Source organism: Sceloporus occidentalis, unplaced genomic scaffold, assembly GCF_023333645.1.
Source record: "Sceloporus occidentalis isolate IW3139 unplaced genomic scaffold, rSceOcc1.0.p SCAF_19, whole genome shotgun sequence".
NCBI classification, from domain to species: Eukaryota; Metazoa; Chordata; class Lepidosauria; order Squamata; family Phrynosomatidae; genus Sceloporus; species Sceloporus occidentalis.
In genome coordinates, this window is record NW_028316999.1 from 6,999,468 (window position 1) to 7,143,646 (window position 144,179).

The following is a 144,179-nucleotide window of genomic DNA, read 5'->3' on the forward strand; positions in this document are numbered from 1 at the left end:
AAATCCCTGTGGTTTGTCAAGGTGTGAAATGGAGTTTTACAACTGCCTTAACACCATGTGAGTACCTGAGACTCTAGGGGGAAAATACTTCACGCATAAAGCGAGTAAATACAATGACTCACACTTGGGATGGAATATTGTGTCAAACTTGAAACATCATACATAAAAATATTCAGATTTATGAATAAGAACAGAATCTATGGTATAAGCAGTAACTATCCAATAAAAATGTCAAAAAAAGGCAACATAATATGCATTTCCCACAACCTGGTGAGTTTTAAAAGACTGGAACCATAGCCATGCCTCCTAAAACGGTAAAGCAGGTGATCTCAGAACATGCACCTACTTGGCCCTGAAAAATATTACACTCCCACGGTCTACAAAATCATACGTTATTTTTTTTTTTTAAAGGATACAAATCGGCTTTAATAGATTAATAAAAATGTCTACAATAATATTAAAGGTACCCCAGTGGGTCAAAATTTAATTGCATCTATTATGAGAAATACAGTATCGCGGTCAATTAAAGTGTGTAAGGCTATGGCTAAATCCAAATAACGCTCAATATAGCCAAAAAACCCTTTTAGTGTATTCAGTTCAATATGGGAGCGTATTGCATCGATTACATATTGTGGCATCAAAAGAGTTAACATAATTACATAGCAAATACATTTTATTAGAGATTATTAAAAAAAAAAAATGCTAGAGCAGTGTCCAGTGATACATCTCTGGATGTCTCACGCTCATGCAGCAAATATTTTTGTTCATCATGAATGTTCAGGGCGTGGACACATCTGACTTCAGTATTTCCAAACCATACAAAGGAGACATAAATCTGCACAAGGCGTTCGAAAAAAATAAAAAATATAACATACCATTTATTCTGCCCCTGTCTTAAAGGGACCCTGCTATGCAAGACATAAACGTAATAGCAGTACCATGTTTGCTACTCTAAGCTATTTAATGCTTCTCAAGGCTTTCGTTCCGTTTGTAAAAAAAAACCAAAAAAAAAAACCCCATCTCATTATTCCAAGAATGAAGCCTTGCGTAGAAGGCTCTTTATATTCGGATTTGATTTTACAATGAACCCTGGCGCCCCAGGAGAAGGATGGCGGTGGGTAGGTCATCTCTGTGGATCTGACAATTCATTAGACAAAACCGTTTTACAATGTCAGGTGAGCAAGTGTTACCAGAAACTAGGTGGAGATTGCCAAAGCAGATGTTTCCATGGTGAGGTCAGCATGCAGACCAGCAATGACAAACATTACCTGACCCTCACACTCTCCTCCCGTCACCTCTTCAACACCTCAGCTGCTAAGATGAAAGGTGTGATGTCAGTAGAAAATGTTTGTCTCTTAGGAATGCATTCTCCAGGGCAGTACATCGTTATACTTCCCTATGAAATGTGTAACGTCATTTAAGTTATTGAATATGTATAAAGAAGCACACGTTTATTAGCAGATGAATAAAGAGAGATTACCAAGAAAAACAGGACATCACATACAATCTCTCGAGCTCTCTCGGGCCAGTCAAGCTCTTCCACACCAAACTCATCCAGCCATGTCTTCACGGACAATGCTTTGTGCACTGGGGCACAGTCATGCTGGAATAGAAAAGGGCCTTCCCCAAACTATTCCCACAAAGTTGGAAGCACAGCATTGTCCAAAATATCTTGGTACGCTGAAGCATTATGATTTCCTTTCACTTGAGGTTAGGGGGCCCGACCCCTGATTTCATTAAGAGGTGGATCCCAATACGCTTCTCTGTATAGTGGCGTATAAAGACATGGCTGGATGAGAATGGTGTGGAAGAACTGGTCCACACAGAGCCCTGAACTCAACCTCATTGACCACCTTTGGGATTAACTGGAATGGAGATTGCAAGCCAGGCCTTCTCATCCAACATCAGCGCCTCACCTCACAAATACTATATATAAGTGCCTGACCTCACAAATGCTCTATTGGATGAACGGGCAAAAATTCCCACATAAACACTCCAAAATCTTGTGGAAAGCCTTTCTAGAAGAGTGGAAGTGGTTGTAGCTCTATAGAATACCAACTGCACATTACTCTCTATATATTTAGAATGCAATTTCATCATAGTCCCTGTGGGTGTAATGGCCAGGTGTCCCAATACTTTTGTCCATATAGTGTATATAAAACTTCATGAACGTTTCAGTTTTTAGAACAAACATGCTTTTAAATATATCTTGATTTCTATTTCTACACAATTCACTTTAGATTAGATAAACAGTACTTTGGATGTAAGGGCATACGAGAACCGTGTATGTGGTAGGAAATATTTTTTATATATAAGGGTCTGAAGGTAATTTCTATATTTAAGTTACAAACTTATCAGGGCACATCCGAACAATACTCATATGTCACTATGTACAAATTGTGTGGAAACTTCTATAAACATTGTCTTAAACACTCTGGGTAACATTTAAGGCTCTGGAAAATTCCACAACTTTTCTACTCTGCTAACTAATCAATAAGTGACAAATCGGAATGCTTTCATCTGTACAGGGCAATGCAGAACCCGTAGGAGCGTTCTAAACATGAGAATAACAGCCATACATACAAAGAACAGTTACTGCAAACACACAGATTACATGGGGGTTTAAAACTCTAAAGCCTCAACTTTTTGGGCTGCATAAATCTGTGTACAAAGAACAACAAGTGATAAATCCATATCTCCAAATAACAAAAATGTAGAGCTGGCTCATATAAGGCAAAGCTATGCAGGCTGAGCTCTTTCCAGCATTAGTTCCTTGTGCATGACGAGATAGACGCTATCCAACACATAGGATGCTGTATATACAGAGCAAGGCGGACCGGCCCGTATGGTCAACTTAATCATCTCTTAAAATATCATAAAAGGGTTGATGCAGCAGTAACGTTTTAACAGCCGAGAAGGGGCCGACACCTTAGAACAAGAAGTCATAATCTACAACTTAGAGGGTCAAGGATCTAGGTGTAAGGAAGTTTTACTTTACCGAGAGGGTGGTAGATAAGCGGAACAGGCTCTCAGCAGAAGAGGTAGAGGCGATGTTATTTAAACATGTATGAGATATGCACATGGCTATCCTGACTAAGTCGAGACCAAGGGCTGATTCAGGTTTGCGTCGGGAAAAACGGGCAAACTAGATGGGCATTATCCTTTGGCTTACCACCTATGATATTAAATCAGTAAATTGTATGCTGCACTGGGGAATATGATAAATAACCAATAATAAAAGACAAAGATTTGTGAGTTTTGGGTAGAAGGCTCCCCTGACTTTATATGTTCATGTATCAGCGTTACCAACAAATGCTTCATTCACCATATCTTATCTGCATGTTAACATTTCACAAGCACCAAGACAACACCATCAAGTATGCTCACTTAGCTACCCTTCAATGATGGCTAACAGGTGACCCAAAAAGCCCCATCACAGGAGAATGCCAATGGAGGGAAGCGGATGGCTGCTGAGCCCTAGCAATAATAACACAAATCACACAGTAAAGCAAATGTAAAAGGGGTGCCAGATATTATCTTAGCCGAGGGTTACACACCCACCCAGATCAGCGTCACTGGGTCTTCCACTCCATTACCGGGCTTTGGTTATCGCTGGGTAACTGGCCATGTAATTGTATGTGAACTGTAGCGAGTAGCCCCAGCAATCTCTAAATACATACCGGCCCCGGACCCTCTATATGCAGCCAAAGACCCCAACTGTCTGCGTTTCTGCTTGCTGCAACGATTTCCGGTCTCCAGATGCCCGTCGGCCCCACGCTCTGCGCCGCACGGTTGCCAAGCGCCGGGGAATTGCGGGGAGGAGAGCTGAGAAAGAGGGAAGGGAAGACCAGAGCAGCCGATACGCCCAACGAATCGATGGACAGCTAGGATGAGCGTGGAGGCTGAAACAGAATCCTTGTTATCACAGATGAGATTGTGAATCCCGACCAGCTGCGGATACAGCCGGTGAGGGAGTGAAATACTTCTTATGGAAGGGAGATCCCTGATGGATAGTGGCATAACCCACGCGTGGGAGATCAATTGCCAAAGCAGGACCTCGAAAAGAAGCACTGGCAAGGGCTGCCACCTTCTGGTCCGGGGGACAGGTGAAGCCGAGTACCACCCACCCCGTAACTAGTACACCCAGAACACACACATCGACCAGGGCCGGCCCTATAATGGGGCAGACTGGGGCAATTGCCCCAGGCGGCACTTTAGAAGGGGCGGCACTTTGCCGCCCCAAGCGCTTTTTTTTTTTTTTGAAGCGGAGGAGAGAGAGAGGGGCACCGAGTGGTTTTAGCTTACCCGCTCGGCGCCCCTCTCTCTCTCTCCTCTGCGGCGAGTCTCCCTGTTCGGTCCCGGTGCCGGCTTGTAATGCAGAGCGCCGGAAGTGACGTCAATTTCCGGCGCTCAGCATTACAAGCCGTGGCAGAGCAGGGAGACTCGCCGCAGGACTGTTTAAAGGTAAGTACCGGGGGGGGGTCGTAGATTATGCCGTCGGCGAAGTTTAAAATGCCGCCCCCCCCCCGGCGTCGGCGGGGGGCGGCGTTTTAAACTTCGCCCCAGGCGGCGTTAAGTCTTCGGCCGGCCCTGACATCGACACTCACAAAAGCATCCTTTCTCTATACTCACACCTATCACACACAACTAACATCACATATCACACCTACCACACATCCCAACTGACTCCCTCACATTTGTTACACATTGACATTACATATCACTCCCATTACACACAACACCTCACACCTACCAGCATCACTCTCATCACACCTCATTCGCATCACACATCACTCCCATCATGCATATTACACTTTACTCCTTCCACTTGTCATCCTTATCTTACCTGGAGACCTTAATTACAGCTTTGTGAATTTGAAGAGTTTTGGCCCCTGATCCCCAGGCCAGCCTGCTCCCGAGTACCAGGAACAATATTTGCTTTCTGACATTTGTGTGCAATTAAAGGAATACCCCTGTCTATGATTCATATGTACTGTGCCTGTCACCAATCCACACCTGTCCCGTAAAAACTAGACTGTGCCACTGGGTGACAGGTAATTAGTGGTGCCCCCAAACGTTTTCTATCCAATTACTTAATTGGGCCCCAGAATAGGGGATGGCATCACTTTATTGGGGCCACAAACACACTGCCCCTATCCATGTATCATACATAATACTAAGTAACATAGCCATGTCAATCAAAAAATGTGATGCCCCTGAAAGATTTGAATCCAATGATATCAATGTGTTTTTTGTAAATATACACCTCCATCCTTTTAGAATATATTTTTTGTAAGCAGGACCCCCATTACAGTTTATTTCCTGTGATGTCTCAATGTAGAATTATTTGAAATGTAAGCTCCATAGATAAGGTGCTGTATAACAAATGTAAAATAAAGAAATAAATCACAGTCACAACGCTAAGGCTAGGTTTCCACTTGGGTTTTTGTCCTGCGTTATTTTCTTGATGAAAAACGCCAAGAAAACTGCAACTGCATTTACCTGCGTTTTGGCGTTTTTTCTGGAGTTTTTTCTGGCGTTTTAGCCTTTCTGTGGAAATAGCTTTTTTTTGACCTTAGGCAGTTTTTCCAGCCTTTACAAGTTAGAAGTTTCACCCAGCTAAAAGGGATTAGGATAAATGGCAAGTATCTGCCCCCTCCTGATGTCATTTTCTTGGTAGAGTTCTACTTAAACACGCCCCGGCGGGCCCTTTTGTTTCTTTTCTGTGGTTTGTAAGGCATGCCTTATTCCGAATGTCTGCTCCTCTAGGAAGATTGGCCCCAAATGATGGTGCAAATTGTTTGCTGTTGCTTTTGGCACGCAGGATCCAGTTGGGTATGTTTGTTTGTAATGGCATGTTTGTTCCAAATGGTGTAAAATTCAATATGAACTTTGTTTTGTGTGAAACTGTTTGTTTCCAGCCTATTTCTCGTAGGACACACAGATACTGGGTCCATCCTCTGCATTGTAACTGTGGAAAAAACCGCCATTAAAAACGCCAAGGCAATAAACCCACATGGCTTTTTCATGGCGTTTTTTCTCTCCCATAGACTTCTATTGGAGAAAAACGCCAAGATTTCCTTGCAAAAAACGCCAGAGTGTCAACATGCTGTGATTCCGAAAAACTGCCACAGAGCCCAAAAAAGCAGAAAAACGCCAAAGAGGACTGAAAAAAGCCAAACAGAAAAACGCCAAGTGGATATGGCATTGTGCGATTTCCTATTGAAGAACAGCTAACATCTGGCCGCAGCGTTTTTTCACTAAAAAAACGCCAGGTGGCGCTATTGGCGTTTTTATGGGCGTTTTTAGCCAAAAAAACCAAGTGGAAACCTAGCCTAACAGAAGTCTGTTTTTGCTTTATAAGCAAAATGTATTGCTTAACCCCTTCAGCACCGGGACGTACCTGGTACTTCCTGGTTACTGGTCACCGGTAGACCGGGACGTACCAGGTACGTCTCCTCCAAAAAACGCCCCCCACATCACCACGATCGCGGTGATCGTGGAGGCGCTGCTGCTACTGTCTGCCCAGGAGTCCTGGGCAGACAGCACAGCCTCTCTAAACCCGCCCCCAAGCCTACGATCACTCCCACGGAGTGATTTTGTAGGCAGAAACAGCGATTGCAGAAAGATCTGCAATCGCGGCTTCAGCTGCCACAGGCAGCTTCAGGGAAGGGTGGGGGGTGTTGAATGGGTCCCCACACAAGTGTGGGGACCTGATCCAACACCCCCCTGCTGCCTGATCGCTCCATGAGAGCGTCAGTGCAGCGTTAACCCCTTCAATGCCGCAATCGCGGCATTGAATGCCGCAATCGCGGCATTGAAGGGGTTAATTCCCGTTTTGTAGGGGGCTCTGCTGCTGGTGGTCTGCCTGGAAGCCCAGGCAGACCAGCAACAGCAAAAACGAGCCCCCAGAAGTCCTCTGATCAGTCCTGAGACTCCTCCCCTACAATCTCCAGTCTGTTGGAGATTGTGTCCCAGCTGCCAGAGGCAGCTTCAGGGACAGGGAGACAGGGTTCTTTGGTCTCCACATGAGTGTGGAGACCAGCCCCCCCACCCTCACCCTTCCTCAGTTAACCCCTACCCCCCTCTTCCTCAATTAACCCCTTCAATGCTGCGATTGTGTATGACCCCCATCGCAGCATTGCAAGGGTTAATATAGCATTGACTAAATACCAGTCAATGCTGTGCTTCAATGGAGCATCAGCATTGAAAGAGTTAAAAAAAAATGTAAAAAATAATAATAATTAAAAAAAAATTAATTTAAAAAAATTAATAAAATAATAAATCATTATGGCAGCCCACGGATGACCCTGCTCTACAAAGAGAGAGGGGTCATCTAGGGTAATTATGAAAAAACACAAATTATTAATAAATGAAAAAATCATAATTATTACCTGATCACTTGTCGGTGACATTTTAAGTCGCTGATTATTGATCGGTCTCCCTGATTGATGTCAGCGGCCTAAACCTGTCACTTACAAGCAATCTGATAAAAAAAAATATTTAAAAAAATGTAAATGCACATGTTCCAGTTTTGCCCTCATAGCTTCCTCAAATAATGCATGAACCATGCATGTGAGGCCTTGTTGGACTCATGGGATGTTGGTGAACAAAATGTGGTGCTTTCTTCCACTGTTGCACTTATGGTGTGCAAGAAATTCAGTACAACATTGAAATGTATGCGTTAAAAACGCAATAAAATAATTTCCCTGTGAAGTTTGGCAGACATCAGTGAAGAAATGGCTAACTGAAAACTGTCAAAACTACCCTAGTTGAACACCTTGACTTGTCTACTGTTCATAAATATATACTTTTATGGGGTAATTTACATTGGGGGGCTTCCAAAATCTCCCAAATGGGATATGGGCCCAGGAAACCAATTTCTGAAAATTCCAAATGTGAAAACGAAAATGCGCATGTTCCAGTTTTGCCCTCATAGCTTCCTCAAAAATTGCATGAACCATGCATGTGAGGCCTTGTTGGAACCGGGGGATGTTGGTGAACACAATTTGGTGTTTTTTTCTGCAGTTGCACATATTCTTTACAAAATATAATATAAAATCTAAAGCAACATTGCATCATATGCAAAAAAAAACCCAAAAATATAAAAATACCTCAAAATTTGGCAGCAATTGGCGATAAAATCCCTGTTTGAAAAGTGTCAAAATGACCCTAGTTGTACACCTTGACTTATCTACTGTTCATAAACATATAATTTTGGGGGGATAATCAGTATCTGTGACAACTATTGCAGTTATTAGACTACCATGCCAAATTTGAAAAAAATTACATTTCAAAAACGTAATGCATGCCTTGCAATATTTTCCCCTATACTGGTCAAAATAGATAAAAATCCTGGCCATGTTGGGTGGTTTCCAAATCAGGACAACTTAATGAATATATTTGGGATAATTTTTTCCCATTGGTTCAATGTGTGTACAATTTGTATGTATACAAAACTGTAAAAAAATGCGTTTTTTTCATTTTTTCCCCACTTTTTCCAGTTTATTTCAAATAAAACAATGTACTACCCAGCTTAATATGATTTCAAATGAAAGCCCTACTTGTGCTGAAAAAAACAATATATGATTTGTGTGGGTGCACCACTTGATAAGAGAAAAATTACAGTTGAAGAAAGACATGGCAAAAACACAAAAACGGCTCCGGTCCTTTAGCGACACCCTAGCTTAAAAATCCCGGTCCTGAAGGGGTTAATTACCTCATACGTTTACCAACTTAGTGCAGTTTAAGTTTGAATTAAAAGGGCTTAAAGTTGAAGAAACAAACAATTTTTTTAATCGAGACTAGTCAAAATTATATTTGAAAGTTTACCTTTCAACCTGCTATGGTGGGGGGCTACGGCAGAAGCTCATACAACAAGAATGTAAACTGATAGAAATTACTAAAAATCTGTGGCATAGACAACATTTGGACTTAAGAAATTTACCGGGGTTCAGGCCCGGACTGGCCATCGGGCACACCGGGCATTTTCCCGGTGGGCCGGGCCACGGCAGGGCCGCATTTACTTAGGGGCTGATGGAGCTGCAGCTCCAGGCCCCTACCTACGGCCGCATTAACGCAGGGCATAAGGGGCACCTGCCCCTTAAGCCCGCCGCAACTGCAGGTCCGCCACTCTAGGGGGCCGGGAAGTCCCCACCAAGGCCGGCCTTACAGGTCTGCGGCCGCACAGGGTTTAAATAAAAACATCAGGGTTTTTTTTCAACTTTATTTAACATCCTCCATGTGGATGGAGGTTGTTAAATAAAGTTGGAAAAAAAAACCTGATGTTTTAATTTAAACCCTGTGCGGCCGCAGACCCCTAAGGCCGGCCCTGGTGGGGGCTTCCCGGCCCCTTAGGGCAGGGCCGACCTTTGGGGTGTGCGACCGCACAGGGCGCCACACTCCAGGGGGCGGCGGTCCGCACCGGGTGCCGCTCATCAGGGGGTGCCGACTTGCGGCACCCGGCACTCCTCCAGAGACGGACAGTAATGTCCGCCGCTGGAGGAGCAGGCTCGCAAGGGAGCGGTATCGGAGGTCTTTAACAGACCTCCGGCTCCCTTGAGTAATCACTCAAGGGAGCCGGAGGTCTGTTAAAGACCTCCGATACCGCTCCCTTGTGAGCCGCGCGGCAACAGCTGCTGTACGCCGGGGTCTGTTGTCAGATCCCGGCGCACAGCACTGAAGCCGCGCCCACCGCTGTCCGTGCCCTCTGACCCGGAAGAAGACAGAGAAGACAGAAGAACTGAAGAAGAGGGAAAGAAGAAAGGAAAGGTAGGAAAGCATTAAGTGAGAGTGGATTGGTATGTATGTGTGGTTTGGTATATATACGTGTGGATTGGTATATATGTTGATTGGTGTATATGTGTGGATTGGTATGTGTGTGTGGATTGGTATGTGTGTGTGGATTGGTATATGTGTGTGGATTGGTATATGTGTGTGGATTGGTATATGTGTGTGGATTGGTATATGTGTGTGGATTGGTATATACGTGTGGATTGGTATATGTGTGTGGATTGGTATATACGTGTTGTGTGGTATATACGTGTTGTGTGGTATATACGTGTTGTGTGGTATATGTGTGTGGGTTGGTGTATATACGTGTGGGTTGGTGTATATACGTGTGGGTTGGTGTATATACGTGTGGATTGGTGTGTGTGTGGATTGGTATATGTGTGTGGATTGGTATATACGTGTGGGTTGGTGTATATACGTGTGGGTTGGTGTGTACGTGTGGATTGGTGTGTACGTGTGGATTGGTGTGTACGTGTGGATTGGTGTGTGTGTGTGTGGATTGGTATATATGTATGGATAGGTATATATGTGTGGATTGGTGTATATGTGTGTGGGTTGGTGTATATACGTGTGGGTTGGTGTATATACGTGTGGATTAGTGTGTACGTGTGGATTGGTATATGTGTGGATTAGTATATATGTGTGGATTGGTATATGTGTGGATTGGTATATATGGGTGGATTGGTATATATGTGTATGGATTGGTATATATGTGTGTGGATTGGTGTATGCGTGTGGATTGGTGTATGCGTGTGGATTAGTAAATGCGTGAGAGTGATGGGTGTTATGCTGTACCATTTCCAATTAATTTTTCATTATATAATTATGCTCTAAAAGTACATCATAACTCCCATCATTCTATACTGTTCCATACAGTGGCAGAGCTGGGAGGCAGAGGCCTTGCACCCCCGCCGCAGGACTCCTGAAAGGTAAGTGAACTTCAAAGAGGGAGAGGGTAGATAGTTAGGAGGGGGTAGTTGCGGCGGGCTTAAGGGGCTCTGCATTAATGTGGCCATATAGGACCAGCCAGTCTGGTCCTGACTGGGCCTATTTTAAGGTGGGGGCCTGGAGCTGCAGCTCCATCAGCCCCTAAGTCAATCCTGCCCTGCCACAGGCGTGGTCGCAGTTGCTGCTTGCTCCGGCAACAAGGTAAGTAGGGTGAGGGAGGGGGGTGCAGTGAGAAGTGGGGAAGGGGGTTACATAGTGAGAAGGGGCAGATAAGATGTGGAGAGGGGGTAGTGTGAATGCGTATATGAATGAATGAATGAATAAATGTGTGGATGAATTGTGTGAATGCGTATGACAATTAATGAATTCATGTGTGGATGAATTGCTTGAATGATTTGTGAGACTGCATTAATGAATGTGTTAATGATTTGTGTGAATGATTAAATGCAAAGATGGTACATGAAGGGTGGGCTTTAACAATAAATAAATAAATTAATATGGGCTGCTCAGGCTTAAATGCCCGGGCCTATTTTTTGTCCCAGTCCGGGCCTGCCGGGGTTGCATAAAACATCAGGATTTTGATGGCATAAATGAGATTTGGAGGTTCTGGTTCTTGGGGTGGCATTGTGAAGATGCCTCTAGCTGAAAAAAAGCTGTTCAGATTCCTTCTTGACATTTTTAAGAAAAAATGAATAGACGTCACATGATGAATAGACGCCACATCAAAGATAATATAGAGGGTACAAATGAAGCTCTTTAGCATGATCAATCACAAGTAATCCATTGTTTTCTATTTGTCAACAGCCCTTATGTTCAATGTGAGAGTCGTGATCAGTGATAATAAGATTCTCCTTAACAAAAAGACCCATAGTCCATCTGAATCGGCCTCCAAGGTATTAGAAGTGTCAGAAGCTACAAAAATGGTGCCAGTGATGAGAACAAAATATGGCCTATTATGGATGTGCTAGATCCTGATAATGCACTCTCCCTGATAAAAATAATAACAAAAGTGCAGTCAGCGAGAAAGCCAACAATAAGGAAACACCATGTCCCACATGATGCACACAAACACAGAGGCAGTGATATTAGCGAAGTTACATATGAAGACATTTTATTGGTAAATCCACCTGAAGGAAGGGAAGGTGATGACTCAAGCCAATACAGTTACAGGTGGATTTAGAGGAACGTCAAATCCCAAATCAAAAAAGAAAGTTCAAATTTATGTAAAGTATGTATGTAAATTTAAAGAATGCTGTAAATATACTGTACATTTAAAAGTAAACATTAAAGTTGAAAAGCGTCACACAAAAAGCTCATAGACACACAAGGATGACTATGACCTTACCGGATCTAACGAATATCTACCATAAAAAAAAAAAAAAATTTCAGTTGAGGGGGGGCCAACTCGTATGTATACCCACCCCTGGCACACAAAATAGGATTGTGAATACCACCTCCTGCGTGATGGATCTAACAAAAAAAAACAATTGATCTAACCGGATCTAACGAATATCTACCAAAATCCATAACAAAAATATCAAAATTTCAGTTGAAGGGGGGCCAACTCGTATGTATACCCATCCCCCGCACACAAAATAGGATTGTGAATACCGCCTCCTGCGTGATAGATCTACCAAAAAAAACTGTTGATCTAACCGGATCTAACGAATATCACGAATATCTAACAAAATCCATAATTTTTTTTCCAAATTTCAGTTGAGGGGGGCCAGCCCCCCCTCATTAAATATGCAATAACTCAGTAATTAGACTAGAGCTAACAAAAATTTTGTCTGATCAAACCTGATCTAACGCAGAGCTATCATAATCAGTAACATTTTGTTGAAATTTTTGTTGAGGGGGACTGGCTACGGATTGTTAATATTGCCTATTTTAGAGTAGATCTAACGAAAAAAACTGTTGATCAAACCTGATCTAACAAAGATCTAACAAATGCAATGATCTTTTGTAAAAATTCTTAATATGGGGGGGCTAACCCGAGGGAGGTTAAATCTTGGTCAAGAATAGCATTTTTCTGGCTGGTGACACTGGATTCGTTCCGTTAATTATCATAATGAAAGCTGAGTCTCAAATTACATAAAAGTTGGAGGAAGGAGATACGGACAACTATGGGTGTATGGGAGTAATTAAAGGGCCACAAGAAAGCATATGATAATCACTACTGAAACATATAATCGTCAAGGTGACCTATAAAACTGGATAAGGAAGGATGAATATTTAAACAAAACAGCTGTATCATTCAGTAACCATACAGTATCTAGGGGAACCAGGAAGTCAAATACAAATCAAAAGGCCTTAAAAGAGATAAGGAATTGCAAACACAAGCACTATATAAACAAAACAAGCAGGGGAAACCTACAATGAACTAAAACTATAATACTGTAATGGGGGCTCTGCTTGGAGTATAAAAGGACAATGAAAAAATATCACGGCAGTGACCCTTTAATAAGTAATGAGAAGGCATAAAATCCCAATAGGGGCAGTGGTTTGGGCCCTCAATAAGGGGTGGCATTCTCTATTTAGGGGCCCAATTTGGATGTACCATATTGGCTCGAATATAGGCCGCACTTTTTTCCCCCACTTTAAGTCTTTAAAGTGGGAGTGCGGCCTATATTCGGTGTCTAGCGCCCGACGCCTGGGACATGCAGTCCCGGGCGCCGGGCAGGCAGGGGGGTTAGGATTGAATAAATGCAAAAGCCAGCTCACCTCCCTATATATTCACATATAGGGAGGGGTAGGATACAGATCCCCCGCAGCGGTGCAGGGGACCTGCATCCTACTCTCTTTCCACGGGGGGGGGGGGGTGCCGGCACGGGAGGTTGTCTAAGCGCATCGTGCGGACGGTCACCGGCTGCGGAGGTTGTTTACCCGCATCGCCGCAGACGGTGACCGTCCGCACGATGCGTTTTACCTCTGCCCCCAAGACTTACCAGAGCAGACTCCTGGGTGTCTTGCGGGGCCGGCGGGGGACATCTACGCAATACGCGTATACAACTTCCAGTGCCGGCACATCAGCTGAGTGCCATGACCGGAAGTTGTGTACACGTATTGCGTAGATGTCCCCCACCGGACACCCGGGAGCCTGCTCTGGTAAGTCGGGGGGGCAGAGTGGCAGCATATCTCGGGGGGGGGGGACAGTGGCAGCATATCTCGGGGGGGGGAGGAGGACAGTGGCAGCATATCTTGGGGGGGAGGAGGACAGTGGCAGCATATCTCGGGGGGGCAGTGGCAGCATATCTCGGGGGGGGGGGGAGGACAGTGGCAGCATATCTTGGGGGGGACAGAGGCAGCATATCTCGGGGGGGGGGAGGACAGTGGCAGCATATCTCGGGGGGGGGGAGGAGGACAGTGGCAGCATATCTCGGGGGGGGGGGGGGAGGACAGTGGCAAGTGGCAGCATATCTCCGGGGGGAGGACAGTGGCAGCATATCTCCGGGGGGATGACAGTGGCAGCATATCTCGGGGGGGGGGGGAGAGTGGCAGCATGTTTTTTTTTGGTGTTTTTTTTTAAAGAAAAAATCTTTTTCTTTAAAAAAGCACCAAACTTTTAGGGTGCGGCCTATATACGGGGGCGGCCTATATCCGAGCCAATGCGGTATATCTTCCAGGGGCATCACTCTGCACCTGTCACTAAGTGACACAAAGTCTAGAATCTGCAGGGCAGATGGGGATTAGGGGGCTTGGTTATTATTATTAGGGGCAGTGTGTATTTGGCCCCATTAAAGGTACCATCACCCAATTTTGTTGTCATTGGATTGCCAACTTACAGAGGCATCACTGGGTACCTGTCACTAAGTGGCGCAAAGTTAATATTGATGCATATTTGTCTCCATTGACTTACATTGTGTTTTGAAAATTGAATAATGAATAGTAATTCACTTCGGGTGGGTATAAGAATGCATGTGATAGAAGACAAGGGCCAAGTGCACAAATAATTGTGAATGAATGTGAAAAAGGGGAAAACAGAGGAAAATAAATATATATTTAGAATATTTCAGGCGCTGACAGATGTGAGGGTTTAAAATGTACACGCAAGAGACTCAACAATAATTTATCACAGTGTGACTTGTATAGATAGGTACGAGTATGGCATAGTCAAAGAAAGCAATCAATGAAAAGCCTTCTCTAGTACTTAGAACTCTAAGAAATGTTGAAGTAACGTCGCGCTAGATTTGCTACGTTAGAGACCTTTTCAGGCCAAATACACGATTGTCGATAGAGACTCAGTCTCCTTGCTCTATCCGATTGATGTGCTTGTTTGATAGGTTGCTTTGGTCTTACTTGTTTTTCTCTGTTTTCCCGCGTTGAATTTGACGGCGCGAGTTCTTGACAACATAAGGTACTGTATGGTTCTTTTTTTTTTTTTATTAAAGAAATGTTACTATTTTGTGTGAGGCTGTCACCTTCTCACAGCATGTTCATATGTGCATATACTCGGTTAGTACTTCAGCCCGGTGTATAAAGTTATATATACACCCTCCTTTTAGAAGTGGTGATGGCTAGTAATACAGTATTTAATAAATACTGTATTCATTCTTCGAGAACTCTGCTTGTCGGATGGACTGCAGTCATATTAATGATACGAATGCTGACAGAATGTATCAAACTGTCAACAAGAGATGTCCTAAATCATCTTCTCTGCATGTTTGGGTCATAAATGTATTTCTTTATCACATTGCAGAGATTTGAATTCATGTAAATCTGTACATTTACTGATTATACAGTGCGACCCACTGTCATACAGGTGCTTTTCCCTGGTTTTATGCCATGTAGATTCTTGCTCGGGGCAAGGTTAAGGACAAAGAACAACCGGAAGCAGTGACGTTAAATCAAAAGCATTAAATAGCTTATTGAAGGGACACCCCAGCCATCATGTATGCACTTTAATATATATGATAGCTGGGAGGTCACTATACATTTTCGTGATGTCCATTTGAGATCTCATATACATTTGGCCCTTTCCTCGCCTCCGCAGTTAGCTGCTGTGCAGGAGATGTGTTTTTCAGAACATAACTCCCCGCACGTGATATATTTGCTGCAGCTCCTGCACTGGCTCGGGGAATGCTGCCAGTGGGGGATCTATTCATTTATCAAGAACATGAGGTCTAAATGTCGCCTGCTTTATGCTTGAATAAATGATCGTTTCCTCTGAAGACGTGTGCGATCTTGTTTCTCTGATGGATATATTGTACGGGGACGAAGCGGAGTTACCTGCGCCCTCATATAAGTGTTGAGGTATGAGCCCGGCTATTATATGCATTCTATTACACTTTCAGGCGGACTGCGGATTCTTTGGAGTAGACAATGCAGTTCACAAGGACTAGGAATCTTCGGCATACCACCCGGCTAACTGGCGATCGAAAGGGTGAACAGTATCCCTACAATTTACAGTTTTACCAGAATCCGCCAACCGAAAATATATCTCTCATTGAGTTTGAAACATTTGCCATCGAAAGACTTAAACGTAAGTTTTCTTTTTTCCTTAATTAAATATTCTTTTTTTTAACGGAACTTAGAATCATATTTAACCGATTCTGTGCTTGGTTCTGTTTTTCTAGTTTGATTTTGTTAGTCTCATTCAGCACGTAGCAATATTTATTTAGTTGTATCAGGAAGTCACATCAGGACGTTTTGTTGACGTAATGTCCCCCCCCCCCCCCCAAATAAATCATACATGTTAAAGATTACCTGGCACTGCCATGAAATAAGATAACTATATTAGTACCACATATACCATGGGCCTTCTTGAAGCCAAAATATCTAAATATGCCAGGAATATATTGTTAGTATATTGGTATAATTATTGTTTTAGCAACCTGGCATGGAATCTGTATTCCTGATCAATGTTTAAGTGTCTTATGTCCGGATCAAGCATAGGCCACCATTGCTGATTCTTCTAGTTCAGCATTTGGTCTTTGATTGAGATACAAGTGTGGGCAAGAATATTGCAGTGCTTTAGCATATAACTGCAGTTCCCCAAAACCGCTGTATATCCCATTACTTTGCTTGCTTGCTTGAGGGAACCTAATACTTCTTGGGCAGTTGGACGTTCTTAATGTGGCAAGAATCTATTTTGCCCTAAATAATCTAAAATGAAGATCTTTTCCCTCAAGTCATGGTGTAAAGGGGCACTCCAGCTGTCATATACCTGCTCGTGACACTGCAGGGTCCCTGAAACAATGGTCAGATTTTTAATCAAGTATTTGACAAACAATTGGTTAGTCTGATTCTTTATATACAAATCTGTTTATATTGGGCTTAACAAACCAAATGGAATGATACATTATGTTTACTGTGGCAAAATGTGCCATCATTCTATCCTCTCTGTAGTTCTGAAGATGATAGAGAATCTTGGTGTGAGCTTTGTCAAGTGCACTGCCGAGTACAATTGCAGGCTGGAGAGTGAACTTAGAAAACTCAAGTTTCCTTACAGAGTAAGTAAACCTGTGTAATATATGTCCATATATGCATATGTGTTATTTTAATAGTTTGATTTTGTGTTTTTAGTTTTCTAACAATTCAAATACATACATACATATATATATATATATATATATTGTAGGGGACAGCTCACGCATGGGGCGGCAATGACAGTTTCACACAGGTTTCCAACGTAAAAGCGTGTTTATTTAGATGTTGTAGTCACAGAGCACCTTGTAAACAAAACAAACTATAAGCCTGTCCGGCTCTAACTAAACAGCAGGATACCTCTCTAGCAGCCTAAGGTCTGACGCAAAGCAAAGTAACCAGTTTTGTATGGGGTAAAGCTTCATACCTGGTGGGCTGCAGCGCTGGCTGTAGCTGCTCCTTCATTCAGTGTCTCCCTCTCTCTGCAAACCTAACAGCCCTCTCTTTTAAGGCTTCCTCCCCAGTAACGAGCTTAGGAAGCCTCACCTGAGAGCACCTGGGTTTGCTATCATGCCTGGCTGAGGTAACCAGGTGAGACATATATCCCATCAACCACTCTCCCATACACTTTACCACAATATATATATATGTAACATTTTCATCTTTGTACAGCGCTGTGGAATCTGTTGGCACTTTATAAATAAAGTATAATAATAATAAATAATATACACACAACTGTTCAATTGTTTATCACAAATGGCTAATCAGCTAATCACATGGCAGCAAGTCAATGCATTTAGGCATGTAGACGTGGTCAAGACAACTTGCTGAAATTCAAACCGAGCATCAGAATGGGGAAGAAGTGGGATTTAAGTGACTTTGAACATGGCAGACGGGTTGGTCTGAGTATTTCAGAAACTTCTGATCTACTAGAATTTTCACACACAACCATCTCTAGGGTTTACAGAGAATGGTCCGAAAAAGAGAAAATATCCAGTGAGTGGCAGTTGTGTGGACGAAAATGCCTTGTTGATGTCGGAGATCAGAGGAGAATGGGCAGACTGGTTCGAGATGACAGAAAGGCAACAGTAACTCAAATAACCACTCGTTACAACTAAGGTATGCAGAATACCATCTCTAAACGCACAACACGGTGAACCTTGAAGCAGATGGGCTACAGCAGCAAAAGACCACACCGGGTGCCACTCCTGTCATCTAAGAACAGGAGTGTATGTGCTCATGTATGTGCAGCCGTCAAATCTGCAGCAACTGTGTGATGCCATCATGTCCATATGGACCAAAATCTCCGAGGAATGTTTCCAGCACCTTAAGTATGCCACGAAGAATGAAGGCCAAAGGGTGTCCAACCCGGTGGCCAGTGAGTGTGTATATATATATATATATATATATATATATATATATATATATATATATATATATATAATGTGTGTTCCTACTTTGTTTCTGTTCCCCAGTATTCAGGTGATTTTTACATATCAATCAATAAAAAGTGAATATATTTAGCTTGCTACCTCTAGCTTTCTAAATATTTCAAGACCCCAAATGTACTCTGTGAGATTTTGAAATTTGTTTTGCGGTTGGGACCTCTGAATGATTTTAATCCAAGTGCACTGGAGCACAGCATTAGAACTGCTGAATAAATGACAGAGCACATTCTATTTTGGGTTTTAGCCGCTGATCTTTCACAAAAATAATCTGACTCGGCCTTTGTAAATCTCTGAAACGTGAAAAACTAAGAGAACCTATCCACGTGAGGGGATTTTTTTTTTACAGCTTTAGTAATTAGAAAAGTAGGGCCTGAAATTTGTCTAATAATAGTATAATCTTGCTATTATAGCACCAGTTCTCTAACAAAAAAAAAAAAAAATGCAATGATTAGATGTCATCTCTGCTCCTTAGTGACATTAGAGGGAAGCTGCCCAGTTGCTGAAGTTACAAGGTTGTTTCGTTTAAGCATACGTGATGACATTATGTGTGTGTGTATATATAGTAAACGTTATAAAAACTTTCTGCCGTTATGTACACATTATACAGCGCTACCGAATTTGATGGTGCTATATAAAACAAATAATAAAGCTTCAGTTAAAGAAGGCAAATTCTCTAGAAGTGAAATTAGAATATAATATATATATATATATATATATATATTAGACTGCTTAGTACAATTGTCACATTTGCTCTTTTTTATTAATAAAGTGACAGCATGCTGCTGGCTTATCTATTGTGAAATGCAGTAAAATAAAACCTGATCCTTACTAACATACTGCGGTCAGAGGTGCCTCATTCCACCTGTAAAAATAAAAGGACAAAATTAGGAAAGTACAAAAACGCCCACTTTTTATATTAAATGTTTTTTTGTAAGCCAAAAAAATGGGTTCATGTGCTTGTGAGGTCTGCAGCTCCCATCACCCTCCGAACTAGGGGTACAAAAAAGAATCATATGTCTCGGTGTACATTTCCAACTTGTTTTAATTTAAGATTATTATGACATTTAACCTCTTTTTAAATGCCTATATATTAAACTTATATATTGCAACTTACATGGGCTGCATGGGTTATCTACACAGATGTATGGGGGCATCTATTGAATATGTTTACTGAATGGGTGACTATCTTAGTAATAGTTCAAGTTGGCACCCAAGCCAGTGTGTGGCATTTATCTTGAATACATGTTTAAAAGTTTATGATAGGTGACTAAAGGGTGACAGTTCCTGCCGTTTAACATTTTGCATGTTTTTTTTTTTTTTTTTTTTTTATAGCCGTTACAAGATGAGATCAACGATGATGTGTATGATCAGCGGCGGAAAGATCATATCTCTCATTTTATCCTCCGTCTTGCATATTGCCAGTCGTAAGTATAGTATACTTTATTTATTGGTTATTAGAAAGCGTGCTATGGAGTATTCAGTGCAGGGGTCCTAGTATAGTTTTCTAGTCATCCATCGCAAAATACTTACACTAATGGTGAAAAAGAAGTAAGAGTAACAGAGAATGTGTCAGAAGATAAGAACCATTCGGCCCATCTAGTCTTCCCAATTTTTGAATACTTTCCATAGCCCCTGGCTTTACATTATATCTAGGATAGCCTTATGCCGTTCCCATGCCACTCCATGCATCCACTACCCTCTCAGTAAAGTAATATTCCCTGGCATTCCTTTTAAACCTTTGCCTCTCTAATTTAAGACTGTCATTTTGTTGTAGTAGTTTATCTTGGTTAGCATATACTACTTTATTGTATTGATTCCCTTTAAATGGGACTTTAAATGTCTCTATCATATGCCCCATGCCACATCTTTTTTTCCAGGCTATATATGTTAAGATCCTTTAACCTGTCCTGGTAAATTTTATTCTGTAATCCATGAACCATTTAAGTAGCACTTCTCAGAACTTTCTCCAACATATCTATATCCTTCTGGAGATACGGTCTCCAGTACTGTACACAATACTCCAAGTGAGGTCTCACCAGTGATCTGTACTAGAGGACTGCATTGGGAGGCCAAAAAACTTGCGGGTGCGGGCGGTCTTGCTGGGGCTGCGGGCGGGAGCAGGCGGTCAGGCACTGTACCTGCGGGTCCCAGTAATCCCGCGCAGTCCCGCAAGGCTGTCTTCTCGCTGCTCCATAACAGTGTCTCCTATCTTGCTCCGCCCAGGAACAAGGCGGAGTCACGTGATGTGACTTCACTTCCTGTGACTCCGACTTGTTCCTGGGCGGAGCAAGAGAAGAGACACTGTGAGGGAACAGCTTGCGGGACTGCGCGGAAAATCAGGTAAGGAAGCGGGCGTGATTGGCCACAAATGTGGCGGGAGCGGGCGGGATTGGCCACAAATGTGGCGGGAGCGGAACACCCACATTGCGGGAGCGGGATTAAAAACAGCGGGAGCGGGCGGGAGCGGGATTAAAAAAGCAGTCCTGCGCAGGGCTCTAATCTGTACCATGGCACGAGCACTTCCCTCTGAAATGATTACCTTTAAATTCCTTTCTTTAGATGTTGAGGTTAGGACAGAATCAAATATTCAATACTCTGCCCTTGAGTTTTTATACCCTTGGTGCATTATCTTGCATTTGTCCACATTAAATGCCAGTTGCCACAGCTATTTTCCAGTTTACCTAGATCATTTGCCATTTGGCTTATCCCTCCAGGAACATCAACCTGTGGCAAATCTTTGTGTCATCAGCAAAAAAGATATACTTTTACTATGTCTGAGTACAGATCCCTGAGGGACCCCGCTGGTAACAAGACCTTGTTCTGAATATACGCCATTGACTACAACCCTCTGTTGTCTGTCGCTCAGCCACTCCTTTATCCATTCAACAACATTGGGATCTAAACCCAGAGATTGCAGTTTATTGATAAGTCTTCTATGTGGGACAGTGTCAAAGGCCTTACTGAAATCCAGATATGCAACATCTACTGCACCACCGCGATCAATTACTTTAGTCACCCAATCAAAAAAATCAATAAGATTTGTTTGGCTGATCTTCCTGAGGAAAACCCATGTTGTTTTTGATCTTGAAATCCATGTGACTTCAGATGTTCAACAATCTCGTCCTTTAACATGGTTCCCATCAAGTATAAAATGACACCTTTATTTTGGCTTTAAAGGTCAAGGTTGATAATGTGCAGTTGTAATCCACATTTTCTCTTGACCTAGATACCAAACTGAAATAGGAGAGAACAGGGTATTTTGACGTATTGTTCTGTCCTTTTGAATTATTAACGCTCCTCTTTTCATGGGATGCTTGTAACAAGGATCTATCAGTCTAACTTCTTGAATTACGGTGTAACATTGAATGCCAGCGAATGAAGCCTTTTGTAATTTTTTTAATGTTATTCGGTATTTTGGAAACCCATATCAGTCCCGCAGGGAATTTCAGCAGCCAGACCCACAGCGAGTTTTAGTTTGACATTTCTTCCCAGTAGCTATGTATGTGTAACCTTCAGAGGTATATTTGCATGTATATGTGTATATATATATATATATATATATATATATATATATATATATATATATATATATATATATAATGTACTTAAAAAAATATATATATGTCAAAAAAGTCTTCCACATTACAAAGTGATTTTGTGCTATATACCTAATATCATTAACAAAATAGTCACTGCTCAGATTTAATAAGTAATTCAGCAAGCCCTTTGAAAGAAATAATCTTCAGATTCGAGAAAGCATTCAATGTCCTTACCTGCAGCCTATGTCCCTTAATTACTCTGAAGCCCTCTAATTACATTTCTCAGGCTTGAAAGGATGATATTTCCTGATAGTGGGTGACTTATACTGCTGGATGCATATTTTTCCCCATTGCTGTCAGTGTTTTCTATGTAATTATTATTGATATGGCACTGTCACATTCTGCCGTGCTGATGTATGGGTGCTGATAGTTGAGTGAACAGGACATATGAGCAGTACATCACATAACCATTACATCTTTTTGTAAGATTGGCCTTTAAACTTCTAAAGCAAGTTACTGTCTATTTGGGTAATTATTGTTTTAATTTGCATGCCTTGTAAGTCAGATGTTTTACCTGTTTTTATAGAGAGGATCTGAGACGCTGGTTTATACAACAAGAAATGGACCTGTTTAAGTTTCGCTTCAGCTTGTTGACTAAAGAGAAGATCCAGGAATTTCTGAAGTTTAATGATTTGGAATATGTTGCTGTAAGTATATTAAGTTAATAGTGCATTTTTGTTAAAAAAATAACAAAACATTGTTAAATGAAAGGGTTTTATTCATGTAAGTAACTTCATAGAAAAAATCTTATATAGTACAGATGCAAAAATAATTCTCCGTACAAAGAGCTAAGGAATCCCCCCATGTATTGCATGCACGATGTTAAAAGTAGTAATTTTGTCTTTTTGTGCAAAAAAGTGTGCACTATGGAATATTTATTCTTAATATTTATTGCTAATTATTAAACTATATGTGTGGGTTATAACAAGCTTGGTGTTTGATTACAGTTATATCTAAATTGTGTTTTATTGTCACTGTCCACCAGAAAAACCCCCAGAAACACTTGACAATTTACCATCTCCTGAAACAAAGCAAGGTATTAAAATATACAAAAAAGGTACAATAATCAACATTTTAAAGAACCCATGCATACTGTATGAGAAGATACAGTACCGATATAGGCGAGGCATCAATGAACATCCAGCAGTGACATTCTGCACATGCTATTTTAAACTCATAAATCTTAGTTTGTCACTATATTAGGGCTGCAACTAGCGATTATTTTCATAATCGATTAGTTGGCCGATTATTTTTTCGATTAATCGGATAAAAAAAACTATACAAATTTTTCGTTTAAAAAAAAAAAACGTATAATTTACATTAACACTGACATAATGATAAAGCTATATTTTAAAGGAACCCAAACACACTATTTCTCTAAGTTTTAATACCAAAAAAGTTTTACTAGTAAATAATAATTCATGTAAAGTATATTTTTTCATATTTAATAAAAACTATGAGAAAAATGCCTCTTGTTTATATTTTCTTTTATTTGCCAACCTGCCCCCCAGTTATACACATCTCACTCCCAGCTTGCAACTCTGCCCCATATATGCCTTATACCTCCTATGTACCAGAGATGCCACCATGCCCCCTGATATGGCTTACACCCCCGATATGCCATTGTGCCCCGATATGCCTTATACCCCCTATATGCCACTGTGCCCCGATATGCCTTATAGCCCCTATATGCCTTATACCCAATATGTCACTGATATTCCCTTTACCTCAATATGGCACTGTGCCCCGATATGCCTTATACCCCCTATATGCCACCATGCCCCGATATGCCTTATACCCCCCTATATGAGACTGTGCCCCCTGATATGCCTTACACCTCCTATATCCCCACTGTGCCCCCTGATATGCCTCATAGCCCCTTTATGCCACTGTGCCCCCCTGATATAAAACAAACTGACAGCGCTAAAATAGGCATAAAATATATGCTTTAATGAATATAGAAAAAAAAAAGATACACAATACAATATAAATATATATAAATATATGGACAATACAAACAATAAATCATATATTACAGCAATCAAAAAATAAAAAAACACAAATTAAAGAATGCATAATTAATAGATCCCTGAAAAAATTCTACCTGCCCCACCAGGGGTTAATATATCAACAAAAGAAACACAGGGCAAATAAGCATAAAAAAAGATAATACTCCATGCTTACCTTACCCAGTGGTGCTTACTTGCTCCGTTTTTCTTCTGCTGCTATATTAACCCCTGGTGGGGAAGGTAGAAGTGAAGGGAAGTAGGGAGGTTGCGCACATCGCGCACTAAAATCCAAATCGCGTGCAGCGCTACACGGGAACCTGGATCCACTCCGCTTCCGTTGGGGCTTCCATGATGGAAGCCGCACCGGAAGGTCACATGACGCCGGGTTCAGTAATAGAAGCCCCGGCGGAAGTGGGGGGGAGGAGGATGTCTGTGCGTTTTGCACAGACCCTCACCGGGTGGCAGAGAGGATCCAGGTCTCCTGCGGGGGGTCTGGATTCTACTGTTATAATCCGATCTCTATTTGAGATCGGATTATAGAAGGGAGTTTTTCAGAGCATTTGCTCTGAAAAACATAATTTTATAAATCGATAAAAATCGATTCAACTAATCGATTATGAAAATCGTTGACAACGATTTTCATAATCGATTATTATCGATCGATTTTGTTGTTTCAGCCCTACACTATATAGCCATACATTGCTTAACTTTCACCTATGTTAATGTTCCCCCGTTATGATGAGTCCTATCTAATCCTAACAATGCTGTATAGCTGAATCTTGTTATTATTGGATTGCATTACTATTATTATAATGATGTGGTGGTCTAAGTAATATATGGCTGTGAAGTTTGACAGAATCCTCAATGCCTTAAATTGTTGATTTAAAATATCATCTGCAGTATGTTTCTACTGGATATGCGCTGTACATAGGGGTCATTTCAGCAGCCCCCCCCCCCCCAAACTTTGTACTTATGTTTGGTCTTTTCTGTACCTTCAAAGTACTAATAAATGATACGTAGGCTGACCAAAGTGTTCACTTTTTTTTGCATGTTTTATGGTTTAAATTAACAAATAAACCATTTTATTCTTTCAGCTGAAGGTTGATTGAAAACATGGAGATGTGTGGTTCTTATTTCTTCTATGATTTGGGTAGACATTATATTATTAATGTGTATAAAACAATAAAAAAAGCTCGGTTAAGGGTCATCCTACGAGACTTGTACATTGTTTCTGACGACATTAACAGTGAATTGGAAAGCTCTTTCTAATAGACAGTTAAAGGCTTAACTGTATGTAAAAATGTCAGAAGTAATGGTGTGCCAGTCCTTTGGACGACTGTATTTTAGAATTACTAAAATCTGTTTTATATATTGCCGGCTGTACACCATCACAAAATTGGTCCCCCTAAGGTGAGGTGTGAGCAGTGCAAAACTTTAATGAGCCCAGTACACAAAAAATGTTTTCTTCTAGCATCAAAGCCCTCTGTACACAATAACAAAATCAATACAAGTTTTGAAGCCCTGCATGAAAAACCTTGCCATCAGCAGGAAATGCCAGGCGTTTTTATTGAACTTTTTTCTCTGAAAATTTAAGTTGTGCTCTACGAACTGTAAATCAATATTTTTTTTATTCTTGGTAGTGTGAGTGACTTTTAATGTTATTTAATTTCTTACGGAAAAGTGGAATTTCTGTTTGTGACAGAATATATATATATATATATATATATATATATATATATATATATATATATGGACAAAAGTATTGGGACACCTGACTATTACACCGAGAGGGGCTTCAGCATACCATGACATTTTGGACTTTGTGGGAACAGTTTGGGTAAAGACCCTTTGCTATCTCAGCATGAATGTGCCCCAGTGCACAAATCAGTGAACACATGCCCTGGGGTACCTGACTTTAATACCGGCGCAGCAGGGACCCAGCATGAGACACAGACCATTATCCGTCCTCCACCAAACTTTACAGTAGGCACTAAGTATTCAATTAGGTAGTGATCTAGTATTCGTCAAACCAGGATTTGTCCATCAGACTTCTAAATTTACTCCTAGATGCTTAATTTTTCACAGTAATAACACTTGAAGTGGATGAGGGCATTTCTAGCAGGTGGCATCCTATGACGGGGAAGATCCTCAAAGTCTTCAGTACAACCCATTCTACTCTCAATGTTTGTCTATGGAGATTGCTGCCTATATGCATGACTATATATACCTATTAGTAGTGGGTGTGGATGAAATGTCTAAACTCAGTGATTAGGAGGGCTGCCCACATACTTTTAGTCATATAGTGTATATTGACAGCTGAGAATGCAGCAGACAAATGTATCCATCAAGAAAGGCTCTTGGTTCTACATATTTGAGGTACGGTTTTCCTTCTCTGCTGCATCTAACTAAACGTACCATTCCTTGTACTGTTGAAAGTCCAAACCCTTCCCAGGAAGAAATGTTAACGCATATGAAATTTTACCATTGAATGTGACACAAAAGCAGACACTGATGAATTGCTGCCATAGAAACTGAAACGGCTAAATTAAACATTCCGATTTAAATAATAAATGTTTGCTTAACTTGCTTTTGAGCAGAGCTAATCAAAACATTCTGCCCATATCCCAAAAAGGCAGAAAGTAGCGCTTTCCATTCCTCCAAATAGCATAAATAGTCTCTCGCACGCCGGTACCCCTCATTATTTTCTTGGCTTGCAGCCGGGTAGATGATGCAGTTCAGGCCGGTGATTCGGGTAATCACCGGTGTATCTTGCAATCGCATCAGTGGCATCCAACTAGAGTTCCTCATGCACCACCCCACCGAATGTATTGTAAGAGTGAAAGTAGTCTAACTCACAACATGATCACTCAGTGATTTTCCAGTCCATCTCCCTGCATTAACTAATATACAGTATATGTAGTTTCTTAGCTTTAGCACTATATAAATCTATTGAGGGAAGTATAAAGTAACAGTCTATGTGGCCAGGTCTGCTGCTCACCAGTGGGTGTCCTCAGTTTCTTCCAGTATGTCTATGGAAGAACAAATTCTTATGTGCTGTTTTCTTGTAATAGGCTAGCAGTACGTAATTGTCTGTGTGGCCTGGCATAAGCCCACCATGCAGCCCTGCTTTACTATGCTGCTCACCAAGCCACCATCCAGTCTATTCCTTATGATTATGGGATCGATCTACTTGCTCTCACTAACTTGCATGTATTCACAGTTGTCTTACTCAGATAGACACCTTGCGTGGGGAGAAGGCTACTTGGGGGCTGCGGTGGAAGTCTGTGTTGCGACATATCTTCACTGATTTTACCCCTTAGTGGGCCAGTTAGATCAGAGGATCTCCCTAGTGCCTGCAAAAAATGGCAATATATGAATAATAGTAACCCAATTACAGTGGGAATTTGCACCAATTAACACGGTTTTCAGCAATTAACACTTTTTAAAGCCAACAACAGTTTTCTTGTTTTTTTTCACCTTTTATTATCTAAATGGCCCTTTGTGGCACATCCATACACATGTTTATTGCAACAGCTAGGAATACTGTATCAAGGAGGCACCACTGAAATTTTTAGCATTAAAGATTTAGTGATAACTTTGTGAGTGGATCATGGCAAATATGGAAGACTAAATATTCAATTTTATTTATATGCTTGCTATAATTATATTATTGACAAATAGTGGTGGGGGAAAAAAGGCAAAAAAGCATTGTCCTTTATTGACACTAGGGGGAGCTCTTGCCCTGTTGAATCAGACTATGGTAACGCTATGTATTTGTAAAAAATGTCCAGAAAAGACAGTCTAATAGTCCAATATTTGCTTCCCTTTCTCTTAAATCCTGTAAAAATATGCTAATTTTAGGCAGTGATCACTGCTATTCTGTTTTTATTCAGATTATTATATTTTTTGTTTTACATATTACTAAAACAAAAAAAGAAAAAAAATCAGTTTGTTTTTATTTCCATTAAAATTGCTCTGCTTTTGTTTCAGAAGAAGGTAATCTTCTTCATTGTTAGCGAGATGGTTAATAAACGCTGCTGCAGCATTCCGAGTAAGCTTTTCGTATTATCTTTCTTGTTAGTATAATATTTCTAGTACATGTTCTTTATGATTAAAACAAAATCAATCTGCCATTGCATTATTTATAACAACCATGAACAAAATGTGGCCTTCCTTTTTAGATTTGCCTGTATGCAAGCATTTTGAAGTTATTTGAAAGTGGAAATGTCATACAGATCTTATAAAAAAAAAAAAAAAAAGGAACATCAATTTCCGTGGGCTTTAACTGCTAAACATCTTATTTCTACAATTCGGGACCATATGTGATATTGACAATACCTTGGCTATTCATATATGTTCAGGCCGTCCCCAATCTCCAAGTCTGAAACGAGCCATGAAGTGGCGTTAAACTTTAGTTTTTTTGAGACTTAAGAAAATAACTATGTTTTTGTTTTCAAAACATTTAATGATACTTGAGAGAGGCGTTCTTTGTATTGTTTACAAAGTAGCTTAAAATGAAGTTTGTTGTGAAGAATGCAGAAAATTCTGCTGATCTGGGTCACGGTTTCGAGGATGTAGTTCGGAAGCTGTCTTGGTAATGAAACACGTTAACAGACTCTGACATGATGTTCAGTTCACCCATAAGCCATTTTTTCTCCTTTCTTTTTAACACGTTGAGGCTGCTGGATAATTGCCTTGTGTCGCACTGTATGGATTTCTGTACTTAATCACCACATACCAGTAAAATATTCATAAACTTATGTCTGGGGGAGAAGGCATATAATGGATTGCTCAGTTGCTTGTGAAGAATACATTTATTCCTCTTTACAAGGTAAAAGCATACCAAATGCTAACGGCAAGTGCTCAGGGAAAAGGGCTGAACTTTTTATCAATGCGTTTATGTAATATTTCTTGTGAACAGCAGTGTTTATCCAGGTTTTACAGAAATGTTATTGTAACCGACTTGTGGCCCCTGGGGCTATAACGATTGTGTATAATTGGGCTAGTAGCTTAGTCCTGATGCCCACTGGCACGTCAGGTTTTGTAAATTTGGGTAATATGCATTTTCAGATTCAACATTCGTATTTGTTGGGCTAAAAATATATATATAAAAAAAATATTGGGATCATACATGTGAATTACAATCGTACATTTATCCTTATAAGACTAAAAATAATCCAAACAGAACATAGAAAATATTTTTGCTCTCGTCTTCTTGTGTTTCTACTGGTGCCTTTTAATGCACAACGTCGGCAAGAGATATGATATTGCTAAATCGAATGTGTGTTTTTAGCGACGTAACTTATTATCCGTAGACCTCTCTTCCTTTTTAAAAAAAATGGATCAGTGGTGTTCCTCATATAAAATATTCCATGTAGATAGCTCCAGTTTTCTTAGCTGACAGTGAAATGTATTAATCTTAGTACACAGCGTCTTCATCCGCAATATCCTATTTATATATAAACAGTCAATAGCAGAACAATATTAATCACAAACAATAAAATAAAACCTTTTAATCCAATAGCTGTCATTGATTTTTGCTATATATAATGTTCTTGCTTCATTTTCTTTCCTCTATTTCCTTTTACTTTTTACCCCTTGCTTCCTATTTTCCTTCATTCCCCCAGTTCCCTGAAAATGCCAAAACACTATTCCCTGGGTGTCTCTCCTTCAATAAAATGCAGCTGCTGTTTATGCGATGGTTTACCTAAGCACCTGGGAATACTATCGGAACCAATTTCGGCATATAGGAATATGTCTGCTTATTCTTCGATCGCTGTCTAAACTTGACAGTTCTATTTCTCACGAATTGTTAAATATCGTCATGTTAGACATGTCAGATCTGTAATTTGCCTTTAAATCTGCGGGCAGACCTCCAAGACTTGCGTTTGGTGATATTGGATACAGTACCAATTTTCTTTTGTTAAAATGGATTTCTAAAGGAATTACCGTGGCAGAAATGACTGGGCTCACGAGAGAGGGGTAAAGATGACAGAATGAGTATGAAGATGTTGATAAAGATGTAGATAAAATGTAGCGGGTCGGCTGAAGGGAAGCTGCTGGGTAGACAGACGAGAAAACGGTGGAAGGAAAATGTTTTGGTGGAGCAGGAGGGGGCATACAAAGCTAAGGACCGATGTAAATGTGGCAAAAATGGCACAGTGTCCTCAGTTGATTGTTGCCCGACTTTTCATACATGTCACACCTCATATAAAAGTAGATTAAAATACAACCCAAAGAACGTATGTTCACACATTATGCACACAAGGAAAAAGCTCCATTTCCTTGATGAAGCCGAAGTAAACTCGGTGAAACCTGTGTTGTGGAGCTTTAAGGTTCTTTTGATCAACTAATGTCTGAATCCAGTTTTAACTATGTTTAAAAATGTACTTTTACAGTTACTTCTTGTCTGAGGTATTTAGTATCATGTTCAGTGTTTAATTCCTCTTTTTCCCTAATTAGGAGCACAGAGTAGTGCTTTCGTTAAATTTTTCTCCCAGCTGTCGCATAAAAAGCAATTTTAGGCTCTCTCTTGATAAAGAAAAGAACAGTTGACATGTTGTATATTTGCGTTAACAAATAGTATTACAGATAATCTGTAATACTAACAGTTTACCTTGATGTTAAGAGCTGAGCAAACAATACTTAAGTCTTTGTCTCGTTATTCTGATTGCAGATCAGCGAAAATGAGAAGAATATGCATAAAGAAGATCTGTTGAATTCAAGTTTTGGGTTGAGTCTAACAAAATTGGAAGAAAATGAATTTTACAAGGTAGCTTGCTTTATTTTGGCTAGTTACATAATTTTTTTTTGCCAGCAGAGCCTTTTTCAGATAAGTACTGGAGTTTAGAGGTGGCACTGTCAGTATGTCTGTGATAGATTCTGATTTAGTCATATTCATTGTATTTAAAATGAGACTCCATCCATTATATACCCTTTAATGCATATGATAGCTACAGTATGTGGTCCCTTTAAACTTTCGTGGGCTCCTTCGTGGAATTTTCAAGATTCAAGACATCTCTATGAATGTAATATACTTATGGCCAGTCAGCTCCATTACTGGGTTAGCGGATGCTCTGGGTGATTGGAGTCATATTTTCTGGTAGAAGCAATAAGGAAAGTGTCCTTGCTTGAAAAATAGAGCATTGACACAAACTGTATTTTTGAAGATTTTATTTTCATGCATATGCAACCATTTTACGGCTGATGTACTGTCCTTCACGAATATTTTTTTATTATTATTTACTGTTTTATATTGCATAGTGTATGCATTTTGTGCTTGCTGTGTGTAAGTACATATAACGTGTCTTGTCCCGTAAAGGTCCCGTTTCAAGCTGCTCTTGATTTGGTACGGCCGAGGAAGGTGTTCCTTTCGCAGGGTTTTGCATACATTCCACACAAAGATATCGTTATCATCATTCTGAATGACTTCCGAGCAAAGCTGTCCAAGGCTTTGGCAGTAAGTAAAAAAAAATCCCTTTATTTATTTTTGTGCGTTATCTTGAAAAGTCTGAAACCTAACGTGAATGCTATGGGTTCTTTTCTGATTTGCGATGCTCCAGGAGGCCTTTACACAAACATTTTCCAGTTTCTTATACAGAAGTGGTTTCGATAGGAATCTGTTCCAAACCGCAAGGATTAACTGTAAGAGCTTAATTTTTAAAAGTTGCTGCTTCTGTTGTAAAGGGTTTTGTTATACTTAACACAGAGAAAATGAAATGCCCTGTACTACTCGGCACATAGAAGAACATGTTTTCTAAACTGCAGGATATGCGGTTAGTGAAATATAACAAATGGTTATAGTATAAAAGTAGTCGTTTTTAAAGCTGTAATGTTGTTGATCTCAAGTAATCCCATTTCTTGGTTTCCATCGGATCTTGTAACAATGTATAGTGTGGCAGTTATATTAATGGAGTGTAAGTCAAGATTTTATAGTAGTGTAGAATGATCAATACCTATGGGGAACTGCTGCATACGTTGTCTCAATTGTTCTGTAAGAATTGACACACATAATGAGGTTTGTGCTTACAAGAGAGGATGGAATGCACTATAAGGTAAAACATAGGCTTTAAATATAAGCAGTAGCTGAATGATTTATTACGATTATGATAATTGATTATGGCTTTTTACACTATGTGGGCTAGCTGTTCTTTATATGCATTTTACAGAAGCTGTAGTCATTTTGGGAATGTAAACAACACAATGTCTGCTGTTTAGTTAATAGGTAAATATAGGAGAGGTGCTTCTTTAAAGTGGTCCCATGAAAGAAGGAACAGTTTTCTCTCGTAAATGTGTGCATTTTTGTATAATCCTTTATCTATTGACATCATGGGTTACTTTGGCATCTCCATCTACTGAAAACTGAATATAGTAAGATTGTTTCCTCATTGATGTAACAAGGTTAACAGAGACATTTCTATTGTCTACCAAGTGAAGTGATATTCGAAAAGTTAGTTTAGTAGCATTAGGATATGTGAACAGTGCTTAAAAAACCAAACGGATTTAACTATACATTATATGGGGCCAGCCAAGCCTAGTGAATTGTGAAGTCAAGGAGTTTAAACCACTACTCTTCCACTTATTTATTTAAGACTTTATTTAAAAGAAATCACATCTCCATTATCGCAAGTGGTGATTAGGAGATCGAAATTTCTGTGTGTATTGCACAGAAGATTTAAGATTGGATGGCCAGATGCGTGTGTGTTGCTTACCTGGAGAACACATGGCACCAATGTATCCATGGAGGCCTACCTCGCAACTTAAAAGATCTGCTGCTAACATCTTGGTGCCAGATACCACAGCACACCTTCAGAGGTCTAGTGGAGTCCATGCCTCAATGGTTCAGGGCAGTTTTGACGGCAAAAAAGGGGATCTACACAATATTAGGCAAGTGGTCATAATGTTACGGCTGATCGGTGTATACCCCCTTAAGGTCTGTTCTCTATTGCTAACGCATGGAGAGATTCTAAAGAATCTCTGCCTTTCCTCTTTCCTCACCCATAGCTCCTTGGCGTCCAAACCCTTCTCCTGCTTAGTAATGTGCACACAGCACGCACACCGCCGGCCCGAGCCAGCATTGGCTTACATGAGAGCTCCACAAATTGCTCCTATTCTTTATCCATGCGGCTTTATGGGACATTAAATTGTTGCTTTAACATATTGTTCTTGGGAACTGGGCTCTCCATTCTTCTTGGTGGAAAACTATTTTTTTACTTGTCGTAGTCTGCTCTTACTTTTACACCCCAAGCAATGGTAATCTGTCTGACACCATATGTAGCAGGTGTTGATAGCTTTCACTTTATCCATTCATTCCACGTTCTAGAAGAACCTATGTGTAGGGTTGATACTTTTCCACCTAGTATTTTACATAATGAGGCAGATTTAAATGTTAATTTTGCCCTTTATTGCTGCAAACACCTACAGGTATTTTGTGTATGTATATATAAACTGGAAGTCAGCAAATATGCGTTCTTTAAAGAGGGTAAGAGACCTCCTGAACTTTGTATACCGTTAAACAACATTAGTATAATAAACTTTATTTACTAAAGTGGTGTGATCATTAATTAGAATGTTCCACCTAAGCAGAACATTAGCCAAGTGCTCAAGTGTTAATGGAAATAAGGCCGCTTGGACATCCTTAGTGCCCTTTTCATGTGTTGCTGGCATAAATTGATCATTACTGGAGAAATTATGAATGAAGAAAATTGATAGAATGTATTAGCAAATATAGCACAAGTACCGTGTTGAACTGTATGGGTTCTGGATTCACTAAAATCAGACAGGAGAATAGAAAAACATATATAAATAAGTGTAAAAGGAAATGCTTATTTATTTTGTGTGTTTCATGAGATTTTAATGTTTTTTTTTATGTTCTTATGTTTTTTTTTGAGGCTTTGGTCAAGTAACTTTTTAGATACAGGTTTTAGATTTAACTTGAATATAATGTCAAAATAATTGGGTTCATTTGCCATGTATGTTTTTTATAAATAGCATGGAACATTTTGTTATGCTAATCATGTAGGTTTAGATATTTGTCCTTGGCAGGTTACCACACTACCAATAGTACATTCATTAAAAGGCGTTTCTATAAGAGTTGTTGCTTTTGCCGCTAATTTCTTTACCTCTGTTTCAACTCGATGAGGATGTAAATCAGGATCACACAAGCAGTATACAAAAGGGAAAAGATAAATGGACAAGGAATAATCCGTTGACCAAAAATCATTGGCGTTAATCCTTGCCCTGAGCTTTTCTCCTAAAGTGTGTTATTTAATAATGCATTTGCCATTTCTAATTCTGCGAGCCGAATTCTCGGCGAAGTGTTTGGGGTTTGCGAGTTCCTGCATCTTCTCGGCTCCGATGCCGTCCTCTTGACACTTGGCCGTACTTAAACACAGCAGATTTCATCCATATTACCCACCAGCGCAGAGGAAAAAAAAAACCTCAGCAGAATCTTGTTGCTAGGAGACCGCCGAAAACTGAAATAGCTTTTTTGTACTTGTAAATTCACTTCTTTGACAGTTCTGCTCTTATAGAGCAAAAATGAATTCAGTCGCCACAAAGAAGGATACATCACCCGCTCGAAATCTAATTTAAAAAAAAAAAAAAAAAGAATCGGGAAGTGCCCGGGGAATATATGCAGGAGAGGAGGTTGATTAAATGAGCCGAGTGTTCTGCAGCTGCATATGCATGCATCAACCCCCCCCCCCGCGTGTTCTGCACGCGAAAAACAGGTACTGTAACTTAAAACAAAGGCAAGAGCCCAGATACCCTGCAGTGCCCGTCACAGGTCACATGACTTTGACATTATATCACTAGCCGACATTAAAGAGCAACATATTCGTCTTTTTAGTTTTACTATTTCCTTGGAAACGGCACATCCCCTAGGGGTTGAAGAAAGTGGCATTTTCTTTAGTTACTGTCTACTTCTGTCTTAACTTATTAATAGAGTGCCTTATTTTATTCATTCGAAGGTTGGGTCGTTGAGCAGTTGTGTCTGAACTTGTGCCGATGTTATATAATATCTTGCATATTTGCAAACTGTCCCTTTTCTGGTTAGAAAGGACAGTCTTGACTAGGAGATTTTTGTTCAATTTGTCATTGCTGTCGGGCAAATTGAGCATGTAAAACACGGGCAGAACTTCACAGCCCAAGCAGTGTGCAATCTCAGCAGTGTATTGGGTCTGACCAGCAGGCACACGTTGCTAAGATGGCCTTCGCTCAATATATTGCGCCAGTGAAACCGCAGGTAACTTACAAAAAAAATAGTCATGAGATAAAGTAGAAGTTCATTCAATGCTCTTTTGGCAGCTACACAAAAAATGTAGTTTCTAAAAGTAGTACTTTCACATCTAGAACTTTCCTATGTTTAAGCTGAAAGCAGTGATGGGTCGCTTCTGGCCTTTACAGTAAGCGAATGACTCTGATCTGTTTAGAGAACCAGACTTTTAAGCAGATGGCACGGAAACCTTCATCGCGAACTTGGGCAGCAGCATATAACACACAATATACGGCATATACGGCAATGGAATTAGGTGATAATTCTAATTTTAAATACATTTTACGAGTATTCCATTTCCTTGTGTATTTTTTCCCCTGCCAGGCAGTAACGTGTTTGTATTCTAGCTTCTAGAAATCTATTTACTATGCTTGTTATCCGAGCGACATTATTTATTTCTCTTACATAATCTCTTTATTATATTTCCACCAGGGGCATGTCATCAGCAGGGTAACTTAATTTTCATCCTGAGGCTTTTGTATTGTTTAGTGGTAATGGCATGATGACTTTACTCCTCGGCATCCGTTATTTAGTGTAATAATGCATCCAAATCTACTGACGTGTTAACTCATTCTCCTTCTCTGTCCTGCTACTAGCTTCTCAGCTGCTACTATTTATTGGTTTGAAGGAAAAGGACACTTGGAGTTCAATGACTTGGTATAACAGGTGGATGAAACAGTTAGGAAGGCGACTGTCTGGTCGCACAAACCATTAACTCACAACCGCTGGCAGTTCCTGGAAGGTTAAAAGTCCACAAACCAAAATGGAATGTTGTCTTTCTGGTTTTTCTCCTTTTTTCGCTGACTTTTTTTTCTTCCAGGAACTAGGTTCGGATGATAAATCGTAGTATGATCTGCTAAACGTGGGTCATGGAGAATGATTGAGAATCAGAGACCGTTACATAAAACGAGCAAAGGAGGAACATTTATAATCAACCTGTCAGAGCAATTTCTAAGAAAGCTGTTGTGAAGACAGGCATTAAAACGTGTACGTCAGACTCCTAGCTGCTCTAATTTTGTTTTAGTAGAAAGTGACAGTGTATCGTTTGCCCTGTGATCATGTCCTACGCTGGCTCCATTTGCAGGTTAATGGAGCTTAGTGACCAATCGTCCAAGCTGTGAAAGTGCTCCAGGTATATATATGGTGTTTGAAGGAAGATTCCTCCCGCTTTACTTTTGATATATTTGGCATTTTCAAAAAAGCATGCAGTCATTTTCTAACAATGGATTTCCAGTTTTTCATTAATAGATTATTATTTCATTATTATATATATTTAATATGGCACAGTTATGTATATTCAAGGGCAAAAAAATCCTTGACACTTCAACTTCAGTTCTCAGTTTGGAAAGTCAGCTGATCAAGGGATCAGCTGAGCAGCCCTAATTGTATGTCTTTATGAAAAATGAACTTGGCATGGTATGCATAACTGTAACTATAGCTTGATGATGGTAATCTGGTGTCGGGATCAATAGCATTGTCTGTTATTATAAGGCTGGCCATCTAAAATCATGGGATGGAATTTAAATGTTTCTGTAGGATGGGGAATAATTTATACCTCCAGAAGGCCAGAGGGGATAGTAGTTGATAGTCTCAAGCTTTAAAGTGTGAACAGCCTCACTTGACATTTGTGCCCCAGACAATAAAATAATAATCATCTAAATTGGCTTCATCTTGGGTATGTTTATCATATAGTAATTATTACAGGGACGCTATCCATTATATGGAGCTTAATGCATATTATAGCTGAGTGTTGCCTTGATTCTATGTGCATGAAGGGATTCTGCACAATATATGAGATTCTAAGCAGTCAATCGGTGGCATGAATTGCCGTACCGTGTAGGAAGTGGACAGCTGCAAGGCTGCAGCTTCTGTCTTGTTTTTATTTTTTTCATTGTTGAAGAATGCCTATTAATGTAACCACTTTATAGGATGCTAATATGCATACTTCTTTAGTTGAGATGTCTGGGACAGTATACTGTCCCTTTAAATTTATATTTTGCACTTTAGGGACATGACAGACCTACGCATATGAAAATGACTTTCTTCGAGCTCTCTTACCACCTGTCTCAGTTTTTCTGTTGATTGACAGAGTAAACTATGCAGTAAACATTGGAGAATTACATGTCAAAGCAGATACCTACTGGGACCGCAAGGAAAAGGAGAATTTGACCTTGATGCCAAATGACTGCAATTTTAAAGCCATCTGGCATTAATAGCAACTCGTTGACCGCAGGAGAAGAAGCTGTTATTGGATTTAACTGGGAATGTCACAATATTCTTGCGTGAATATTGCATTTGGATTCTAAAGACCCGAAATGTTCTGTGTTGTCATTGTTACCTTGTTTGTATTTGTGTCACACCGGTATAGTGGCAGCTGTTTGGGATGTGTCACATTGCATCCACCCAACTCCCACAATCTGTCATTTAAATGTAACGTGTAGAAGTTTGGCTCGCACAGCTGGTTACAGAGTCAACTTTGGAGGGCCATTAGTTGCTTTATGACAACGGGCTTTCACCTTGTCTGGGACGGTCTGATACAATTTGTCCTGAGTAATGCAGGCGCCAGGTGCTGCAAAGCGATGACACCTGTCAGCCTTTATCTGTATGAAACCGAATGCAGAACCAAATACTTCCCACGGAGATTCTACATTTTATGCGATGCAGTCCTTTTACTATATTTGTTATATTAGAACTCACCAAATATATATATTTTTTGTTAAGGAAGAATGTTCAGAAGGTGTTGGTATTCTGCAAATTGCAAGCGATGCTTATTGAAGTATTTCTGTTTTACTTCTCTTTTGGGCTCGCTTGTCATGCCAATCCGGTGACAAGCTTAACACAGTGTATTCTACGCAAACACACAGTTATTTCTGTACAGTTACCACTTGAATCCAGCTCGGAACGATAAGCCAAAGGTTAATTGTTGCTGACAAGAATGCCAGTCTGTCAGTGCTTGACCTCTCCACTTAAAGATGTGCGCAAAATTTACTGAAAAACCATAAAATTCAGACATGCTGTCAAGCTAATATTTCATAAATCACTAAAATGACTAGTCGCCATAGAAATTGTGTAATAATTCAGTTGCTTTGCAGTATACATATGTGATGGTGGGGTTTTTTTTTTACGTCTGAACAATTTTAGATTTTTTTTACCAGCAGCGCGTGAATCCACAGGAGTAGGAGGTGGGGTATAAGTCATGGTATTGTTAGCGGATGGTGGCTACAGTAACATTCTACCTTGGCCGAAGGTATTTTGGGGGATTCTTATTAACGAAACAAAATAACCTACTACATTGCAGTTACATACTCTCCAGGATTTGGTTTTGTTCTCTATGCTTATAGTTTTTTAAATAACTTACTGACGGCTAGTTTCATAACAGTTCATTTTAAGTGCGGATTAAAGACTGCTTGCATGGACTACTGGGTTTACGGTTTGCATGTGGGATAATCAAACATTTACTTAAATCTGTTACTTGTGGGCTCATCAGAGGTCCATGGAGGGTCTGAATAGACCCCCTGGTAACCTTTTTATGCACCTGATGTACTTGGTGCTCTCTGACAGGGGAAGTGTGATCGGTACAGTGAGGAAATGTCCCTGCCAATGCATGAACCATATGACTCACTATTATTTCCTTGGTCATCTAGACCATGTTTTATAGGATGTAATAGTACGTGCTTGGTCACAAAAGGGTTGACGTACCACCAGTTTGCTACGTAATATAAGCGGGTGCAACTGAGCTCCATGTTTTGTATGTTCCAAGAAGCAGACATTTAGATCCAGAACAGGATAAGTATCTACGCAGTTTACAGGGGGACCTGGGATTTTATGCAATGCCATGGATCCAGGAATATGTATTTAAAAGGCATATTAGCACTTACCTGCAACGGAAAGGCAAACTGATTCCCATTTTGGTGCTTCAATGGCTCAGTGCTTTAAAAGCTTCTTTCTTGAATGGAGATGCATACACATATCCACACAAGAATCCTATCACAGTTCAAGGGCAGTGTGATCCTTTTCATCACAACGGAAAAAAGAAAAACCTCAAGCAGGCACGGTTTTTGATATTCCTAAAGAGATGCAACCTAGCTGTTTTAATTCTGTAGCTGTAATACGTCAGACATAGATTGAGAGGTTATTCTAAGTCTAATAGCGCTAATGCAAAAACCTCTTCTTTGTCTGCTTTCAGTAAAAACCCATATTTTTATTTGAATGCTTCAGCTGCTTCCACTTTCAGATGTTAGTGTCGAAAAGATTGTGATTAATGAGGGCCTTGTCACTTGAAATTCATTTCAGGTATTATCTCCTCAGTGTTAAACCAGAGTAATTCATTGTAACATAGATGGATGATTTTTATAATAACATGCAAACACAAGGTTAGCAAGGTAATAACGTTGGCAGGGTAGTATAAAACATGATTAACACAACTTTGTCCTTTGACTATTATACATTTGGTTGAACTTGATTATGAGAAGAACCAAAAAAAGCTGTTCTCTTTTTTATTGCAATAGAATTTTTAATTAACAAGTTTGGGTTTTTCAGTGTAGTACATCATTGCAACACGTGAAATAAAATATTTATTGTAATATAATTCATTAGATTTATTTGGGATTTATTTTGTAATAATTGCAACATCAGCACATTTTACTTTTGGAGATGAGAAGAATTATTTTGAAGACTCCAGATTGCTATATTCAGAATTATCATTTAGATCGAATGGCATGTGGTCTACAGTGACGGTGTTATAATCTAAAAGATATAGGTATTTTAACATTTTAAATATATTTATTATGAGGTTTTAAAAAATGTGCTAGTCAAGAATAGAAATTTGCAATGAGCATGTATATGCACATTAAAGCAATTTGTATTTCATTCTGTTAATGGCTCTGGAGCTGATAATCTGTAACATGTACTGCTTATACTGCTCGCATTATTATTATTATATACCCACTGAGAAGCATTTCATCTAATTAAAAAAATTATATGTTTTGTGATGAACCTCGTATATATATATAGATATGTGCCATGGCGTATATAAAAATATAGATATATTTATCCCATGGAAATTATTTTCTCCTTGAACATAACATATAATGCAGTTTACAGAAATGTAGGTTAGCATTGTTAGAACCAGATTTTATCTGATTTATTTTCAATAAGCTTCCAGCCTGTGTTATTGTGACTGAGCCATTCTATTGATTACCTCTGGCAATATGTTAATGAGCCGGGGTGTTTTTCCAGTAGGTTGTTGGGCTAGGATAACAGAACTAGAACGCATACAGATGTCTAATATGAAGCTGCCTGTTTTTTAATTGTATTTTATAAGCTTTATGATGTTCCATGAAACAATATGCCATAAAAAAACCTATCATGACAGCGTAAAGCGCTAGTGCAGTGTCCTTGAGAACCGTTCTCATTCACCCTCCCTACTAAACATGACATTCACGAGGAATGAGTGTTGCTTGGTCAGAGACTGATCAGCAGCCACAGAAAAAATTAATGAAAGATGTAAAGGAATGAAATGATTGCTGCCTATGATTGCAGCTACAGCTGCCTGCTACCATGCCGTCAAGAGTAGAATTAAAAAAAGAAAAAGGATATCTAACTCTAGTTAGATCAGCTGGCTGGCACACTTGTCTGACCCTTGGTGCCATGCAAGGGATTATGCCAAAGCCATCCACACTTCTCAATTGCAAATAATAATAATAAAAACCCTATGCCCATATTTTACAAATGACCAGGCTAATGAGGGTGATGGGAGATGTAGTCCACAAAAGCCGAGCACCAAAGAGCAAGCGGCTGGTATACTTGTAAGCATTTTTTTTATTATCGTTAATCTTAACTGTGTTTGTACAGTGTGTTGTGTCATGTAACTAGGGCTGAAACAACTAATCGATAAAATCAATAATAATCGATAATTAAAATCGTTCATTTTCATTATCGATTAGTCGAATCTAAAAAGAGTTTTTTTCAGAGCAAATGCTCTGGAAAAACTCCTCTCCTTATATAATCCGACCTCAAACAGAGATCGGATTATAACACTAGAATCCAGATCCCCGCAACGCTGCAGGGGACCTGGATTCCCCTCACTGTCGGACGGTGGGTGTCCGTGCGATACGCACAGACAACTTCTGTCTCTCCCCTCCACTTCCATACACCCCTCTGACTCCTCCCCCCTCCCATACACCGCTCTGCCTCTCTCCCGACTCCCTGGTGTTTTGTGAACCTCCGTTGCTGACAGGCACTTTCACTGCAGCTTCATAGAAGCCGAAGCGTAAGTGAAGGGCAGTAACGGAGGCTGTCTGTGCGCATCGTGCAGACCCCCACCAGCTGACAGAGAATCGAGGTCTCCTGCAGAGGATCATCCTCTCTGTCAGCCGGTGGGGGTCTGCATCGCACAGACAGCCTCCGTTACTCACCTTCACTTACGCCGAGGCTTCTATGAAGCTGTAGTGAAAGTGCCTGTCAGCAACAGAGGTTCACAAAACACCAGGGAGTCGGGAGAGAGGCAGAGTGGTGTATGGGAGGGGGGAGGAGTCAGGGGGGTGTATGGGAGCCACCCTCCCATACACCACTCTGTCTCTCTACCCGGCTCCCTGGTGTCTTGTGAACCTCCGTTGCTGACAGGAGCCAGAGTGGAGTATGGGAGGGGGGAGGAGCCAGAGTGGAGTATGGGAGGGGGGAGGAGCCAGAGTGGAGTATGGGAGGGGGAGGAGCCAGAGTGGTGTATGGGAGGGGGGAGGAGGCAGAGTGGTGTATGGGTGAGTTATAGTGGTGTATGGGGGGTATAATGAATTTCAGGATAGTAGAGTGGTGTATGGGGGTGTAATGAATTTCAGGGAGGCAGAATGGCATATCTGGGGGAGTTAGAATGGTGTATAGGGGGAGGTAGAGTGGTGTATGGGGGGTATAATGAATTTCAGAGTGGCATATCTGGGGGAGGCAGAGTGGTGAATCGGAGTATAATGAATTTCAGGGTGGTGCAAGGCATTTATGGGGGCGGAGTGGCATATCAGGGTGCACAGTGGCATATAGGGAGGTATAAGGCATAAATGGGGGCGAGTGGCATATTGGAAGTTATAAGGCATATAGGGGGTATAAGGCATATCGATATTAGGCATATCGATATTAGGCATATCAGGGGGCATAAGACATATCTGGGGGTAAAAGGTATATCAGGGGGCTCAGTTGCATATCACTGGCATATAAGGAGTATAAGGCATATTGGGGGCACAGTGGCATATCAGGGGGCAGAATGGAATCTCTGGTATAAGGCATATACGGGGGCAGAGTGGCAATCTGGGGTCAGATGTGCATAATTGGGGCAGTTTGGTACATAAAAGAAAATATAAACAAGGCTTTTTTCTCATAGTTTTTATTAAATATGAAAAATAGTTAACATGAATTAATATTTACTAATAACTTTGTATTAACCCCTTAAGGACCGGGCTAATTTTTTCTTTTTGTACCCTGTGGGGCCGAGGCTGTTTTAATACTTTTGTGGTGCTTGTGTTCAGCTGTAATTTTCTCCTCACCCATTTAGTGTACCAACATAAGTTATATATTGTTTTTTTCAGGACAAGATGGGCTTTCTTCAGATACCATTATTTTGATCATATCATCTTATTTACTATAAAAAAAAAAAAAAGAAGAACATGGTGAAAAATTGAAAAAAAACACATTTTATGACTTTTATTTGAAAAATCTTTTACTCACCTAAAAAAGCAAGTTAAAAAACTAGCTAAATAGATTCTACTACTTGTCCTGAGTTTAGAAATACCCAATGTTTTTATGTTTTTTTGCTGTTTTTTGTAAGTTATAGGGCAATAAGTACAAGCAGCGTTTTATGATTTCCAAACCTTTTTTATCAAATCTGGTCAGTCTGCCTCCATCTCCTCTTTGGAACATCTTTGAAGCCGTTAACTCAATTTAACCCCTTCAAACCATATATTTTTAAAAACTAGACACCCCAGGGTATTTCAAATGCTGTTATTTTAACCCTTTACATGCAACAGTTATACAACCACACTTTGTCAAACTTTGTAACCCCAATGTGTGTTCAGGAACATCTCCTGAGTACAGCGATACCCCACATGCATGGGTTTGTTAGATTGTTTGGCTGGTAAAAGGCTACTTTTGAGGCAACACAGACTTTTAGGATCTGGTCATTCTGCCTTCATCTCCTCTTTGGAATATCTTTGAAGCCGGTTAACTCAGTTTAACCCCTTCAAACCATATATTTTTAAATACTAGACACCCCAGGGTATTTCAAATGCTGTTATTTTAACCCTTTCCATGCACCCATTATACAACCACACTTTGTCAAACTTTGTAATAGTCATTTTTTTTATTTTTTTTTTTTCACGCAAATTGTACTTTAGTTATAGATATACAGGTGCTGGTATATGTCACTGTCAAACAACACCCCAATGTGTGTTCTGGAACGTCTCCTGAGTGCAGTGATACCCCACATGCATGGGTTTGTCGTGTTGTTTGAGATTTAAAATGCCACATTTGGGAAGTGCGCTTTTTTTCTCCATTTTGGTCAGTCTGTATCTATGCCCTATCTTTGAGCTTGGCCACTCCAATTTACCCCATGAGCCATTTTTTTTATATTAGACACCCCTTGGGTATTTGAAGTACTTTTATTTTAACTCTTTGTTGAGATTTTTGAGAAATTTTAGCACTTGCTCAAAATAATAAACAATTTTTTGGAATACTTTTTTTATATTTTTTTACACATTTTGCTGGTACTGGATGGTTCCTCTAGTGACATCACTGCATAATTATTTTAAAATGTTAGCACATTTTTTTTTTATTATTTTTTGAATATTTTACTAATCACATTGTGATTAGAAAGCTGGGCTCCATTGACTTGCATGGTTGAATGCAGTACCTGTATTCAACCTGCAAGTGGAGCCAGAGTTCTCTAGAGGGTCTGGAGACCATCTAGCGAACTTTTAAAACTTGATTGTTTTTTTTACAGGGCGGCCGCCATCTTGCTGATGATCACCGTCAGCGGCGGCTGTGACCGCTCTCCGGAGCGGTCACAGTCCATCCAGAGGTAAGTGTTTGGTGTCGCTGGATGCCTCCTGATCGAGGCATTCCAGCGACACCATTTAAGTTTAGGAGGTGATCGTTGATCGCCTCCTAAACACTTTTAAAACGGGCGTCCGCCGCCATACAATGTATGGCGGATGTTGACGCCCCGGGGAGGGGCCAGACATGGCCCCCGATGCCGATCTCGGCTTTACTGAATGCCTCGACATCGAGGCATTGCAGCAACGCCGTTTAAGCGAAGAAAGTGATCGTTGATCACTTTCTAAGCTTATTTAATTTTTTGACGGTTCAGGACCGTCAAAGGTCGTTAAGGGGTTAAAACCTTGTTTGAGAAACACTGTGTTTGGGTTCTTGTAGCTTTTATTATGTCAGTAAAATAAAAAGGTGAATAGAGAGAGGCCATTGCGATAAAGAGATGAAAGTGTAAATTGTACGTTTTTTATTACATTATTTTAAATTAAAAAAATTAGCATTTTTAATCCTATTAATCGATTAATCGAAAAAATAATTGGCCAACTAATCGATTATTAAAATAATCGTTAGTTGCAGCCCTACATGTTACACTTTATTTTCTGTGTGCCTTCACTTCGCTGTGTGCAATCATGTACTGTGCCCTGTAGTTTTCAAAAATAATACAATAACCTATCTGGGGTAATTCTTTAATATCTCGGGGCAATTGAGTACATTTTGGTGATTTTTTTTTTTGTTTTTGTTTTTTTTTTTTACCCCATAACCAGTGCAAAAAAAAAAATAATTAAAAAAATATGCCAAACTTTGACAAATATTTTTGACCAGATGCCTCCATGACAAGAACCTATAAACTCCAAGTAAAATACCCCAGGTTGTCAGTCAGATACATACTTTGTGAGTTTTTTCTTTTTTGTAATAATAGTTACAAACCTGTATACTAACTGTGAAACGACAATGTCTTTTCTTTTCTAATAGTTGCCACAAATATATAGAAATGAATACCTTTAAGGTACTCCCCGACTCAAGACAGTTATATTAATATATTTTGGAGTATTTTGATCAACTATAGTTGACAATTATCATACCGAAGGCATACAAAAAAAATGAATGTCATTTTTTGATGTGTTTCAAATATACAAAATTTTAAGCTATACATATAAAAGTGGTATCAAAAGAAAGCCCTATCAGTCTCAAGAAAAAAATGGGGAGTACGAGGTAAACATAAACATTGTAAAAACACACACACACAAAAAAAAGCTTTTGGAGTACAAAGTACCGTTTATTAACCCCTTAACGACCTTTGCCAGTTCAAACCGTTGAACCGTCAAAAAATTAAATAAGCTTAGAAAGTGATCAACGATCACTTTCTTCGCTTAAACGGCGTTACTGTAATGCCTCGATGTCGAGGCATTCAGCAAGGCCGAGATCGGCATCGGGGGCCTCTCCGGGGCGTCAACAGCCGCCATACATTGTATGGTGGCGGACGCCCGTTTTAAAAGCGTTTCGGAGGCCATCAACTATCGCCTCCTAAACTTAAATGGTGTCGCTGGAATGCCTCGATCAGGAGGCATCCAGCGACACCAAACACTTACCTCTGGATGGGCTGTGACCGCAGCTGCCGGTGATCTTCGCCATCAGCAAGATGGCGGCGGCACGGGAAAAAAAACAATAAAGATGAAAGAGTTCGCTAGATGGTCTCCAGACCCTCTAGAGAACTCTGGCTCCACTTGCAGGTTGAATACAGGTACTGCACTCAACCATGCAAGTCAATGGAGCCCAGCTTTCTAATCACAATGTGATTAGTAAAATATTCAAAAAATAAAAAAAAAATGGGAAAAAAAATAAAAATGTGCTAACATTTAAAAATAATTATGCAGTGATGTCACTAGATGATCCATCCAGTACCAGCAAAATGTGTAAAAAAAAATATAAAAAAAAGTATTAAAAAAATAAAATAAAAAATAAAGTTTATTATTTTGAGCAAGTGCTAAAATTTCTCAAAAATCTCAACAAAGAGTTAAAATAAAAGCACTTAAAATACCCAAGGGGTGTCTAATATAAAAAAAAAATGGCTGATGGGGTAAATTGGAGTGGCAGAGCTCAAAGATAGGGCATAGGTACAGACTGACCAAAATGGAGAAAAAAAGCGCACTTCCCAAATGTGGCATTTTAAATCTCGAACAACACGACAAACCCATGCATGTCGGGTATCACTGCACTCAGGAGATGTTCCTGAACACACATTGGGGTGTTGTTTGACAGTGACATATACCAGCACCTGTATATCTATAACTAAAGTACAATTTGTGTGAAAAAAAAAAATACTATTACAAAGTTTGACAAAGTGTAGTTGTATAATTGGTGAATGGAAAGGGTTAAAATAACAGCATTTGAATACCCTGGGGTGTCCAGTTTTCAAAAATATATGGTTTGACGGGGTTAAATTGAGTTAACCAGATTCAAAGATATTCCAAAGAAGAGATGGAGGCAGAATGACCAGATGCTAAAAGTCTGTGTTGCCTCAAAAGTAGCCCTTTACCAGCCAAACAATCTAACAAACCCATGCATGTGGGGTATCGCTGTACTCAGGAGATGTTCCTGAACACATATTGGGGGGTTGTTTGACAGTGACATATACCAGGACCTGTATATCTATAACTAAAATACAATTTGTGTAAAAAAAAAATAAAAATTACTATTACAAAGTTTGACAAAGTGTAGTTGTATAATTGGTGCATGGAAAGGGTTAAAATAACAGCATTTGGAATACCCTGGGGTGTCTAGTTTTTAAAAATATATGTTTTGACGGGGTTAAATTGAGTTAACCGGCTTCAAAGATATTCCAAAGAGGAGATGGAGGCAGAATGACCAAATGACTACCTGAATTACGCATGCCCCAAAAGTACCCTTTACCAGCCAAACAATCTGACAAACCCATGCATTTGGGGTATCGCTGTACTCAGGAGATGTTCCTGAACACACATTGGGGGGGTGTTTGACAGTGACATATACCAGAACCTGTATATTCAATTTTTCACCATGTTCTTTTTTATTTTTTTTATAGTAAATAAGATGATATGATCAAAATAATGGTATCTGAAGAAAGCCCATCTTGTCCTGAAAAAAACAATATATAACTTATGTGGGTACACTAAATGGGTGAGGAGAAAATTACAGCTGAACACAAGCACCACAAAAGTATTAAAACAGCCTCGGTCCCACAGGGTACAAAAAGAAAAAACGAGCCCGGTCCTTAAGGGGTTAAAGAAAGGACTAGATTCTACGGAAGGAAAAAAATCCCCTTATGATATAAGCACCGTCTTTTTATAAGTGTGTGTGTGTAGGACCTTAAATGATTACGCTTAATTATTTCCAGTGACCCGATCTGATATCTACAGAATATATTTAGATCCTGGACAAGAAACTAATACTGGAGGATAAATATTGGGCATAAGTGTCAAGCCCGTAAAGAATGATGTATGTTCCTGCTTCTAATTTCTTTAAAAAAAAAAAATATGCTTCCATAATCATTCTCCACTTCTTGTATTTCAATATTTAAAGCATTATCTCCTGAGAAACTGAAAACGAACTGGAAATTAAACACAACACCCTTCTTTTGTGTACTGAAGACTGGTGCTGAATTACCTTATGCAATATGTTTGTTCTCCGTGAGATAACACGCAGTGCCCTGACATTAATATACCTTATAACACTTTTTGTTATCTAGCTGTATCTATGGCAACATGGCATTTGCGTCTCGTGTTTAATGTGATGTGTATCTTTGTATATCTTTGTTTTAGCTGATAACAATTATAAATCAAGTTATAAGAAACCATTAGACATGACCTAAATGAAAGTATACTTTGTTTATTCCATTAATAACAAGACCGTAACACTTAAACCCTGTTATAGCTAGTATTTGTGTAAAGAAACCATGAATTCATCTTAAGCATTTCATTAATATTATGAGTTTATCATCTTAAAATAGATGACGCGACAAGAATTTCCATATATTCGGGAAACCCCACAAACAAGACAATTGGAAAAGTGCTTTGCCGGGTGACCTCTAAGTGACACGTTTCTTTTTGAACCGTGAAGAGCTCTGTAAGCATCTGACACATCCGCAAATGCAATGTTATGTTTAATCCTAGTGATAATGATCATCATTGTCTACATATACCCTTTTCTGATTGCGTTTATACTGCGCCAGAGCCCAGCATGGAGACATTGGGGTTGTAAGATTTAATTGGCGTATATATCCATACGTTAACATTGGTGTTTGGGCTTCTGTCTTTCGTTGGGTAATTGTGCACACTTTGCTGGAACGTGCAGTGGGCATACTCTCTGAAATATGCTTTGAGCAGAAGCACTGACCTTATTACTATTTCATTTCTCGTGAATGAGCTGCGCTAGACGGCTGAAAACCCTGCGTGCAGATCCACTCCTCAATAACCAGAAACTTGTAATGGGGGGAAAAAATGTTAATCTCAGATAATGAAATGGACCTTCAAATAAGTGTTCGGAACAGATCGTTAGGTTAATTAAAATAAGGATATGTATCGTTACTGAAGTGGAAGTATTTTCACGGTAAAGACTGATTCAATTGATACTTAAAATGGGAAATTTAGAAAATGTCAGTTCCTAATTCAGATTACCGTATGACCGATGACACCCATGGTGAGCGTAGTACAAGTATTTGGGGTTTTATGCTTAATAGGGCTGCCATTTCTCTGGGTTTGCTATACCATGAATCTGGTTTCATTGCATGGATGTCGTCTGCAAGAGCAGATTCTCCTCCAGTAATTTATACAAGACTCTCCAGTGCTTAACAGTTAAAGAGATTTTGGTAATTTAGTGAAAAACATGATAAAAAAAAATATAGATTAGGTTGAAATGTTTTTTTTTTTTCTATAACTAATCAGCATAAGCCCAGTGCTAAAAAGCCCCCTGTGTTCTTCATCCTCATTCTTATAACCAGGTTATCCAATCAGATCTACAGTGTAAAATAATAAGCTAGTTTAAAGCAATCTTAATTATCTATTAGCCTCTTGTCTTTAATAAAAATTTTAAAAAAATTCTGTAGCCTGGAATGGCTTGTCTGGAGTCATGACCCGTCTGTCTGCCCTTTCTGATTTTAGTGTGTTAGGTATATTTTTGAAAAATGTGAAATAAAGAAATAGATGAAAGTGAACAAAACATAAATAATATGGCATTTATTTAGTAAAAACACCCAATGCCGATGTGTGACAAAGTAATCACCCGTTATGCTCATAAATGTGGGTATATATGTGCATGTGTGTATATGTATGTGTGTGTACATAAAATATATATGTGTGTGTATATATATATATATATATATATATGTATTATAATATCTAACATTACAATTGTTTGGGAAATATGTGTTATGGATTGTTTCCGACATTGCCTCGGAGTCATAAAACTGTGTTGGTGTATAAAAGGTTGCCCGTAGCCCTGCCTGGCTCACATATGTGAGAGATAAATTATTTATACGGATTATTTACTAGGTTTGGAAGCGAGCAGCCGAATAGCTATATGATTAATTCACTTTCTATTTTTCAATGATTTTGGAAGAAGCAGACCTGTTTTCCTTACATTCGGGTGGACGAGCACATTTCAGCGGTGCAAAGAATGCCTGGTCAGCATGTGGCTGTGTTTTGCGACTAAATCAAGATAGCTGCAAATGTCTTTTTTTTATTGTCAGAAACAGTAGTATCAGTTCTTGCAGAACCTGCACACATTTTACAAAGAGAGATAAATCCTATAGTGTTGGATTGTCAAGGACACTGCCTTTAGTGCTCAATCATTCCCACTCTCACGGAGGAAGTTCTCGCTAGATGAGGAGGTGAAGTATATCCCCAATAACAGTGCAAAGTGCCTGACATGTTACTTCATTGATTTTTGTGGAAAGTATGACAAAAGACATTTGCAGACTCCAAAGTAATACTGTAAAAGTTAGCATTGCGAAGATGATAATAAAAAAAAAAAAGTCTCTTTGCTGGTGAGCCATCGGTATAAATGATTCTGCAGGTTTTAACCACACTTTAAGTCAATGTAAAACAAATAATAAATGTTACATTTTTCATCTGTTTAATAGATTAGTTAAAATCACGACAATATTTTATGACATTAATGCATATCCCTTTATAGTGTAAGGTTGCAAGCATAGAACTCTATATTGAATGTTTTAGTTTCTTAGTCTGTCAATTCTAGTTTTGTCATGCCCTAAATAATAATAATGTATTTGCTCGATTAGAGCGCTAGTATTTCCCCCAGAAACAAATCTGCAAAAACAATCTCTTCTTAGAATCAAGGTCGTCTTTTGTTCCCATTTTAGATTTGCGTCACTGTTGCGGCTCTTTTGACTCCTACTATAGACCCTGGTTACGTTATATATGCGCGCTTATCTGCATTCAAAGGCTTGTCACACTCTGAACTGCAGGCCAATATGCGGACGCACATAGACACTGGTCATGTGAGTTACGCAGGGCTCGCATGACCCCGCTACGAAGGTACACGCTTCACAAAAGTGTATGCTGCATAATGCAGAATGATCTCCCCCGTAGTGTCATCTTATACTCAGGGCTCTTTTAATAAGATCCAAAGTTTGGATGCAAGTGGTTATGAGAAAAATGTTTTAATTTCAGGAATGCCATTGGTCGTTCCAGGCATGGGTGTAGGGACTGGGGGGTGGCGGATCTCCCCCAGGAAATAATGCGGGGGGCGGATAATGGAGAAATCCGCTCCCAGATAAATTAGGCATATATGGTTTTACAGAAGCAGCAGGCAGCTGCACTCTGTGCTTCAACGAGCCATCTCACCGCGAGGATTCTGCTCCTGTTCCTACAGCTCCCCGTGAGGCTCAAATTGCTTAGATAAACACAGACTCGGGGGCAGGATTGAGGAGAAAAGAAACGAGGGGCTGGATGCCTTGAAGGACGGAATGCAAATTAGTTTTTGTTAGGAAATTGCACATACTCATATACATTTATACAAAATTTGCCATGAACAATTCCCAATTTACTGAACAAGAATATACCTGCCAGTGAAAATATACCTGATGGTAAAAATCAGGTATGCTATGCACATGGTTCCAGATCAATTTTATTTACATTGGCCCTTATTTTGTAAAACTAATACTTTATTCCCTTTATTTTCTTCTAAAATGTTAAATCAAATTGCAAAAGGCAATATGTCGGTATGTGGAGGTGATCTTAGTAGGGTAATTGAATATCTCCGTGATAAAATGTTTTGCATTGCGTGTATATAGCATACGACGCCTCCTGTTGAAAATAAACATTGTAAGAACTTCATTTTTCTTTGAAACACCGTAGATGTAGAGTATGTTCTTCTGGATCTATAAATATATTCTGAGAGGGCCACATTTCACCCACTGAAACTAAGGAATACTCCTCGGACATGAGGACCGCAGCGATGGGTTTTTAAACACAAGTCGTTTAAAGTTACAACATACCTCTTAGTTTTGTTCTGGGTGACACAAGTTTAAGTGTAGCTATCAGAACAGATATATTGAAGTAGTATATGTTTTGGCTTTAAAGACAGTTTTTTTGTGTTAAATTCCCATCAGCGCCCAGTGTAACATTTTTACAAATCAGAATATGGTTTAAAAAAATGAAATAAAGTGCAATAGGTTGATGGGGTCCATCCATGCAGTCTTCTTCGATAGTAAATCAGTTTTTCCATAGGTGCCTAAGGTTCTTTTTTTCATTTTTCATGGTACCGCGAAGCCCTCATATTCATTAAGGTGCATACGTTGACTGGACTGACCCTTTAACATCCCTTTAACCCCTTGATGACAATTGCCGGTCCGGGCACGTCACGGAAATTCAAGTCGATAACGACAAATGACGTGCCAGGACTGGCACGTCATTAAACGGGTGCAGAAAGCTATTTTCGCTTTCTGCACCGAAACGGCGTTGCTGTAATGCCTCGACCTCGAGGCATTCAGCAACGCCATTATCGGCACAAAGGGGCCATCTCTGGCCCCTCCCCGGGGCGTCAACATCCGCCATACTTTGTATGGCGGCGGACGCCCGTTTTAAAAGCGTTTAAACTTAAATGGTGTCGCTGGAATGCCTCGATCAGGAGGCATCCAGCGACACCAAACACCTACCTGGGGATGGACTGTGACCGCTCCGGAGAGCGGTCACAGCTGCAGCTGCTGGTGATCTTCGCCATCAGCAAGATGGCGGCGGCCCGGGAAAATTCAATAAAGAAAAACAAAGTCTAAAAAGTTCGCTAGACGGTCTCCAGACCCTCTAGAGAACTCTGGCTCCACTTGCAGGTTGAATATAGGTACTGCATTCAACCATGCAAGTCAATGGAGCTCAGCTTTCTAATCACAGTGTGATTAGAAAAAATAAATTAAAAATAAAATAAAATTAACAATAATTAGAAAAAAAAATAGGAAAAAAACAGTAAAATGTAAAAATAATTTCCCACTGATGTCACTATCAGGGGAACCTTCAAGTTGAAAAAAAATGTTAAAAAAATAAAAAAAAAGGCAAAAAAAAAATAAAATATATAAAAAATATATTTTTGTGAGCAAGTCCTAAAATCAGCATATTAGCTTAAAACAATTCTCGCATGGAAAGAGTTAAAATAATGGCATATTAAATGCCCATGGGGGCATTCATGTGAGGTATCGCTGTACTCAGGAGATGTTGCTAAACACATATTGGGGTGTTTTTTGATAGTGACAAATACCAGAACCTGTTAATTCATACCTAAAGTAAAATGTGTGTGAAAAAACAAATGCAAAAAAATTACTACCATAAAGTTTGACAAAGGCTGATGGTAGAATAAGTGCTTGGAAAGGGTTAAAATACCAGCATTTGGAATACCCTGGGCTGTCTAGTTTTCAAAAATATATGATTTGATGGGGTAAATTGCAGTGGCCGGCTTCAAAGATACCCGAAATGGCACATGGGGGGAAGAATTACCAGATTTGGAAAAAATGGCTTTGAAATAGCAAAACGCTACCTGTACTTATTGCCCCATAACGTGCAGAAAAAAGCAAAAAAACATAAAAACATTGGGTATTTCTAAACTCAGGACAAATAGTAGAATCTATTTAGCAGGTTTTTTTATTACCTTTTTGTAGATGAGTAAAAGATTTTTCAACTAAAAGTTAGAAACAGTCATTTTTTTCAAAAATTTTCACCATATTTTATACTTTTTTTAATAGTAAATAATATGATACAATCAAAACAATGTCATCTAAAGAAAGCCCTTCTCTGAAAAAAACAATATCTAATGTGTGTGAGCTCAGTAAACGGGAAAGAAGAAAATTACAGCTAAACACGAGCAGCGCAGAAATGTTAAAACGGCCATTGTCACGAAGGGTACAAAAAGTAAAATCAGCCTTTGTCACGAAGGGGTTAAGACGGCTTTATTCTTTTATATTTTCATGTACACATCTCCCTGTCTTAAAATCATGAAGGATTTCATCAACCCTTAAACAGATGTAGATATTAACTTTCTGGAGGTTTGCAGTTGGTAATAAAATAGATTATCTAAAAAAGCTGAAAGAATCTAATAAAGTTTTTAGGCTGTTTCTGGATAATTGAGATTGAGTACTTAGCTGTAGAACATCTGTGATTTAGAGACTCCTCAAATTCAACTAGCTTTGAAGCTACTGTAATTTAGCACGTTGGGATTACTATGATTTGAGAAACACCCTTTGACGCAAAACTACTTCCATATTTATGGTGCTTAAGTGAGCATGAGCGCGGTTTCCATGGTGACAGCTCCACATTTAGCGCTGTGTATGTACTAGATCATATATAGTTAGTAATATAGTGTCTGCGTTTCTGTTGTACATAGCATTATAGATAAAGTGAATAAAATTGTGGCACGCTGGATCTTATTACTGAATGTTATACCGTTCAATGGAAAGTCGATGTAGTCAGAGCGACCTAGTTACTTCTTTATGCTTTGACTTTAAAATCAGACCCTACAGAGCACAGAAAGTCTTTAGAGCAAATCATTTCCATTTAATGTTTTCTTAACAAATCTATTCACTGAAAAGATCATCTTTCTTTCTCCCACAATATATTCTGCCTGAGTAATTTATTACTATGACAGCAAATATTTGAATAGATTCTTTTTCTTCATTTGTTTGCCTCTTTTATTATGTTACATAATGGAATTTGCTACTAGTTTTAAATCCAAACAGGTCATAAGTGTAACCTAATTCTTATCAAATAGCAACTTTTGTTTCTTATATAAATTCTTTATTGCAATAGTACCTGTGCCACGTACTTGAAAGGTTGGGACATTGCAGTGTCCCAGGTAGCCCCTCGAACAACGAATGGAAAATATTGTGTTTCTTTAAGTGGAAAAAAAACATTCTTGAAAGTCACCTTACTGATTAAAATGCACATTATTCAGGACCACCTACATGTGTTAGAAACTGACCAAAAATGGTTAATGAATTCAGTGATTTGGAAACACAACTCTCCTGCTAACTGTTTTAACTGTTACAGTCCATTCAAAATCAGCCGTTTCCCGCTACAATAGTTATCTACTGCATTAACAATGTCTACACGGTATTTTTGATCCATTTGATTTTATTTTAATGGACAACATTTGCTTTTCCTTCAAAAACTAGGAAATTTCTATGTGACTTCAACATGCCCTCGCCCTTGCCCCTTTCCCTCGGCCCTTTCCCTCGCCCTCTCCCTCTGCCTCTCTCTCCAGCTATAACAGTTTCTACTCTCCTTGGAATGTTTGCCCGTTTATCCAGGAGAGCATTTGTGAGGTCAGACTCTGATGTCTTCATGGACAATGCTTTGTGCACTGGGGCACAGTCATGCTGGAATAGAAAAGGTCTTCCCCAAACTGTTCCCACAAAGTTGGAAGCATAGGATTGTCCAAAATGTCTTGGTGCGCTGAAGGGGAAATACCAAGGTGTTTTATACAATGCTATGCACCCAACTTCATTGAAAAGCCTTATCAGAACTGTGGTGCCCCAGTGCATATAGTGTGTGTGTGTGTGTGTGTGTGTGTATATATATATATGTCTGTATGTATGTGTCTGTATATATGAATGTATATGTGTGTGTATGATACATAGACCGTTATAATGTATAACTCCCTTTTTTTAGAATATCTTTTTATTCTACAAAATACGCCGTTATTTTTCCTTCTGTCAAATCTGACATTAGCTGTGAAATGTAGAACTTTTATATAGATGCCATGTGCTGACATTGCCGTGTTCCACAGAACTGCGGTTTGCGCTAGAGGGAAATACTGTCACATAACCTATCAGACAGTAAAGGATACAAAGTTATTTTTCTTTTTGTTTTGTTTTTTTCTTTAGCATTTTAACAGATTTGTGCCTCAGATGCCTTCAGCATATGCTGAATGCATTCTATCCCAGGGGTGGATGAAAAATCCAGTAAAACAAGAAGTTGTGAAGCAAACTTTTTCCTTTTTGGTTGAAATAAAAGAGAATGAATGTGGAATCGTGCAAAATGGATGTTGGGTTGTTGTTTACGTGTTCTTTATGAAGTGTTCATTTCAAATTGATAGAACAGATCACTAATAAATAGCTACTTGTAATAAAAAAAATCTTAGCTTGTTGCTAAATGAATACAATAACAAATCTGCCAAGGTTTCTTTGCTTAACATACCACCGTTAAAGGGACACTCAAGAAACCATCCAACCACATCTCCCACATGGAAGGTGGCTGGGGCTGGGCAAATGTATATTGAGAGATAAAAGTCACATCGCAAACATGTAGAGGGATATCTCAGTTATCATATCTGTTTCTGGTTTCATTGCAACAGCAGATTTTAATACTTAAGATATACAGCCCAGTGTAATCCTCTCAAGACGGCGAAGACCTGGTAAGACATTATCATTCACGTTTGCAATAACGAGTCAAGCAAAATACCCAGGTAAGCAAGATAAACCACAAGTTTAATGCTTCTTACATTTTGAAGGCACAATTCAGCCCAACGAGTCTGCCCCTTTTTCCTGATGTAGAGACTCTGACCTAAATCAGTCCTTGGTCTCGTCTTTTTGGTGAGGCTTTATGCCTATCCCAGGAAGGTTTAGGTTGCCTTACTATATTAACCTCTTGGAGGTTGCACCGGTATATCATTAAAGTAAAACTTCTTTACAGTACATCTAAGCCCCTGACCTTCTGGCTTTACTTCCTAGCTGCCATGCATTTTTCATGGCGACATTTTGTCCGAGTGGTGAGCTGGCTGGCGCTCCTAGATCAATGTGTTGTGGAAAGTACGCTCAGCTCATGCAATGGAAATCTGATTGACTACTTGAAAAACAAATAACAATTTTTGAATTGAAAAAGAAGAAATGCATGCAATCCTTCATCCCAACCCCTGCTGCCGTACATTCAATATTCTGACAAATATTCATTGTTATTCGTCCTTCATGCCAAAATTGGGAATTAGTTTGCTAGCTGTTGGTAAAGCATGCCATTTCTAAGGATTATGGATTTTTTTGAATCCATATAAACATTATGTGGAGAATACAGTAGCATAGTTTTACCCAGGGTTATTTCAATTTAAGGCTAGTAATACAAGACTGACTGTGAACCAGGGGGTAAAGCTTACAAGTGATTTTATGCAGAGCTGTGTGTTAAGATGGGTTAGTTTAATCTCTTATTGCGATTGTCACAGTAGCTGCTGTATCGATCTATATACCTATTTACCTATATACCTATTTGCGTAGTATTGTTCAGCACTCTACCCACCTCTTTAAGTACTGGAAACAACAAATGGTGCAAGTATTAAACCCTTAAAAATGCAACTTAAATAATGTAGCTATTTTCTTGTAAAAAGGGAAAAGCGAACCATATGCAGATGATCACAAGCAGGTCTACAAATGGGGGGTTGTGCAAAAATAGTTAAACTTCATATAAAATTGTTGTTGGACCCATTTTGTTCACAACCTTGCTGTTAACTCTTTTCTAGAATGTAGCAGATTCTCCTAATAGTAATACATCAACAGATTTGCTCCATAAGGTATTACTGCATCAAAACTAACAAAATTCAATACCGCATCTGAAGTGGTCCACAGCATTTGTGTGTGTGTATATATATATATATAATTATATATATATCTTTACATATCATTTTGCCATAAGCACAATGTCTGCATTTGAGCAGATTTGTACATGTATTATTTGTTTTATATAGCGCCATCATATTCTGTAGCACTGCGCAAGGGGTGAACAGGACATGACAAGTTGTATATAACATAACAATTAGTCTTACAGAGGGCCCTGCTCAATCGAACTTACAATCTAGAGCCTCAGCATGTACATCCAAAGGTAAAGGTGCAATACTCACATGTTCTCCCGATTAATATTGCTATTCTAAATGACTGGCCACTGGCCTGCTGTTTTATGCCATGAGAAATGTAGGGGGTAAAAACACATTCCAAAATGATATTTGTGATGCACGGAACATTTCTTCTTTTAACATCTGAACTTATATGAGTTCAGCATTATGATACATTTTTGGGGATGCTAGTGTACCATTGATATAATTTTACAGAGTGGGATGGCTTGTCTCACTTCTCACTGTCAAACTCATATGTGAGAGACTTAAAGGACTTAACAGGTGGCCATCAGGTGTCTCAAATCTATATGTAATAATGCTATAATTTTATATACAATCTTACCGGGGAACCATGGTTTATTCTCATGCCTAACAACGTAAATGGTATGAAAACTACATCAAGCTCAGTTCTACCAGAAAAACGAGATGGCTTCCGAGTACCAAGCGTGATTGTTTTGGTAATAATAGCTTGGTATTTGCTAAAATACACATACATTGGTGCTCAGTTAGACCCAATTCTTTGCATAGCCCTTTTAAGCTGCATTTGGCATGCATGTACCCAATTAAGCATACTTACAACCGGCAAACTATAACTTTTTGATGTTTGTGCTTGTTTTACTGAATGTAGTTATTTGTTATAAATTTTTTCTTTTTCATCTTAGTCTTTAGAGAGTGACACAAGGATGCTAGTATTTTCCCTATATCACAGAAGTTACTTGGCAAGCTTTGTTGCATTGTGTAAAAAGCTCGAGTCAGTCCTGAAATGGGAGACCAGTCATGCGGTAAATTTCCCAGTTGAGATCACTTTCAGCGCAGCCGAGAGCTCTGGCTCCTTCATAGCCAACAGATTGAATGAGAGTGTTAGTTATTACGTTTTGCCCACCTTCTAAATGACAGGGTGTGATGAAAATCATATTATTCTGGTGACTTGCGCCATTATAGCAAAATGTGTGTTTTCAGCGACCGACACTACAAAAAATATATTTTCTTGATAGTGTTTGACTGCTATTTTTAGCACCAGTTTAGAATCTAAACAGGTCACAGGGATATAGTACTTAAAACAATAATTTTGGCACACCAACCACCCAACATAGTTGTATAATTGTTACGGAGAGGACCCTCTGTGAGGTCTTATGAGCAGGCTCCAAATACCCTTACGGCATCCAAATGGCAGCAAAAGTAGTCACTGGGGCTTACAAATACATATGTCGGACTGCTCAGAGACCAGTGTAATTTAACATCCTATCAATATAAATATTGGGGATTCTGTCCCACTATATGGCTGTATATTGCCCGCCACTACGTCATAGTACCCCATGTTTGGTGAGGCCTATCCAATTCCTCATGGCTATATTGCTTACTAAGGAGCTGAATCAGTGGGGCTGCTTTGCATTCCAACCCCAAAGAGAGAATCAAGCAGTTTAAAGCCTTCTCCGGGCATCAATAATGAGGCACCGGTGTGAGAGAACCCTAAGGTTTGGTCAGAACGTGCAAATATGCAGAGTACAAAGAAACTAGGGAAGCGCAGAACCTAAAATGCATAAACATTAATGTTGCTGGGTTGCTGTTAGAATAATAATGACCAATAAGTACACAAACCAACGCAGGAATTAAGCACATACCCAGTGAAATACCTTTCAAAAATACCTATGTAAGCTTTTTGGTAAGCCATGAAAAATTAGATAGGACTCTCCAGACTTGGGGTACTTTGACGTAGTGGCAGGCAAAGGAATATATGGCCATATAGTGTGACAGAATTGCCAATATTTAGGTGCTTTTTGAATGGTATTCACTGGGTATGCCCTGAATTATTGCATTATTTTGTGTAACTAATATATCCTGTCCATCAGTACAGTAGAAAAACAGGGATATCAAAATACAACATTGTGAGTAGTGTCTGTACTTAGGCCCTGAGGAAATTTGTTGCCAGACATACTCATAGTATATCGCATGTAACTGGGACCCATGCCGGTGACAGCTCTGCAGATACGTTTGTAGGAAGGCCTATAGGTCCATAGTTAGCTGGTACATTTATCCACAGTGTTGATCAATATTTCCCAAATTAGGGATTTTGAATAGTCATTGTGTTCCCATGTATCATACATCCATCACCTGTTTATATGCTTACAGCGCATGGTGGGTAAACTTTTAGCCCATAAGGTAACCCAGCCAAGCGGCCCGGTAATTGATATAGTGTACCTAGAAGATGGTAATCGTTTAGAGTAATCTGTTCCTTATTTGTATTTATCACAATGCTGATTCCTATTGTAAAAACTACACACTTATTTTCACCGTAGCAAATCAGAGTATAACGAGCAACGGGTAGCTCAGGACATTGTGAGTAGATATCTCCAGTTTGGTTTGCATAACTGTTATAACATGAGACGTGTAAGGGCAGGGTGAGTCCTAGCGAGGACCCAATGACCCAGATTTTGTACGTTACAAAGAAGTCTACCTGCTAATAAAATATACATATTTTATTGTGTCTACTCAGTTTATAGTAAGCCAACGCAGCCTTTCCAATTGTACTATTGGTTTGTGTTGCTACAATACCTATGTTTGTTTTAGAATGAACTGTCCCAGGGTACATCTTCCATGAATCCTGGCTGATGGAATTTCAAATTATGTTTCACCGCTAGTGAAATCCAAAACACGTGTTTTTATGGATTATCTAGATAAACAGAATGACGGAGCAATTTATTTTACGTTTGTCCTTTTACGTCACCTTGAGCTGCTTTCACCAGTGACCCAGATTCGAGTTTATGCATGCTCTGAGTAGTAAAGATAACCATTTAAAAAAAAAAATGCTTTCATATTGATAAATGCTGAAAAATTCAGTATTAAAGAGAAGCAAAGTACATATCAAGCAGTAGAGAGCAGAACCTATTATTTAGAGCACATTCTAAAATAGTTTCTCCCAATGTTTTTTGTAAATCAGCGAGTCTTTCTAGGCTATCGCTCAGGCCGCCCTCACACAGTGTGCATTTGGACTGCCCATTTAATAAAAAGATGTTGACTTTTTCCATTCCAAGGATATAAGTTCTTTTTTGTTTTGACAATGTTGATCGTTGGTTGACCATTCGGCTTTATTGATAATATAAATATAAAGGATCAAGCTAGAAATGGCCCTGTGTGATGCATAATTTCACGTGTGAGGATAGTTTGGAGAGCTGATTTCACAATGCATTATACAGGGCTTCCTGCAGCAGAAGCTTATTCAGATGGACCTTCAAAGTATATAGGAGCTGATCCTTTTTTTTTGTTAACGCTCCAAAGAACTATTCTGGGTCACCATTCTAAATTTTACCATGAAACACAACGGGACTGCAGACTGCCCCACATTTTACGTTATAGTAGATCTTTATAAATAAAACTATTCATCTTGGAAGCAATAGAGAAACATTTCTATGCTGCCTGACTCATATGGGTTTAGAGGTACATAGTACAAATGTAGGGGTTATAATAATGTAATGTGTTATGAAGCATGCTTTACGATCTGTCCTTTCTTTCAGCTGTCAGCTCGTTCCCTGCCTGTTGTACAGTCTGACGAGAGGCTGCAGCCATTACTTAATCATCTGAGGTATGTACTCCGATGAAGCGGTCAAACATGTTCCCTTTTTGTCTGTGTCTGTACAGATAGATGGGTTTATCACTAACAAGGGCTACATGACTAGTTGTACATGTTGTAAATAAAAAAAAAAACATTTATGGAGCCTTTTGACAGGCAAGATGGGTTGTACGGTTGCTGGTGCTTTATGCAAACAATGTCTCTGGCACCCTTCTTGTTTGCTTGCTTGGAAAAAAAAGGAAAGTTAAGCCTACCAGTTCAGTGCCCTAGTTGTAGGATGAGCCCTGTACGTAGGTGAATAATTAGTTAAGACCGCATATCAGGGGCCACGAGGCATGTATATGCCAATGGGCAATAGTCCCAAACTAATATCTTTAATTATTTTTTTAAATTATTACCCAATATGAGAACCCCCCAGATTCTCAGAACTTTCAAAATGGCCTGGTCAGAGAATGTTTTTGCATAAACCAGTCTGACCTGGTAATCTACCCTTAGGGGTAAATAATAAAAATGATGCTGCTAATTAAGCTGTGGGTATTACGGGACAGAAATGTAAGTAATAGTTACTTGAATGCAATGCTGAATATTTTATACACTGTAATAACTAATTTATATTTTTTAAGGGACAGTATTTCCCTGCCTTGTGATATTGTATTTAATGTTTTTTTTTTTCTTGATAAACCTTTGCTTTTGCTAGTCTGAGCGCCTAACTTGTTGCTCATTGCATTAACCTACACTGCATTAGTTGATATGCAGATCGCTCACCGTGACCGCAAAAGGTTAAATCATAAAAAAAATAGATCAGAGATGTTTTTTTTTTTTGTATGTCTGCTTCATTTTATTTTCTCTCTGCCTCCTGTTTGTTCTGTAAATTAGGAAAAGACTGTCAAGAAGTGCTGTGGGAAAATTCCAGCACAGCGTGGAAGTAATTAATTCGACACTCCTGGCTGCTTGTTTTTTAAATACTAGCTTAATTTAATTGGGTTTAATACCGGACCACCTTGACTTGTAGTTTGACTTTGTGGTTTCAAGTGTGTGTATTTTTTTTAATTAACAAATTGAGAAATTAATTGAAACGGTTTGGTAATTGTGTAATCATTACATTTGCTCCAAAACAACCCACTTGGTATTTGCTACAAGATCTTGTTTTACAAAAGTGCTTGAAACCAATGCATTGGTAACAAGATTGCAAATGAGTAATTGATCAAATAATAATCACGGCATTCTTCCGAGGGTGCAGTTAATGCAGCCCGTATGTAGTTTATCAATTAGGGTGAAATGAAACTAAAACTAGCAAAGGTGCATTAGTGGATGTAAGAGAATAAATGGAGCGGGCCAAAGGTAACTGAGCGGTAAAAATGTATCCTGAGTTGCCAAGTCCCGCAATTTACCTTGAAGCCAAAGAATGAGTCTACCTGGATTACCTTAAAGGGACAGTCCAGTGTCCCAGACAGCCTCATTGACAAAGAATGCCTATTAAAGTACTTTCTGAGTACTTGAATATTATTGTTTAAACCTGCAATGTGTTTATATATGCATATAATATACATATATATTATTTATCACTATATAATATCTAAATATATAATCACTTACCTTCAGTAGAATCTGTAACTCCGCAAAGTTTTGTTCTTCTGATTTCAAGCAGCCAATTAGCGTCGGGAAACATCGGATCATGGTTTTCGAGAATGCATATTAAAGTACCCACAGAGTACACATATGCATTCTTCATTAGTAAACTGTCCCTTTATTAAATACCGCAATGCATTTCAGCAAAAAAGGTGTCACTGAATGTCAGTTATTTGAATTTAATGATACATTGGATAGAAAAGCTTAGATTTGTAAAAAGAATAACATTACTTTCATTTATAATACTGATTTATTCTGGTTGCCTAGTAACGAAGCATGTGAACTGTCACATATAACTTCTCTTGGGGGTTTCTCATAATTTTTAGTGATATGGTCATGTTATATACAGTTTGCGATTCTACTTTGCTAATTGTTTGTTTTTCAGCCATTCTTATATTGGGCAAGACTTTAGCTCCCAGAGAAACACTGGCAAAATATCACTTGAGCAAATTGATGCTGTGAGTACTGAATAAGGCATAAAATGTGTGTATGTGATATATCAATGCGTGTATGTGTATGTGTATATATCAATCCATTTGAATGTTCAGCGCTCCGGCGCATTCGAATAGCCACATAATATCCACCAATAATTCGAAGCACTCACGGGTATTGTATCGGTAATAGAAAAAAAATATTTTATTCACATAAATCAAGGATCTCCATGGAGGTGCTGAAACGCATTGTTTATGTGAATAAAATATTTTTTTTTCTGTTACTGATACAAGACCTGTAAGTGCTTTGTGTTATTGGTGGATATATATATATATATATATATATATATATATATATATATATATATATATATATTTTTTTTAATTATTATTTTTTTTCATCAGCATGAACAGTATCTTACTCTCTTGAATGTATCTGGTTGTATGTTCACTTTGCAATTATCCATTTCTTTTTTTTTCTAGTTCCGGTAATTATTTTGTAGTTGCTTGAGACTACACTCTGCTTTCTTTTGTATGTTTGCTGCTTTGAAATGTATTTCAGTTCAAGTCATTTTTCCCAGTATTTACTCCTTTTTTATTTTTTTTTCCTTTTTTTTTTCATTCCGTTGTAGCTTGCAAGCAAGTCATTTCCACTCTGCATGCGCCAGCTTCACAAGTCTTTGCGAGATAATCACCACTTGCGTCATGGCGGACGTATGCAGTATGGCCTTTTCCTAAAAGGTATTGGATTAACATTAGAACAGGCGTTACAATTTTGGAAGCTAGAATTCACCAAAGGAAAAGTTGACTCAGAAAAGGTATGAAACACTTCTTTATTACAATCCTACTATATTTAGTAAAAGCAACGCTTAAGTAGTTTTACATCACAAGTTGACACTCCTGTTTTGTACTATTACAAAATGATCTCTAAGGTCTTTTTCCAATTACTAGACATTGAAGCTGGTATGTAGACATGTGTATTTTACTCCTAAATTCTACATACATTTGTCCCTGATTAGCAAGAATATTTTAATAGTGAATAAAGACATTGTACTTGCCTTTATTCATGATATACTGTGATTAAAGTCTAATTTCCAGGATTTTCTAGGATTAATTTATTGTCTTAATTTTCTTGGAATATATATATATATATATATATATATATATATATGTGTGTGTGTGTATGTGTGTAGGTATTATTAAAACAGAGGTTTAGTGTAAAAAAAGTCTTTCTTGAACAGGTGCCAGCCGAGTTCAAATCCCAGGAAACATGGAAACTTAGAACCTGCCTGAACCGATTCGACCAATCTAGTCTGATATTTATTATTTATTCTGCAGCATAAACCATAAAATTGTTGCTGGTACCACTGTCTTTTCATGGATACCTACTGGTTATTTTCTATAATATAGTGAACAGTTGTAATGCTGGCCTTGAAATTCCGCACTGTCTGTATCTATGACAGTGAATACAAGAAACAAAAACCATCTGCGCTTCTCACCCTAATAAAGTTGGCAACAAATATATAAACATAATATAAATGAGAGGTTTTGGTTATATGAATTGGCCAAAGCATAAATAACCTCACCCGTCACGTCAAGGCACACTCTCTATAGGGTGAGATCCTACTCTTATCTCCTACATAGTGGGCACACAAAGCAGTTTATACTGCTACCAAAACCTTATTAATGTGTTGGAGAGGTGCAATTAAACCCCCGCCCCATTAACTCCTGGACAGCAAGCTGCAACCAGACTGATGAGGAGCCAACAACCTCTATGACCATTCATCACCGCAAAATCAGCATAGCTGCAGGAATGGATAAACCCAATTCCAATTGTATTGAAAATATTTTTAGATACCCAAGTGAATGAAATTAGCTGAAATCCAAAGTGCTATGTGCGTACATCTTAACATTGTGCTTAGGACACAAGTACCAAAGCAAGAACTACAATTTCTCAAGTGTCTGCTTTGCCGTGTATTACAAATTACAAATGAAACTTTTAAGCATTTGCTCCATTTAACTGGAAGCAGGATTAAATTTATGGCTGGGAATACAACAAAAGAAAGCTGCAAAAAGGGAGTGTTTCTGCAAATGAGACGTGAGCTTGTAAATGGGGCAAGGTTCACAATTTTTCTCTCTGAAAGATGGAGCGCTGTGAAAGTTTGTACAGCTAAAAATGTGGTGATCCATAGCTTCCTATAGCTCTATAAAGAGAATGCAGAAAAGGCAATCATTGACTTTGTTGTATCTTCTATTGCTTGTAATTTATTATTACTGCTGCGATCCACAGTACATCTTGTCAAGGAGATATTGCTGTCAGTTAAATATCACTTTGTCAGATTATTGGATTGCTGTATCCTTTTGCTTTGCTTTGATCTTTTATGTTTATTGGTAAGCGCTTTATTTTCAGTCTTTAGTTCCTAAAAAATATTATCTAAGTAGCGTCATTGGGCAGTTTTTGGAACCACTGTTTACTGCGCAGCCTTAGTACAAGCTGCCTGTCTCTTCAAAGCATCCCCAACCTCTGAAGGTGATTTGGTAGCACGAGGAAGAGCAGTAGATAATTCGAAGTCCACATAAGTTCTGCTGTTGGTTGATCCTGTGCAGACTGCCAACATATATAAAATTTGCTAATATGGATGGGGAGGTGTTTTCTGCTGTATGCGTGGATAGTTTTCCATTTAAGAAACCTATCTATACTTTAGCCAAAGATAAGAGAAAAATCCCTTTTCAGCGGTTGACTGACCGGGAAGCTGCTATAATTATATACCATGCAAGTGGAAACGAAATCATTGCAGTTACAAGTTCTTAAACTGGTAAACGGACCTGTTAGAAGTATGGTTGCTGAGCACAAAATGGATCATATCCTCCCAAAGTAGCAAAAAAACTGATCTAGTGTGACCCTCTGTAGCAAGAAGGGAGATATATAGAGCTCTACACATGGCAGGATGATCAGAGCATTTTAGTTTAAAATCTCTAACGCAAGGGTGTACGTCTCCAGTCTCCCAAGGCTGCAAACAGGCCAGGAATTCTATGTATCTTTGCCTGAAAACAAGAAGGCGAGTGCATTTTTCTATGTCTGTGATATCCAAAAATGTGCTTACTCCCCCTTCTGTACATCTATGCCAGAATGATACAGGTAGGAACAAAAAAACAAAGCATCATAAATATACTTTGGCCTGTGAGTTTTCCATTTACTTGGCTAAGCATATAGATAAAAATGTTTGCACGGTTTGGTCCAACTAAGCCGATGAGGATACCAGAATAGCAGTGTGGTCCAACGAAACCAGGTCATGAGAGCAGAGTAGTAGTGTGGTCTAGCAAAGCCAGGTCAGAATACCAGAAGAACAGCTGCATGGTCTAACAAAGCCAGATCAGGATACCAGAAGAACAGCTGCATGGTCTAACAAATCCAGATCAGGATACCAGAAAAATAGCAGCAAGGTCTAACAAAGCCAGATCAGGATACCAGAAAAATAGCAGCAAGGTCTAACAAAGCCAGTTCAGGATATCAGAAGAATAGCAGCATGGTCTAACAAAGCCAACGAGGATACCAGAATAGCAGTGTTGTCCAACAAAGCCAGGTCAGGAGACCAGTATAGCAGTGTGGGAAAAAGAAGCCAGGTCAGGAGAGCAGGATAGTAGTGTGGTCTAGAAAAGCCGGGTCAGGGTACTAGAATAGCGCCATGATCAAATTAAGCCAGGTCAGGATACCAGAAGAATCGCAGCATGGTCTAACAAAGCCGGGTCAGGATACCAGAAGAATCGCAGCATGGTCTAACAAAGCCGGGTCAGGATACCAGAAGAATCGCAGCATGGTCTAACAAAGCCGGGTCAGGATACCAGAAGAATCGCAGCATGGTCTAACAAAGCCGGGTCAGGATACCAGAAGAATCGCAGCATGGTCTAACAAAGCCGGGTCAGGATACCAGAAGAATAGCACTGCGGTCAAACAAAGCAAGGTCAGGATACCAGAAGAAAAGCAGTGTGGTCAAACAAAGCAAGGTCAGGACACCAGAAGAACAGCAGTGTGGTCAAACAAAGCGAGGTCAGGACACCAGAAGAATAGCAGCGTGGTCTAATGAAGCCAGGTCAGAATACCAAAATAGCAGTGTGGTCTAACGAAGCCGGGTCAGGATACCAGAATAGTATCATGGGCTAACTAAGCTGTTTCAGGATACCAAAATATCACTGTGATCTAAAAAAGCCGGGTCAGGATACCAAAATAACAATAATAAAAAGGAGTAGAAAAACATAAAACCACCACAAGAGGGTACATCTTACACACATGTGCAGAGATGAGCCTAGTTAAATCTACTTAACTTATTTAAACTTTTAAAAGAAAATATTATTAAGAATTTACCTCTGCAAATATTTGATGGCATTAAAAAGGGACACACTTATGTTCACAGCAGTCTTCCTTTATTCTTAGTCATTTTCTACCATAGATTATCTCATTGAGGATTTGTATTGAAACAGGCAAAGTTTGTTTGACAAGCACACAGGCGTTCATGGCGCTTGGATGAAATATGCGGCTTTTATTGATTCTTGTCTCTTTGTTCTATGCGTCGGGCGAGAATTCTGTTTGCTAATATTTGGGCTTCCACGGTCTGCTTTTCTGCAGATCCAATATTTTCTTTTGCGGGTATTTAGCTTGTCAAGCTGCAGGTTTCTATTCTGACAGTCTTCAATATAATTACATTTTAAGTCAGCAGTTTGTCCACACATTGACTGTTCTGTGTGAACATTAGGTCTCATGTACCTCACTTTTCTTGACCTCTGATTGAGATATTTGCATAAACAATCAGGTTGGTTTATGGCTCAGAAGAGAATATTCTGTGCTAGTGCTAAGTAGTCATTTGTGCATTGCAGGAAGAAATTAAAATACTTGTATTTATGTTCAAAACATGAATTGCAAACTCTAGCATTTCATATTATTGATTAAAATGCTAAAGGCTTGCAGTATCATTCCTTTAGGGTTTCTCAGAACCCCCCCCCCCACATTTCTTTACCTTTACCTGCAGATGTTCATGTCCGCCTAATCCCATGTATCTCGTAATTTCTGGTAAGTAAGGATTTTTAGTTAGGGGAACAATTCTGCAAACCCTACTTTTACCATAAGCATAAAACCTTATTTGCTTAATGATTTTTAAGAGTCAAAAATCAGTGTCACTTTAACATGGATTTTTTTTTTAACTGACAGGTGTATATTACAAAAATAAATGGAGAATCATTTTGACATTTCGTTGACTGGTGCTACAATACTGATCAATGCTACTGAATAAAGTTTTTAACGTATGGACACCTTAGAAAGACTTCTCTGGTCTTGTTAGGCATTGTATGTCTTAATATAGCTACTATACAAGTACAACTGGTTACATATAAAGAAAGGCACTGTTTTTGTTATATAGGACAAAGCCATATTCCAGGTTAATGGTTCCAAGAATACTGGGAACCACTGCATGTATTACACCTTTCCTCCTCATTCTGAATCCACAGGATGGAGTATGAAAAGTGTGCTCATTCAATTACAGTATGTAATACATGTTCTTTGTAGCCTATTCATAAAATGTGATTTAAAGTCACTCATAAGAAGGCTTAAAGGACTCTTCATTTTATTCTATGAATATGTTAACCTACTAAAAGGTATCACACATTTCTAAAAACTATATTCTCTGGGTTAAAAAAAAGAAATGATTTACATTATTTTAATTGCAAGTCACACAGGGCATATGTCTTACACAACATTTAGGGGAATATGCATATGTAATAGTGCCGTTTCAAAGACACTCGAGTCTAATGTGTGCTTTCATGATATGTATATTGTGAGACCTAAATTACTTTTTTCCCCTTTTTTTGTTGTTGTTTTTTTTTTTTTTTTTTTTTAATCAAGAAAAGCTGAGCTATGTCTGCACAATGCATATTTAGCCTGGGGAGATTTCTGGAATATCATCTTACTAATGGAACTCTGCATAACTAAGACTTAATTTAAATCTTATGTGGGTTTGCTCTTGTGATGCATAGTCATATCGATGCACTAAAAGCTACATTATGATGGTAATCAATTCATATATGTGAAAACAGCAGAGATGTTGCAATTGACCCACATTTATTGCAGACATGTTTGTAAATAATAGCCATGTAATAAGATGCAGACAAGAAGTACAGAAATAAACAGAGATACATGCATATGTGAAATAATAATAATAAAAAAAAAAAAAAAAAAAGTAGGTACCTGAGGTAGAAGCTGCAGCCCTGCATCAATTCTTGCTGCTGCTTGAAGAATCCAGTCAGTGGCAGGAAAGTGTTCCCATTGCGAACTAACGGGAAACGTGGTTACCCAAACACATTATATGCGTGCGATATACCAGGGATATAGAATCCCCCTTGCATTTGCAAAAGCAACACCATGATAATTTATAGGGACCTCACAGGTCTCATACATTAAAAAACATGCAATGGCTATAGAGTCCCTTTAAGCTTCAGCTTGTGTTAATCACGCTGTTTTGTTTTCAATAACAAACTCTTGCAGACGCTATATAATGAATCTTAACCATGTGTACAAGGACCAGGAAACAGGTATAAAAAGCAAAGCAAAGCAACGCTAATAATGTTACTGCATTTTCTTAGCGTAGGTTCTGAAACATTTCAACTTAGCATAGAAATTTCAACACCGCTTAGCCGTCATATATTTTTCTATCATGTTTTGCAGGTGTACCTCAGAGTTAATGATACCTTTTTGGAAGTGATATCTCTAATATACTTTTTGACTTGCGCAATATTTCTTGGACTGCCTCTGATGAATATCCTTTGGTAAATGCTTAAGATCAAATACTAGCGTGTGAACATCAAAGACATTTAACAAGACAGTGATTGAAGTGGGAACGTTAAAATGGCAGAGCATAGCTCCTCGACAGTTAAACAGTAAATTCTTATAATAGGATTAGAATTGGCTATTGAGCTTGTGAGGGATGTACAGAATGTATTAGTAATTTGGTTCCGCAGTATAAAAGTAGTTTACTCTTAGAATAGTTTTTTAAATGGGAATCCAATAGTCGGTTTTTGTCTGGTATATTGGAAGTCCATCTTTTCATTAATGTGGTATTGACCGTAAGGCATGTATGATTTTGTACACATATTTAGTTGAAATGGTTTCGTTGCAGCTCGTTGTTTCTTATTCCTGTCTGATGTCAGCGCTTCTCTAGAATGGTCATTTTGATTTAATGATCACGTTTTTCCTCTTCTCAGCAAACTGCAAACAGACAATTTTTAATTATAAAACCGGATTCAAAGGAATAAGATTCACCCGTGTGCAGAAAGCATGTCCATTGATTTTAGCAGGAGCTCTTTCCTGCCAGTGGAAGAAAAACAGTCCTGGAGCACTGCAACCTTTATTGGAATTTTTTTTTTTTGAGGGGGGGGGCTTCCTCTAGGTAGAACCATGGATAATACTTTAATATGCTCCATTGTTGGTGGAGTGAAAAACCGGCCCATTAATTCACAAATGGTTAATGTTACCAATAATAGAACATTAAAAACCAACGGAAACATGATATTTTCTAACCATGTATGGGACACTTTTCGTTTAAGTCCTTTAATCAGATTCCACACAAATGCAGACTACTCAGATAGCACTCCTGACGCATAACGTCATATGACACGTTTTATATGACGTGTTCATATCGTTAAACTAAAAGGAGTTGCTGCTACATTTTCTTTAAACTGGATCAGAAAATGTATTCCTTATAGAATACTTTCATAGATACGTTTTGGCCTTAAAATTCTATAAATAAACAAGTTGTAAAACAAGCTGATCTCTCCATCTGTTCTAAGACAAATTATAGATCTATGCATACATATTTCCTTTGTACAGTATGTTGGAGTTCTCATTTATCAACTGTAGATGCTATTGATTAGAATGTATACTGTATGTTTTGCTGTTAGCCATGTATTTCTTGTGACGAAATTGCATATTTGGAGAAAATAAATTTGACTTATAAGCTAATAAGACAATGAAGTCTTAAATCTAAATTGGTAAGGAATGAGCGTATGGAGTTCTATCCATAGAAATCAATATGTGCAAAATTGTATCAGCAGAAATCTGACTGCTGCAGTTTTAGAAATTACTGTAATCTTCAAAATACCTGGCTAAGGTTTCTCTGTCGTGCTTGAGGGAAGAAAGTACAAGAACTAAGATTATGCCTGTATTATCAATGATTTTTTTGTAAAACATATTGTAGGCTTCCACATAGAAAGTAATTCTATGTATTGTATTTTGTTATAGTTGGAAATTGACTGTTGTCCTTAGTACCTAAAGTAAGGCATCAACATGAAATATCTGGTTGTAAATTAAGTAAGCACATTCTAGCCCAGGGCCGGCCCAAGGCAAAATGCCGCCTGGGGCGAATTTTAAAATGCCGCCCCCTTCCTCTCCCTCCGTCCCTGCCGCCTCCCCCCCCTTGTACTTACCTTTCAGCGGGTCCTGCAGCGAGTCTCCCTGTTCGGTCTCGGTGCCGGCTTGTAATGCTGAGCGCCGGAAATCTTCCTGCACTCAGCATTACAAGCCGCCACCGAGACCGAACAGGAAGACTCGCCGCAGAGGAGAGAAACCACTCTGCGCCCAAAAAAGGGCTTGGGGCAGCATAGTGCCGCCCCTTCAAAAGTGCCGCCTGGAGCGGTTGCCCCACTCGGCTCCATTGTCGGGCCGGCCCTGTTCTAGCCCAAATGGATGCTGCCTCCTCATGGCAGAATTCTTTTAATTTAGCCACATTGGAGGGTTTTCGAGCATGGTCTTCCAAAAAGTTCCACTTTTGACTCATCATTCCACAGAATATCTCAAATGTCTTGGGGTCATCAAGGTATTTTTTTGGTAAATGTGAGAGCACCTTTGTGCTCTTTTTGTGCTCTTTTGAGTCAGCAGTGGCTTTCGCCTTGCAACACTCCCATAGGTAACATTTATGCACTCCTTCTAATTGTGGATTTGTGAACACTCTTAACTGAGGCAAGTGGGGCCTGCAGTTCTTTACATCTTAGTCTGTTTTTGTGACCTCCTGGATGAGTTGTTGGTGTTCTGCTGGGGGAATTTTGGTAGGCTGGCAACTCCTGGGAAGGTTCACCACTGTTCCAACGTTCTCGATTTGTAGATAACGGCTCTCACCGTGGTTCGCTGGCATTCCAGAGCCTAAGAAATGGCTTTGTAACTCTCTTTGGATTTATAGATGTTGATCAACAAATAATGGGGCACATGTACATAGGAAAAAAAATAAACAGTAATAGTGCAATATGCTGAAACCAATATTACGCTGTTTGTGATATAAATGCCGCTCACAAACAAACGTGATATGGTCCCAGGGTTTTTTGGTACCACACGTCCCTGAGCTGTTTTGCCATTTTTTACCATATGTCCATTTAATCAACTAAACCCTTTTTGTGTTTGATGTACCCACACAAATTACACATTTGTTTTAAGAACAAATGGGGTTTTCATTTAAAACCATAGAACAAAAACAATAATTTTGAGTGTTAGTGTGTAAAAAACAAAAACATTTTTGGGAATTTTCTTCTACACTTTTAGATACCCCTGCTGAACAATTGCTGAATTTCTGTTCGGCAAAATCCCATGATTACCCACGTATCCAACATACAACATGTCCCTTACATAGTACCCTATAGGGTAGTGTTTGTAATAGTTGTCTTAACAGATTTTGGGGCTGAAAGACATCCTGATCTCCCATTTAGCAGCAGATATTCAGGACGTTCATGTACAACCTAAAGGTCTTCTAGGCAGTGCTTTTTAGGCTGTATGTATAGGTCCATAGGGGATTTGAAGTGGTTAATGCGCATTCTTCTAAAACAAAGACGCAAACTTTTATTTCTCCATGTTTCAAAATTACTTGCCACGGATTGGCTGCTTAAGCTGTCAATAAGTGGCAGTAAGCACTCCCATTGAAATCAGTGGGATGACTTTGCACATGTGCACTGGGCTTGCATGCAGTGTTTAGCAGACGGAGTGCTGGATTAGACTGACTAGCGGTAAAAAAAACATCCCTTTGCAGAGAGATGCATTTGGCCTTATGCATCTCTTATATGGCATATCATGGGGGGGTGTATTTGGGGGGATTCTGTAGAAACACCCCCCATTCATCTTAAAAACAGACTACAGGACACACCTATAATACGCATTAAAGTGAACACTATGGCAAGAGTGTCTCTATAAACCTTAATATTAGAGAGTGCAATAGTTTGCTAAGTGGAACAACACTTAAGCTTACAGTTTACAACACATTATGCTTTAGCTTCATAACAGTTTTTATAGCAATAGACCCTGTTCTTCCCCTTCCCCAGAATTTTCTAGCTAGGAATCCAAAATAATACTAGGTCTGACTTTAGGCCTGTTTTTAGTATGTGAGGAACCGTGGGTGGTAATTACTGTCAAGGACCCTTCCAGATCATGAACTTGAGTGTTATTCTTTTCCGTTATGATCTCTACCAGGCATTCTAACGTTAAATAAAGTTTGACAGCAATTAAAATTTGCCATTTACTTAATTCTTTGTTTGACCTTGTAAACCTGGGTCCCTTTTGGTGTAGTAGAACATGAAGTATTACTAATGAGAATATCTTCAGGACATAGTTATGTAGATTTTAAAGAATGATGTAGTTTTAATTACTCTGCACAGTTTAAGTGAATGCCGATTAAAGTTAATCATGCCTTTGTGTATATCCCTTTCAAGTGTTTCTTTTCAAGGACCCCAAGTTACGAGTTTCATTGTCACAAGCCAAGGTTAAGTGAGATGTTTAAGCATTGTTTTTTTTTACTTTTTTTTTTGTAACCTGTGTGTGTTGATTATGCCAAAAAAAAAGAGACATTTAAAAAATTTGGTGTGCCATTATTGCATGGCTATGTATCGTTTAAAACATCCCCTTAGTGTAATTGGGAGAAGATAGAACCTTTGTGTTATATACAGGCTTCCTTCTTCTTGAATCATATCTGACTGCATGAGACTTTTAGCTACTCCTGTGAGTTGTTTGATGTCACCCATTGATACTGGCCCCACGTCTAAGGAGGTGTTTATTTGTCACAGTCCCATTTAGTCCAATGTCCCTGGTGAATCCTCTGCTCTTGCAGCTTTACTTGTGGTCCATACTTCAAACCTCTGTTAAGTCATTACATAAAAAAAAAATTTTATGATAGAGATGCAAGAGCTTGTGTTGTAGGATCCCAATTCCAACGTGTTAAATGTCTTTTCTCTCCATGTCTGCTCAGCAGCCCAATGTATTAATAATTAGACCAGATGTGAATTCATATATATATATGATGCTGTTGAGTTTTTATTTTCCCCAAGCTAGGCTTCTTCTCCAGCATAGATGCTGTGAGGGCCAGTGGATACTTAATTCCAGGGTTGGCTAAAGACAGCCGTTTTATCTTGATGGATTCATTTGCAAGAAAGTGTTCTGCTGTTAAGTATGGCCGCCTTTTACACTAACATCTTATATAGCAAGAGTTGATGTTCCTGCTGTTTAAGCCAGTGCCTTTGCTGCCTGTAAATTATATATTCATAAGCATGGCAGTATCCCATCTGTTTCTGCATAGTACGGCTGTTCTGTTCTGGGGATAATTATTTGTACAGCACATCTCATTAGATTACTGAATAATTTCACTGCATGGCAGAAACAAGAAAGATCTGCAGTAAAGGTTGACTGCTCAAAGGCAAAGCTAGACATTTTATGGGTGACAACTTCACTTCCAGGATCACAAGTCGACTAGCCACTCACTTAATACGGAGATTAATTTTCCTCAAATCTGAAATGCTACAAATTGTTGTAGCCTACAATGTTGCCTTCCCTGCTCCACTTAAGATGCACATACAAAGGCCTATGGTAATTTACAATATATTATATTGAGCGATCGTGCAAGAATAATAATGCTTTTATGTCAGGATTCAAGGAGCTGCGTGTTTATGATTTAAATTACCGTTGAGGTATTATCAATTTCACTTCTTACTGCGAAGATAGCTGGGCAGGCATAAACAAGGGGTGTCATCACAATCTAGTAATAGGATGAAGCAGTGTGACAAACTGTTTAAAAAAGGTAAAAAAAGAAAAAAAATGTTTAGATTCGCAAACAAAATAAACCGCAACTAAAAATAAAAAAATGGCATTTTTAGCAGCTGTCACAGACTGGGTTTGTGCTCAGCACTGTAAATACTTGGAAATATATTCCCCATCATTTAGGAATAAATAATGCAGGCTGAAAGTTTTTGATCAGTATCCATCAATTTGCAGATGGTGCTCACGGCTCTGAAAGACTTTTCATTTCACAGCATTTTCCACAGAATCTCCTCCATGCTTAACCTCCTACCTTCCAGTTGACAGTGGGTTGCAATGTAGTGGGTGGAAAATAGAATTATTCATTTTTTTGGTTACCTGTGGCATTTTTATGAATGCTTCCATGCTCTCTTATGTTAAACGTCTTCTGTTGGCAACATGGCTGAAGTTGAGGCAGGGAACTTACATATATAAGTTTCCCTTAATATTTGTCTAGTATTTGTTGAACGCGGGAAGAGCGTGAAAACCCACAAATCAAATTCAAGATTATATCCGGACATTTGCTTTCTAGAAAGTGTTTAAAGGCACAAAAAAAACAGTGGAACATTTTGCTTTTCAGCGATTGTGCCAGATTTGTTGTTTACACCCGTATCTTTAAATATGTCACTCTCAGATCAATGCTGTAACTACATGAAAGGTAGTGCGAACCAATCTCAGAGAGCCAGTGAGGTTTGGTGGCCACTTCCTATGAATGGTGTCTACTAGGAGGAAACAGGAAATCATCATGCCAGATTCATCACTGACATCATTTTCACACCATTCAAAGAAAGTAAATGAACCCTACAAAGGCACATATCTGCTGTTATATCAGGGTCAGCTCAGATATGGACTCTGGATTTAGCGTGGAGCCCTGGATATATTCAGTACTGTTCTGTTATTTATAGCATGGGTCTTGTAATTGTATGTAGTTGTGTTTTCTATTTTTCATTAACTAATACTTTATTCTTAGCTTGTTCTCTTTCATTATGTAAGATCTGGAAGACCAGATATTTCCATTTTATCCATTTTATATCTCAAATGACATTATTTTTTTTTTTTTTATTTATTTTTTTTTTAGTTTGACAAGCTATATGGCTATTCTATCCGTCATAATTATGGAAAGGAAGGCAAGAGGACGGACTATACACCGTACAGTTGTATGAAGATTATTGTGTCTAACCCCCCAAGTCAAGGAGACTACCATGGTAAGATCTGATTTGAAATATAGCCTCCTGCCACTTTCCTATGCCAATGCCGTTATCTTAAAATATAATAAATAATATCTATGTGTTTCATTAAGAGAAGGTAATGAAACTTGAAGACTTAACCCAAAAGCAAGAGCACCAGCCATGATCTGATTTGTTCCATACTAATTAAATAGAATACTATCTGGTTCATGTGGTTTTGTTTTTAATTAAGTAACTAATTTTGTTCATAGGAAGAAAATGTTGACTTGTTCCCAGGAAATTTTTAATCTGTAATGCTCTAATAAGCAGAGAAGACATATTTTGGAAAAACAATGTAACAGTTGCAAGCATGAAAGAATTAGCTTTTCTTTATCACTACTAAGCTTTCTGACAAATGGGAATGGTTTAGTTATCACCAAGAGTGTTTATTGTTATTCTTTAGTAAACAAATGTGTATGTGTTTCCCCCCCTACTTAGGTTGTCCTTTTAGGCACAGCGATCCTGAGCTACTTAAACAGAAGCTACAGTCATTCAAAGTCCCTTCCACAGGCATAAATCAGGTAGGAGAACGCTGGTATGATGTTGTAAACACACCCAGAACATAAGCGAGCACCTAGCAAGAATAAAAGTACAGGTTTTTGGGTGCTTCCAAAATAACCAGCAAGTTGCATAAAACACTCATCTCAGTTGTATTGCTTACCCACACATTGAAGTGCCCCCAACTTTGAACGCCCCATCTAATTCTAACTTGGCTGTATTGGTAATGATAGAGCTAAATCAGTACTACCACATTACATTTTACACTAAGGCACTCCTGCAATGTATAGCCCTCTTTGGACACCATTAAAAAGGCACCTGTGTGGGAAGCATTCACCTAACAATCGGGTTTAGGGTTGCTGCTGATATGACCGATATATACCGTATTTGCTCGATTATAAGACGACCCTGATTATAAGACGACCCCCCAAAATCTGAATATTAACGTAGGAAAAAAAGAAAAAGCCTGAATATAAGACGACCCCAAAGGAAAAAAGTTTTACCAGTAAATGTTAATTCATGTAAACTATTTTTTTTAATAAAAGCTATGATTGAGAAAAATATTTTTTTTGTTTTTATTTCTTGTATTTTCCAACCTGTCCCCCAGTTACGCACATCTGCCCCCAGGCTTGCCACACCAATATGGCACTGTGGCCCATGATATGCCTTTTAACCCTCTATATGCCACTGTGCCCCATGGTATGCCTTTTGACCCCCTATGTGCCACTCTGCCTCCAGAAATGCCTTATACCCCTATATCCCATTCTGGCATTTAGGGGGTTAAAATGCATATTATGGGGCAGAGTGGCATATAGGGAGGTATAAGGCATTTCAGGAGGCAGAGTGGCATTAAGGGAGTTAAAAGGCATTGTATAGAGCACTCTGCCTCCAGAAATGCCTTATACCCCTATATGCCACTCTGGCATTTAGGGGGTTAAAAGGCATATTATGGGGCAGAGTGGCATATAGGGAGGTATAAGGCATTTCAGGAGGCAGAGTGCTCTATTAAATGCCCCCTTAACGCCACTCCAGAAATGCCCTATGCCCCCATTTAACACACACACACACACCCTATACCCCCATTTAACTAACACACACACACACACACACTCTCTCCCCCCTCTCTCCCCTCAGCCCTCTCTTACCGGTGCTTCCAGCCGGGTCAGCGGGTTGACGTCGCCTTCCGCTGCAGCCGGAAGGAGGTGGAGTTGGCAGCGGGGGTTTTTCTGCGTCCGTCGCGGATACCTTCCCCGGCTGTCAGAGATCAGAGTTCCCTGCACCGGTGTGGCACTGATCTCTGACAGTCGGGGAAGGTCTACGCGACGGACGCAGACAACCCCCGCTGCTAGCCACACCTCCTTCCGGCTGCAGCGGACGTTGTCTACGCGGATCGCGTAGACGTCAACCCGCTGCCCCGGCAATACAGCAGGAAGCACCGGTAAGTGTGTGTGTGTGTGGGGGGGGGAGACAGGAGGATCCAGGTCCCCTGCAGCGGTGCGGGGGATCTGGATCTTAGTCTCCTAATCAGACCTCTATTTGAGGTCTGATTAGAAGACGACCCCGATTAGAAGACGAGGGGTATTTTTCAGAGCATTTGCTCTGAAAAAAACCTCGTCTTATAATCGAGCAAATACGGTATATATATATATACAAACAATTGGTTTTACTTCTATTCAGGATATGCTGTAACATGACAGGTTGATTTCTGTTGTGTTTGCCCTTACGGGCCAAGGAGTGAAGGAAGGGGTTGCATATCCCCATGTCTTTGGATCTGGTGGCTACCATGGCACGTACGGGCACCAGCATCTTTTTCACTGGTTTTTGTTTTCACTGCAAAGCACCGATCTTGTGGCGTCAGTAATAATAATAATAATTAATAATAAAAATGTAGTACGGTGTAAGAGACATAGTTTAGGTTTATTTTTTAAAACATTTTTTTAAACTTGACGAATACTCCATAAACAATTCCTGCCGGATGGTTGCTTCTTTGGGACAGATGCTCAAAATGATCGAATGTTTGAATGTTTCTCATATTATTATGCATTAACATTATTAACTTACCTTAGAATACCTAGGTTTTTGGTTAAGGTGATATCTCAACTTAATTCAAGATGCAATTAATGATTGGTAAAATAAAGTGAATATTGTTTTGTTATCTTTAAGAAATAGTTTGATTTTTTTTTAATGTTATTACAAATGCCTAGTATTTTTTGGGGTGCCCCGGCTCAGTTACTAATGCAAAATAGCTGCCATGTCCTTTCACGAGAACATGAAGCGATAAGCAGAATTTAGCCTATACCTTTTGCGCTCGTTTCTCATCTGGTCTCTAACCACAGCCTTGATTTGATACTAGGCTGCTTTCAAATCATTATTCCACGTGTTTCGATTTACTTTACTATGCTCCTTTGACTTGTACTTTCCCATTACACGTTTAACTTCAAATGATTTTATGTCTGAAGGAAGGGAAGTACGACTCTAGCAGTTAGGCCCTGGCAGTTTGACAGCGGGCTCTGATTGGTACTGACTAACGTCAACTATCATTTCCTCAACTGAGCCACGTTGCTCGACGATACAAAAAAACAAAAAACCCATTAAATCTCCATACTTTAACTCATGGCCTGTTAATAGCCTTTTAAAGTGGCTGCTGTTTAATCCTCCATTTTTAACAATAATGCTGAATTCTTTTGTGGACATGACATTGTCAGAGATCACCTTGATTGATGATTCAGTGACACAGAATAAACTCTGTTTGATCGATGGTTAGGCAATTAATTTCTTTCATGACTAATCTCTGCAGAGATTCTACCATCAAAAAATAATTGGTGCTCATCAGTAGTAACGCTACTTGGATTGTCAAATAATACCTTAACAATACTAACGTATCAATTGTTAAGATAGCAGGTTCTCAAAGACTTAAAGGCAAAAACCTAGCCCCTAGGCCAGGGGTGTCCAAGTTTTTTCTGCAGTGGGCCACTTCATCAGAATTGTATACGTGCGAGGGCCGCACCCATTTTTCACTGAGAGAAAATACGGCCTTTAAAAAGATATGCAGATTAAAATAAAGTAAATGACACAAAACCTTTACTTTTCCTCTCACTGATTTCTGGGATTTCTGGGCCTACAAATTCAGGATTCTGGATAAGTAAAAATAAAATAGTTCTATTTATTTTAAGGATGCACTAAAATGAAAATTCTGGACCAAAACCGAAAATTCAGGGTTCACTTAGCCGAAACTGAAAGTGACCCCTCTACACACTTTCAATAAAAGTAAGTTACACACCAAAATTGTACAAAAAAAATTATATATTATGATTGTTAACAGCAATCTCAGGCAAACCAAGATTCCAGCATGTACTGGTTGGCTGGGCATTGTATTTTTTGTCCAATTTTAGTGTGTAACCACACTTTTATTAAAAGTAACACACCACAATTGGACAAAAAAAATCAACAATATGACTTGGCATGATAGGAGTGTGATTGCTAACAGCAAACACACTCTTTTTATACCCAGGCAACCAGTGAATGCTGGAACCTAGGCATGATGGGACTGTGATTGCTGTTAGCAGATTGCTGTTAGCAGATTGCTGTTATCACACTCCTATCATCCCAAGTCAGCCAATACATGCTGGTACAAGGTGGCTGTAAGTGCAGACCCCATACTGTTGGCAGCATCAATACACAAGGGGGGCAGCTAGCCGGGTTTCAGCATGTACTGGCTGACTTGGCATGATAGGAGTGTGATTGCTAACAGCAATCACAGTCCCATCATGCCTAGGTTCCAGCACTTACACATCCATGCTATCACACACACACTCCATTCATTCATTCATTCATTCATTCATTCATTCATTCACAGATTCATTCCCTCAATCAGACATACTCATTCACACAACCTACCCCACCCCCTTACCTGCTCTACAGCTCTCAATGCCGCTCACAGATTTCAGCAGGGGGCGCGGCCTCCCTCGTTCTCCCCACAGAGGAAGCAGGACTGGAGCAGAGAATAGACCCTCCCACAAGTAAGCAGCAGGGCTCTTGTGATCCTGGCTGCCGAGGTTCCGCGGGCCGCATTTGGCCCGCGGGCCGCATGTTGGACGCCCCCTGCCCTAGGCTTTAATGCAAATGCATTCAGGGAGAAAGACAAGTGTAGAAGCACTGTTCTTTCTCCGTGCATCTATATACAATATTAAGACCTCCCTGAGTACTTCCACAAAAGGACAGAGCCACGGCTCGTGCCACAGGGACAGCCCCTCCTCTGCCCCACTGACTGAGCTGATACAGGGGGGGAAATGGATGAAGAAAGAAGACAGAAGAACAACAAACGTAAGAGAAGTAGAGTTGTGGAAAAGGAGACATGGAAGTATTTGGCGAGGAAGGTAGGGAGACATTGACAGTGAATGAAAGTGTGAGAGCCACACAATGAAAAAAACATCGGTTTAGATTTTTTTCCAATAGTCATCTTATATTCAGGCCTTTTTATTAAGATCCTTAGTCTGGGGCTCTCTTATAATCAGGGTTCTCTTATAATCAAGCAAATAGGGTGATATATACAAACATACACATTTTATGTCACGCTGTTGGTCTACAAAACTTCCTCAGAGCTGTAAACTATATTGGTGGACATTGTTTTTGTCATCTTTTTGTATGATCTATCACCAGGTTGTAGTGTTTCCTGGCTGAAGTAAAAAAAAAAAATTGTCATCATTCAAGAGCTGAACAGACTATGTCCCTAATTATGATAAACTTGTAGTGTGCCGGAGGGATGACCATCTGGACTTGGCATGTATCTAACCATGATTATGAGTCAGACTAGCAGCCATTAATGTGATTAATGACACCATAATATTAAACAGAATTTTCACTATAATTTTTATTTGCGTGTGTTTTTTATACAATATATTTACCACGTATAGAATATTTTCTGCCTGAAATAATAAGCCTACAAATAGTGTTGATTGTTTTGGGGGTTTGGGGCACTAGAAGAAATATCTCCACCTATTAGGTAGGGCAAGGACACGATAAGGGAAAAGGCGAACCTCCTCCCCAGTGTTGTTCCTGCCCTACTCAGGTAGGGTAATCTCTTCTTACCTTCTTTGTTTTTCCTAACTCACTCTCACCCATTCATGCTTTCAGGGAAGACATGGTTGCTGTGGGGGTGGTTTGGGTGATTGGAGAGGATCCTTCTACCACCTCCCCAGGGTTTTTAAAGGTCCTTCATGTTACCCACAGCTTACCTTTTATCTGTAGCCCTTGGGCGGATTTCCTGTGTTAAGCTTTTCTCCCAGGTAGGTGCTCCGGGGCTGAGTCCAGAAGCCCCAGTAGTCTTTTGTCCTGATTCGTGTGGTGGCCATCTTGCCTTGTGGTTGAACTTCCTGAACTCTGAGTGTAACTTCTTGCAGCCGACTTCCGGAGCCCTGTTGACTTTCAGTAACCTTGCTTTTTCAAATGCTGCTTGGATGCTGAGAAGAGTTTTCTTTCTTTTGTAGTGGCTGGCTGTTTTTTTATTGTCAGACTGAAGTTTTTTGCACAAATGGAAGGAGATCACTTCAGATGCTTGGGTGCTACACATAATTGGACATGATTTTGCTCTGCAAATAACCTTAAGATCTCCCCAACTATTCCTCATCTCTTGTCCTCCAATGATCTCTTGATCCACTGAGATGTAAAGGTCCGTCTGCCATTATAGAAGAATTTGTAGAAAGCAGCCCTTGTCCCAGTTCCTGCTCCACAACTTTTTCAAGGGACTTATTTGCATCTCTTCGTCGTCCCGAAAGCTTGAGGAAAGCTGAAATGTATTATCAGCCTCTGTCTTGTCAATCAATACATTTCTTACGGCAGGTTCACAGTGGAAACTTTGGAACCCGCAGTCCTTTCCTGCACTGACTTCAATTACCAGGAACTACTGGCAGTTTTAAAGGCTTTCTAACACAGAGTCCCTCTGGTCTGGCAAAAAGCTGTATGAATTGTAACAGACACCTCCACAGTGGCAGCATTTATCAACAAACAAGGGTGGACAGGAAATTAGACTACAGTCCCTTATGGCCAGAGCTCCACCTGCTTTCTCGGCAGACAGCCCATTCTGCCTGTAGGAAAGACCTTACATCACAAATAGATTGAGAGTCTCTCAAATAGACCTCATGGCCACTCACTTAAACTAGATGAATTTTCATCTGGTCTATGTCTGTCGCCAAAGGCCAACCTATCATCTGCTGAGTTCTCATGAAAATAAGGGAGGGAAGCACATCTGGTCATCTTATTTGCTCCCCTTTGGCCCAAGAGGATTTGGTTTCCAGAGCTGATTTGCCTAGCAGCTGATCATCCCCTTCCATTACCATTGAGAAGAGATATCCTTCTTCAGGGTCTTCATCCTGATCCGTTCCAGTGGAATTTGAGAGCCTGGCTTCTGAGATGGAGTTACTTACTAAAGATCTATCCCCTGCTGTCGTGGATACCCTTCTTTTCAATAGAAAACCAGTCACTTTGGCAGAGATAAAAAAGAATTGGAAATCCTTCTTCCTTTGGTGTTGAGTATAAAGCATCTCTCATCCATCCAGCTCTCAAATCCTAGATTTCCTCGAGAAGGGATTTAACGCTGGCCTAAAACCTGCTACTCTCAAGGTATAAAATTGCTGCTTTAAGCGCTTGTATGGCTTTCCGTTGTGGTGAACATTCTTGTGTCAAGAGGTTCAGCAAAGCTATCTCCTCACTTCCCCCATCATATTCTATAGGTGCCTCCCTGGGATCTGAATCTAATCCTTTAGCAATTGTCCTCTGCTCATTTTGAGCCTCTGGAAGAAGCTTCTCTAAAACGTCTTACCTATAAAGTTGACCTATTGGTGGCTATTACATCTGCCTAAAGAGTCTGTAAGCTGCAAGCAATCTTCATTCATGAACCATTTTTCACACCATTTTTTACATTCTGAACCTTGGCGTAAGTTGAACTCCCTCCTCGTCTTCGCAGGAGCCAAGATGTGACTGAAGGTTTCAAAATCCTCCATAGGTCGTTTTATCAGGGCTGCCATTTCTGAATGTTACTCGTCTCAGTGAAAGAACCTCCTGGAATTGCAAGGAAATTGTGAATTCTTACCCTTTTTTAGCAGAAAATATAAACATCATACCAAAGATGTTTTAGTTTTTTTTGCAGCAGGAAAAATGGGCAGAGTAGATGGGCCAAATTGTTCTTGCCTGCTGTCAGATACTTATTGGGTCAGGGGAGTTGGAAAGCATCAACATCTCAAGTAACTGCTTGCTAGCTACCAGTTATCAAAAGACATTCTGGTTTGTACTTGGCTCAGTTAACCTTTTGCAGCACATCATTCTGAATACTGTGTATAATATGCAGTATATCGCATCCATATGTTTTGTGTCGTAAATCAAAGTAGTAACAATTCTGGATTTACAGAAAACACAAAAATTCCTACAATACTTATTTGTAGACCCCCGTCAACTGCTTATTTAGTCAGTAGCAATGCGTCGGTTTTTAATCTTGACTCTAGCGGTGTGATCAAATAGTGTGTCAGTGTTATTTTAGCAACACTGATAAAACTGTACATTTGCTAGTAAGAAATTGATGTGTGACAGCCCTGATACCACATTCTCCTAAAATATATATTTGTTCTATTGTGTACCTGTGTATAGAATTCTATCATCTACATTTGAAAACATATGTAACTAAAAATGGTAGCCACGAAAGAGAAAGCCAAAGAGTTAGCACCTTTTTGCCAGTATCTACAGCTTTAATCCAGTCAGTAAAACGTAATTTATTTTTTTTAACCTTCAATAGCTGTTAGGCTGCATCTCATAACATGGACAGCAGGGATTTGAGGCTGTCTCAATTGGTATATCGGACATGGAAAAGCTTGGCTCCTGAAGGGAGGGGAAAAATGTCACATCTCTTCAATTGTGTACACGTGTAGAGGTTATCTCTTCATAGCAGCAATTTCCTGAGTTTGATAAGCTGGCAATGGACTTTTGATTGTTGTTGGGGGCTTAGGAAGGGATGTTGTCTATCCACCATAAAGGTCATTCGGCATTGCATTTCGTTGATAAGAACTGGAGTGCATTCAACACTGAAGAGATTACATAAAACAAAATTAAGAAGCAAATTGCATTTTTTTTATTTTACTTACGTAAAGACCATAATCTTAATAGATGTTTACAATTGAACTTTCACTTTTCTGTTTTGCAGAGCCGTTTTCCCTCGGTTGAAACATCAATGAATCTGATTATATACTAATCATTTTTATTTCTGAACTTGACAATAAATGTGTCTTTCAGACCTTGCAGTGAATATACTTTACTGGTTCCTTGTATCGGCAGTGGGCAGATTATGTTACAGCACATGGTTTTTAATACCAATATTTGCACATCGCTTACTTGTATCTTTAAAATTTGAAGCTGCAGCTTAGAAGCAATAATATGAACAAACAAGGTGTTTTAGGTGTCTCGGCATTCTTATAGATAGAGCCATTCTCTTAATTAACTGACTTGTTAACTCTTTTAATTCCTTTGCTTTTGTGTTGCCCTTGTTGGATTCTCACGTGTAAGCCTCACACTGTCTAAAGAGGGATCACTCACCTGCTTAAACTACACCTCGTATGATCTGTAGCCCAAAACTGGCTATGCGTTAGTTTGCAGTTTCTGGCATCCCTTTGCTGTACTTCATGGCATTTTAAATGACTGCTCATGTGAAACCCATTTGTGTTGCAGATTTTGGAGTTGGTGAAGGGCATGCATTTCCAGCTGGCTTGTCAGAAATACTTTGAGCTGACACACAATGTAAGTTCTTCCATTTTTTCATCCAAACATTTTGAGAGCTTCTTTGAAATTGGTTCAACGGCAACATTCAAACTCAAATATTGGCAAGTTTTGTTCTGTCTACCAACATTTCCATTAATTAGGAAGTAGCATTTTCTTCATTTAAATATAATTATTCTACATTACTTTCCTTGCATGACAAATGTTTAGATATAAGAATGTTATTATTGACATGCAGTATGTATGCAAAATAACGCAACACTGGTTGGTGTTTGAATATATTTATTTAATCAATTGCATATTTTGATGTATAAGCTTAAGATTTAAATGGAATTCATGAGAAATTATGCTAGAAATGTTACGCTTCAAAAAGGAACTGATCGATTATTTTCTAGTGTAATGTAGAATGTTGTGGATTCAGTTTTGGTATTTTGGTAGCCATTACAAACTGTCTGCTGAAAACCATAATATCCCAGTATATACAACTTGGTGAGCTGGAGGCAAATAAGGATTCTAAAGCAGTGCTACTGATCGAAATCACACTAAAATAAGAAGCAGTGAAAGGTTTCCTGTAACAATGTGATAACAGATCCAGTCTGATTCCAGCTTGCAATGGCTTTCACCAGTTGGCTTCAAAATCGAAACGTTCACAGAAAAAACTGCCAATGGAGCAATGGCATTTTTCTTAATGAACTGTCATTGGAAAAGTCAGTGGTTGGAAATCTTATTACTACATTTGATCATCAGTAATGGACACATTTATATGGTGTTCATAAACATTAAAAAACTTCTAATGGTAGTAGTTATAATCATTAATTTCAGCACTACAAAAGTCTAAATTGAGGTATAGTTTAGTATTTGGTACTCAAACTTTACACACACTCAGCAAATAAAGTATTAGGTAGTACTAATTACATTTTAACCTAAAAGTAGGCATGCTTTGTGCTGTGTGTGTATTTATTAGATAATAATCACCTATTGCAGAGGAAGGTATTCTTCACATTGCCCTCTAAAGTAGAAATTTTATCAGCCACAGGACACTGATATCGCCAACCACAAGAATTGTAGATTGTAACGTGAACTGTCTCATTATCAGTTGCCTTCACAAAACCACTTAATTAAACCCAAAAGAGAATCTTAAGTGTTGCAGCATCGCATCAATTGCTCTAAAACCACATTTGCGTAGCCTGAAATATGAACCTGTTGTTTGTGTGAAGGTCACATTGCGTAAAACATTCAGGATTCAAAGCAAAGCCGTGAGATATCATCACTGACAATATCTCCATGGTGTATACATGTTAGCTTTAGTGGTTTTCTTTATTGAACTGTGATATGGGATTATGAAAGCTTTAATGAATTATTACACTTTAATGTAGTACGATAATGGATACATTACATGGTATTAGCTGAGGTCATTATACAGGGCCATTTAGGAGGAGAAAAAAACCATAATATGATCTTAAAAGAATTATGATGCTGATTTTGCATTTTGCCATTTATCACAATCCCTATGTAAACTGCACCAATTCATTGCAAATTTAAATTTGTTTAGAAGTAAGTATATAGAGGATATTTAAAAAAAAAATCATGCTCATTTAGGTTTATTTTAACTAATACTGTATATTGATATAATGCTTGGATTTAGTTAATATATTGCAGTATATTGATATACTGCAATATACTGCAATATATTAATATATTGCAGTATATTGATATAGTACTTAAGAGGATTACAAATGTACATTTCTATAAACATTATTTGGGATTGGCCAACAAATCTTTGATCCCTTAAATTTCAATTAATTAAACACTGACACACATTACAAAGAGCTGTGGATCTTCATGTATGTATTGGTCGTGCTGATGAAAAAGTCAAGCATTATATGGAATCATAATTAATTGTAAACCATAAACACTATTTACTGAAATTGGATCAATGTTTGGGTGGTTTAGTGGCACTTTGACTCTACCTGTCTTTATTTTTTTGCCCAAATCTCTCTTGCTTTTATTTCCTTATACAGATTGACGATTGTGGGTTTTCTCTGAATCATCCTAATCAGTACTTTGCTGAAAGCCAGCGAGTACTCACTGGGACACGTGAGGTGAAAAAAGAACCAACACCAATGGAAAATGCCAGCCAGGTATCTTTCAACTCATCTTCGAGTGCACCAACCACAAACACACAAACAGATGAAATGGAAGATCTGGAACAGATCTTTAGTGAATATTGATCTATGCTTGAAGCTAATGCTTGACCATCTTTATCGATGGAGTATGTTGTACTACAAAGATGTTAAAAACCCCTTTAGGCTTATGTTGAAATATAAAAATATATCACTAAAATATCTTTTCATTAAATTTTTGTCTCAAGGCGCGACTCCTAGATTTGTATCGTTTGTATCAGGTTTTCAAAATATATATTTTTTTTGTATGTTATATTGTTTGAATAAAATCCTTTGTGTCCAAATTTGCATTTTGTCACAGCTTTACCTATGTTTACCAATAATATTACAGCAGGAATAGAAATATCTATTAACCTGGTTCATAAATATGGTATTTTGTTGACTACATAGTTTTAGTTGGTGTTTTTGCAGGCAAAGAACTAAAAGTTATATTTTTTACAGTTGTGGACTGCATGACTTACTGAACATTTAAAGGAAACACTGAAACATTTGTATTTATTATTAGACTGTTCTTGTTTCTTCAGAAGGTATTTTTTCAGTAAAGTACAAAAACATGCCTCATTTGTGTGAAAAAATAAAATGCGGTTTTTTTGTATTCACAGTTTGAAAGTGTCACCTTTATCTTGTTTAGTGATTAAAAGTAAGTCTGTCAAATGTGTGCTCTAACACAATAATATTGTATTTGTTCAGTTATAAGACAACCACCCATACTTTGGCTCTTAATGAAAGAAAAAAAAAGTATAAAAGACGTCCCTAACTTAAAAAGAAAACCAATGTTGATATATGGATTGAAGTATGTAAATTATTCTTGAGCTGCTAGGTTTTTTTTGCAGTGTGTAGATATTTACACAATTACTTTGAGCTGCATCATATGTCACAGTCATTGCTGTAGTCTGATCTGCAAGAGACTTCCAGGTCACAGTAGTAACTATCATCTGAAATAGCAGAGGATCACGAGTATTGGAGTACTAGCATGTAACACAGAAGTTGGTTATAATGTTAGTATCTGAAACTGTAGGGGGGAACAAAATATAGCATATCGCCTAAAAACCATAGGCAGATTTCCAAAATAATTTAGTTCCCCTTTTAGTGGATAGGTTGTATGACCAATAGCTCAGTCTTTGAAACATTAAAATTTAGGTAGTGGGATGGTATTCAGAAAGACATTTCAGAGAGAGAGAGAGTGAGAGAGTTATATGGTATACGAATATACGAAGAAGAGAGGGCAAGATGTCATGAGAGGAATGTCATCAGCATAGTAGAGAACACAAAAGTTAGAGAGGTGCTAATGCGAAGTCTGAGTCGTGGGATTTCAGCCAAGATAGACTCTGCCATAGACACCATAAGAATGTAGAGTTTGCAGGACAAGTGATGGTTGACTACTTCAAAGACTTTAGAGGGAAGATTGTTAGTTTGGTGTTGAGTAATATGTTGAGGGAGGGAGGGTGGTTTCTATTTGTATGCTAGAATATTCAGATATTGTCACGCACAGCGTAAGGTAGAACCTGTAATCAGGTAGAACAGTGTGCGCGAGTCCAATAGACAGATCACCAGAGTCCAGTACAGAATAGCCGATGAGCAAGCCAAGGTCAGGAAGCCAGAAGTCAGGATCATTGCAGGGTAAGCCGAGGTCAGGGAGCCAGAAGTCAGAATCGTCGTGAGGGAAGCCAGAGTCAAACGCCAGGAAATCGGTAACGGGGAATCAAACAGGAACGCGTACTGAGAAGACACTATGCAAGATAGGTACAACCATCAGAAGGCAAAGCTGGAAGGTTTCTGAGGCTCTTAAATAGGAAGAGGAAGTGCAGACATCAATTAGCGTTTTCCCGCCAAAATGTCAAAATGCCGTCACTTCCGGTCCGCGGCCATCTTGGGATTGGCGAGATCTCAAATTCCTAAAAGGACCGGTAGTACCAGCAGGCGCCACTAGGTGGCGTGCAGAAGACCGTGTACACGCGGCAGGCTGCCGTGTGGAGTTGCGGGGTCTTCCCCGTCCTCGCGGCGGCAGAAGCTGTCTCGCGGAGGAGGGGGGTCTTCTTCTCCTCCGCGGCGGTTGAAGCTGCTGTGGCAGGGCGGGGGGTCTCCCCCTTCTCCACGGCTGTTGCGGCAAGGCGGGGGGTCTCCCCCTTCTCCGCGGCGGTAGAGGCTGCTGCGGTAAGGCAGGGGGTCTCCCCCTTCTCCGTGGCGGCTGAAGATCTGCGGACCCGGAGGAACCGGCAGCCAGGTACGTTACAGTACCCCTCCTCGAAGGGGCGATCACCGGGCGACCCCTGGCAAGACCCACACGTCTCCTTGCGAAGAAGGCACGTACCAGACGGGGGGCTTTGAGACGAGCAGCGGGAACCCAGGAACGATTCTCCGGACCAAGTCCTCTCCAGTGAATCAAATACTGCACACTCCCTTGTTGTCTGCGAGTAGCCAAAATCATTTGAGGACAACGCCGAAGGGAATCTGCGACAGAGGTGCCCGCCGGAGGTGGTCTTATGGTAGTAAAGTGATTGCACACCAGAGGTTTCAGAAGGGAGATGTGGAAAACTCGAGGAATCCGGAGGGTTCGGGGTAACGAGTTCATAGGCTACCAGATTGACCCGGCGAATTATAGAGAAGGGGCCAATGAAACGTGGAGCCAACTTCATAGATGGTACCCTTAGCTTGAGGTATCTGGTGGATAACCAAACCCTTTCTCCTGGCAGATAAGCAGGGGCGTGAGAACGTTTCTTTATTAGCTTGACGTTCTTGTCGCCTGCCCGCAAGTCGTAGTGTCTCCTGTACAGACGACCAAGTAGCCCGGATGGCAACCAGCCTTTCTTGTAAGGCCGGAACCGTAGAGACGGGAAATGCCCCAGGGAAAGGCTGAGGATGTAAACCGTATAGGCAGTAGAAGGAGGATACCCCTGTAGACTCCTGCACGGAGTTGTTATGGGCAAATTCAGCAAAGGGTAGTAGATCAACCCAGTTGTCCTGGTGGTTGTTAATGAACAGGCGTAGATATTGCTCCAGATGCTGGTTAGCCCTTTCAGCTGCCCCGTTAGATTGGGGATGATACGCGGACGAGAAGGCCAGAGTAATGCCCAAGGCTTTGGTGAATTCACTCCAGAAGCGTGCTATGAACTGTGAGCCTCGGTCGGAAACAATCTCGGTAGGTAGTCCGTGGAGCCGGACGATCTCGCGTATGAAGACATCAGCCAATATAGCAGCAGAAGGTAATTTCCTCAACGGAATCATGTGAGCCATCTTAGAAAAACGATCCACCACCATGAGTATGATTGTATGCTCTCTGGAGTTAGGTAAGTCAACAATGAAATCCATAGCTATGTGTGTCCATGGTGCTGAGGGAAGCGGCAGAGGGTGGAGCAACCCGGCAGGCGCTCTCCTGGAGGACTTGTTAGCTGCGCATTTAGTACATGATCGGACAAACGAAACAACGTCTTTGGCCCAACCTGGCCATAAAAAAGTTCTGGAAACGAGATCCCTTGTGCGTGTAACCCCCGGGTGTCCTGCCGTTCTGGAGCCATGGGATAAACGGAGAACTCGAGACCTGAAACGAACCGGAACGAACAGCTTGCCCGTAGGTAGAGATCCCGGAGCTTGTGACTGTAACCTGGCAATACGATCCACAAGAGGAGTAAGACAGGTAAGGTGGGTAGCAGCTAAGACCTTTGTTGCCGGTACAATATTCTCGGGTTCGTGATTCTCCTCATCAGGGAAGGTGTGCATCCGCGAGAGAGCGTTGGCTTTGGCATTCTTGGACCCCGGACGGTAGGTCAACACGAAGGGAAACCGGGACAGGAACAGGGACCACCTGGCTTGTCGAGGGTTCAGACATTTCGCGGACTCTATATATTGTAAGTTCTTATGGTCAGTCAGGATCAAGGTTGGAACTTGTACACCCTCCAGAAGATGTCGCCATTCCTCTAAGGCCAAAATGACAGCCAAAAGTTCTGTAGTGGTCCACTGTAAGAGGCTCGTTGAGAGAGAATAGCCCCCACCCCAGTCTCAGATGCATCCACCTCCAGGACAAAAGGTAGTAGGGGATCTGGATGTCGGAGCACAGGAGCTGTGGTAAACCTCTCCCTCAACTGATCGAAAGCGGAAACAGCGGCCGGCGGCCATGCAATCGTGTCGGCCCCCCTCTTTGTGAGAGCCGTTAGGGGCGCAGCGATCTTAGAACAGTCTCTGATAAAACGTCTGTAGTAGTTGGCAAACCCCAAAAAACGTTGTAGTGGTTTCAGACCCACAGGTTGCGGCCAGTCTCCGATAGCACGTACTTTAGAAGGGTCCATCTCAAACCCCTCCGGGGTGATGACGTAGCCTAAGAATAGCACCTTGCAAACTTCGAACTCGCACTTCTCCAGCTTGGCGTAGAGCCCGTGTTGCCGTAATCGGTTTAGTACTTGAGCGACTTGTGTGCGATGGGTGGAAAGGTCTGAGGAGTAGATCAATATGTCATCCAGGTATACTACGACGAACTGTTGAAGAAAATCCCTGAGTCAATCATTAATGAACTCCTGGAAGACAGCTGGGGCATTACATAGCCCGAACGGCATAACCGTATATTCGTAATGTCCTGATCGTGTGTTAAATGCAGTCTTCCATTCATCGTCCTCGCGAATTCGAACAAGGTTGTAAGCACCCCGAAGATCCATCTTAGTATAGATTGTAGCTCTGCGCAGTCTGTCGAAGAGCTCGGAAATCAATGGAATGGGGTACGTGTTGCGTCTCGTGATTTTGTTCAACCCTCTGTAATCGATGCAAGGGTGAAGCTCCCCATCCTTCTTCTTAACAAAAAAAACCCCTGCTCCAGCGGGTGACGTGGAGCGGCAAATAAACCCCCGACGAAGGTTCTCCTCAATATACGCCTCCATAGCTTTAGTCTCTGGAACCGAAAGCGGATAGGTCCGACCCCTGTGTGGCATGGTACCAGGGAGTAGGTCAATAGGACAGTCATACGGTCGATGTGGAGGTAGTTTCTCCGCCTCCTTCTTGTTGAACACGTCCGCAAAACAACAATACTGATCTGGCAGCAGTGAGGTTCCAATGGAGCTTAGTGTCACAGGAACAGTCTTTACAGGTGAGAGGCAGTGGTCCATACAAGCGCTGCTCCAAGCCGTAATTTGGTTCGTAAACCAATGAATCGTAGGGTTGTGATTGCGCAACCATGGAAACCCCAAAATAATCGGAACAGAGGGCGAGTGGATGACCAACAACTGTACAAATTCGCTGTGGACCACTCCCACCGAGAGGGTAAGAGGCGACGTGTGAAGAGTGATGTGCTCCTGAAGGAGCGGTCTCCCGTCCATGGCCTCCACAGATAACGGGTTGGGTAAGGGAAGTGTGGGGACCAGGAACCGGTTACAGAATTCAATAAAGTTGCCGGCGGCGCCGGAATCCAGGAAGGCCACGGTGTCCACGGAACCCCTAGCCCAGACTATTCGGACCGGAACAGTCATACGGGTGATTTCGGTTTCAGGGGATGGTCTAATCACACCTATAGTAGGTCCCCTCAGCCTACCTAGGTGCGAGCGTTTCCCGGCCTCTTTGAACAGCTCCTCAGGAAATGTCCCGAAAGACCACAATACAGGCATAATCCCTCCCTTCTTCTCCTGCTCTTTTCCTGTTCAGTGAGTCTAGCTGCCCCTAGCTGCATGGGTTCCTCCGTGGAGTCAGGCAAGGTGGACGAGGACGGAACTTGAGAAAAATGACGCACTGTGTCCCTCACTCCTTTCTCCTGTCGTCTCAGTCTCTCCCGTTGAGCTTGTCTTTGACGAAGACGCAAATCCACCTGGGAGACGTACTGTATTACCGCATCCAGATCCGTAGGAAGGTCTCTAGCCGCAATCTCATCCTTGAGAGATTCAGATAGTCCATTAAGGAATGCGGCGACTAGTGCCTCGTTGGTTCAGTTGACCTCTGCCATTAGGGTACGGCATTCAATAGAATACTCCTGGAGAGAACGAGAACCTTGGCAGATGGAGAACAGTGATGCGGGTGCCATACTCCTTCTTCCAGGAACGTCAAACACCGCGCGCAGAGTCGAGACAAACTCCGAGTAGGACTGAACCGAAGGAGCATTTCTTTCCCAAAGCGGAGAGGCCCAAGCCAGTGCCTTGTCAGTGAGCAAAGAAATTACATAGCCCACCTTAGCCCGTTCAGTAGGGAAGGCGTAAGGCGAAAGTTCAAAATGGATCTCACATTGATTCAGGAACCCTCTGCATGCTGCAGGCTCGCCACCATAACGTTGAGGAGGAGGTAGATGAGCAGGTATAGAGTGGATAGGTGCAGGCGGGGGTGGATGGACCGCAGTTGCCTGAGGACCTTGTAGCATTGTAATAACGTCTGGAGAGCTTGGGCAAACTGATCCAGACGGTGATCTATCCCATCCAAACGATCCTCTGTGGAGCTCTGCTGTCCTACCGATGCAGGTCTCATGTTGGCCTTCTGATTCTGTCACGCACAGCGTAAGGTAGAACCTGTAATCAGGTAGAACAGTGTGCGCAAGTCCAATAGACAGATCACCAGAGTCCAGTACAGAATAGCCAATGAGCAAGCCAAGGTCAGGAAGCCAGAAGTCAGGATCGTCGTGAGGGAAGCCAGAGTCAAACACCAGGAAATCGGTAACGGGGAATCAAACAAGAAGGCGTACTGAGTAGACACTATGCAAGATAGGTACAACCATCAGAAGGCAAAGCTGGAAGGTTTCTGAGGCTCTTAAATAGGAAGAGGAAGTGCAGACATCAATTAGCGTTTTCCCTTCAAAATGCCGTCACGTCACTTCCGGTCAGCGGCCATCTTGGGATTGGCGAGATCTCAAATTCCTAAAAGGACTGGTAGTACCGGCTGGCGCCACTAGGTGGCGTGCAGAAGAACGTGTACACGCGGCAGGTCCGGACCAGGTTCCAGTAGGCGGCGGCTGCCGTGTGGAGTTGCGGGGTCTTCCCCGTCCTCGCGGCGGCAGAAGCTGTCTCGCGGAGGAAGGGGGTCTTCCTCTCCTCCGCGGCGGCTGCTGTGGCAGGGCGGGGGGTCTCCCCCTTCTCCGCGGCGGTAGAGGCTGCTGCGGTAAGGCGGGGGGTCTCCCCTTTCTCCGTGGCGGCTGAAGATCTGCGGACCCGGAGGAACCGGCAGCCAGGTACGTTACAGATATTCTGTAAAAAATGTGTTACTTGAGCTCACTGTGCAACTAGAGCAATATTGCCTCTTAGTAATTAATTAAAAATATCAGTTTGTAGTAGCATAAAATGTATATATAATGTATTAAAAATTTTTGTAATTTGTAAACAAATACTGTTTTAGGTAAAACATAATGGTGAAGAAGGCTACCAGATAATTATTTTAATTGCTCTGGGTAATTTCAATGTAGTTTTATTTTTTAGGAAATGGTTTCAGTGATTGCTTGATTCAGGACTATTGGCCATTTCAATATAATAATCATTTGTTGTTCTTCACCCAAGGGCGGTGTGCTTTTCTTCCCCTCAATTAATTTTCTTTAATGCAAAGAACAAAATGTTTTTTCATATCTTTTAAGTTTCTATAGTGATGAGAGAATTAAATTAGTTTTACCAACTCAAACGTAGAATTTTAATATCCTCCCTAAATATTCAGAGGACTCAAGTAGCCGCTGAACAATCAAATCCAACATGAAAAACGCTTGCAAAATCTGAGAATACTCGATAAAACCTTATGGTTGTATATGATATTTATTTTTGTGTGTGTGTGTGTGACGTTTTCATGTATGATACATTTTCCTTAAATAGGAGATTAGACAATGAATGTGGCTTAAAAGCCAGGGGATTTACTGTTCTCCACACCTGTATGGTTATCAGCTTCGCTTCTTGTCATGTGTTCCTCCTTTTGGCAGCTGTACATGATATCTAAATGACATATTTCCTTATTTACATTATCTTCAGACACGAGAAAGAATGATCTTCAAAAAAGTTCTAAATTATGGGTCTTGCCACTGTGTGCAAATAATATGTAGCAAACATACAGAGCATCCATGTGGAAATATATATGTAAAGGGCAGGCCTAAAAAAATCCTGAGACTTCTGTCCCACTTATCCCCCCCCCTTTTTCTAGCCTAGTACTTTCCGTAATCATGGCCAAGGCTCCGGTGCAAGTGTTTTTTCCCTCCAACCCTACCAATTGTGAAATAAGAAAAATGTTGGAACAACTTATTCCCTTGCATCTCTTATCCATTTACAAATCATGGTTTTATGTACTTGTTACACCCTGATGTGGGCCTGGTATGTTATGGGGTTAAACAAGTGTAAAGCAAAGATTGCTTTCTTTGCTCAGCTGGTGTTGCTGCAATGTCTCAACATCAAGGCATCCATCACCACCCAAAAAAAATGTAGGGGTCATATTCACCATATTGAACGGCTATATGCATTTAGCAACTCTAGGAGCGTATCAAACTGCTACCATGAGAGAGATATGGCTTAGTAACATAAAATCACCATATTTTATCATTTTTAATAGTAAATGAGATATGATAAAAATAATATCTAAAGAAAGCCCTGTTTGTCCTGAAAAAACCCAATATATAATGTGTGTGGGTGCACAAAATGAGAAAGAAGAAAACTACAGCTAAACAGCAACACTGAAAATTGTTAAAGGAGCCATTGTCCCACAATGTACTACGAGTAAGAAACAGTCTTGTCATTAAGGGGTTAAAAGAGTTTCAAATAACAAAGAAAAAGGTGCTTTAAAAAAAATCACAATATTTTTTTTTTTTAGTAAATTAGATGATATCAAAGTAATGATATCTAAAGATATCAAATTGTCCTGGAAAAAATATATAACTTGTGTGGGTTCACTAAATGAGAGAGAAAAAACAGAAACAGCCATTGTCACAAAGGGTACAAAAACACCTCTGTCCTTTAGGGGTTAATATACTGAAATATCTCTGCACAGATCACTGTTGGAACCTGTCTGTGAGTTTGTGATCTGGTCAGTATAGATAAATAGGTGCCAGAAATGTCTAGTAAGTTTTTGACAAGAGGTTACCCTATTGATCTGCTTAATAATAAATGTGCTGAAGTTTCTTGTATTGACAAAGGATGCATTTCTACGTTCACTGAAAAATTAATGACCATGATTCCATTTGTGTATATCATTCTCTTGTGTATTGTCTTTTTATATAGACACAGCCTATACCCTACATCCAACATGGCCCCCTATTGCAGAAATGAAATATATGGTACCGCCTAAGTTTTTTGTAAGTCATTTTAGCACTTGGCAATCACATTCTGATATGTTTTCTCCTATAGAAAAATGTTATAAAGTAAAAAAAAAACCAAAAAAAACCTTTGTTGAAAATGTGAAAACCAAATAATTATGTATTGTAATCAATGATGATTTGACCTACCATATAATAGCAGCTTTAAATTCCAAATCAATCTTACAAGTATTGTAACTTGTTGGGTGAAAAGATTTTGGCGCTGCAAGACCATAAGACACGGGAAGAGAGCTCTGGAGAAGTGACTACTGACGGTGCTGGCGGTAAATGCTAAACCCCTGGAGCTGAAAGCGGAACCAAGCTCCCTTTTTGGGAGGACAGAATACCAGCACAGCAGGGATATGGCAGCAACACAATCAGACAGGGAGATGAAAATGAATATTTTTCGATTTTATGATTTTATGTATTTAGATTTTTTTAGATTTAAAAAATCAAGTGGCTAAAACAAATTGTCATGAAATAGAAAGGTGCTGAAGAGTTAATCAGGGGGCTACAATAATAACCGGACTGATGAAATTGAATGGTACTGATAAACATTGAGCAAAAAAAGTGTTATCAGGTGGGATGACAGATGGCACAAGGAAGCCTTTGTGATGTCAATGACTACATCACCAGTGGGCTTTTTCTGTACAGCAATCAGATATACTGTTGTTGAAGTGAACCTTGTTGAGTCCAGAAGGTGGCAGGGACCTCTCCCACTGTGAACCAAAAAAATTGCTTGACATGCACAAGTCTAATATGTATATCTGTGTGTGTGTGTATATATATATATATATATATTGTGAGACTGTGAACCCCAGGGAGTTGAATGGCATGGCATCTGGGTACAGCTGCTATGCAGATAATACATTTGGGTCCCTGCGGTGGAGCAATTGGAGAGCAGGGTGGGCAGGGTTTTCCCATTCTGTGGAAAATCCATGCCGGCTTTTCCAAGTGACTAGAAGTCTGCGGGATCCGGTCCGGGATTCCTATGGGGCTGGCATCAGGCACAGGTGCAGGGCATTAAAAACCCCTGGAGCTTGATACTCAGAGAGACTGTTGGGGGAAGAGGAAGCTCCTCTGTGCTCCCAGGGCAATGAGAGGCCCTGAAGACGACAATCTCTGAGCCAAGTGAGGCATTACCTACCTGGACCTTTTGTGTGCTGTCTGGGAAAGTCGGTCTGGACCAGCATGGTTTAGTTTCTTTTTATGATTTGGGTTTTGAGCAATTAAAAATAAAGCGCTGTTTTGCTACAAGCTGGTGTTCCTGACTCTGATTGCCCTAGAGGACTGTGCTTAAGACCCTTAACTGTAACGTTTATGGCCCTCGTGCTACAGGATTTGTCACAATATATATACACACACACACACACACACACACACACACACACACACACACACAAATAAAAGAACCTTGCACACAGTTCACCAATATCCAAAGTGTCCAGGCCAGCAAACATGGTTCAATGTTGGGTTTTTGTTTGCCGCACACTATGTTAAAGAGTCCTGGTGCGCTTCTGATTGTTTAACTATATCATATGCTGTGTGTGTGTGTGTGTATATATATATATCAACAAAAGAGTGGAAGTGAGGTCTGAAGGTTAGGTGCAAATTTAACCAACAAACACTGCTATTGAAAGCACTTTCAAGGTTATAATCAATGAGTTGTTTGAGGTCTAATATGACATCACTGCCTTGGGACTAAAATCTTGGTAACAAATAGAGAAAAAAGAAATACAGGTGAACAGAGTAACCCAAAACTGTGCATTTTGCAATTAACATGCATCAAGCATTAATGTGATTTGAGTATTCACTACACAGGTATTTACATCAAGGGATCTCTGATGAATTATTTTGCAGTGTAAGATGCTTTAATAATGCAGATAATGGAAAACTCTTACTCTTCCTATTTACATTGATTCTTGTAGGAAAGGTAGTAATTCATACATGAAAAGCTTACAGCTGCATGTGCATTAAATGCTTCATCTTATTGATGCGTCTTTGATGATGGCATCACAACCAAGGTGAATGGACCTCTTGTGGATGATCCAAGTTGAAGTTTGAAGCCCAGGAGAAAAATAGAAAACTTGTGGATTTGCGGATTGTAAAGTACTTGGCAGGTGTTCTGTAATGAATAACTACCTCTTGAAATCCAGGGATGTGGAAAATTCAATTAACAATACTGTAACTCAAACAGCCCAAAGAAACCAGGTGGGATGTTTAAAGCCAGCACATTAGCTGTCCGATTGTACATCTCTGATCTTAGGAAAAAGGGAGAAAAAAATCATAAATAACTAAGATCAAATAGTTACATTCCCCATAATGTAATCCAACTGAGAAAAACCACATTCGGGGGAGGCTAATCTATTTCTGGCAAATTATCGATGTCCGATTTTAACAGATGCTAAGATTTATATGTTTTGTTTTATATTCCATTGTACTGCACACTGTGATGACAATTTCTAAATTTTATATATATATATATATATATATATATATATAGCTATTTTTATTTAACAATGCTCAAAAACAGCAGTGCATTCTACGATAAAGTTGTTTACTCTTTTAAGAGTTGTATTTCTCATTCAGTCTTCACACCTTATTCCTGGATCTCTGTGAATTGTTCTTCCTAAATTAACTCTCATCCCAGCCCTTGGATGTTAAATGCTCTGGAACCATTTCCGCTTTTAATAATTCTCTCCTACCTTTGTTGCTGGTACTCAGTGGCGGATCTACCGGGGTCGCGACTGCGACCGGGCCCCGGCGGCAGGGGGGCCCAAGCCAAGGGGCCGCCCGAAATCTTTTTTACGTTTTTTTTTTTTTAAATAAGGCAGGGGCGTCCAACATGCGGCCCTCGAGGTGCGGCCCTCGGGGTGCGGCCCGCGTAAGATCGGCAGCCAGGGCAACCGATCTTACACGAGCCGCACCTCAAGCCCTGCTACTTACTTGTGGGAGGGTCTTCTGGACAGCACAGAGGAAGCGGAGTTCACGTGACTTCCTACTTCCTCTGTGCTTTAGCAGAGAAGGCAGAGAGAGGCCGCGCCCCCTGCTGAAGTCTGTGAGCGGCATCGAGGAGCTGCAGTACAGGTAAGGGGGTGGGGAGGGAGTTTGAATGAGTGTGTGTTATTGAGGGAATGAATCTGTGAATTAATGATTATATGAATAAATGAGTGTGTGTGTGTGTGTGTGTGATAGCATGGATGTGTAAGTGCTGGAACCTAGGCATGATGGGACTGTGATTGCTGTTAGCAATCACACTCCTATCATGCCAAGTCAGCCAGTACATGCTGAAACCTGGCCAGCTGCCCCCCTTGTGTAGTGATAATGCCAGCAGTATGGGGTCTGCACTTACAGCCACCCTGTACCAGCATGTACTGGCTGACTTGGCATGATAGGAGTGTGATTGCTAACAGCAATCACAGTCCCATAATGCCTAGGTTCCAGCATTTACTGGATGGATGTGTAAGTGCTGGAACCTAGGCATGATGGGACTGTGATTGCTGTTAGCAATCACACTCCTATCATGCCAAGTCAGCCAGTACATGCTGAAACCTGGCTAGCTGCCCCCCTTGTGTATTGATGCTGCCAGCAGTATGGGTTCTGCACATCACTTACAGCCATCCTGTACCAGCGTGTATTGGCTGACTTGGCATGATAGGAGTGTGATTGCTAACAGCAATCAGAGTCCCATCATGCCTAGGTTCCAGCATTTACTGGATGGATGTGTAAGTGCTGGAACCTAGGCATGATGGGACTGTGACTACTGTTAGCAATCACACTCCTATCATGCCAAGTCAGCCAGTACATGCTGAAACCTAGCTAGCTGCCCCCCTTGTGTAGTGATGCTGCCAGCAGTATGGGGTCTGCACATCACTTACAGCCACCCTGTACCAGCATGTACTGGCTGACTTGGCATGATAGGAGTGTGATTGCTAACAGCAATCACAGCGAGCACAGTCCCATCATGCCTAGGTACCAGCATTTACTGGTTGCCTAGGCTAACAGCAATCACACTCCTATCATGCCAAGTCATATTGCTAATTTTGTCCAATTGCGTGTTACCTACTTTTATTAAACATGTGAGTTTTTATTATTATTTTTAAAGGTGGGGGTCATTTTCGGTTTTGGCTAAGTGAACCCTGAATGTTTTGGTCCAGAATTTTCATTTTAGTTCATCCCTAGAATAAATCTAGGGAATCCTGAATTTGTAGTGGCAAAACTTTCAAGTTTTTTGTGTCATTTTACTTTATTTTAATCTGCATATTTTATTAAAGGCCATATTTTTTGTCACAGTGAAAAATGAGTGCGGCCCGCGCACGTATACAATTCTGATGAAGTGGCCCACTGCAGAAAAAACTTGGACACCCCTGGATTATGCCCTTTGTACATGCGCCCCTTTTTCTTTGATTTTTTTACAGATATGATTCAATATGTAAATTGAATTTGTTGAATTAGTTGAAAAAAAATTGTTGGGTAAAAATCATGTTTTTTTTGGGGGGGTGAGGGGGCCCTTAACAGATTCTCGCACCCGGGCCCTGAGGCGTCTAGTTACGCCCCTGCTGGTACTTCTACTATATTTGCTACAACATGGTTGGTATTGACTGTTTATTAAATAACCTGTGTTAAGGTGATTTGATGCCTTAATCCAACTGTTTACTGGGGCTGAAATATTGGGTTTTCTTTTGCTGCACACTATGTTTAATTAAAACAAATATCACTTACTTGCAAGTCCTGGTGTTCTCCTTTATATATTTATAGTAAACAAGAGAGAGAGAGAGGAAGTGAGTTCTGATGGCTAGGTTATAATCAATGAGGAATTGGAGTGAAGTAAAATAAGACAGATATATTAAACTAAATATATCCAAAACATGTATTATTTTCTATAAACAAAACAGTGGAACCAATGACTATGAGGAAATGTGTCATGACATTAACTCCTCTTTAAGTGCCTATAATTCAATTAACATAACTAGAAACTGATTGACATGCTGAACCAAAAGCCTGTATCAAGTCCTTTACAGACATGTCTCCCTATATATGATTTAGTTTATCTTAGGGGCTCATGAGGTAGGTTTTAGACTTATGCATTCATATTCGTACAAATTTTGCCAAAATTGTGTAAATTCCTTCATATGAAAATGAAGCAAAGAGCTCCAAATTTTTGCTGTTTTTTCCCACACTCACTCTCTCACACACTCATTTATGTTTTCTCACACCCTTATTCACGCTCTCTTTGACCTTCTCCCTACCTTTGATTCCATGTCCCTGTCTTCTTGCAGCGCAGCTTCTCTCTGCTTCTTCTCTTGCATCTTCTTGTTCTTCTGTCTTCTTGCTTAGTCCGCTGCTCCTGGTGTCTTCTTTCTTCTTCTGCTTCTTTGTGGACATGGCCTCCCAGTGAACTTCTGCAAAAAGGTGGAACTTCCAAGCACACCGTCTCCCCCAATTAGCGGAACAGGGAGAATTACATCTGAGTTATTTGACAGAGGAGGAGAACATTGCCCAGTAAATTACAAATAGTACACATTTTGCACAGAAAACTGTTAGTATACCTTTGGCATTCATAATAGAAGCACTTATAGAAGAGGTTATAGTTATTGTTGGATGTTTTAGAAAATGTGGCTTATCTACTGAGACCTACTATCCACTTGATAGATGATAGACTGCAAATGCAGGCTCATAAAGTCAGCGCGTGTTTCAACCAATCAACACAGATCAGGCATCAACAGCGTGGTCTTTTCTAATATTGGTCCAAAGGAACCATTTAAAAATATATAGGTATTTTAAAGGATGACCAACCCAAGTATGTTCTTGAAGCACAATGAAATTGTAACAAAAGGACAATGGTGCTGTTTGTGTCCCATAGATGTTTTAGAGACGCAAGCCGAAATGATAGGATGCGTATTCAAAGTGTAATATTGCAATGAGAACAGAAAGGGACTGTTTGAAATAATGTTCTAGAAACAGCCCTTACATTATTTTCTAGCACACGTGTTCCCCAATAGCATAAACTGATGGCCCCAAAGAGGAGTTCTGACATCAAGTCAGTCAGTAATTTGCTATCTTTGTTAATCTATAACAATTTCAGTACCAGAGGTATGAACAGAACATGATTTCTTACCCTAGTTCTATACTTCTCAACACTGTTTTATCCTCTGTTCAATAAACAGCACATTAAACCATCAATTGGCTCTACTTATCGGTGCTTCATTCTAGTTACTCTGGGAAAGGGAGAAAGCCTTAGAGCAACCTAATCAAAGTATGCAGTATGCATTATGAAGAGGAAAACATATTTAGTCTCCTTTTTATAATTATAGGAAGAAATCTTGGTAAGAGAGGAAAAAGGATCAATTTTACTTACAACTTTCCTGCTATCTCTTTTTGAAAGAGAGTCCTCATCCCCACCCTACCATGCCTGCTGAGTAATCTCTTGAATAATTTATTATCATATAGATTTCTACCGGAGGTGTTGTAATACTTTAAGAAGAAATGTCATCTGAAATGAAGGCACTACGTTTGTAGGTGAAAGAACTGAGGATTTTCGTACTTTTTTTGATTGAACTCAGAGATCGCCTATTGTTCTATGAATCATGGGGTGTTCTCTTTGTCCTAAATGAATGATACAGCCTTGTAAGGGAATGATGCATATCCTACCATGCCTCTGTTTCTGATAAATTATCCAAATTTCCTGCAGCCCATCTGTAGTTATAAGATGCACATAGCAACATTGTTTCCTTAGCATCTAAACAAGTTAATACCCCACCTTCTCTAGTACCTTAATTAAGCAGGCTGCCACTGTAGAAAAGTAAAAAGAAAAACCACTCTTGATTTTTACTGCTGTCACAGAGGACACAGCTTGAAGCCAAGCAGATACAACTTTTGCAAGGTCTCCCATCCACATGTCTCTTGGGGGTCAAGGGTACAATGGCTGTCCATATAAAACGTAGGTAGTTGGATGTTGGAAGTGACAGTGCCCAAATAGAATGAGTGCTGTATGTGGTGTATTGTAGAGGAAGTCAATCACTAGGAAACCACACAAGAACAGGAGTCGATCTGTTGAAAGCCTCTGTTTTAAAGTGAATTATGAATCCAGGGGAAGGCTGGCGTTAAGATATCATTCTCACAGTTGTCAGGAGTCTGTATTTAATGCCACAATCTATAATTTGTCCTACATTCTATTTACAGCCAAAACAAGATGCAGTATTTTGCATCTTGACTCATTATTTGCCTCTGGATCTTCAGTATTTTAGTTTAGATATTCGAGATACAATAAGCTACTTATTTCACCAAAACATCCCGCTTGCAAATAAGCAGCAAGGTAAACTTTATCTTCATTTGAGGGTTATCTTTCCCATGCTCCTCTCCTTATTCCTCTTCTGTTTCCTCTCTCTTTCTTTGTTCTCTTTCTTCATCTTCATATTCTTCTCCTGCTCCCTTCTCTCTCTCTCTCCCACCCCTTCTTCCATTCTATCCATCCCTTCCTTGCCTCCCTATATCTCCATCCATCCTCTCCCTCCACTCTCCCCCTTCCCTTGTCTCTCCCTCCCCTCTTTCCACTTTCTCTCCGTCTCTTGTCTCTCCATCCCCTCTTTCCATTCTCCATCCATCCCTTCCATTGCCCGTCTCTATCTCCCCTCTTTCTACTCTTAGGCACAGATGCTGGAAATTAGGACAATTGTATGGCTTATCTTCTCTTACGTGATTCAAGTCCCTCTGTTTCTAACAAATAAACTGCAATTATCTTTTGCTCTTTAAAGAAGATCTGACATTTTAAATCCAAGATTTCAGAGTTCAGTTATATACAAATAGTTTGTCAATAATAGTTAGTATATCAGGCAGTATTTTGGGGCACTGTTGTTTTTGTACGATTTCATATAAAGCCCAACTAGCCTTATTGATTCTTGAGTCATATGATTTCTGCGTTTTTGTGAAAACCAAGTAATATTGTTCTTTATGTAGGAATGTAGACTGATAGGGAGTATCATCTTCATCTTAGTACAGTGTGCTGATTTTTTGGATGTGCTGTGAAGGTAAAGTTAAGGTAGTTGATATTTCATGTGCTGAGGATTCTAAACTAGTGGGCTCTTGAGATTGCAACTTGAGACTTATGGATTACTGACATAGCAATGTACTTGGGTATATATCCAGGTTTGGGAACTAGCTGAGGTTTCACTTGAAGTCTCCTGAGAATGTGGTCCTTGTTACATTTGATCGGTTCATCCCTACCCTAAATCACTCCGTCCGGGGAAGGGAAACTTCAGGCCGCCAACCCTATGAATTTCCCATGTATGCACATATTTGCTACATACATCATTATTTTATATTTCACTTGATTAGTTTTTGAAATCCAGTTTCATTTCGGTAGTGTTGAATTCTGCCATGTCATTTGCAACAAAAGTCATTGGAAGGTTCCAGAAATTCTATATGTGAGACGCTCCTGCACAAATGTAATACTATATCACATACAAATGTGAAATAAGGCTGTTTGGTAGTTGTATTGTACCGTTCACAGAGAGCATTGCCCCGGGGATACTATGACAAAAGACCTGCAGCAGAGCTTTGCTTTGTACAGCGGTTCTATGATTTAATCATTTACTGAGTTACTGTCCTGACACTGGATACTGTGCAACTACCAGTCCCTAATGCTCTTCTCGAAACGCCTGGCAAATCCGGTGTTATTATCTGCAAATTCTAATGATGTAGTTATAGAATAGAAATTAAATGTTTCCAAACAGCTCTTCCGTGAATAATGCATAATATATTTTATATACTGTGCTGAGAGCAGCACTTCTTGTGCTTGTCTGATTCTCGATGACTTAGGCTTTCATTAGCTCTTTGAGACCAATTTCCATGCATACTGTATTTTGGTTTGTAGATACAGACATTCTGTAACTAAGCAGACAAGGAAATGCAATCCACAAATTGGCCATATGTTTCTGTATATACAAACTAAAGAGTGACACAATGTGAGGATTAAACAAGGGTTTGGTTTTTGTCAGGAATCCATATTTTTAAAAATATGGTTTTCCCCCCACATATCATACTTGAAAATTCAGAGAAATGTCAGTTTAGTCCCTTTTAAAGAGGTTGTGTATACCTATGTAGGATCCAACAATAATTTAGCATCATATTTTGTCATCCAGTTAAAATATTGTGATGCTTTCTGTTTTACATTTTTTTTTAAATGTAATATTAAATATTTTCAGCTACAAATTACTTGTTTGTATGTATTTTAGTTCAATCTGCAAGGTAAACAAAATGGTTCCATATCATACCTCCTTGTGGTAAACAATAGAATGGTTCAGTCTTAATGACCCAGAGGGATACTCTGACTAATAAAAGTCTATGGTGGAAAATAATTTATTGGATAGGCAGGAATTCGTTGGCATTGCCACCGTCAGCTTAGTGTGGTGTTCTAGCAGGGAAAGATAACCAACATATGACATGGCTGCCTGCAATGTAGTATATTTTATAATTGTGATTCACATACAGGGAGTGGTTTTAACAGGGATGTTGCTCAAGTATGTATTTTTTATACACATATCAAAACTGCAAAATTGCCTCTCATTGTGCAAAATATTAACTTGTAAAGTGAGTAAATCAAATGCATGCATACTTGTTCTTAAACACCCTAAAAATGTAGACCATGGTTTTTAGACTGGGAGATGAGAGGCATCCGGTTATTGGGTCATTTGGTAACTCATCATAAAAGAGCAGTCATCTCGTTTGCTGATCACAAAGTATATGTAGAAATACATATTTGGCTTTACATGTAAGCAACTCATTATTGACAGACAATGCTTAGTAACATAACTAGCTGGGAACCAGCTCAATGTTTTATTTATTCCCAACATACAGCAGCAAGTCTCCACCTGAGTCACTTATAAAAAGCTACTCCCAACCTTGGATTATGTGTGAGCTAGAGGGGGGTTGGCCTGTGGAAACAGGACATCCCAAAGGTGGAGACCAAAAAGACACTAGCTATATTCACCTGTAGCCTTAGATACCCCTCATACTTGTACTTCCAGTAACTGCTTTATAATGTATTACAAATTTATAACATGGGGGTTATAACATGGTAGCTTGACACATGCAACACAGATGTGTCTGTTAAATACAGATCTGTTGCACAATCTTTGGATCTAATCTGAAATAATTTTTGACTTGGGAATCGTTTATTTATACTTTGGGGAGGAGAACTAAGCAGCAAATCAATACATGGTTTAAGTACACAATGGTTGGCGATCAGAGCCCTTCACAACCCTCTACTTCTGAAGGAGTATTATATATCCAAAAGAACATGTAGAGTTGGCATAAATTACTCCGATTCCATGCAGTTGAAGGGGCTGGCACTCAAGTCTGCTGACATCTCAGAAAGGAGAGAGGTTTTAGACTGTGCTCATCAGTTTTGTAAGAACCTGTGAAGATAGATACAACAAAACAGAGAGACTATATGTTGGCGTTTAAGTTCTGTTAACTATTGTAAACAATACAGAGCTGTTAAGTTTTCAGAAAATTCCTCTGGGAAGTTGAGTGTGTATATGTGTGGTTGGGTGTTGACAGAGCCCAGATGGGCAGGGGAGGAGAAAGTAAGGTCTGGTCAGATGGGAGAAGGGAGAAGAAAGAGAATTAGGAAGATTGATTTCTAGAGGATGTAAAAGTATGGAGAATCTGCATATTTAAACTGTCATTCAATTTGAAAAGCAATAAAAATTATCTGGGAAAAACCAAAACACCCAATTGAAGATATAAAGCTATACTGCCAGGAATTTGAAAAGGGAATTTCCATCCATCTGATCCACCATCAGCGAAAACTTTTAGTTTTCTGGTTGCTATTTTTGAAAAGTCAGGGAAGACCCTGATTCTCTGCAGCTGCACACTGGGAGGTGATTCTTAATCTTTTGGTGTGGTGTGGGTGGTCCTGCCCCAATCACGCCATGCCCCCCTTCCAAGTCTAGCTATGCCCCTCTCCACCTCTAGTTGTACCACCAACTCTGATTTGGACACCTAAAAAAGGCATGTTGCACACGTGCAAACAGAGAAAAATTAAAGGTTTAACTTGAAGGACTTGAGTCTCTTTTTCAGCCTGTGTGATTATGTATGCGTTTAGGAGTTGGGGAGGATCATTTATGTCTCTTTATATTGGCACTTTCTGGATATGACCCATCAGCTGTAGGCAAAGAATCAATACAGTTCTCTTCATACATAAAATTCAGGTAATGAGTCCTCAAGAGGATCTTTCTGTTCTTTTCTCTCTTTTTTTGCTGGGTTTTACTCATGTCCTTTATTTTAACTCTTTATTTCAAGTGTTTGTTCCTATTATTATTATGAAGATTCTTCAACTTCAAAAAATTACGAGAAAACACTTTATATGTTGTTGTTTTTTGTTAGTTTATTATATTAAATTATTTGCACTGAACAAAAGACACTACCCTCACGAGTGAATCTTAATAATAATATTGTAACTGATATGTGCCATTTCAAAAAGACTGCATTTTATTTCTGTGTTTATTTTCTAACATGCATTTGACATGTTCAGATGGTTTGTGGTTAACAGGGGAGAAGATGAAGGTAATATTGACTGTGCTTAGCTAGGTCAGCTGATAAATGTATTCTGAGTTTTACTATAATTGTGTTTTCTAAAAAAAAAACAACAAAAAACCCATAAAAAACAAACAACAAAAGACCCATAATTGACCCTACCTATGTATGTCTCATGCATGCTCAGATCATGGGTATGTTCTGTGCTGGTCTCATTCAACTCCCACAAAATAATCCATAGAAAAAGTTGGACCTTCCTGGACTGACCCATCTTAAAATCAGCCTTAATCATCAGCTTATGAAAAAAACATCTCAAATATAACATTTAGAGGTCTACTCTCCCCAATTGTAAGACTTATGCCACTCGACAGTCCAGCATGAAACCCACACAAGATATTTTACATCCCCTACAGTATTCATTTTTTAAGCTTTGCCTCTTAGATTTGTAGTAGAGGTTAACAAGGAAAGAGATTTTAAACATGCATGGGATAAGGATATGGCTTTCCTGAATCTAAGTTGAGACAGAAGTTTTAGCCTTTAGACAGCAGGGTGAAGTTTTATCTGCTGTTACATTCAATGTTTCTGGGTACACTTTGCTTGAATGTTCATATTTATGTAATTGCTACTTTAAATATAACGGCACTCTATACCTATATTTCTCCCTATTTCCAGATATGTCTTTTACATTCAATATCTTATTAACGTTATTGTGTAATCTTATTGATTTTCACTATCCAGTCATTTAGATTTTTTCTTGACATCACTAAAAGTCTTCAAAAAGAATCTGCATTACAGGTCGGTGTGCCATTATTATGTAATTTTGCAGGTCATGTGACTCTAGGACACATAATTTAGGTATTCTATACTGTTCCTCGAATGTTTGGTTTGCAGGTTTACCAGGAAAGAAAAATTACCAGGAATGACGAAAGGATCACAACATGCATGACTTGAAGGAGAGAAGAGAGATGTGATAGAAACATTTAAATGCAACAAAGTACAAGAGGGAAGGAAAAGGTTAAGTCTAAAGGTACGATTAAATATTATATGAATTATAATTAAATTTAAGTTTTCTGAGAGGATGGTGGATAAGTGGAAAAGCCTTCCAACAGAACAAAGTATTTTCACTACTGAATACATGATATAGAGTGAGGATTACATACTGGAGGTATGGGAGATCAGAAATTCTGTAAGGATTATAGATTGGGGAAAAGTTTGATCTGATATAGTGTAAAGATTATAGACATTGAAGGAAGAGTTATCTGATCTACTGTAAGGATTATGCTTCAGATGCTAAAAGATCTGCATATTTTAAGGATTACACAAATACAATTATACTCAAGCACATTAGGAAGGTGCTACCAGATACACACTAGATCCAGACAGATCCAGTTCCGTGTGCATAGAATAACAATACCAGAACAGGAGCACGAAACAGATCTAGGCATATTGTAAATGCATCATATAATCCTTAATATTGAAAACAATCAGATACAGCGGAAACAAATGTAAAACAAATGAAAGGTATATGCCCTGCTTTAATGTCTATAAATAGAAAGACAAATCCAGTCCGGCTGCATTAAATATGTAGTTATTGAAATGTAGCATTCTACATCTGCTCTATACGTATTTAAAATTATTTCTTATTTTTGCTTTTTTGGCTTTAACTATACAGTTAGAGGCTGATACAGAAATTAAAAAAAGAACACTAATTTCTATCCAGCCTAAGGTTGGTGTTTTTGAGCCGGGATAAATGATTGAAAAGCATCACAGAGAAGTGAACCTGATGAGCAACTTCTTTCTTGATTATACTTATGTCAGGAACCAATTTTTCGCTGGGCTCCTACCCGACCTGATCACCCGTGTCCTGACAATTTATAGGAAAGATGTGTGTTTTTGTTGCATCATTATGGAAGCAAACAGAAATTAAAATCTGTACTTTTTGTACTTAGCTGATGACATATATTATAAAATTGAGATTAGAAGAAAATAAATCACAAGAAAAGCAATTTATACAGTAATTGGACTGCATTTTATAGGCTGGTTTAGAAATGTTTATTATGTTTATTGGTTTGATTGGAATGAATTTAGAATGTGCCGTTCCATTTCATCAGAATGGTTTTATTAGATGAGGGTTTTGTTAATTGAGGATGCTCGCAAGCAACTCAAACTGCCCTTCAGTCATTAGTGAAAGATAGCCAGTTTTGATTATGATAGCTGTCACTACATTTCATCTTTCCTTCTTATTTACACCATAGATACATTCTGCCAATGATTCTGAGAAAGATATAGTATTGTTCCTTAGATGTGCATGTGGAACAAAATCTTCATAGTTGATAAAGAAATATCATCAAAATTAAATAAAGTGATGTAATTTATAAACCAAGTTATTTTTCTGAGCGTATTTACAAATGTTTTCTGTATGCGAACCACTAAAGATATAAAAGTGGAATCTGAAATGCCCACAGAAAAATAATTTCTTTATTCTATGAGGGATTTGTAAGGTAAGAGCATGATGTGTGCATTTATATGAGCACAGCTTGTAAGTATATTTTAATGCTATATATTAGTGCAATTTGAACAGATTTATATTAGGGACACAAAGCTTAACAAATACATGGTATTATTTTATTTATTAAGTCTTGGCTCAGTTCAAATCTCTGTCTATCTATGCATCTATTTATCACCTCTCTTTCCATTTTTGTTATATAGCACTGAAAGTTTTATTAATGATTTGAAGCATCCAGTTCCCTAGGCTTTATCATATCTAACTAAAGTTTTAATATACTTCTTGGTAATTTAACAAAATTAATTTAACCACCAAAATGCCTTTTTTTATTTTGATCTAGAATATTATTATTATTTATTGTTTTATGTAGCGCCATCATATTCTACAGATAATGATGAATACTATTTGAATCCCTAGACTATAAACATAGAGCAACTGGCTTTGGTATATTGTTGGGGGCAAAGTGAACATACATACCATATCCCTGAGATTTAGCTTAGATCTTCTACAAAGATCCTTATTTGCACCTATAGCTGAAGGGAGAAAAATAATAGTGTTTTTCTGACTACAGAGCGCCATAGAACATAAATGCTTTTATGGGAATGACACGGTGCTCCGATGAGCATAGGACAACATGAAGTATGAGCAGGCATAGTTCGACATCTTTAAGATTGGATTTCTAGTTTGAACTTTGTTATGGTGAATTTTGGCAAAACAGATTGATTTCATATGCTCAAGTTCAAATATCAATTAAAATATTTGCTTATTCCTGTTAACCAATACAGTTGCGTTGAAAGTAAGACATTTAAAAGCTTCTCTAAACTTTCTAACAGAACAGAATAACACTGCTGACATAGAGCACTTTATGGTACTAGAGAGCATCTGTGTTCCAGGTGCTTTGTTCTCCTACAATCTTTTGTGCTCTTCATGTATTCCGCTGGGCAGAAGAATTATTTTATTCTTGCAAAAGACTTGGCAGGCTTAGGTCTTGCATGCGAATAACTCTTGATGCATTAGATCTACATTTTGAAAGTCATCTATTCAGATAAAAGATGCTTCAGTTGGGAAAATAATCATCACATCAATTCAGGGTCAGGTAAGAATTTCCTAAGGATGAACCATCTGATCTAAAATTATCTAAAAATATATTTTACAACTGACATTTCTGTATTGTGCATCTTTAGGGGATTTTTCTTTTCTAAATGTGTATTTTTTGTCCTTCACTAAGATATATCATCTTTCGCCTTTCAAAATGGAAAAACATCCTAGAGAAATAAAATGAATTCCCTAGACTTTTTATTAACAAGATGTTTTGCAAACCCCCTGAAGATGTTCTTGCTTTAATAATAGGAGTGTTGTTGGGAATGCCTGATTAGAAAGCAAATCTTGGGCAAAAAAGGTTACTTAAAGTACCATGTTTTGAGAATTAATGAATGTAATGACTTTCACACTAAACTCTGGCCTCTGGTCCCCGAGGCAGAACACAAGGTCTCTCTCTCTTTTTCTCAGTATATCTCTCCTCTCCCTTTTGGGTGTACAAAGACTATTGATAAATTGCTTACTAGTTATGAACACTGAGTAACCAACACTTTAGTTATTCAAGTCAACAGGGTCACCCTCAACCATTTGACAAAAAAGATATTGATCAGCAAAGCAGTATTGTTTCTGAGAGTTTGAGTGATGTATTTATTTGCCAATAGTGCAATTTATGCCTCTTCCATATGTTTGCATTTAAATACATATAGAAACATATCCTCAATGTAATTGGTCTCTCATTGTGACCGTTTGATAAAAGAAATATCAAAGAAGGTAGGAAAGTATCCACTAGCAGTATTGACTCACATGCAGATAATCTGTATTACTAAATTACACCAATGCATCACTGGTATATATGTCTAACATTACCACGGCACCTGCGTTGTCAGCCTTCTGCACTGTAATTCTGGATTGTATTTAAGTGCTCTCAATGTTGACTACTCAGCAGGAAGCAAATTAGGATGAAAGTAACAATCAGTGTTAAGAGAAAAGAGAATTTAGTTCCTGCTCAATACATTTCTGAAATAGCACTTAGTAGGGTTTATGCGTTTTATAGGGAAAAGGAAGTTAATTTAAAACAACATTAATAAAACATATAGATATATTGCAAAAATATAGTTATGATACTGTATACCCATACATGGGAAATCTATGGGTATAGCCCTGACTTCTTCAATCTCCGGGACAGTTCCTTCTTTTTCCCATCTGCTGCCAACCCAGTTCCCTCTCAAAGGGAAAAATGGTTGTTCAGGGCTAGCCCTGTTCCTTCCCTGTAGCTAGCTTTGTCCCTATGCTTGGCTAACCCCACCCTTCCACAAACCCACTTGGTAGCCTACCATGGGAAGTTCCCATGTTCGCAGGTATCATTTCCCTTTTAAACTGGATGTTCTCTTGTTTGGTAGATGGCTCAAGTCTCCTTTAAGGTCTGATTTAGTATGATTTGTTGTTTGCAATGTCCTCCTATATTACATTGCACACAGATACATGTACATACTTCTTGGCTATAAAACAGTCATAACTAAGGGCACTTGAGTTGAGTAGGTGTGGTGAAATTCTATAAAAAGTAAAAGACCACAATAAATTGTGCAGAAAGATGGGACTGTGTTTAAGGTACAGTGTGGTCTGGAGCCACAATATTGAAAAGTGCGCAGGATATGTTTGCCACCTACCAAGAGGAATATTACTTAGTATAGTATTCAGTATCCTATCATATAGCTTAGTGACTCCTGAAACAATGAAGTAATCAGCTGAGACGATGTTGGCTCTCAATAATGTGCCCAAGTGAAAGGGGAAATGAGTGGGAGGAGAGCGAAATTCACGGCTTAAATTATATTAGGTGCATGAACCCACCTAAAAGATAGATTTATATATATTGTAACAAGGTGCGGGGTGTTGTCGTGGAAGGGGTATACATTCCCCCTCGATTTTGCAGGGTTTTATACGACATATAGGGCAGGCTGGTGCTCCACCCCGCAGTTTACATGCACCTGGACTGACACGGGTTCCAGGCCGGGAGTTTAAGCTGACTCCAATGCACTGGTCAGCTGCAAGTAATTAGCTGCACCGACTGCAATATAACCTGACCTGTTGGACAGAGGGAGAGAAGAGAGTTTGTTTGGAAGCAGCAGAGTTTGCTATGCACAAAAGAGACCATCAAAGAGGTTGGTGGGATTATGTTTTGTGTTAGGTTAGACCCTTAGTAGTGAGGGAGTTATATGTTAGTAAGCGCTCAGACGAGCTAGGCTTTTGTTTGTAGCGAATTTGTGTTCTATGTAGTCCTGTAAATATCTTCATACGTTGACTACAAATAAATCGTGGGTGATTACCTAACTGAGATGTGGCGTTAATACCCTAGAGGACCGTGCTGTTTGGTACCCTGTGTGGGTGCAGGATCACAATATATATATATATATATATATATATATATAGATCAGCCATAACATTATGAACCACTGACAGGTGAAGTGACTAAAATAAAATTATCATGGCATATCATTAGGCAGCAAGGGAACATTTAGTCCTTGAAGTTGATGTGTTAGAGGCAGGAAAAGTGTAAGGAACTGAGCGACTTTGCCGAATTGTGATGGCTAGACGACTGGGTCAGAGCATCTCCAGCTCTTGCAGCTCTTGTGGGGTGTTCCTGGTCTGCAGTGGTCAGTACCTAGCAAAAGTCATAAACGGAAGGAAAAGTGGTGAACTGGCAACAGGGTCATGGGCTAATTAATGCACGTGAGGGGCGAAGGGTGCCCTGTGTAGTCAAATCCCACAGATGAGCTACTGTAGCTCAAATTGCTGAAAACTAGTTCTGACAGAAAGATGTCAGAACACATAGTGTATCGTAGTTTACACAATATAAGGCAGGTGAAGATGAAGCTGTGTTTCAAAAAGGTGAAAGAAATCCAGAAGTATAGCTATTAGTATGGTGGCGATAGGATAAATACACATTAAAAAGTTTTAACTATATAAATAACATTTATTTTGTTCCTGCATCAAAGCAAGAGTTTCACTAATGATTGATGAAATTTGATCTAATTTGATTACAGCTGTACACAACATCGTAAAAATAAATTATAGCAACAGCCTGTGTGTATTTCTGACACTAACAATATACTGGATCATTGAATGCAATTAAATAGCCAGAAAAGGAGTGATGTCTATAGCATCATTATAACCAGATAAATGTCTAGTGACTTGAACAGCAATCCAATGCTGTTCTCTTTTGTAAGTGCAATTGATTTAAATTGGTCTTAATACTAGCGCTGGAAATAGGAGCTAATCCTTATTCTTTTTTCTTTTTTGGAAAGCGGATGCTTGAACTGAATAAAAACCAGATAATGTGCAGATTGAATGGCCTTAATCCCTCTCTTTACCATTTGCATTATAATGTATTGTAATTTACAGATATTAACATATACATTACATTTAGAAACAATATTGTAAAACAGTCCACATGTCCAGTACCTGTATAAGAGAGATGAGTGGGTTATGGAGTCGATAGCATGGTACAAGTATTTAAAAGTACTTATGGCCACATGCCCAAAAGGCCATAGAGCTAGGAGTAATCTGACCACAAGAAATCAAGTTTTTGGGTGGCTGGGGTGATCTATATTGAGCAATGGTTATACTGTATTGTAAGTGAACTGTAAGGAAATGGGCCATGTATAGCAATACACAAACTAAAAAGGTGACCTGGACAATTGAAAGTGTGGGAGATAATGAGAATGAAAATAGCAATTTTCTGGTCAATTGGCTCTTTGGAAATTTATAATTTCATACATTTCTGACATCAACCGCATATCACGGAAATTTTGTATGTTTTCAAATTACTCTTCTAACATTCCATTGCATTGTTTTGTAAGGAAATGGTGCATGGTGATAGAACTGCATCATAAATGCCAGTCTATATTTCAGGCTAGTTACAAAAATGAAAAGGTAAGAATGATGTCTACAATTCATTTTTTAATTTTAAAATATTTTTTCTAGCAGATCTGGATCCACAAGCATTGTAAAAATATTGTAAAAGTGCATATTAGGAGAAAATGATTTTGCAAAATGTGTGATTCATAATAAAATGAACTATATGAAATATGGCCCAATACATTCTCTTCCGCACCCCCTATCCCATGAAGTAGAATGGGGGTTAAAATAATTTAAAACCCTTTAGGAAATGCACAGACCTCATGATGTGACTCCCCCCCCCCGTTATCTCTGGTCTACATTAGAAAACCACTGTCAAAATCACTGTCCACCTCCTTGGCATTCAAAGAGTGAAAAAAACCGACAGGGTCTCTTTTGGCCAGGGCTTGGCCATGGTAACTAGAAGGAATCTGGCACCCTATGCTTTCCTGCGTAGCGGTGGGTGTTGTGAGGCACCTCGCAGGTAAGCATAGGGTGCCAGATTCACAATTGTAGAAGATAGGCAGGGGTGTGGCTGGTCTCTACAAGGTGGGAGGGGGAGTAGTGTATGTGAGTGTATACTGTAGTGTTAGAGTCAATGTGTATGCGTGTATATGTATAGTGCTGGAGTCAGTCTGTGAGTGTGTGTATACTGAAGTGTTAGAGTCAATGTGTATGTGTGTAAATGTATACTGCTGGAATCTGTGTATATGTGTATAGTATAGTGTCAGAGTCAGTGTGTATAGGTATAGTGCTGGAGTCAGTCTGTGTAAGGCATTAGCATGCGTGTATGTCGGCATATAGTGTTAGAGTGTGTGTATTAGTTTATGGTGTTAGCATGTGTGTACATGAGTGTAGAAGGTTAGCATGTGTGTGTTACTGTACAATGTTATGGTTTGTGAACATAAGATGTCAGCTTGTGTTTGTTACTGTATGTGTTAGAGTGTTTAAGTTTAAGAATAATGGTTAAGCATACAAACGTGAGTCTTTATGGTGTCATATACCCCTTGTCATGAAGAGGTTAACTGCAGTAGTGTACAAAGTGGTGCAACACTGAAGAAACTTGTGCTTTATGTTGTATAGACATCCTTTAACTGCAGACCATGGTGTGATAAATGAAAATAAAAAACATTGAGGAAGAAAAACACATTTTCCTAGATGCATACCATATTTGTCAACTCCTGCTTTTGGCTCTGGTTAGCTTGGATTGGATCTGGCTCCATTGCTGTCACTGACAATAAGAACATGTGATCTATGACCAAATGTGCAATCCACAACTTTACCTATGCTTTGAGCTCCCCTTTACCAAGATCTATGAAGTCCATTACATTTCAGCCAGATGCTGTATCTCTGAGTGAAAAATAAAACCATGATGTTGTAGGTATTTCAATAACTTACCACCCCTATTGTTATGCTGATTTTGTTATTTCAAATGCTCTATGATCTCACTTTGCTATAGGTTAATGATAATAATAAGATGTAATATGTATATAATACTAATATGTAACTAGTAGGTTAGCTCGGTATTATTATTTGCTCTGACTGAGGAACTGCATTATTTTGTAATCACTTGAATGTTGAATTCTGTGTGTTATTTTTATTGCGTGTGGTCTTTGTTAAAGAATAAATTAAAATAGTCACCAGGAGATTTGGTTCAATTGTTTGTGTGTTTCTAACAGAGCTCTGCTTGAAGACAAATTTCTTCTATTTTGGAAAAGTCATTTTCGGGCTGACACAAACATGAGTAGCCTAAGGTGTCAAAGATACAGTTCATTTCAAAGCCCAGTCTCCATGCAGTTATACATTAGCTTTTAGCACTGATGTCCTGCCTTAGGCCTTACAAAACAATGGAGTTCTCGAGTTGCTAGGCAACTTCATAGAAAGGAAACCTGCAACATCAAACCTGTGACCTCCCACAGCAGCAATTAGAATTGAGAAGTCAAATGCTTCTTAATCATTTCTGGAAAAAACAATGAACAGGGACTATATTGGCCCATATCGTTATGGTGTAAAATTTTAAGTTTCTTTGAACACCACATGTTTTTATGTGCTAAGTAAAAAAAAAAGAGTTGAATTACTAAACTACAACTTGGATGAGTAAAATGCACTTTTTTGGGCGTACCTAGAGTATTTGGCACCCAGGGCGGATCCTGTATCTGGCAACCCCCCCCAAATTTATCTTGGCAAGAATATTTATTTGACAAATTTGTAAACTGTATGTTAACTGGAAAATACTAGCAATCTGAAAAATCAATTCATAAATAAATTAAGTTTCAATAAACATTTACTGAACAGATATGGTACAGCATAACTATAAACTGTATAGCTATAACTATATCACTATAAACTGAGCCAGACTATACGGTAAGCCACAGAAGTGAGCTGCAGGCCCGCGTAAGCCGGCCCTCGTGGCACCCCCCTGATGAGTGTCACCTGGGGCAGACCGCCCCCCTTGCCCCCCCCCCCCTTTATGTATGCTACTGTGTGTTGATCCTTGGAAAATTGAGGGGTTTAGGCAGAATTTTGTAATCTACAATAATTTCATGGTAACAGAGCATCTCAGGTGGTCAATCAGTGGTCTATTTATGTCAAAAGCATTGTGCCACACCCATCATCTATTTCACTGTACATCAGGGCGTGACATCATATCTACCTAGCTCTGTTCTATGTGAGCTTTAATATGCTCCATCCACTTGCAGGCTATAGAAATATAGACACGTAAGATTTGACAGCTGATGAGAAAATTTTGGCTCATCTAGTATGTAAGTAGCTGAGTATAGGGCTTATTATTTTCCTATTAAATTCACTTAACTAACGTATTGCTTGATTGGTTGGCCGGTTCCTCCATACTAGCTCTGCTTATGGGGCCTGACCCTGGAATTTTGAGTTTGCTTTATTGACTTTATTGGCGATATCAGTACCTCAGGAAGGAGACCCATAGGGTCTTACCCAGAAGCTGGTGTTCCACTAATACCCTGATTAATGGAACTACCTGAATTGTCACAAGTTGTGGCCTCCTTGTCACAGTGCATAGACAGACTCGATACAGCCCTCTATAGTGTAGTTAACCATCACCGCTGTAACGAAAAGGTTTCTTTAAAAGGGTTTATGTTACACATGACTACACTGTGCTTTATATTGCAGTGGATAAATATGTTTTATATTTTTATTTTGTAATATACACATAATCTTGATATAAATCGGCTATAGACTTTGGGATTGTATATAGTAATGTTGAATGCTTAAGAACTAATTCGTTAGATTGTTTAAGCTGTGTCTCAAGCACCTTTTATAGCGTGCACTGCATTATATTCTAATACTATGATACTAGCTAAATATTATTCTGAATTGTACTGTACTTTTATGTCCTTTCCAAGATAAGCTAAATCAATGAAAAGTGCATTCAAAAAAAGGCCTCATCTGGTCAATTTCTTTAGTATTCCTTTATAGAAATGAGAATCATGTTATGTCATCTCTTTGTTCTGTCCAAAAGATATATCTAAGGACTGTCTCCTAAATCTTTATATTTTAGCGGCATTAGAAACAGATAAGCCAGTTGGTGAGTGTGCACTGTAAAACAACTAAATCATCTAGATTGTAAACCCTCATGAGCAAGGCCTTCAGTCTTAAACTTCATTGAGGTTGATCATGATTGTCTTTTAAGTATAATAAAATAAACAGACACATAGAAGACCAGACGTTTAAGCCAGCAATTGTTGTAGGATGTCTGGTTTATGACTACTGACAGCAATATGTGGTCACAACACAGCTTTGTGCAGCTTTTGTTAGAAAATGTTATATTGTTTTTTTTCCTGAATCTGTAGGAAAATAAAGGTAGTGCCCATAAAAATGTATAGTTTTTAATGACGTGAAAGCAATGCGATATTTCAATATAGCAAAACAGCAGTATTGTAATAGCCTTAGAGGGGCCTTTTTACACAAGGAAAACAGTATTATATACTATTCTGCAATGAATGATACTTGAAAAGTGATAAAAGAAAAATAAAGATGTTTAAAGACAGAGTTAGATAAGAGGATAATCATGTGTAATAGAGACACTGCTCTATATATATATATATATATATATATATATATATATATATATATGCAGGCAGAATTAGATTTAAAGAGCAATGCTTATAAAGTGGTTGTATCACTATAGCAACAGAATATATCACTGCTGATTGGACCATTCCATTAAATGCTATGATGGCCACTTTTAAAATTGGGCACTTGCTGTTTAAAACAGGTGCATATGCAATAGTAAGCAAGAGAGTATATTCAACCACATTATTCTTAGAGATCTCTTCGAGGAATTGATCACAGTAGAACTATCAACAATTTAGCTTCAAGTTGAAAAAATTACATAATATGAAGTAGCGCAATTGACAATTTGTTAACATCACTATAGCATTTGATGCATAAATCCCAACTGTACAATTTTTCATGGGATAATCCCAGTTTTGGAGTACTGTCTTGCCGAGTTGCACCACTTTAGAAGGTAGTGGGGATCATGGAGAGATTGTCTGTTCTTCCCTTACTGACCCAAGGACCTGTAAAATCGATTCTTTGCTACTGAGGGCTCTATAGGTTAGGTAGGTGGAAAGTCCTACCTGGCCCTGCCTATAACCCTGTCCCTTTCCACCCCCAACCCTGCCCTTCTCCACCTTTTGTCAGACCCCCAACAAAGGTATCCCATTTGGACACCTGGAATGTTGAAAGATATGTACAATGCACCAATTAAATTCAGAATATTCTTTGGATTAAATGTTCAAAAATTAAATATGTTAAACGTTTATAGCACTTCTCGTTGTTGCTGGACCATCAGGGTACTTCTTTAAGGGACTTTTGACGATATTGACTTCAGTTTCTCAATTACATACATTTTGTGTGACAAATGGTTCTCTTGTTTTGAGACTCTATCTGCACAGATGGTTTTAGCATGTTAGAGCATCCTTGAAAGCTCTCCTGGCTTTGGGAGGTGAAGAAGAAATGCCCAGGGGTGAAACTAAATTTTCACTTATCGCATTTCATTTTACACATATCTCTGTGCATTGCCTGGAGCTGACATAATAGATATGTTTCCAGTTCTAGGGTGAAAGAATAAAAAAAAAAAGTGTAACTGTTCTCAGGATTTATTCCTGACATTATCAGTAGCCTTTCATATATAAAATGTGATACTTGTTTACATCCATATGTTGTTTGTGCAGCATAGACAACTGTGCTCAGAGGCAGCTTTCCCAGTTTCGTCTGCATTTGGCAGTTTTATGTTCCTCTTATCAACCTGTTCATCTTCTCTAGGGTTTTTAGCATTCAAAATGTAGCCTCAACTGAGTCTTCAAATCAAAATAATGAGACAAAAACAAGATATCTATACTATTTGTTATCCTCTATAATTGACGTTGCGGATGGTAACTTTTTTTTTAACTCACCATTCCTCATTTCAAAAGTTGTATCAAATTTATAAAGTTCTTTGATGTACAGTCAGTATTTTCCATGGTCAAAGAATAATTAGAATTAATTGTTTCTAAAATTAGAATATTGTAAGATCTGTTTAGATGTTTATATGTTTCTGGGAAAGATTAGGGAATACATACAGAGAAAATATATTTAAATTAATTCACTACCTAGATGTTTTGGAGTCAGAGATGATACATCAAACATGAATATGAACAAATAGAAATATACACACTGTGCAAACAAAATAAAAAAATGATATTCGTATGATAAAGAATACGGATCATTTAAATGGTAATGTTAAATTAAATGATCCTCGAACAATATATATATATATATGCTTAGCTTGACATTGAATGACCAGGTGTTTTCGCACTTATTCTTCATATTTTTATAGGACACGTATCTAGCAGTTTCTTGGATGTCACGCTATGCTCAAGGCTGACTACTGACAGGGTTATTAATAGAAGTTTACTGACTCAGTTCACCATTTGTTATGTGAGTGTTTGCCGACAAAATGGGAGGTTTTTTATGTTTTTTTTTAAAGAAATCGTGTAGCAGAGGAATCATTCACTCTTCATCTCTAGCCATGGGATTACAGCAGATGATGGAATATTGTACTGTGGATCTGCAGCTTCCAATCACAAACATCATCTGTGTTAACGCTGTGGTCCAGTGGAGGGTCGCCCAAAATAAAAAAAGAAACTAAGGTTGTGAAAAAATAGTCCAATCTATTTCATTTGCAAGGGGCAAGGAATCACAGAATTCACATATACTAAATGAGTTTCACCGTGTCTATTACAGCTTCCTCTGGGTTGTGGGAATGGGGTACTACGATTGGGATATTTGTTTACAAGATTAGTTTATTTTTATTCATGATAAGATTTACAGTGATCTGCAGTGAAATTGCAAATTATTTTTTGCTAACATTCAATATTATATTATGTCATTATATAATTAAACTATTGAATTTATAATTACAGGATAGGATTTCAGAGTATGAAACAGCCAACAACAACCAGTAACTTAACAACAAAAGACAGATAATATTTACTTATGAAATACACATAAGTTTGGTTTCTAATTAACAGTATCTAACAAAAGTGAGTACACCCCTCACATTTTTGTAAATATTTTATTATATGTGACAACACTGAAGAAAGTACACTCTGCTACAATGTAAAGCAGTGAGTGTACATCCTCTATAACAGTGTAAATTTGCTGTCCCCTCAAAATAACTCAACACACAGCCATTAATGTCTAAACCTTGGCAACAAAAGTGAGTACAGCCCTAAGTGGAAATGTCCAAATTAGGCCCAAAGTGTCAATATTTTGGTGTGGCCACCATTATTTTCCAGCACTGCCTTAACCATCCTGGGCATGGAGTTCACCAGAGCTTCACCGGTTGCCAATGGAGTCCTCTTCAACTCCTCCATGACAACATCACTGAGCTGGTGGATGTTAGAGACCTTGTGCTCCCGCACCTTCCGTTTGAGAATGTCCCACAGATGCTCAATAGGGTTTAGGTCTGGAGACATACTTGGCCAGTCCATCACCTTTACCCTCAGCTTCTTTAACAAGGCAGTGCTTGTCTTGGAGGTCATTATAATGTTGGAATACTGCCCTGCGGCCCAGTCTCTGCTTCCGTATGTCACTGCACATGTTGGCATTCATGGTTCCCTCAATGAACTGTAGCTCCCCAGTGCCGATCTTGGTCTCATCGGACCACAGGACATGGTTCCAGTAATCCATGTCCTTATTCTGCTCGTCTTTAGCAAACTGTTTGCGGGGTTTCTTGTGCATCATCTTCCTTCTGGGACGACAGCCATGCAGACCAATTTGATGCAGTGTGCAGTGTATGGTCTGAGTACTGACAGGCTGACACCCCACCCCTTCAACCTCTGCAGTAATGCTAGCAGCACTCATTCGTCTATTTCTGGATATGATGCTGAGCACATGCACTCAACTTCCTTGGTCGACCATGGCGAGCTCTGTTCTGATTTTACATACCTGCTCCCCATTCACACCTGAGACCTTGTAACACTAACGAGTCACATGACACCAGGGAGGGGAAATGGCTAATTGGGCCTAATTTGGACATTTCCACTTAGGGGTTTACTCACTTTTGTTGCCAAGGTTTAGACATTAATGGCTGTGTGTTGAGTTATTTTCAGGGGGCAGCAAATTTACACTGTTATACAAGCTGAACACTCACTACTTTACATTGTAGCAGAGTTTCATTTTTTTCAGTGTTGTCACATGAAAAGATATAACAAAATATTTACAAAAATGTGAGGGATGTACTCACTTTTGTGAGATACTGTATATGTATACATTCTTGGGTTTGACACTTTTTGACATTTCATAGGACACAGTGATGCATGTAGCAGTTTGTAAAATACATCATATAGGTTTATTTTATGTACAGATATATAAAATGTAGATTTTGGGAAAGGAATATGTAAAAAAGCAATCAAATTGTGTACCCGTAAAAATAATGCAGTGTATATTCATGTGAGACATCTGAGACATTTTGTTCCAAAGCTAGAAATAAGTATCATTTACATGTAAAGTTTAAACATTCTGTTGTATTTTTTCATTATATACATGTGTCAAAATCTGTGTACTCTTTGTTGCATTGGTAAGTTATTACAAGAAGTATTACAAATATTACTATTGTTCTTGGAAGTCAATGCAAACATGTACTTGATATGAACTTGAAATGACCTGATCTCTGGGATGTAGCTTGTCCTTAATTTTTGTTTGTGTATTGTCAGTTGTGCATTGACTAGAAAAAAGATTTATTGCACATGATATAATTCATCATCTACAGTTGCCTGACTGGAGTCAGAGAAATCAATGGCTGATGCCCAAAAGAAGCAGTTTCCCAGTAGCACATTGCAGAATGTCAAGATGACAAAAACACCTCGACTTTGGTACTACTACTTACACATGAGATAACTGAGACCTAAGTTCCCTGTCTTATCATGATGAAAACCTGAATTTGTGGTGAGTATCCATCAAATTCAACTTTCATTTGTGTCTACTATCTCCCTTTCAGTGGCTGCAAAGAAAGCAATAAAGAACCAGGAGGGAAAACAGAAGTACATAATTTGTCAACACACATATAATGACCTTCGACTGGGAGACACTGTCATAGTTTAAATGAAACTTGCAACCAAGAGTCATGTGTCTCTCCTTCTTTCTGTCTGCCTCAAAGCTGCTATCATTTTAAGAGAAAGAGAACCATTAATATTTTGTCAACACTTAAGCTGTCACAGTTATGAGTCAAATCCAAACCCTTTCTGTTTAAATTTCTGTCCTCAGAAGCATATAACTTTTGATCTATGAGTGAAGTGCGGGTATAATTTCACAGCTCTCCCAATACTTCTATGATCAATCTATGATTAACTATTACACCAGGTGCTATTACCAAGAGAGTTATTTATTTTATATACGTTTTAGTTACTCCAACGCTTTTAGAAAACAAATTAAAGTTGTGCTAAATATGCCTTAGTTTTCTGCCATCATCTATACTTTTTAGATGTTTGCCAGCCTTCTAGTTTTATCATAATAAGTGAAAGTTCCTTGTTAAAGTAACATGATTTAGCACTGTAATGGACTTTGGCTGAGACCACAGAAAACTTATATTAGCTTAAATAAAGAACAAACAGTAATAAGAAATATTGCATGTGTTTTTCATTTTTCATTTAATTTCAATTGACACAGTTTATGTAAAATGATAAAATTTAGTTCATATTGATTATGCTAAATAATTTTCTAAAGCGAGATTGTATTTCAAAAATCAGATAAAGCACGCAGCATGCTTTAGCTCTTAATTGGGGGACAAAAGACCTGATGCCTGCCCTTTGGATTCACCTATGGCTAAGACCATAGTATATGTCTAGTTACTCAGACTGTAACCTACAACACCTTCATGGTGAAACGTGTCATGGTGAAACGGACTAATCTTAGAATGCTAGATTCTGGTAGAAAAAATCAGTGTCCTTGTCACGTATGAAAAAAATCTTTCATAGTGAGTAAAAATCTTTGTGATCATATAAACTTAAAGGATAAGCTTCCATAATGTACCATATTTGAAGTAAAGCAGGATCCTACAGTTTATAGATTCTCCAGTTTCTAGTAATTGCCAAAATGGACAAGAAACTGGATCCACAGTAATTCTGTGTGCAAACACATTGCTACATTAATCATTTACTTCAATTTGAGCATAACAATCATAGCAAGTAATTGCTCCTCAAAACCTTATATGAAGAAAACCATAAACTGTGAAATTAAAGAAGGTTCTAATATTATTACTTTGTATTTCAGACATCTAGCATAAAAAAAGTCCCACAGCAAGAACATGCTACATTTCAACTAATATACTGCAGATAAAATGCATTTCCCATTTACCATATATTTGAGTAAAGAGCAAAAGTTAAAAAAATGTTCCTATTATATGTGCTTTTCATATTATCACGGTTTATGTGAAATGCTAAATTCAGTCAATAAAACAATTCTAAAATAATTCTAAAGTGATATTTGTGTATTAAAGTAAAAATGATACTTTCTAAAAAAAATAAAGTTGCTGTAAAAACTTCAAAAAAGTCAATAAATATATTTTTATGGGTACCATGATCTATATTCAATGTTGAATTTGGATAAAAAGATAACTACTGGCAGTAAGGTATGTATATATTATTTGTAGTGTTTGTATTCATAGAAACTCATTAGTTTGGAAATAGCAGCAATATTATTACAAATATAGTTTTACATAGGACCTTTTAATGTCATGTGTTATGTTGTACATAGCATATACTACTATATTGCTTGTTGACTGTTTTGTGCATTTATTTTATTTTACTATTAAAGCTTCTGCACATGTACTGAAGGTTTGTCCTACGCTGATGTCGGTGGGATACAGTGGCTTGACAGTACAGCTACTGCTATTCAGTCGGTGGTGTGTTGGCCAGATTATCCCTTGGAGCACAGGGGCCCCTAGGCATGTTGCTATTGTATTGTATGCAATTTTTGCAAATATCTGATAAGAAATATCTGATCTGATTTCCTGGGATGATGACATTCAAACTACTTTAGTTGTAGTATTCTCTAAAGCAAAGATGCACAATTCCAGACAAGCTGTCACAAGGCATTTTAATAATATTGAATTCGTATTGTAGTAATTAAGATCTGACTTTCACAGAATGTTCATTGGGTTTGAAGGATTATCTTTTTTTACATAAACCATATGCTAGATATCAGAATAAGTTCCTCCAACTTCTGATCATTAAATATGCACTTTTAGCAGATATTAATACATTTTGTAAAAAAAAACAACTGCCAAAAGAATAAATAATGTTAGGACATCACCTAGCCTTTTATGTTACTGCCATTTTTCACAACTCACAAAACAGCGGTAATTTAATAAAGAAAGTGTTGTGAAAGCCCAATATTGGTAGCAAAGAAAACAAAAACCACAACATGACCACAAAAAGCTTTATACTTCCATCAGTTGGTTAAGATAGGTATAATATACATAGCATTTTACATTTATGGTTAATACAAGTGGTGATTTTGGGTAAAATGTATAGACAAGTGATGGATGTGAGCTATTCTGGTATCATGTGCCCTGTATTTATTATATCCTTTCTGTTTATTTTTTTATTAAAGTGTTTTTAGCACAGGAATTGGTGTTTAACAAACCTAATATGAATAATACCTGAGGATGTAATGACAATACCAAGACACAGAAAACATCCAATTTGTCATATAGAGGCAGAGAAAAAGACAAGACACTTTTAATTACAGTTAAATTTCAGGCGATAGTATGACTGTCTATTCTTATAGCATCACAGCCATGTCTACACACTGCACATCTATAAAGGGAGCCTCCCTCAACTGCTTCTGTTCTGTCACCCTGTACAAGGTTTCTGATGTCCACTTGTCTCTAACCTCACCACCTGCTTACTGAACCCTGTTTCCTCAAACTATATACCCTTACTTTCCTGTGTCATCTTATCTTTTCTTTAGAAGAATAATTTTCTATTTCTTACATCCCTAACAACTTTTCTATTTTCTTTCTCTCTCCCTGACCTCCAAACTACTTTTGGCTTACAGTTATCTAAGCCACTTTGTCTCCTGTAACTCTGCTTAACCATTTCCCAACTAGTTTTCGTTATAAATATGCTGTGACGGCACGCATTGTACCCCGGCTGGGTTCTGCAATGCTTCCTGCCGGGGCTGAAGGGGTTAAACTGCTGCCAGCGCTAGACGATACTAGCGAGGCAGCGTCCAGGAACTAGCCCAGTGTTCCTCCGATTGTAGCCCCGCAGCTACAGGCAGTGCAGGGATTGTCCTGAGAAGGACAATAGGTGATATAGCTGTTCTCTGACAGTCCGGCGCAACACTTAGGCTACGAGCCCCGCAATGTTAGTATAACTTTAGCTGTCGTTCTTGGAGTGATTCCAAAGGATCTACAGTGATACCAGGGTACAGATGGATAGCTTAGGGTCCTGAGGATATCCTGTCCAAAAAGAGATGGCCGGCATGCATGTGATAACCGCGCCGGCTGCTCTCTGGTCTCTTGGCAGCCCCAGCGGCCGGGGAATCTGCAGGAGGCTCTTCCTCCGAACCACCCCTGGTCGGCACCCCCACTGCCCGTGGGGTATCTCCATACAATAGTGCAGTGGTGGGACCGATGGTGTCCGGGCTATACAGGGTTAAAAGTCCGGGGGCAGGGCATGTGGCACATGGATAGGGTAGGACATGAGGGAGAACAAATTACACACAAATAAACACCACATATATGGGGAAATACATAAGTCACCAATAAGTAATATCTCAGCACATTTCGACCCTGGATGGTCAGAATACTCCTACAGACGGCACGGATTAACCCGGGGCCGTCACATACGCTACTAAAAGAACCTCACTAAAATAACCAATATTCTCGGCACTGCTAAAACAAAAGGTCACTTTTTCTTACTCCTGGACCTCTCAGCAGACTTTGATACTATTAATCTCTCCCTTCTTCTCCTGCACACCTTTCACTACTATGGTATGTGTGACACAGCTCTCATTGGCTCAACTCCTACTTGTCTGAATGTTCCTTCTCTGCTACTTGTTTATCTCCTCCATCACTCTCTGTTGGTCAGGAACGTAACTAGAAACCACAGTGCCCTGGTTTGAAAATCGCCCTCGGCCCCCGACTTCACCAAGCAACATGTCCCACAGTGCCAGCTTTGCCCCCCAAACAGCTTGTGAGTGCCCTCCAAAGAGCTTGCCAGTGTCATATTAGCCCCAAACAGCTTGTACATGCTTCATTTGACCCCAAACAGCTTGTCTGTGCATTCTTTGTCCCCTAAACAGCTTGCCAGTCCCCCAAAAAAGCTTAATTGTGCCATCATTACTTTCAAACACATTGTCTGTGCAATGTCCCCCAGATTGTCTTTGCCATATTTGCCACTAAACAACTTGTCAGTGCTCCCAAACAGCTTGGATGTGCCATATTTGCCTCTAACAGCTTTTTTATGCCATATTTTCCACCAAACCTGGGGGAGTGGTGTGTCTCTCTTCCTCCATGTTGTGTGCAGACTGATCCAGCATGTAGAAAGTTGATGTGATGTAACTTCCTGTATGCTAAATCAGACACATCGTGCAGGGAGAGAGTGTGATCATCACACCTAGCCACTTTAAAGGGGCAGACAAGTAATGGCATGCATGGCCTGGCCCCCACAGAGTGGGCCATGTATTACTTTTAATGTTTTATAATTACTCAACTATTTTATATATAAATAGAGAAAGATATTGGCAATTTCATGTGGATAAATGCCCCTGACTAACAACAGAAAAATGTGTTTTTTTTAATACATATTTTTAACCTTGAACATTATTTGGTTATAATAAATGGAACTTTCCCATTATTTGTATTCATATGACTGCTTTTTGTAAGTCAAATCACTTCACTATTTAAATTATAGATCTCCTCAAAATGAAACATCTAGTTATTTGCAATCAGAAATCATTTCTTCAGCACACTGTTGTAAATGAGTTACTTGTTCAAAAAAATATGCTTTTCCTGAGTGCAATTTCAAATGGAGAATTTTTTTTCTACTGAGTTAAGGAGGAAAATGTTTAACTTCTAAACTGCATAAATATGAAACAATTCATAGGTCTATATAAAGTGTTTATATTTTGATGATCATGTTTGGTTCCAGTTTGGTCTTAAATGTTCCCTACTTTAACATTGACTTTAACATTGGACAGTCCTTTATCAAAAACTGTTTTTTTCCAGAGTTAACATGTACTTTGCAGCAGACCCAGATTGGCCATCTGACACACCAGGCAAATGCCCAGTGTGCCGCTGGCTGACAGAGCCCAATACTCACCTGATCTGCTTCTTGACTGCGTGACTATAAATAACGTTAGGTGCTGCCTCGTGTCCTGGTTGCGGCACTTATGTCATTTGGAAACCAGAGGGCTTAAGGTGTCAGGACTTTCTAGTCTGAGGTTTAGTAGAAATATGTTCTAGCATATAATATAGATAATTAGTTTTAACAATCCTTTCAGATTTTAGGTACAAGAAAGTTTGAAGGCTTTTATTCGATCTTTTCAGCATTGGAAAATGTGGGTCACTGAAGAAAAAAATATGTGTGTGCATGGTTTATATCATAAAAGCTTTACCTAGAAATAACTTTCTTTATACATGATTATATTGTATATGGTTTTCGACAATGATATCCTAATGTCAGAATCATGTGAGCTACCTGTCATAGCAAATAACATTGCTGGTAGAATATTATTTTCATTAACAGAAAGTGCTCTATTTTACTGTAAAAAAATCTATCCATCTAAAATAGGTTTTGTTAATAACATTAAATCTCCAATTGTATGAATCCTGTCACTGCTTTTTCAAGATACAATAAGTTGTAAAGAAAGAAAAGAAAGAGAAAAGATAGCTGTCAAATTATTGTACTTGGATTTATGGAAAATAAAAGAAACACACACACATGGACACTGATAGGTTGGTGCAGCCTAATTTGGAAAAAACTACCTAAATTGTTTTGTATTGTTTTTATAAGGTTAAATCTTAAAAACAAAAATGCAAGACTGCTCAATTAATATTTTGTCTACAGCAATGTGAGCAACAAGAAGAAGACTTAAAAAACATTATCAAGGATACATTAGCTATGAAGAATGATTTTTAATTTTGTAGGAATATCTAAACAGGGGCGTAACTAGAAACCATGGGGCCCTGGTGCGAAAAATTGCCACAAAACATGGTCTTTGCCTTCTTTGCCCCGTCCAGCATACAACATATGTAAACACACACAAATTACACACACTTACTCACACTCACTAACACACACTCCATCTCACCCCACTTACAGAATTACACATCCATGCTCACGTACACAAATACACATCCATGTTCATACACATACACAATTACACATCCATGCTAATACAAACACACAATTACACATCCATGCTCACACACACACAAGTACACATCCATGCTTACGCCACACACAATTACATATGCATGCTCACGCCACACACAAGTGCACATGCATGCTCACACACACACATGTACATGCATGTTCATACACACAAAACTGCACATGCATATTCACACACACAAGTCCATACGCATTCTCGCACACACACACATATCCCACCCTGCTTACTTCTCACTCCTCCTGCAGCTTTCCTTCTGGCTGCTCATGCGTGAGGGTGACGTCATGTAATCCTGATACCTTCCTGTCTCCCTGTGCCCGTTCAAAATAGTTTAGCGGTGCAGTCCAGGTCGGAAGGGCCCTTTCTGAGCAATTTTGAAACGGTACGAGGGGACAGGAACAAAGGGGCACAGGGGTCGCATCAGTCCCGCTAGAGGCGACCGCTGCAACCCATGTAGTAACGCCAGTGTATCTAAATGTCTTCATGACCAAAGGTATGACAAAATCACAACTCCTATGACTTTTTTTCTTTGAAACTTGGGTGCTGTAGGATCTAGGTTCTTGAAACAATGCGGGAGAAAGAGTGGAGAGAACGTGAGCTTGCCTTACTAACTATGAGTTTTTATATCCTTTTACAATATCAGGCGATCTCTACAAGGAGATTAATTATATATGTTATATCACATTACTATTACATCTTACTAGCATTCCAGAGAGACCCTCTACTAATGATTACACATGATTACATTTTCACTCATGTCTAATGTAACTTTACAACATAGAAAACATGGTAACCATGATACAAATAACACTTATCTAAAAAGGAATTCATTTAGAGGCACCTAAGTCGCCATCTATTTGTATGGAAACATACAAGGTCCCCTGGAATGGGAAAAATTCACTTTAAGAACAGAGCTGTTAACAAGTTGCCGGTTACTAAAATTAGAAGAGCCTTTACAATAAGGGCTGTGAATCTCTGGGATGCACTTCATATGAGGGTGATGAAAGTAGGTTATGCGGTCACTTACACAAATAAATTGGATTTCCTTTTTGCACAAAAGTGCAAATAATATTATACGTTATAATTTGAAAGTTGTCAATCCAGGGATTATTCTTACTAGTGATGAAGTCATGTAAAGACCTTTCCCCTTTCTGGGAAAAACTGGCATATCCTTAAAAGATTATAATATGTAAAACTATATTTATCCTTGATTAGATTACACAGCAAAGTGCTACACAAAGTTAGAAAAATAGAAAAAAAATTATAATTCAACCTCTGAATTGTTTTTTGTAATTAATTGTGTTGCATGTTCAAATACATTTAGTGTGTTGTCACATTGTACTGTTATGCATTAATAGCTACATGGTTATACATCAGACATTTTGGAAGCAATATATATGGTTCTTAGAACAGCATGGCAATTGATCTGCTCATAAAAGGTAATATGTTAGAGCCCTGAGTGCATAAAGGAAATGGAAGACAATTCTCTGGTAGGTTCATTATTAGAAACCTACATGACAGGTTGCTAGAATTCCTGACATTTTCTTTAACGTTATGTTTTGGTTTTAAAAAAATGACTTATGACACTTCTGTCACCCTAAATTAATTTTTCTCCTTCTCAGAGGCATATACTAAAAATGTTTTGCTCAGAGTTTGTGACACTCAGCTGCTAAAAACATTACAGACACAGAGGAAAAGGACAGCAAAATGTTTACTAGAGTGGACTGCAGATAACTTTGGAGCTATAGCTGTTTTGGAATTTTGCAGAGACTTTTGCATTTGCAAATTGCAAGTGTAACAAAATTTGGCGATTTTGTCAATTTGTATGAATATCAAAAAACTAGGCTAGACTCCCATCCAATGGACGAAATTTCCGTCCAAATTCACAGGCTCTTTCACTTCCACTCTCTAAATGTCTCCTTACCTTCTCTGCTGACCACTTCCTCTTCCATGTCTCACAGCTCCACTTCTTGTTCAATTATTTCTTCGTCTACATCTCAGTGGACATAACCTCCAAACGTCCTCTCCTCCTGATTAAAGGATTGGGGAGCGAATGTCACTAGAAGCTCTACAATTGTGCCCTAAGATAGCGTTGTGTGAACGTCGGCCAAAAGGGCGTAGTTTCTAGAGACGTTCATCTGGTGCACCGAGCAGATACCCAGAGGCTGATGTCCAACAGCGCCCCATACCCTGATCATCCCCTGATCTGCCACCAGTGTGGTACGTGAGCATAAAAACATATCATGCAGCTGTATATATCCATCTGATGGCTGCTCTTACGTTATCAGGGCTTCCAAAAAGTGCCATGTCTCATCAACATAAAACATTTTGTGTTAACAATGTATTATGTTCAATGTGTGTCTCCAATGCCCTTGACAGTTTTTTATTACTATTTGCAGCTGAAGAGATAGTATTCTTAAAATAAAAAATGGAAAATTTGAGGTCATCCAAAACAACATTCCAGAACATTTTTGGCCCCAACAACTTTACTAAAACCACATACCTCTGGTGCTTATAGGGCTAATGGATGATAAATTGGCTATGAAAAATGTAGTTTACCACATATTAATAGTGTTACTAAATAAATAGCTGTTAGATTATAATTTCAGATAGAACATAGATCAAAATACAGTTGAGAATACCTTTATAGTTTTCCCGAATATTTCCATCAATCTTGCAAACTATTTTGACAACATAAATGAATGCATACTTGTCCTTGAACAAGATAACTTATATAAAACCTCTCAATGATATCCAATATAGTAATTTGGAAAGTTCTATGGAGTAAACAGAGAGATGAACATTGAAAAGATGCATTATTTAGTCCTCAAATTCTTCTACATGCAACAAAAGAGCTGTCTCTCGAGTTAGTAATTAATCCATCGGCTCATGTAACTATGTATTTCACAAAGTATTGTTAGTAAATTGTAATGGTTTTAGTGAGTCTCTCACCTCTTTTCATGGAGCAAATTAATCACCACCAACAGCGATTCAATCACTGTGATTTATCACATCTAAAGCACGTTTAACAACATTTGCAAAAAATAAATGCACAAGATATAGTACAGCCCCTATGCACAAGCTTCTCATAAGGTGATACAGATATAATGGAAGGTGAAACATACCCCAAAAGTCCTTAAATACAGTCCTAGAAAATTTAAGAACTAAAGCATTGAGGTTTTTTTCTGTGTACTGTGCACTGTGCACCGTTCCTAACATCAAACCTCACGGATAGGTGTACCAGTGGTCATATGGAGTAAGTAAGTTCTTAAGAGGAAATATTCCACGGTGGGGGGTGCTTCCATGCATCTTCCTACAGCAATCTACAGTATATATTTCATTTGGTAAAACAAACAAAAGTTGCTGAACCACTTATAACATAAATTGTACAAGATAGTATGTTAAAAAATAATCTGAACTGATCTGTCATTTTTATCCTATTTGCTGAGGGTTTAATCATATACAGTACAAATTATTATTATTATTATTTTTAGAAGTGATTACCAGGGCGGCTATACGGTGGAAAACCTCTTAATGTAGCTTAAGTAAAAATCTGATGAAACTGAGTACATCATATTAGGTCAGTCTATTTCAATTTATTCCATAGTTAAAAAAATAAATATAAAAAATAAATTTGGGGTACTACTAAACCTTTGCAGATAAATTGTCAGTACACGTTGCAGATAATACAATTAAAAAACATTGATTAAAAATGATACAATTAAAAATAATGATTATAAAATAATATAAACACATTATTAAATAAATATGGGTATACCGTAAGTCATCATGGACCAGCCAGACATGTATAATGCGGAAAACAATCACTATGACGTACCAGCATGCAAATAAAATAAAATGTAAGTATACAGTGCAAATAATACAATTTCTAAAATATGAATTCATTAAGAATATAAGACATTATGGTAAAGAAAGGTAAAATGTATTATAAGAAAGAGAATGATTATATGGAACCAACATGCCACCATGAATACAAAAAGCCCTCAACCTTCCCTCACCTCTAATGAGCTCTGGAATCGTAGTCACCCTCCCGAGCCAGTGTTTTAAGAGAAAACACCAACATACAGCAATTATTAAACAAATAAACATGCTTTATAAGAACAAGTGAACCCTTTCATGATTGACACGCCCCGCTCCCGGCCCATTTTTCCTCTAAATGGGGGTGTTTTTCGTTGCTGTCAGCGGGAACGCCCCTGATTTGCAAGTCACACATATAAGAAAAGAACTGAGATGACACAGAAGAAGTTCTAGAATAGAAGGAGGAGTCATGGTAAAGCTACAAATCAAATCAGTTAAAAAAATCACAATCATTTTTCTACAGAAAACTGTTGGAGGTCACAATGAAGAAGTCAAATTAAACAATAGGCTATAGCCAGTCAATTTTCACTTTGTCAAATAACATTGTGGTACTAATGCAGTCAGGGTGCATATATTTCCAATGCTTGAAGGCTGAAAAAGAAAAAGCTAAAAGTAAAAGCCTTAGTCAGTGTTCAAGCAATTTCTGTTGGAAAGGGCCCTTTATACTCTTGAAAAGTATGGCTTCTTTTTATGTTTTTACCAAGGACATATATTTAATCCAACAAACAAAGGTTGAATTCAAAGGAACTGGCTTTAGCAAAGCTGCTGCACAATTTATTTTCAAATTATTATACCCAATAATTAATTGCCATAAAAGTTAAAATAGTTTGGCTGTTTTGTAGCAATTTCTTGGTCAAATTGATTTCACATGAACTGAAGACAGCAAAATGCCCAAAGCAAAAAAAAATCCTCCGTTTAGCTGAAGGACTTGTGTTTTAAAACGGCATGTTTCAGTTAATCATTAAAGCTCTTATTTTTAAATGTGAATATTTCATTTGGCTTACTGAAAGAGCTCACATAGCTCAGAAAAATGTATTCTTTTTTTGAGAATGCTGATTATCATTGACCCAAACCTTTATGTATAGCCTGTATATCTCTATATATTTCTCAGATGGTATTATTATTTTAGGAGGGGATATATATATATATATATATATATATATATATATAAATCTATATATATATATATATCTATATACCGGTATATATATAACATCATAAGCCACACAGTTTGGAAAACATTATGGATATAATATTTTTTTAAGTTGTTCTATGTTTGTTTTTAGCATTTATCTATTACATTAAAATACCTAACTAGTTGTTACACTTCAACTTTTACAGAAAAAAATCCACTTCCTGTCCACTTTCCCTGTAAAAGGGGGTATTTCTCGCAATATCAGGGGGAACACCCACTGACATCAGCAGGAACGCCCATTGACTTCAGTGGGAGCCCAGACGTTCCCATGTATACCAATAAGCAGTAGCACACCAAGTGCCTGATCACCCCAAAAATCTGTCCCCCAGTTTTGGGCCCAGAGCAGACCAGAATATGCCGCTGGCGGGGAGATCCCTAAAGAACAACATGGCATAAAACTATACGATGCCTAACATAACAAATTTCTGGGATAAGGTTTAAAAAAAAGATAAATTGCTTCATTACTACACTTTAATGGCATATTTTTTATTATTTAATGTTAAAGACCTAACAAAAGTTAAAATGCATATCTGGAACTCCAAATATAAATAAATCAAACAATTGCATCTCATGGATAAACCATGAACAATTTCCCAGAATCACAATATTTTTACCAGAATCTCAGCGTTTTTCTGGTGAGCTGAGAAACTTTGTGTAGTAAGTTTTTTTTTGTACCTAGTGTAGGCTCTCCTAAACAGGACAACATGGATAATTTATTAGTTTAGAAATAAAAGCAATATAAAGCAGCTGATTGATGTGATGGTTTACAGACAAATTGTCTGTGGGTTAATGGAGATAATAAGTGGAAAAAACAATATAGGAAAGAGACAAGATAATGAAATGTAAACAAAAGATTCAGTATATTAATGACAACGCAAGAAGAAAGTGACACTGAGACAGAGTGGAGAAAAGCAGCATTGAGATCAGAAATACATCAAATAAAATATTTGCATGAATTACTGTCTGAACTTCTAAGCATAGAAATTAGTTGTTTTAGGTTTCAGTACAAGATAACGTACAGGAACCTATGACAAGCTACTGAAATATTTAGTATTCTCCTGGACATTGCGTGGTGACATTTGTATTTGGATTGTACACTTACCTCTTGTGTATATTTGGGATTTAATGATTATGCACTCAAGATTGTAATTTTATGAGCAGGGCCCTCTTTACCTAATGTATCCCTTTGTCTTAGTCTCCTATTCTAGTCATTCCCTTTGAATATGTGTATTGTCAGTAATGCTGTGTAAGAGTGACAGAGTGTAAGAGTGAAAAAACAATGAAATTCAAACAAAAATTTGTATCTCTTTGCTTTTTTTCGTTTGCTTCGTTGGGAGTTCCACCTCTTTTCGGACATTCATATGGATTGAACAAATTGACAAATGTAGTTACAATTTACATTTCGACAAAATAATTCTACTGCAATTTATTTGATGGAAAAACTGAAAGAGAGAGATGTCCTACTATAGATATGTTTTAATTAGTTAAGGTGAAATGCCAGCCTTATTTAGGCAATATTTGGAAACATGTTTTTATTGCACCATTCTTTTACTATGGTAGCACTCCAGAAAGACATGGTATCTATCACATAAAAAAAAACCCCAAAGGTTTTAATTGACACTTTCTCTACTTAATATCTTGTTATATTCTAACCAGGCTTAATTATGTAGGTTCAACTTTCTTTTTGCCAACATGCACACACTTTATTTAACATTTTCTATAAGCACTTTAATCAAATTCTTTTTTGGTGCAACTGATAAATATTTATCACCAACAAGCTATAGCAGGAGAAATGCTAAGTGCTGAAATTATTTTGTGTGCAATGCATTGAATGTCTTCATTTCAAATGGCTAAAAAGGGAACTTTTTAACCACTTGCAACACATTTGGAAGCTGTTTTTTTTTTTTAAATAATATTTTAATTATACAGCTGTCAAAGCCTTGTTTCCAAGTGGACACACTGTTTCATAAGTGATATCATTGGGTCCTGTCTTTCTGGTTGTGCTCCTTTTTTTTCCTCAAACATAGAAGACGTATAAAAAACAATAAGCAACAATATCAGGAAAAGTACACTGAAGAATAAACAAAAAGAGAACATACTAGCTCCCTTCAAACTTAATTTTGATTGTTCCATGGATAACTATATCAGAATAGTTGAAGAACTATTATGTTAATAAATCCAGGAAAAGTAAGCATTAATCAGCCTTATATTTATTTGCTGGTAATATGTTCAACCAAGGTTTCCATGTCTTTTCAAAGATTTCATTGTTTCCAATTACATATATGATTTTCCATTTTATATTGTGTTTGAATTTGATGTAATATTTGTTCCCAGGTAGGAACATGTGATTGTAACCACATTCTTGAATGTTATTAATACTTGAATTAAGATATCAATTTTGGAGAAAGGTATTTGTAGGGAAACTCAGGTTGAGAATAGCCAATTGGAATTGTATTGGTACTACTTTTCACATTTTTTGAAATAGATAATCCCATATGCATTTAATTTTAGGACAGTTCCACCAAATATGAATGTTAAAGAGGGGTACATTTTATGTAGTACGGTTGGAACTGAATGCTATCTGTTAAGAATCTTATAATGTAATTCTACTAAGTTTGGACAGTGAAGTGTTTTTTTTTCAATTTTGTTATCCATTATTCAATCTACCTAAGTATTTGTGCCATTGTATCCAGGGTTTGAGGAGGGTGTCATGTAGACTAAATGGGAATAGTCAGTTGGTCTCCAGTAGCTGTTGTCTTAAACTCCACTGATAAGTAAGCATGCCCCATATTGTAAAATCAAAGTGGAGGACTCTTAAGCTCGCTATAGGCTAAACTATGTTGCGGGCTACCTAAAATCATGGCTTCTTTTTTGTACCAGGGGAAGATCAGGAGCCTCGGAAGGGGCACTCACACTAACACACACTTTATTTACATGCTTTTAGCTTTCTTTCCCTTGTTTACATTAATTATATGGGCTGTTGATCTTATACATCCTACAGGCAGCAGGAAGTATTGCATTTAACTATGGTGCTATTTGGCAGGGAAACTTTGAATAAAAAATGACTTTTAAACTTATGGTTAAAGAATGCACATTCAGTGTCCTCATTTTATTTTAGCTTGCTAAGCAAGTTTTATTATCATGTGCAAACAAAGATGCAATGTTTGTGTCTTCAGCAGCGGCTTCTATTACTTATCAGAAAACATTCAACCCGATAAAAGGTATCATTCTTGAAATATTACAGTGCTAGTAAATTTCCATTGTCCCACTAAAATAACATATTCACATTTTAAGAAGTATTCTACTCACAGAATGCATTGTGAACACCTTCTTCTGAAGTAAAGTCAGATAAAGCAATCATTCACCGAACTTCAGATTTAATGTAAATTTAAATCTTGTATCCTAAAATAGGAAAAAAAACCCTCATGTTTTTCTCTGTAGCTACATCTCACTTCAATGTGTTTTTTCCTTTATTTCAAAGTATAGAGGAGTTTTAATTTTTGTTAACACTGCTTTGAGCACGCTTAGAAGTACAGCAGAAGGAAAAAAAGTAATTAAATAACTAAAACTAAAGTGAAACAGAAGTAGTTAGAGAAAGGAAACTTTATTCATTTAGGATTTAATAAAGGATTATGTTTGAGTAAAGCAGAAATATAAATAAACGTATTTTCTAAAAGCATTCTTATTTCTTAAATGACATTCGATGTGTGTATTTATGCCAACTACGCTAAAATAAATAATGAGATGGATTATTGGTGCCAATCAGCAATAAGTTTTGCTGCTGGTATCATGGATTGATTCCTAATTTTAATGGCTGTTGCCAGGCTCATCATGCAGCAATATAAACTACTATTAGAGACACAATTATAGAATTTTACTGCAATTAATATAAATCAAAAGAGAATATTTTCCCCATGGGGTTTATATGTCTAACACTAGATATCAGAGAGTATGATCAGTTCTACCAATATGCATAAGAGCTTAATATTGCTGTGAATCTGATGGACTACTCATTGTAAAATGTACCTTTCATAGCAATCGTATGCCAGGACTAGGCTGCATTCCTGGATTATACTAGAACACTCCCAATATACTGTATATAATGCTCAGAAGCAACAAAACTCTTTAATGGGCATCCATATGGATTATACTGTAGCTTGTTCATATTCATTGCAAACCTTGGTTTTACTGCACCAACTGTGCTCTGTATTTTTATATGTATGAATATTTTAATCTATACAGTACCAACAGATGTGCTTGACATATTACGGTTGATATATTATGAGAGGTAGTTATATAGACTTGAATGACATAATTTAGGCATGGATGCATTTGGAGAGGTCGATCTAAATAGGATTAAAATGAAAAACACAAGGGCATTTACAAATAATCCCACTGATTCGATGGATACATAAAGCTTCTGGTTTAATGCATTGTTATGGACATGAAAAATGAGGTACATTTGTTGGTGCTATTTGTGCTTTTGCGCCCATACCTCCCTAAATTATAAACTCTGAGATTCCCCATTTAGTAGATATTCCCTGGGTAAGTGGCAGTCTCCAGCACTGGAAGGGTTAATTTCAAACAAAAGAAGTGGCCTTTACTGTCCCGGAAACCGGTAGTGACCAGTTCTATCTGGTCACTACTGTAAGCATGGCCAAAACCAGTTTTCCTAGTTTTTTAGGGAATGCTTGTTCGGAGGCAGGGAATGGGAGGAGAGTAGGGGGAGAATGGGCAAGGCAAAAGGGGATTTTAATCCCATGCCTTAAGTGGAAAAGAGGAATTGCATCTTGGAGAGGAGGGAGAGAGGAAGACCCATATTAGAGCTGCAGGAAGTATAAAAGGCTTTTCCCTCCTGTTTCTCACGTGTTCCAGCATCATCACCGTAAAATAACCTGGGATTGGATAAGTATTAAAATCGTATCGATTTTCATATTTTTATACTTTAATTTTAAATCACTTGGGTAGATCCATGCTAGTCTGCTAAACATTAGCGCATGTACTACGGTATTGATGTTTGTAGGTATGTTTTTTAACATTTCTTATTAAACATTATTAACTGTGTCGGTTCCCGAGTGATTGTTAAATTGTGATCAACTGCTAGTACAAGACATTTGCTGCCAAAATACCTGGTACATCTTATATTATAGTTGTACAAAACTTATCAGTGTTTCGGGGTGTTTACAAAAGTATTTGGGTACTATTAACTTAGCTTGTGCCTTCTGCCTGAGTTTCACGTGCTCGGCAGCCATTTTGTGACTTTGAACAAAAGAGCACATGGTCGGTGGCCATCTTTGTTTGCACCAAATATTGCACAGTTTCATCTCCAACCACAACAAAAATTGGCGTAGTCGGCAGGATTTTGCCAGAAATTGAGTATCGGCAGTTAATAACCAAAATTGACCAATAGTATAAAATAATATTTTTCCCAGTGTGATTTAGTAAGCCTTCCAAGTTATTTTTTCACAACTACAAGAGGCTTATCAATTTTATGGTGATTTTGAAATCATTAATCTTGGTTATGTTAATTCTGTGGGGAGAGTCATATTATTAATAAGATAGTATAGGCTTCGGACCTAAGGATTATTACATCCAAGAGTAAACACTTACAGATTTTTCTTGTATGCCTGAGTGTAAATTTAGAGGGTACAAATAATTAATCTGTTAAATGTGGGTCAAAGATTATCAAGTGTAGCACTGTACTATTTATACGGGATCTTAAATGACTGTTGCTTTATTGTTCCTTGTTTAAAGTAACTAGCTTAAACGTATTGCATTAGTGATAGTCACTGGTATTCAATTGCATTGGGTTCTCCTGTTAAAGGGTGACTGTTTATTAGTTATTGGCAGCCTATAGCATTGATTCTCCTGTTAAAGGGTGACTGGTATAATTGTGTTACGTAAATGTTAGTTATTTGACGCAAACTTTAAAGCATATAGGAAGTCGCCTGTTGTACGCGGGTTGCATGAGTGTGATTGTTCATTCAGGTTGTGTGCTCTGTCCTTTCCACTATATTTTACGTGTTTCTCTAGTGTGAAAGTAGATACACGCAAGTGCTTGTAAAAAAAAAAAATAAAAAAAAAAAAACCACATAAGTGCAGCCTGTGTGTGTGTGTTAGTGGTACAATACATAGTAGTAGTAGTAAGGCTCACTACAAACACGTGTGCTTGTCCTGCCATCTGATTGTGCTTGAGATTCTGCTGTCTGATTGCATTTGAAGTAAATCTGACTGAGAGAATGAGTTTCATTAAGAAGAAGTTGAGAGCAATGATGGGGGATAAAAGACCCAAATTTGGGGCTGTACCACATTGGGCTACCACTATGGGCAGATGGAATGCTATAGCGGATGAGCTAGTGCGTTATGGTGCACCTGTGTACCCAGAGGTTGGTGAAGAGATAGGAGGTATGGCACTGAAGCTTGATTTAGGGGTCTATCCCAAACATGAGAGCAGAGCTGCAGCAGAAGTGGGCTGGATTATCTTGCATGCCTTAAAAAATGAGGTAGTACAGAGACAGGCCCTAGAAAAGGAGTTAGCTGAAGTAAAACAAAAATTGTTATTGTCAAATGAATGTTTGGAAAGTAACAATGCCCGTAAGGAGGAATTACAGGAAACTACCACTCTGCTAATTAGCAAACTAAATCGTAGTCGCTCTAAAAAGGGTAAGGTGCCATACAACACCAGAAAGGTGAGAACCATGATTGAACAATACCAGGAGGACCACAAGTCCTTTTTCTCTTCTTCCTCTTCTGATGATGATTCATATTATTACGTCTCCTCTGATGATGATGAGAGGGTGGCTAGCTACAAAGCTCGCCCACTTATCACCCAACAGAGAAAGCGTAGGGTACACCGGGACTGTGATGGTAATGAAGACGTGCATGAAAGTGCACGAGATGAGATAAATGAGGTAGTGAGAGGTTATTCACAACTGGAGTTAACCGAGATTACAAAACTTTATAAGCAGACTCAGGGTGAAAGCATTGGTGAGTGGTTGTTGCGTATGTGGGATACTGGGGCAGATAAGATCATTCTTAATGCTGATGAAGCCGTAAGCATTGGTCAGCTCACGTGTAATCCACAGATGACACAGGTGTTGAGGTTAGTGAGGAACATTCATGGTAATTTCAGTTTAATGGATATCATTAAACATGCACTACTAAAAGTTTTCCCACATCACACTGACATTGAACCACATACACAGTGGCACACCATAAAAGATGCCATAACCAGAGTCCGTATTATGGGTTGTGTAGCAGGTTTAGACAAGGATCACTGGGAGGGGCCTGATGCAGAGGAATTCACTGCAAGCATGAGGTCTAGGTTCCTAAGAACAGCTCCCAGTGCTAAAAGAGGATCCCTATTGTCTATGCTTAATGGCACAGCAGAAAATGGGCAGATTTTTGTGATCACACAAAGGCTAGCGGAATTGGGGGAATATGAATTGGAGGAAAAGGTAAACCACAGAAGGGGTATCTCTGTAGCCAGTATGTCAGACAGAGAGAATACTGTAAATCTTCCCAAGGGTAAACCTAAATGGAATAATTATCAGGATGCTTCACAACGTACTAGAATATCTAGGAAAGAGATGATTGCTGATCTTGAGAAGGCTGGTATAAATGAGTCATTTTCAAATGTTCGTACTGGTGTCTTGTTTAGAAGGTGGAAAGCATTAAAGAAAAGGGTACAGGTACACACTGCATCTACGGGTCCCATACAAGTTAAGAAGTTAATTACTTTTGATGATGGTCCCATTTCTAAGGCTCACCCCATTGAAACAGGTCTCAAATATACGCAA

General features: G+C 38.9%; 1 protein-coding gene across 1 annotated transcript; it reads left to right on the plus strand.

The window, feature by feature from the left end:
* Nucleotides 1-16,062: 16,062 nt before the first annotated feature.
* Nucleotides 16,063-88,245, plus strand: LOC149302366 (DNA primase large subunit-like). Its single transcript, XM_089482441.1, has 13 exons — nt 16,063-16,222; nt 17,089-17,192; nt 19,902-19,978; nt 22,680-22,800; nt 30,839-30,934; nt 31,484-31,621; nt 61,333-61,400; nt 63,403-63,475; nt 64,081-64,266; nt 76,612-76,738; nt 77,198-77,280; nt 85,967-86,035; nt 88,036-88,245. Exons 1-13 carry the CDS (start codon nt 16,063-16,065, stop codon nt 88,243-88,245), a joined length of 1,512 nt encoding a protein of 503 aa, XP_089338567.1.
* Nucleotides 88,246-144,179: the final 55,934 nt, after the last annotated feature.

Coding starts and splice junctions, on each gene's coding strand:
- LOC149302366 (XM_089482441.1), top strand. CDS start 16,063: ATGCAGTTCACAAGGACTAGGAATCTTCGGCATACCACCCGGCTAACT. Junction 63,476..64,080: donor CACTTGAGCAAATTGATGCT/GTGAGTACTGAA, acceptor ATTCCGTTGTAG/CTTGCAAGCAAGTCATTTCC. Junction 86,036..88,035: donor ACTTTGAGCTGACACACAAT/GTAAGTTCTTCC, acceptor TTCCTTATACAG/ATTGACGATTGTGGGTTTTC.